At 35.0% G+C, this 144,179-nt stretch overlaps 2 protein-coding genes across 11 annotated transcripts; one reads left to right on the forward strand and one right to left on the reverse strand.

Moving 5' to 3' along the window:
• Nucleotides 1-791: 791 nt before the first annotated feature.
• On the reverse strand, nucleotides 792-18,078 carry ari-1 (E3 ubiquitin-protein ligase ariadne-1). Of its 2 annotated transcripts, none has more exons than XM_069839702.1 (10): nucleotides 17,659-18,078; nucleotides 17,336-17,497; nucleotides 17,163-17,231; nucleotides 16,605-16,820; nucleotides 14,605-14,826; nucleotides 12,648-12,778; nucleotides 9,691-9,895; nucleotides 9,481-9,594; nucleotides 5,640-5,752; nucleotides 792-2,837 (listed from the first exon to the last, which is right to left on the reverse strand). In XM_069839702.1, exons 1-10 carry the CDS (start codon nucleotides 17,866-17,868, stop codon nucleotides 2,756-2,758), a joined length of 1,524 nt encoding a protein of 507 aa, XP_069695803.1. In that variant the 5' UTR covers nucleotides 17,869-18,078; the 3' UTR covers nucleotides 792-2,755. The 2 variants fall into 2 exon arrangements, with proteins under 2 accessions (XP_069695803.1, XP_069695804.1); XM_069839703.1 differs by having other exon boundaries at nucleotides 17,342-17,497; nucleotides 17,659-18,016.
• A 26-nt stretch (nucleotides 18,079-18,104) lies between these two features.
• On the forward strand, nucleotides 18,105-94,553 carry Aduk (Another Drosophila Unc-51-like kinase). 9 transcript variants are annotated; one of them, XM_069839707.1, is made up of 10 exons: nucleotides 18,105-18,523; nucleotides 18,784-18,935; nucleotides 33,702-33,916; nucleotides 45,785-46,011; nucleotides 53,098-53,359; nucleotides 60,164-60,325; nucleotides 62,474-62,746; nucleotides 67,343-67,484; nucleotides 69,206-77,638; nucleotides 93,323-94,553. In XM_069839707.1, the coding sequence occupies exons 1-8, from the start codon at nucleotides 18,437-18,439 to the stop codon at nucleotides 67,360-67,362; spliced, it is 1,398 nt and encodes a 465-aa protein (XP_069695808.1). In that variant the 5' UTR covers nucleotides 18,105-18,436; the 3' UTR covers nucleotides 67,363-67,484; nucleotides 69,206-77,638; nucleotides 93,323-94,553. The 9 variants fall into 9 exon arrangements, with proteins under 9 accessions (XP_069695808.1, XP_069695811.1, XP_069695805.1 ...); XM_069839710.1 differs by lacking the exon at nucleotides 69,206-77,638 and having other exon boundaries at nucleotides 93,323-94,542; XM_069839704.1 differs by lacking the exon at nucleotides 93,323-94,553 and having other exon boundaries at nucleotides 69,206-83,142.
• The last annotated feature ends 49,626 nt before the right edge of the window (nucleotides 94,554-144,179 follow it).

Consider the following 144,179-nt stretch of genomic DNA (forward strand, 5'->3'; position numbering starts at 1 on the left):
TTTTTTTTTTTTTCTTTTTAGATTAGTTACTGTAATTGCTATATTTCAGACAGATCAAAGGCAATGCTTTACTACGTTTTCCGATTAATTTAGCTACTAATTAAACCTTTTAACATTGTTAATATAGAAGTTTAGCTATATTCAAAATTATGGTAGCTACTTTTTCTTTATTAAGAGTGTTGGCAACATTGACAACTGTTTGAAATACATGTTCTCGGTTCCCATGTTTGTATTCGTAGCAGCAATAATAAAATTCTGAGTGTTGCTAATAATTGTCTTTCTTCTTATTTTAAGTGTGAAGTTAGTTACATTAGTCTCCCTTGTGTACTTGTTCATTTCAATATGAATAAAGTTAGTGAACTAATTGGAAGGTAATTAGATTTCCACAGCAGAGTTCGTGCCAAGAAAGTCTTACAGCATTAGCAATGCTTTCAATTGAGAGTAAACTGGTGCGTTTGATTCCCAACTTCAACCAGCGAGTTATCGAAGTATTTGTTCGAGCCAAGGATCGAAGAATGACTTCATCTATAAATAAATGAAATTTTCAGGAATTCAGTATGACAAGCTTTTGATCATGTACTGAGGAACCTATGGATTCAATTAATCCAATATTAGTGTTTTAAGTTGTGCCCCGCCAAATAATTTGGTCACGAACTGCCACTGAATATGCACTATTTTTCCAAATTTTTTGACATTCTTTGTTTTTTCAATGGGCAAAAATATAGTCCGTTAATATCTGGTTTTCACAGGTTGTAATTGTATGGTAGGGTACATATGAATCAAACTACACATCAATTGAATGACAATTTATAATTAATAATTAATTTTACAAATTTACAGTATCACTTCTTTACCTTTTCATACTTGCTCAAGGCTCTAACATAAGACTGCCATGAAATAGGACTCTGTACTTAAGGATTACTATACAGCATTTGCTGGAGAAAATGAAAACTGGTACTGGGTATCTTTGGAACGTTTTCAATCCTCTCATTTCATGAGTACGGGATGAATTCGTGATGGGTATTTGATCTTCTTCAGAACACAGTACATAATGACAAAATATATGATTTAAAAGCACGGTGACATTTAAGGAAAATACTTTCAAACAGAAATAATGCACCAGATATAACTTACAAAGAATCTTTACACAATCCCTGTAATTGAATTCCATTAAGTTGCACGAAACTTAATGATCTATATATTTTAGGCATTTGTAGGCATCCATTAATGTTTCAAAGTAAGATTACAATTAAATGACTTCGAACAATGTGCAAGTACTTTGGTACATCACTAGAACAGTCAAATTCTGTTGAATGTATTATGTATGTGTTGTTAATATTACATGCAACAGGAAATTTCTGCTTATTTTGGATGCACTGTATTAGCATAGAATTTTAGAAACAGCATTAAGAGTAGTAATGTGGAAATTATGCAATCAAATTAAATGGTGCACAATTAAAATTAGTGTCCATTTCAGCACAATAATTGGCTTCTTTTTTTTTTTTTTTTTTTTTTTCAGAGTGCCATATGAATTCAGCATTCCGCATAAAATTAGGATATAATCAGAGTTAAAATTGTGTTCCTCGTTTAAAAAGAAAGAGGCTATGTACATTACTCACGAGTAAAAAGCATCTTCACTATATTATGATCAGGAACTTTGCACCTGATCCACCTTTGAACTCGTTTAATCTGCTTACTTCTTTAGGAAAGTCAGACAGTATTTGAAGTAATAACTATAAACTGTTAAAAATTTACTGAACAAATTTATTGGTATGTCAACAGTGATTTATTTCTCAAAGTAACTATTACTTCAAATTATATCAAAAACTTCCAAGAAAAGTGTGCAGATGTACGTTTATGACTTTCTTGGACAGTCAGAAAACATACCGTACCTGCAAAATTAAATAAATAGTTTGGAACAAACATTTGGAATCACTGCAATATCACATTCTAAGTTGGGTTATATAGCAGATATCTCTCAACAGACTACAACTCCGTTGAAGAGTACATCTGAGTCTTGATCCACTCGCATCTGCACACAACAACCTCCACTAACTGTAGCGGCCATATTTGCGTCTGCACTTAAGGCGCAGACTAGAAGCTCTGAACACCTTACTAGTAGTATGTGTTCTTATTTCGGTCTACAACCTAACGGTTGTAAAATCACGTAACACTTATCAAGGCAAGGCCTGTTAAGATGCTGTTTGACCACACGAAAAAAAATACAACAAACCTTTGAAGAAAAATATTAGTGGTGCCAATTAAGCAAAACTCATTAATTGATTGTAAACATAGGATTTATGTACATTTTAATATCGTCTAAGAAAAAAGTATATGGTATGTTTGGATGAATAAAGAATGTCCATGATGAATACTGACATCCAATGAGAATGTGTCACTTCATCACATTAACAAGTCTCTGTGAGCTAAACCTGTATTTGTTACATGCCAGTTCTCTTCACTTTACAATTTTCATGTGGAATTTTAACTTGTAAGATTCCCACTTCACGTGTGTGGTGAAGCTCACTGCTTCCATGAGGGCTTTCTTGTCGAGGTCGGATGCTGCTGCCTGGACCCACTAAAGGATTCTTTTTGTCAAGTAAATGGAAAGAGACCTAAAACCCAGCAACTTACATCACCAACCCTTTTAACCTGAGAACTCTACAAATCTGCTCACTGCTGTTCGGACGCACGCTCGCAAGCAAGCTAATAAAAAATGTCAACTGTTCCACATACGCATTCAATCACTATTTATTTATTCCGTGTACTCCCACCAATCCTTCTCATAGCCTTCATGGACATGTTCAAGCAAAACTTTCCTCCTACTGTCGCAGTATCTGAAATGAAAACAAAATTATTTTGTGAACACATATACTCAAAATTACGAAACATTTCATTTTCCTCATAGGAAAATGTAGTATTTGATATTACAGAAATTTGAGTAGCTATCTAGTTAGTCATTTCTTCTGACACACACTTCTTCTTTTATACAAAGTACAGCAAAATCCCTCGTAACCGGCAATACCAAAACAACAGCACTTTTAGCTAGGCCAAAAAAAAATGTTTAAATCTGCCACACTGCCACAGTCTGGGCCATCAGTTTTGCCACATTGGGAAGTTTGCACGAAACGAACTTTCGAACATTCGAACCTAAAATTAGAGTATTATTTATGTTGTGTGATGTGTTTTAATAAGAAAATCCACACAGCTTTTTATTATGTTCAGGCCGTCAATGTTGCCACATTAGAAAGTTGCACAACTTTCATTTTCAGTGAATATTCGAACCTAAAGTTAGTGTATTGTGTTGTGTAATGTGTTTTAATAAAGAAAATCCACACAGTTTTTATGTTTACTTAATTTATGTTTGAGCCATCAGTATTGCCACATCAGGAAGTTTGCATGAACTTTAATTTTCAGTGAATATTCGAACCTAAAATTAGTGTAACTTACTATTTGTGTTGTGTGATGTATTTTAATAAGGAAAATACATACAGTTTTTATGTTTATTCAGTTATGAGGAAGTGATTGAAAAATAAGCTTCCCATGGCTGCAGTTTCAATATTTGACACCATGAAATACAAACTATTCTTTGTATATACCGGTATTTATTCAGTTATCTGGCAAAATCTCGTATCCGGAACTAGTCTGGTCCCTTTGGTGCCAGATAAGAGGGATTCCACTGTAATTCTCTAGAGGCTAAGTTCCCATTTTAATATTTCATTGTGCTTGGCAAACTGTATTTGCATACAGCATTTGTAAAACAAATACCATATATTTATTGCTGTAGTAATCATGGTTTCATCATACCCAACCGGCATTGCTTTGATATGGAGCGTGTTTATATACAACACAATAGCTGCCAGCTATGTGTCAAGTATCACTATACTGTTTCACAAAACTGCACCCTTTCCCTTGCCTCACATCAAAGGTTCATGCTTCTCCCCTCCCTCTCTCTGTAATAAAGTAGAACGCACAAATGTTAATGTGTTTAACTTAATAGCCTGATAATGAAAGAAATTTTATCTTACATTTGTCTTTTTTTTAGACATGTTGGAAAAATTAAAAACTTGCCTGGAATGATGAATGGTCTGCCTTATTTAGAACTATTACAAACATTTAATTTTCTACAATAAAATATAAATTAACTTTAAAAACACAACATTCATATTGTCATGGCCAGCAATGTCAAAGCACCCGCAATGTGTGCTCTTAACAACTCACACAACATTTCCTTAAGAGCGATGATTATACTTTACTTTGCTAAAAAGTGAACCTTGTTGAATTTGTATTGCTTGTAATATGAGCAAGCACGCAGTGATCATGACAATCAGGCTTTGCATAACCAATGTTTTTTGTAGAGAGATACAAACAATTAGGCAATCAATCTTTTTGACCAACATTATGTAAAATTACGATCCTTTTCTCTCTCTAAAAAATTGAACTTTCAATGCCATTCACATGTACCATCATATCAGCATGGGTAGTGTGGTCGGTATACCACTGGCCTTCTGTGCTCGAGGTTGCGGGTTCGATCCCGGCCCAGGTCGATGGCATTTAAGTGTGCTTAAATGCGACATGCTCATATCAGTAGATTTACTCGGATGTAAAAACTTCTCTGGGACAAAATTCCAGCACACCCGTGACACTGATATAACCTCAGCAGTTGTGAGCATCGTTAAACAAACCATATTTTTTTTTGTATCATCTCACCCTCTTTTACTACATCGGACTATTTTTCATCGAAGTAAATTACTTGGTATGTTTTCGAAAGCAACTTTATAATTTTATAAAGATATTCATTTCACCAATCGGTAATTCTCGCACTTTGCATCATATCCTAATGAAGTCACTAACCAACATAGTGTTTTTTTACATGAGAATTTATTGATTTCCAAGCAGCATCCTTGTAGCTCTGTAATTGTTGGTTAAATCCTCTTGCATAAAACTTGTAGTTCCTGGCAAACTAAATCAGATGAAAAATTGGCAGTTTTTTGTAAAATTTCTTTTGCTGGTTTCTTTTTCTTTTAGGTGTTAGTTACTCCCTTCTTTACGATCTTGTTCACTGATTTCATGTTCAGTTTTACAATGTCTGCTGCTTCACTGATGGACACTTTCTCCCCATTCTTTCTAGCTACATAAGTCAATAACATTCAGCACTAGAGTTTGAGACTATTTAGGTAAATTAATTTCTTACACACGTTTCTTGATGTAATAGGTTCATTAATCATAATCGACGTAATTATCTAGAATTCATTAGTTTTAATTTTCGTTTACCCATGGTATCCAATGATTAGAACCATAATCTTTAAGCATGAAGTATAAGTAAGAACTGGTAACATTACAAAGTCATGTGGACTTAATGAATTGCTGTCATCTTCTGTAGTTATCTCTGATTGGCTGGCAAGAATTTGTCATTGGTTGAATTGTGGTATGTTATCAATGTCAAACAAATCCCACTTTAACATGTACAGTATGTTTATAGAAGAAAACTTTGTAGAGCCGAAGGGTACAATGAAATCATGGCTACTATACATCTAAATTACTAAGTTGATCACGAAAGAAGCACAATGCTTTTCCTTTCTAATGATAACCATATCTCTGCATCCAGAATGACTCAGAAGTAGTTCAATATAACTCACCTATATTTATCCTGCACTTTTTGTTTTATGTCAGCCAGGTTTTCTGAGGTAATGTCTCTTTCTAAATATTCGGATAAAGTTTCTGTAGCACTCTCCAGATCTTTTTGGTTCTCCTAAAACGACATCAACAATAATATTAATAATAATCGTATGAAATATTGAGAACATCTCACAAAATTAACCGAGATATTTTCATAGTTTTAAAGCTCAAAGTGTGGCTTTAGAGCAAGTGAACTTTATTTTCCTTTATAATTATCTAAAACTAAAATTTAATACCAGATTTGTGTTTGTTGACAAAAAAAAAAAAAAAAAAAAAAAAGTATTCAAAACAGCATTTAAAGCATTTAAAAAACAATGATCAGACAAATTTACTCCGTGAGTCCAGATCAAGCTGGTGAGGCTTGATCTTTGTAGATGATATTTTATTTGTATATAGTAATGTCAAAATATTATAGAATTTATAGGTTTTACCAGTATATGCTGCATTTGTACCCATTGTCCAGAGACTTGTTCCCTTTCAGCCCTGGGGTCTACTCAGTCTCTAACAGAAATGAGTACCAAGGGCATTTCTTTGGATGGCAGGCATGTGGTATCCCTATTGTGATTAAATTCCGACGATTGTCTGTAAAGGCAGAAGCCTTAACCTCTCGCCTTTGGGCTGTCACGGGGTTGACTTTACTTTGATTTGTTCAAATTTAAAACAGATGAAATATGATCTATCAAAGTCCCTTACCCTGCCTGTCATTTTTGTAACACATACGGGTAGTTAATAGGTATACTGTAAATTTTACATAATTATTAAATTTAGTATAATTTAAATTATATAACCCTTTAATTAATTTCCACTGATCTTCGTGTGTGTGCGTGTGTGTGTGTATATATATGTTGTTGTTGTTTTCTAATGCCAGGCATTTGACAATGAAGTCATTTGACCTCTTGCACTCCAATATTTTTCAAAGATATTATCATGACCAGCCACTGAAGCACAGATTTTGAGATGTTCTGAATCCATTTCTTGGTTTGAGTTGCACAATGGACAGTTAGGGGACTGATATATTCCAATTCTATGCAGGTGTTTGGTCAAACAATCATGGCCTGTTGCCAATCTAAATGCAGCTACAGACGATTTTCGTGGTAAATCGGGAATTAACTGTGGATTTTGATGCAGAGAGTTCCATTTTTTTCCCTTGGGATTGTGTTATTAAATTTTGTTTGTTGAAGTCTAAGTATGTAGATTTAATAAATCTTTTCACAGAGTCATACGTAGATTTAGTAACAGGTCTGTAAGTAGCAGTGCTGCCCTTCTTTGCTAAAGCATCCGCATTCTCGTTTCCCAGGATTCCACAATGGGATGGTATCCATTGGGATACAATTCTTTTATTGAGTGATATTAATTGAGAGAGCATTTTATTTATTTCTGCTGTTTGAGATGAAGGTGTGTGTTTAGAGACTATTGATAGAATAGCTGCTTTGGAGTCTGACAATATAACTGCATTCCTAAATTTATTGATGTGGCATAGAAGATTCCTGAGACTTTCACTTATTGCAATGATTTGACCATCAAAACTTGTTGTTCTATATCCAAGAGATCTATAAAGTGAGAAGAGACAGCACGTAACACCTGCACTGGCACCTTGTTCTCTGGAGATCAAGGATCCATCGGTGTATAAATGAAGCCAGTTTTGTGGAGGGTACCTAATATTAATTGTCTCTAAAGACAATTGTTTCAGTGTTTACTTCTGATTTCAGTATTTCTTCTGTTAAATTTAGATTATATTCTATATTTAATAGAGTTAAAGGGTTTGGTTTAATTTGTAAGTTTTCTTTTAAATTCGGGATATTGATTTTCTGTTTTAATTCTTGAACAATGGATATGAAACTTTTTTGAGTTTTCAACCTACAAAGAGGACTGTATGAATGCCAATTGTTTCCTGGTAATCTGATAAGTTTTTCATATTGAATCAGTGCTTTTTCTTCTATTGTCATTTTGATGCTGTTAATGTTAGTGAGGAATCTCATAGAATCTATTGGAGTTGTTTTGATTCCACCAGTAATGAGTCTGAGAGCTTGGGTTTGAACATATTCTATGTCGTTTATGAAAGGTGAAGTAATCAAAATTTCTCCACAGTATGTCAGCACTGGCTGTATAAACATTTTGTATGTAGTGTTCAAAGTATTCCTAGAGCATCCCCATTTCTTTCCTGCTAGTCTTTTTAGAAGGGAGAATCTTTTACGAGCTTTTTCAGAAATGTATTTCAAATGGTTGCTCCATGTTAACTTACTATCGAAAATAACTCCAAGATATTTGGATTCATAAGTCCTAGGAAGGTGTTGGCCATTGTATTGGATATTGAATTCTCTTTCTTTTTTACCGAGTGAAAATATTTGGTAGTTCTTTTGCTTAAATATATATAAGTAATTCACAATTCCAAATCTGTACAAGTCGAAGCAATCCATTTATTCACGGGTAGAAAATTATTCTTAGACCTCAAAAGGTTTCCGGATTACACAATCTGTTTAATTTTTTAATTCTTTATTATAATCCTAGAAAATCATGATCAGTGGAATGTAGGTACATACATTCTTTAGGTAAACACTGAAATACTAAAACAATTGTCTTTAGAGACAATTAATATTAGATACCCTCCACAAAACTGGCTTCATTTATACACTGACGGATCCTTGGATCTCCAGAGAACAAGGTGCCGGTGCAGGTGTTACGTGCTGTCTCTTCTCACTTTATAGATCTCTTGGGTATGGAACAACAAGTTTTGATGGAGAAATCATTGCAATAAGTGAAAGTCTCAGGAATCTTCTATGCCACATCAGTAAATTTAAAAATGCAGTTATAGTGTCAGACTCCAAAGCAGCTATTCTATCAATAGTCTCTAAACACACACCTTCATCTCAAACAGCAGAAATAACTAAAATGCTCTCTCAATTAATATCACTCAATAAAAGAATTGTATTCCAATGGATACCATCCCATTGTGGAATCCTGGGAAACGAGAATGCAGATGCTTTAGCAAAGAAGGGCAGCACTGCTACTTACAGACCTGTTACTAAATCTACGTATTACTCTGTGAAAAGATTTATTAAATCTACATACTTAGACTTCAACAAACAAAATTTGACAACACAATCCCAAGGGAAAAAATGGAACTCTCTGCATCAAAATCCACAGTTAATTCCCGATTTACCACGAAAATCGTCTGTAGCTGCATTTAGATTGGCAACAGGCCATGATTGTTTGACCAAACACCTGCATAGAATTGGAATATATCAGTCCCCTAACTGTCCATTGTGCAACTCAAACCAAGAAATGGATTCGGAACACCTCAAAATCTGTGCTTCAGTGGCTGGTCATGATAATATCTTTGAAAAATATTGGAGTGCAAGAGGTCAAATGACTTCATTGTCAAACACCTGGCATTAGAAAACAACATTCTTTAGGTAATAAAGGAGTACATATATTAATGATGAATGCAGTTACTTGATTTGTTTTTTTTAAAGTAGGTTATTTACGGTTCTTTATCAACATTTTAGGTTATTTAGCATCTGAATGAGATGAAGGTGATAATGCTGGTGATATGGGTCCGGAGTCTAGCACCGAAAGTTACCCAGTATTTGCTCATATTGGGTTGAGGGAAAACTCCGGAAAAAACCTCAACCAGGTGACTTGCCCTGACCGGGAATCGAACCCAGACCACCTGGTTTCACGGCCAGATGCGCTGTTACACCACAGGTGTGGACACTTGATTTGTTATTATATAAAGTTCTTCAATAAAGAATCTTACAACCAGAAATAGTAATCTGAAATAAAGTGAAACAATGAACTTACTTCAAATATAACAGACTGGTTGTTCTTCCGTAAGTAGTATGCGAAGACATAGGTGTACATTAATGTCTGCCGACATTGGCACAGGATATCAACAGCTTTCTTCAGAAACTGAACCTGATACATAAATATAAAGAGTATATATATCATTTTTCTCTTTTAATTTTCATTAACTCCTATGTAAAGTAAAATGTAGTTATGATCAAAAGTTACCTCAATCCATGACATGTTATGTTGCTGCATTTCTTCCATCTTTTCCTTAACTGAAGCATACAATTTATGTTCGAACTTGAGTGACTGCATGTGATTCATATACCTATTACAATAAAACAAATATCGCTGAAGTGCAGCTCGTGATCTTTCTTGTGCATCTCTGGCTGCCTTTGCTTCTTCTTCATCATATCGATTACAATTGTACCTGTTAACAAAAGGTAATAATGTTAAATGAATCTGCTGTGAGGTTATATCTGAAAATTATTTTCAGACAACTGAGATTGACATTTATGTATCACAGTTACACTCGAGAATTCAATATCACCTTCTTCTTGTACACTTAATCGAGAAACAACTGAATGCTGTGAATGTTGTAAGTACTGTTCAGCTCTCATGGAAATACATGAAGCATCAATACATATATGGACACAGTTTCAACATTGGGGCTCAAAATTTGATTTCCAGCATCTGACATCCCACAAGGCACATTGATCGAAAGAGTTCAACTTTAATCACTTTCTTCTGCAAGATAGCATTACCAAAAAATGGAATAATTTTGAATTCATTAGCTTGTTAAGTCAACTATTAACTTAATATTTTGCACCTCAAGGAGGCACTCAACTATTCTTTGATAAACTGTGCACTAACACCACTGCCATCTCCTTTTTCTTGCCCTCGTCCATCATTTCAGGGATTTAGATGATCACCTCTTGTGACTTCTATTTTCCATTCCAGTACAGCTAACAAGTGTCTTTTGAAATTTTTTTTTTCTTTTTCAATAAATTTTTTAAAATTTTCACAACTCTCATCCTTGCTGATTCTTTCATAAACGTTTAAGTAATTTAATCTGTACATTACCAATAATGTAACAATAAATAAACCTAAGAAATTAAATGTATTTTAATAAAAAAGAAGATAAACTTCACTTTTTCACTAATTATGTTTGTATTCTGATCAGTTTAAAACTACATAATTATAATTTTGATATAATTTTCGAGGTAAATATTAGAGATAAAAAAACACCTACACAAACATACGAAATTTAAATGACCCTATGAATGTGATGAAATGTAATGTAATGCATTCAAGTTTATAAATATAAAAAAAGAGAGATGAGAGAATGGATGCTGAGAAATCACGATGAATCATCTCTTCTCAGAAATGCAACTGGTAATAACTCAACACAAAAAGTAACAGATGAGTTGTTAATGTAATTTCACGACATTGTGCAATGTCAAAAAAGTCACTACAATGCAATGGGGAAATACCTATTACCAGATATTGCGCAATATCACAACACAAAGGAAGGAAAAACTAATTTTGTCGATTTTCGAAAAGGGAATTAATTCTTTAACATGATATAAGATTGGTGATCTTTTAATGCTTTTCAGTGAATAAATATACAAGTGAAATAAAACTATTCATAAAAGGGTAAAAATATTCTTGTTTGAGAACTAAATTATTTTTACCCTTCTGCATTTATTATACAATACAGCAATATTTTGCAAAATGTTACTATTGGATTAAGAAGGATGGCTCACAATACTCTTATTCAACAGTATCTATTTTGTATCATGGTTTACTGCAACTGAAAACTGATAACTATTAAGAGCATGTATGTATAAATACCATATGTTTTTAGAATACAGCGCTGCAAAATATTATCTTTTCTCGTATTTCTACTACAAACGATTAATGAAATATTTAGAAAATCTAAAAAATAAAATTTGATGTTTGTGCTTAAAAATGTTGTTGTTGTTATTTTCTAATGCCAGGTGTTTGACAATTAAGTCATTTGACCTCTCGCACTCCAATATTTTTCAAAGATATTATCATGGTCAGCCACTGAAGCACAGATTTTGAGGTGTTCCGAATCCATTTCTTGGTTTGAGTTGCACAATGGGCAGTTAGGGGACTGATATATTCCAATTCTATGCAGGCATTTGGCCAAACAATCATGGCCTGTTGCCAATCTAAATGCAGCTACAGACGATTTTCTTGGTAAATCGGGAATTAACTGTGGATTATGGATGCAGAGAGTTCCATTTTTTCCCTTGAGATTGTGTTATCAAATTTTGTTTGTTGAAGTCTAAGTATGTAGATTTAATAAATCTTTTCACACAGTAATACATAGATTTAGTAACAGGTCTGTAAGTAGCAGTGCTGCCCTTCTTTGCTAAAGCATCTGCATTCTCGTTTCCCAGGATTCCACAATGGATGGTATCCATTGGAATACAATTCTTTTAAATTATTAAAATTAAAAATGTAGTTTTCTGACAGCACCTCATTGCCATTAGAACTGGACATAATTGTTCATACAGCTGATATAAGCTAGCTTCGTGACAAAAGCTGTAGCCAGTCAAAAAGTAGCCACACTGAGAAAATTACTCTGTATCACCACTATGCCCAAAACTTCATTTTTCATTTCTATGATCAACGAAATCTAAGTTACATTATTCGTGTTCATGCTTATAAAAACTAACTTTTGGTCAGAACAGTTCAGCCAAGTTAAAATAATGCATTTATCTATCCTGACAATGAGGATGAATCTCTTGTATTATTTATGTAACTGCCACACTGCAGATAATCCTAACCCTGAAGTTATTAATCAATGGTTAGATGAAGTCTCAAATTAATCTCCTATTTACATGTAGTCGAAGATTGTATTGTATTTCCTATGTATTGATAACTTGAAAAGTCCATACATTCCTTCTCAGAAATTTAAATAGTTCAACATGTATATTTTCTTCAGGGTGTAAAACACTATCTAGATTTATTCCAATTTGACAAAGAAAGTGTTCTGCATATGATGTGTTCTATTTACGTTAATTTCAGTTCTCTTTGGAATATCCTCTATAAATATTATATACAGAAGTATAACTAAACATAGACGTATGTACTTACTATAGACCTATGTAGCTTGTGTTTATAGATAATTTTTAAAACTAATTACTCACCATGATGAACCATGTGGTTCCCATGGACCAAGACAAACCCAACAAAAATCAGCCTTACAATTTTGATTCTTGCACACCATATGGTTGCAACCACCATCTTTCTCAATGGTCACATTACATTTGGGGCATTCCTGAAAATAAAGTAATGCACATTTATTTATATTATTGATATTTCTACTTTCTAATAAGTAGGCTACTAAATTATCTAAAATAATTTATGTACTTACTGTATATATTTACATCTGACTTTAAAATCTATTTTTCCCAAGACTGTTACAATTAAATCAATAGAAAATGAAACAATGTGTATTAAGGTGTGTTTACACCTGTGAATGAAGCCAAATATTTCAACAACATTTCGGTTGAGTTTCTCATAGGAATTAAATCAAATCTTTTATATTAAATTAAAATACAATAAGCTCGGAAATATGTATCTTTTACAGGCTATTGCAGCGCAAGGCAAAGATGAGGCTTTCCCATTTATTCAGACTGCTGCACCCATTCAACATCGAATAGGGAGCAACCTTTCTCAGTTCTTTCTTACAGCTTAATCTCTGTCATAGACCTTTTCTTTGAAGCTAGTGAGGTGAAAAAATCCGCACTTTCACTTCTGATAGGAACAGGCTAGTTTATACGGAGTTTTACGCTTGTCAAACAGTTCTCATTTTTCCCTTTGAAACCTGTCTTTTGAAGAAGAAATCAAATGAGAAATGCATTCGCAATTTAAGAGGTGATATCTGAAGAACAGTGTGCTGTCAATATCGTGTGTTGTAAGATTGTTAAAAAAATGGAGAAAACTGATTCATTGTTAAACAGAAAGAGCCGTGACTCAAGAAAAACTTAGAAGATATGCGTGTAACATTAGAACTAAGCCATAAAATGTCAAGCCACTGTCTAGCTCAGGAAATCAAAATATCATAAAGATCAGTTTTAAGGAGACTGTCATTCACAGCTTGCAGTCTACCGATTTTCATGCGAGTTAATTTTTGTAAATGAATGCTCATGATGGAATTGGATTCATCGTGATTTCTCAGCATCCATTCTCTCATCTCTCATTTAAAGTAGTGGTGTACATTCTCAAAATTCAAGATTTTGGGCGACCAAAAACAACCATAGTGCACACAATCAAAAAGTAGAAATTTGGTCAATGATTATGGCAATCTCGTTCTGATCCAAGTGTGTGTGATTTTTATCTATGAGGAAACTTAAACAATATAACGTAATAAATCATCACATTTTACAGAAGTTAAAAACTGAAATAAGAAGAGTAGTACAAGAAATATTGCAGAATTTCCAACAAATACCTTAACATGATGGCAAGTGAAATATTTTATTTTTATTTTGCTATTATTTCCCCTGTATGCCAAAAACGATTTCACCCAATGGTTGCTGTTTGGCTGCAAATTAAATATATATATATATATATATATATATATATATATATATATATATATATATATTACGTAAAATGTGAACAATATTTCATTACATCTATAGCAATAATTTTTAAAGGAATTCCAAAAGACTTAAAACATTCAACTGAGAATTTTGGAATTGTTCCCCTTGCTCCGAACAATAATCCAAATACTTCAATCTGTTCTTGTATATGATAATAATCCCTAAAGTACATTGCAGCCAGAAAAACGAGAAAGCATTACCTCTGCTTTGCACTGTGTATATTGAACACAACAGAAATTGCAGACTTTAAATCCAAAAACATTTCTATCATTTTGTTCCACTAAAATACCAATAATGATAAACGGCATAACAAATTCTTAAATATTATATAGTCAATTTATCCTTTTCCTTTGTTTCACATAGACCTACTGCCAATTAAAGGTTTACTTGCAACAACAGACTGACACAGAATACAAATAATGGAAAAAGCTTTTATTTTAAGGCCTGATTGAAATATAGCAATAAAGAATAATTCTTAAAAATACAGATTATTACATACCTTTGTATTGGCTGCTATCCAATTGGAAGTCTCGGAGTCATCATCACATTTCTTGATCCACTTTCTGAGCAAATGGCATTTAACTGGATCATGCCAATTCTCGCCACAGGCAAAGCAGAAGGTATGAGTACACTTACAAGTTACAGGTCGAGCTTCTACATACTGGACTTTAATTGCATTATTGCAGTCTGGAGATGGGCACCACCTTAACAATCTATTACACTAAAATTAAAAAAGAAAATAATAATAATAAACAAAATTGTTACAAACAATGAGGTACTGGTTATTATATCAGTCCATAAAAACTTAATCATAATCAAACATTCACACACTATTACATTATACACACAAGAGGCTATTGAAAATGCAATGACCTCTACATACCATCTCAGACCACAGTAAGATTTAATACTTGAAGGATTGATAAAAAGTCAAGTCACAGACTGTAAGACAGAGAATGCTTACGAAGAATGGCTAAAACAAAAATCAATTAGCTTACAGTTTTAACAGACTGAACATATATTTATTGCACAAGTGATGTCTTCTATTTTCATTATCAATACTTAGGTCCTACCTATTCCAATTAAAAATGAGTACCAAATAAATCGAAGTCAAGTTGAGAAGAATCAATGACTTCATTGTCAAGAAGTGCTAGGTAATGGGAATCAGCCAAGCGACCAATATATTTAAAGTTCTGAAAATATTTATCTTTCAAGCACAGAATTAACAAGATTAAAAAATTCCTAAAATTGCTATGCAGTATTCCAAAATACCCCAACTCCTGAAACAAATATAAGCTGTTTACTGATGTCATACTTGCATAGGCCTATTCATAAAATATTATTTCTTCTTCATTATACTACAAAACCAGAACTATTCTTGTTGTAGGTCTAGTGACAGTTAGTTGTTTGGACTGATGAAGTAATGGATGTAGTCAAAGTAATTTCCTTCTGTAATGTCATGTTGTGTATGAGATTCGGTCGGCTATTCAATATAATAGATGTAAGATGGGGGAGAACTGAATAATTTGTCTTATTTATATCTGTCGTGTGAGAAGAAGAAGAGATAGCGAGAATGCATGTGAATATGTTTTCATTAAATGTATTTTTCAAATCAAAAAGTTGTAATACTTACTCTCCTCCAATTCAAGAGAGTTAATTTATTTTATTTATTTATATTTTTTTACTTACTGCGCCTTTATTTTGTGTTTCTGGGAAATATGTATTTTATTCTTTTGTCCATTAAATTAGGATTAGTTTGGTTTGCTGCTCTTTATATGATCACTTAATGAACAGAATACATTTTTTGAAAAGTAGTTATCTTTTATTTTGAATGTTTAGATGTCATTATGTTTGTTTTGTTAGGTATTATGATTTATTTTTAAATTTAGTATCTTGTCTATGGATTTAGTATTTTACGGTATATTTAAAGGTGTCCTGTTGGTGTCATTTGTGAGGTTCAGACCTGTCTTTGGACAGTTGACTAAATAACAATGTGTATTACTGTTATATACAAAAAATTATATTACCAGCATAATATATAAAATAATAATTACTCTGTAAAAGAAACTTTTTCTTCCCTTATCAATTTATTTGAACATATCACTGTTCTGGAGGAACAATGACATAAGTGCAACATGGAAAGTTTTTCAGAAACAAAAAACAGAATCTTATTTACATATAAATACATATGTAAATAAATAATAAATATTTGAAAAAAAAATTATTATGACAATCGAAATAAAGCAAAATATAATTTTGGGTTACTTTTAAATAGTAGGGATGTTTTTAATGTTCACCTCAATTTTAAAATTGCGTCATTGTTCTTCCGGAACAGCAATATATACATATCGTAAGAGTTCGACCTACTGTAACGATATGATTTTATCTGCACAATTTCCGAACTTCGGAATCACGTTGACATGTACATGACAGTAAAAATGACATCTGTCAGAAAGCGTAAGACCTATCTTTTTCTTACTAGTTAAATCTAAGTCTTACCTCAACAAAGCTGTTAGTTATAAGATGCTGGTACTTGAGCTTCACTTTGGAATCTCTGACAAGACGCATGACAGTGGCATCATCAACCAAGATGTCACAGCCATGAGCAGCACATGCAATAGTTTGTCCGACACCTTCCTCCATGATCTTTGTAGTGAGATATTCACCCCAACACTGTGTGCAGAATCTATGTCCGCACTCCAGCCCTGTCATCATCTTCAAACAAAACCAAAGTACCGGTAACTGATAATGCTAACGTAACATTTCGAAAAACATAACCTTTATTGTTTCTGACCCTTATAATCTCTATATATATTAGTGACAGAATTAAGATAATAAACATAAAATAGGCATAGTAATTCTAAAACAAAGTTTTGAACAGACTAAAAGCCTAAGAAGCCCTTTTCTTCTATGGCAGGATTACACAATATTACGTTTCATTACTGATTTTGCTATTTCTGAGTTACACCGTACATAAATTTATGACACCTTATCAATATGCCTTATTTTTATTCAGTGTTATTAATTACAGTATACGCATAAGCCTATACTACTTACTGAAGATGGAAGGACCATGAAACATATTTCACATTCTTCAGTACCAGTAGTTGATGTTCTTCTAGGTGGCTGTAATAAAAGATGCTACTTAATTATGATGCTAATATATACACATATATTTTATCACTGCTAACGCACAAAGCCCTTAATGCGAGTAGTAAGATATTACGTACCTTTACCTTAGGTCTATTAATTACAGTTGGCTTCCTGAAGGGGTTTATAACGCGTGCTTCTGAAAACAGCTGATCCTGATCTCCATCATAAAATCTTTCCATCAACTTTTCTTTGTCCCATTTAAAGTGGTTTAATAAAATGCGTGTTGTAGTCGCTGGAATCTGTATAAGTATATTACAAAATGATTACCAACCATTTACAATTAAAGGCGTCATATCTATTTCAGAACTTCACTGTCCTTGACAAATTACCTATTTCTAACCCCTTTTAATGCTATACAAGACCTATTTCTAGATTTATCGAATATTTAAGTTTATCTTACCTCTACTACAGTATTTACTTCTTTGATGGAATCAACCATATGTTGTACTATTTCCTCCGTTGATAGAACTTCAAATGGATATTCGTCAACTTCAGTTTGTCTTTCTCTTGGGTTATTGGTCTCAACTTCCATTGCAAAGTCAACATCATCCCCGCTTGATTCGTTCCCAGAGTCAACATCGTCGTAAAGTGTCTCCTCTTCTGAATCCATAATTTGGAAACAATTGAATGAAACCTCCCTCCGGAAGCACCGGGAGAACGCTTAAATTTTAATACGTAAATATATTACTCCACTGATTTGGATAAGGTCAGCAATCTAATAACTGGTGCACCTGTGCCCTGTGCCTCTGACGATGTTTAGCACATGACGTCAGCTCCTGTCTGGCGCAAAGGCTCATGGGTATAATATTGACAGTCAATGACAACATTTTTCATTTGAAAAGTCTGCGATGTTTACATGATATATAACAAATTCTGCTCAAAGTACAAGATTGATAACCCGCTATTCGTTTATAAGGAGAGAGTAAGCTGTTTCTGCTACATTGGGCCCCCAAACCATATATAGTTTCTAATTTGTAGGTGCTTCTGCCCTTCAGTTGTTTTTAACAGTTGAGTGCGGGTACTCCGAAAAAAAGTTTACGAAAATATACATCAGTGTAATCATTGTGATAAACGAGTCTTATGTATTCATTAAAGTATTATAAACTACAGCTACAACTATATACATATTCATTGTAAAATGTGTGAAGTTGCTCGACTTCATTAATGCTGAAATAGCGATGTCAGTGCCACAAATTAGAGATTATACGCTTGTGGAGAGGTTAGGTGCAGGTAGTTATGCTACTGTTTATAAAGCTTTTAAGAAGGTATGCCCATAATTTTATCTTATAACTGTATTGTAACTAAATTTATGTAGTTTTAAGTTATACTCCAGTATTCTTAAAACGTGGATATCGATTATAGGCAACTCTAATTTAAATGTTCATTATATTACAATCTAAATATTATGTTCAGAAATAATATTATATTAAAGAACGATAGTTATCTTTTTCATGACAGATTTGCACTTAACTATATGTTAATGTATTTCACATTTCCTTGAGCTTACTTCATATGTTTGTAACAGAATGGTCCAAGAGAAGTGGTTGCTGTTAAGTGTGTGGAGAAGAAACAGCTGTCAGGATCAGCAGTAGATAACATTATTACAGAAATAACGTTACTGAAACTGTTAAAACATGAGTACATTGTGGAAATGAAAGATTTTCAGTGGGATGAAAGGTTTGTGATACCTAGGTATTTATGTGGTAAATTGAAATAAGGTTAAAAATAGTATTATACTGTAAGCAGTACCTTATTACTATTAAAAATGCGTTAAGAGAAACAGTATTGAAATGACGTAAGAAACTATACCTATAATGAAGCTTTTTTTTAGTGTTACCAGCGTGTAGACCCTAACTTTTTTTTTTTTTTTTTTTTTTTTTACAGAATTGTGTCTAGGTTTCTAAAGCAAACTAGACTCAAGTCCCTTGTTGTAATCTGCATAGCAGTAAAATTTATATTATTATACAATCTTTTAACGTTAGTCTGTAAGCATTATCGTAATATTACGAATATTACCTTCAATACACAATATATGAAGATTCTAAGTATATTGGATAATACTTGCGATATTTGCATTGCTTGGTAACAACTTCCTGTAACAAGATAATTTGTAGGAAACAAAAGCCGCCCTAAATAAGGATTCGATAGATCGGCCTACTAAAGAATAATAAGTAAACAAAACAATTTCTGTTTTCTCGTTTAATGAAATCGAAAATGAGAAGGTAACAGTATTGTTACATGGTGCTTTATTTGTAAAATTGTAACTACCGGTTTAATTTTTTCTTTTGTGTGAGTAAGTGTTCTTTACTTATCATCTACCAGACTGATAATAAAAAAATTCCATATAGTATGTAGTGGACCAAACAGGGAAACATCAAGTTCCCGTCATGTTCCATTAAAAGAGTACTTCATATTAGCATTGTAACGATTTCATTCTTGAACTAAATGACCCAGTTGTGTACTTGATATTGTAGTAGTGTCCACAGCTGATAAAATTGGTGGTTGTAGATCTGGTTTAAGTTCAATTTCTGTCTCCCCTATATTCTACAGAAATCTTTTATCTTGAGTGTTAAATTTGTTATTCAGAAATCTACGAGTAATACTTCTCCATATGACTCATATATCTTACAGTGACATGATTAATAAACATTTTACAAATGGTTATCATTATGCAAAGATGTGTAAGATGATCGACTAGTCAGTAATCTCAGTTGATTCTGACAGCAAGATTTCCTTAGAAGTATTTATCATTAATGCTTTTTATTTTGTAATTGTTTGGTAGAAGCATCCATTCAAATTCACTGGATATTTACTACTATTTCTAGCTATTAGTAAGTAACAATTGCCTTGATTTCGTTGTATTGCTCAAATACTCGCTGTTCTTTTAATGAGTTCATCTGTCAATAGTACTATCACCTTTTTCTCTTGAATATTTCGCATGCGATGTCATTAGGTTATGTTAAAGCATCATATACTATTTATATAGTTTCCAAAACTGTAGGCCTAGGGATTTTAAAACAATTAGGCCTAAACCATAACATTCTTCGGAAATATGAGTTCTTGGAGTTTCATTGAAAATAATACTTGCTTGTTATTTAGACATTTAGTCAACTGTCCGAAGAAGGTTTGAGCCTCATAAGTGACAACCAATAAGGCATCACTCATGACATAACTAAGCCAGGAGGTAATGAGTAGAGTGGCGAGTTCTTCCCATCTCCATTGAATACATCGCTGGCTAGTAACATATTACACTAATCAGACTTCAGATGTATACAAACAATTGTTCTTCTTTTGACACACAGTCAAGTGAGATATACTGCCTGATAATAGATGTACATATTAGCCTGAACCTCAATCAGAGGTAAATACTTGCTTATGAACAAATATTAGATCCTAATAAAATTCAAGAATTCTCAGTAGGCCTACTGAAATATTTCAACTCTCCTGTTGACGGAAGTATCTAAAAGGCCCCATACATGCAAAGACTTATTGGAGACTTATCTCTACAGACTTACCTCAGGGATTTGGATTGGATAATTGTCCGTACACGCACAAACTTACCCCTTATAATTAGTTTGCAAAAAAGTCGTTAGAGGTCATTGAAATCAATAATTCCCCTTGGAGGAATGAGATCACTCGAGAAATACTATTACTTCACAGCTCTACGTTCGTAGAAATACGTGTGAATAGTTTCTTGTATCTATACTTTTATAGCTTGCTGCTATTTCGTTACAGAGAACTACTGCTTAAAATGTATCAATGACGAAATAACGACCACATGTTCGCAGTATCATTTGTTTCTATGTTTGCTTTTTCTCCCACTTAATTTGGAGAGTGCTACAGTTGGAAAAATTCAAGCAGCCGCGGAACTCTGAAGACTTAAAGACCGAAAGTTTCAATACTTTTCGTTCATACACCTGGGGTTTTGCCTGTGGATTTAGGTTTGTATTGATCCCCTGTGGTGGCTGTGTGGTCAGACCTCTGGCCTGTCACGCAGTTGACCCAGGTTCGAGTCCTGATCAGATTGGGATTTTTCATTCAAAATCCATGGTGACACTTGTGGCGGACAAGGTCGCAGTTAGGGTTTTTCTCGGGGTTCCCCCATTTCCCCATATTAGGTTTCTAGCCTTACCTCCAGGTAAGTTTCAGTAAGTCTCTGCATGTATGGGGCACTAAGTTGATGTCATTAGATGGCATATTGTTATATGTTCAGTTGTATCCACTTCACTTTTATCACTTCCTACATTATTGCCACTACTCCTCTTGAGCCTGAACCATTTAATAAAGACTGATTCCACGAAGTTATCATGCTGAATGATAAAATTTGAAATTAACGTTGGAAATCTTTATTGACAAAATATGTTTTCATAAGAAACTAGCCAAACTCTCCCATTATCTCCTGGCTTAGTTGCCTCATGAGTGATGCCTTATTGGTGTCACTTGTGAGGTTCCAACCAGTCTTTGGATCGTTGACTAAACATACATGCAGTCAGCCTTATTCAATAAGAAACTGTTTTAAAAACCCTATGGGTAACAGCATAAGTAGCCCTACTTGCTTCAGGTCTTGTGATATTCGAAGCACTGCGAAAAAGAATAAAAATATATATTTCTCGTATCAAACTTTTACTAGGTAAACATTTCATTTTAAATCACATTGGTTCTTCCTCGAAACAAAATGTAAAATAATATAGTCTAGGCCTAATTTTTTACGTTTCTAAATGTACACTTCAATTTATTTACTGCATATTATGGTGAATCACGTTAAATGCGGAAAAACAGTTCTACACAGTACAATAAATGGATGAATAAAATTTCCTCCTAGATTCAAATTAAGCTTACCTATCAAAAGTATTAAACCATTTTGTTCTGAAGTCAACTAATTTTTCACAGTAGCAGTGTGACTGACTGACATATTGCGCTCTTGGTAATGTTTCTCATAGTCTGAATATTTGCTTGGGAGATCTTGGTGTAGGTAGAAGTGTCTTGTGTTAATGTGTTCTTGTTAAATGGCAATTAAAAGTTGATTTGCATCATTCTTTCTCTAGCTTCCCAATAGAGTGCTTCAATATTGTTGTTCTTCCTATTATCGCAGTTCAGTTTGTTACAAATAAAAAGGTCTTGAAGGGAAGCTTGCCATACTGTAATTCTCTTAGCATTAACCAGGTGCACCACAAGGAGTATGCTGCACCCCTCTTGTGTTAGTGTAGCAAACAGTGTATGTGATCACCCCTCTTGTGTTAGTGTAGCGAACAATGTATGTGATAAGGTGGACTAATGACCAGCACAAAGACAATGTAGTAATTTATGAGAAGCTGCCACCCTCCTCTGTGTTGTTTTTGCTAACAGGATAAGTGTGGAAGTAGGGTTTTGGGTGGGGAGAAATTGTATTAACATAACGCAACATGAAATTTACGAAAAGAAATTTTTAGACCTACGAGCATATTTCTCTCGCTTCTCTTTTCTCTCTCTCTGGGGTGCAAAACAACTGAAGAAACCAGAAGAAGCAAGGACTTTACTATTTTTGAAGATGATTAACAATGCAGTCAAAACTAGTCAGCTACGGTAATTTACCACTTAGTTTTAAATTTAACATTAGAAAGTGTGCGGTATTATAATTTAATTCTTATGTGATAAATTTCAATTTTTTTTTAATGCAGAGACCTTTTCATTTTTAGTGTGAGTTTGAATTTCGAAGTCCCGCGCCGTGGCGTCGCGGTCTAAGGCATCCTGCCTAGGATTCGCGTGAAAGAATGCGCACTGGTTCGAGTCCACATGGGGGAAGAAATTTTCTCATGAAATTTCGGTCAGTGTATGGGACCGGTGCCCACCCAGCATCATGATACACTTGGGAAGCTACGATAGGTAGCGAAATCCAGTTGTGAATGCCAGCTATAACGGCTGGGGAGATCATCGTGCTAACCACACTATACCTCCATTCTGGTTGGATGATCGTCCACCTCTGCTTCGGCATGTGGGCGTGAGACCAGCAGCTGGCTGGTCGGTCTGGTCGGTCTAGGCCCTTCACGGGCTGTAGCGCCACGGATTATTATTATTGAATTTCGAAAATGCTCATCATGTCATCAATTATATCTATACTCTCAAACTTTTTACTTTTAAGCATTTGCAGAGCAAAGTTAAAAGACGTAAGTCAAAAGATAAAGCAATAGCATTTGTGGAGGTGTATCAAATTCTACAATTTGGATTCCTCGTTAGAGGTCTTTCCTTCTCCACTCTGTCCTACTGTCGATCACTATTCTAGGACAGAGTGGAGAAGGAAAGACCTCTAACGAGGAATCCAAATTGTATAATTTATTACTTCTGTTATTTCCTTTTTCCCCCCACAGTATTTAGTCTGTAAAATGATTTTGTGTTTTCATAATTCTTGTAAGTTCTTTAATTTGTTAGCATAAATTGTATCATTTTGATTGTAGGACACTATGTGGTATTTTGCAATTATAAATTACGCGCTCTTTTGCAATTATAAATTACTGAAATTATGGTTTTCCAAAACTTTATGTTGCGTAGACTACAATGACGTCACATAATGTTGCAATCCTGCTTCATGTTATGCATAAACCAAGGTTGTATTATGGGGAGAAATAACAAACAGCCAAAGATTCAGTCAGCATTATAACTCCCTCATATTTTTGGTTCAAATTTGACTGCATATGTTGGAAAATAAAATAAAAACACGATAATATAGGGTTTCCAATCTCGAGCACCCCTACTCTCCTGGAAACTCCAAATGGGGAAGTTTATTCAAGATTACTAGTACTTAGGCAATTGGATTGACACTGCGTCAGTGAGATTGAAACTCTTGGCCACGTTTTGGGTGCCTGTCCTTTCAGCGAGACACTGCGGAACTCTAGACATCACAGAATCAGGTCCATGATTGCCGAAGCCTTGAGGAAGAAAGGTCTCACTGTGCACGAAGAAGTCCATGGCATCTCTCAAGAGGGATCCTGTCAGTGAATTGACATGCTTGCCATTCCACCAGGCTCTATATCCGCCTACATTATCGACCCGACAGTCAGGTTCGAGGCACAGGAACAACAGCCCGCTGACATCCACGCAGAAAAATGCAGAATTTATGAGCCCACAATTCCATTCTATTTGGAGAAATATCACCTCACCTCCATTGAAGTAGTTGGGCTAATGATTGGCGCTAGGGGCACAATACCTCGCCTCTTTGCCAGTTTCTGCAAGAAGTTCCAGCTGAACAACGACTTCATTCGTGATGTTTCCCTTGCCGCTATCAGAGGATCACTTGCCATTTTAAAATACCATCTGTACTTTGTTTCCTAAACAGGGATACTTTTCCTCGAATGTCTAATCTGTTTGTTTACTATGTTTTAGGCCTGTTATATGCATGCTATTATCTTTCCTGTACTTAATTTTGCCTTTTGTTCGTTCCCCTCATTTCTCTTTTGTGGTCTGTTTTTGTTTTCACTCAATATGTTCATTATGCTTTGTCCAATGAGGCAGTCCCGTCATTGGGAAAGCTGAAAGAGTGTCTTTCAATGTGTAACACATGATTCTCGTCTCTCGAGTAATTAGCAGTGTTATTACATTCGAGTTAGGCTTTGAAACAAGTATGGTGTAGAATAGCACATATTATCGGTACTTTAATATAGTGAATACTTTTGCTAAGTACAGGTTGAATTGACAGTGTCGATTTTAAAGTTGTGAGATAATTGTTTGATGTGAACATTCCAAGTAAGTTAATTATAAATTGATTTTGTTTTAAGTTCGCTATTGGATCATTTAGCAGCATAGAGTGCAGTTCCACGTGAATCCACACAAACAGCAACAAAATTACTGAAATTGTGAATGTGTAATATTTCAATGGCCCAAACTCTGAGTAATCCCAACTCGGTTTTGTATTTAGTTTCTGTAGTTTGTAACGATATAGAGTATTAATTGGAAGACCTGAGGGGAAAAGATCTTTGGAGATGCGAAGGTGTAGATGGGAGGATAATATTAAAATAGATTTGAGGGAAGTAGAATATGATGGTAGGGACCAATAGCGGGCTTATATGAGGGCAGCAACGAACCTTTGGGTTCCTTAAAGGCCGTTTGTAAGTATGTAAGTTTGTATGTAACAGGATTGTAAATTCAGAACTATTTTTTTTTCTGACGAAACCTACCTACATTTATCAGCCAAAACAATCATTATTGGAGTTTGGAAGCACTTCATCAGATACATGAGCGTCAGTTACAGGATATATTTTGTACCTGTTTTTCTTAACATCACGTAAGATGAAAAGGTACAAGAGATGCAATTGAACTATTACGAACAATCGACGAAAGATACCTAGAGAAGAATAAACAAGTGTATATAGTATTTGTGAACCTAAAAAAGGCGTTTGTTAGAGTGGATTGGAACAAACTGATGGGCATCCTGAAGGAAATAAGTGTGGATTGGAAAGACAGGAGGCTGTTCAGCAACCTATAACAAGTCAAAGTCAGGATAGGAGAAGAAATGTCTGAAGGAAGTGAAATAGGGAGAGGAGTACGACAAGGATGCTCTTTACCATCTACCCTGTTCAACATCTACTTGAATGATTTGGTCAAGAACTGTTTTCAGAACATGGGAGGGTTAAAAATAGGAGGAAGAAGAATAAAGTGCATAAGATTTGTTGATGATATGGCGTTGTTAGCAGAAGAAGAGATGATACTAAGGGATATGTTGCTGGATCTAAATGACAGCTGTGAGCAGTATGGGACGGAGATAAGTGCAAACAAGACGAAGACCATGGTTGTCACAAGAAAAATAAAGAAGGTAAAATTGCGAATTCTAAATGAGACAGTAGAGCAAGTGAACAGCTTCAAATACTTGTGATGTACTATTAGCAGTAACATGAGCTTCAGCTAGGAAGTCAAAAGAAGGATAGCAATGACAAAGGAATCTTTTAATAGAAAAAGGAGCATCTTCTGTGACCTCTGGAAAAAGAACTAAGAGACTAGTGAAGTGCTTTGTGTAGAGTGTGGCATTGTATGGTGTAGAAACGTAGACATTACGACGAAATAAAGAGCAATGAATAGAAGCATTTGAAATATGGATATGGAGAAGAATGGAGTGTGTGAAGTGGACAAACAGAATAAGAAATGAAGCTGTGTTGGAAAGAGCGGGTGAAGAAAGAATGATGCTGAAACTGATCAGAAAGAGAAAAAGGAATTGGTTGGGTCACTGGCTGAGAAGAAACTGCCTACTGAAGGATGCACTGGAAGGAATGGTGAACAGGAGAAGAGTTTGGGGCAGAAGAAGATATCAGATGATAGACAACATTAAGATATGTGGATCATATGCGGAGCCTAAGAGGAAAGCAGAAAATAGAAAAGATTGGAGAATGCTGGGTTGCAGTGAAAGACCTGCCCATGTATGTATGTGTAAGATGAACTGTGGTTCGTGTTCAACAGTTTATTGAAGCTTGTTTACGAGCAGAGGGACATCATTTTGATCATTTGTTGTAATTTAAAGTAAGCTTAAACACTGTGATAGCATTTAATTACATTTTCAGTTTTGTAGTTTAATCATAGTGATTAGCCTGCCTGACTGCGAAACTAGCTGACCCAGGATCGAATCCTGGTCAGAACATGTTGCTTGATTGAGGTTTTATCTGGAGTTTTCCCTCAACCCATTAAACGCAAATGCTAAGTAACTTTCGGTGCTGGACCCGGCTCATTTCACCATCATTATCACTTTCATCTTTATCCATCATGCCTGCTTCCATACTCATGTCATCCTAGCATATGGGGCCAACAGAATCCGATCTAATGGGTACCCCATTCTCAGAACAGGATTCATTGCAATCACCAAAAAGTAGGCAGAGACGCAAATGGCTAAACACAGCGTTAAAAAAAAGTTTAATTAGAAGATTGAAGAGCAATCTCTGTATGTGTATTTCACAGTGGAAGCAAGTCTTTTTATGGCAGGTAAATAACTGGCAAAAGGTATGGCAAGTACGTGTTAGGGGCACTCGAGATTGGAAAACCTGTATCTACTCATGGTTGTATTTGTGCTTATTACCCCTTGTTACAATAATTCAAAGTTTTCACTACTTTCTTAGAATTCTTTTCGAAATCCTATATTATGTACTAGTGAGTACTGTTCCAGCTAAACTTATTTGTGCTCATACACATAAGACCAGTTGAGGAGTTCTATGTAAAAGGGGCCTATCCTCGGACAGGTCCTTTTTAGGGGGATAGCATTTTCTTATCTGCCACACATTTGTTGGTAAATCTGTAAATTTTGGTTTCGATAACTTTAATGTAGACAAATATACTACTAGGTTCAAAAAGTTCCCGGAATTTGCTAATATCATAGAAACAACGTACCTTAAACACTATTCTACAGCATTCCCTTCAAAATAGTTGCCTTCCGCAACAACACACTTTTGCCAACGCGTGTAGAGTTCCTGGAAGCAGGCCTGGAAGCCATTTTGTGAAACCCGTCTTAGTGCTCTCGTCGCGTTTGCGATAACCTCTTCAGCATTGAATCTCCGTCCTTTCAGATCACTTTTCAGACGGGGAAACAGAAAGTAATCAGGTGGTGAGAGATCAGGAGAGTATGGCGGGTGATCCAAAGCAGTTATGTTGTGCATGGCAAGAAAATTCTTTACAATAATTGCGCGATGAGCAGGTGCATTGTCATGCATAAGGAACCAGTTGTTTTCTACCCACTTTTCTGGACGTTTCCTTCTCACTGCGTCCCGAAGGCGACGGAGGATTTCTACGTACAATTCTTTCGTTACAGTACGACCTTCTGGAATGAACTCATGGTGGATGAGACCCTGAGAGTCGAAGAAAACTTCCAACATAACTTTGCCTTTGGAAGTGTCCCTAGGAAATTTTTGCTTCCGAGGAGATGTTTTCGATTTCCACTCAGATGACTGTCGTTTAGGGACTGGGTCGTACAAGTAGCACCAAGTTTCATCACCAGCAATAATTTTGTTTAAGAAATCACCATCTTCATCAGCCATACTGATCATGTTCCCAGCAAGAGTCATTCTTGTTTCTTTCTGTTCTGCCGACAACATTTTCGGAACTAACTTCTGAGACACGTAATGCATGTTGAGATGCTTGTGAAGAACATTGTGTACACTTCCGACTGATATTCCGACCTCTGCTGCTATCTCTTTTATGGTTTTACGTCGATCGTCCCTCACAACATTACGCACACGCTGAGCGATTGCTTCATTTGTTGCAGTTGTTGGTCGGCCGCTGCGTACATCATCTTTGATGCTATCACGGCCACCAGAAAAGCGTTTATGCCAGGCATACACTTGAGTTTTTTTCATTGCTGCTTCGCCATATGCTTCTTCCAACAATCTTAATGTCTCTGCAGGAGTTTTGTGTAACAAAACACAGAACTTGATGTTTGTACGTTGCTCTGTGGACATAATTACAAAAAGCGACGAACAAACAAAACACTATGATAAACAATTGCCTACAACTCAAAACCAACAATCGCCATTATCAACAAACTTTAAGGAAATGACATCATGAATGTTACCAACAAAACAAATGTATAATATCCCTTGTTATATATTAATACGAAAAATGGTAGTAAAATTCCGGGAACTTTTTGAACCTAGTAGTATTATCAACTGTTGTGTGTGTTGAACCTAGATCAGACGTCAAGATTGTTTCTGTGTGAGCTATAAGCTATACATGTTTATGTCGAGTTAAAAACAATAACAAATGTCTTTTGAGTTTGAAACAAGCAGTGATGATGCAGTTGCTACCTCAGTTCTTGATAGTAAAAGAAGAAAGCACCAGTCATTGAAAGACAGAGATAAAATGAAATTTAGGCTTCACTCAGGACAGAGTTAGTGAACAGCTTATTCTGAAAAGGACATACCAGGTAAATCTTTCACTTATGTAGGAACATGCAGTAGAAAAGAATGTTCTAAATGCAAGTTTCCAAAGAATGGGAACAAGACATATTTTCTCTTTTATGCAAGTGGTTCAAAACAAATGCAAGATGCTTATTTGGGTGGTGTGATGGTTGCCTGTAAGACTGTCACTCAAAAAAGTTGCATGTTGGTGAAAAAAGAGAAAATGAATGGTCATATTCTGTAAACCATAAAGGAATAGGCGTACCTGTATGAAGGGATAAGCGTACCTGTAATTTTTCTAATATCTCTCTACCAAGTATCAGTAAAACGAATTGGTGCCATACAGGACAAAATACAAAATGGAGGATCATTAACAAAGCTTCGTGATCATCGTAATAATCCACCTCATAGTATCAGCGAGAACATTTTGAAATTGGTTACAAAGCATTTGCAAGAAATACCCCATCGAGATTCTCATTACAGCAGTAAGTTAGTAAATTGAAGAAATTATATTTTGAAAATCCTAATCTGAACACTGTTACTTTATTTAAATTATTCAGAAAGTATTTTCAGGAAAGGTTTGAAACCACTGGAAGTGAGACTTTTAATAAGTTCTTCCACAAACATACTAATTTTGCTTTCAAAATGCCGCTCATAGATGTCTATGATTTTTATACTGAATCAGTAGTTAAACTTAAGATCAATCCAAGTGATCCTTGTAAGGAAATATATGATGTCCACCAAAGAAGCATTGCAGCACATTATTCACTGAAGAATAAAATTATACAGAATAGCAAGAATAGGCCTAAAGGTAGCCAAACATTAGTCTTAGAATTCGACTATGCCCAAATCATGACACTGCCAAAAATAAATGATATCAATATGTGATACAAATCAAAATGAGCAGGTTGATCTTTGGACTAGTTGATATTCTGTTAATGTGAAGAAAAAATATAATATATACAGTATGTTTGTGTTACTGTTCGACATCATGCTCATAAAAAGTCTGAGGTTTAGTTGTTATATTGGATATTTGTAACACTTGAACTTTTTATAATTCAGTATGTATTTAGTTAAATCTTATATTAAAATGTTCCCAAAACAAAGACAAAAATGTAAATCATTATTGTGACTCTACGCATACTGCCCGTGTCTCACTTCCTGAGCCGAGAACTCCCCAGAGAACGTGTGGCATGGTAGCATATTACTTATTCTGAAAAACATTATCCTATGCCATTCCAGGGGTCTTTACTGTTTATAATACTGGAGACTCTAATCGTGATTACCACTATCGTTATTATCTCTGATGGCGATTTCCGAAAATGTAATGTTCACACTAGACTAGATGGCAGTTCGGAAGGCGGTCGGCTGCTATATGCACCATAGCCTTTCTGGCATGTGACATCACAAGCTTGTAGAGTAGAACCAATCGAAATCAGTCTGTAACAAGTACTTTCCAAGTTCGTTTGTTCACGTGTGAGTGTTTCAATACACTGTATGTGTGTGTGTGTGCGTGTGCGTGTGCGCGCGTGCGTGTGAGATAAATAAATCGAAGAAGAGACTGTAAAAAGACAAGTATTGCACAGGCAGGTGCAGAATATATTGTTTAAGGTGTATAATTATTTTAAAAACGGTGACGAGCAGAACGCTGACGGCCATCTTGATGCTGGCTGCAACATTGCCAACGTGCAAGAAATGACTGCAGAAGCATGTGGTGTAGGATTGAGAACCGTGCAAAGAATATTGTTAGTGAAGGAAACAGGGTTTGTTTGGTGTCACGCTTACAGTAATCAACGGCTAAGTTCATTATTGTCTTTTGATAATTTAAATTCTCTCCTGCTCTATTTGTATCGCACATGCGCGTGAAGTACGATGTGGCAATGTTGTACACTGCCCTGGCCCCTCTATCTGTCTCTCTCGACGCAAATGCTAGCAGACTACCGCCTTCCGAATTGCCGTCGACTCTAGGCCACTCTTCGTTCAGTTTGGACAACTGCTGTATTACTATAGAGTAGCGTTTTTCAGAGTATGTTGCTGGGTTCCATGAACCCTATAAGATTTTAAATTTTATTGTATACTGTTTTTTTACTTGGTTATTTAACGACACTATATCAACACTAGGTTATTTAGCATGGGATGGGATTGGTGATAGCGAAATTGTATTTGGTGAGATGAAGCCGGTAATTCGCCATAGATTACCTGACATTCGCCTTATGGTTGGGAAAAACCTCGGAAAAACCCAACCAGGTAATCACCCCAAGCGGGAGCGCAACTCTGGATCAGTAGGCAAGCGCCTTAGCCAACTGAGCTGCGCCAGTGGCTATTTTATACTCAGAGGATACTATAAAAATATATAAATGTTATGAAAATATAAATCAGTAATAACATGAAACCACCGATGATAATAATAATAATAATAATAATAATAATAATAATAATAATAATAATACTTACTTACTTACTTACTTCTAAGGAACCCGGAGGTTCGTTGCCGCTCTCACATAAGCCCGCCATTGGTCCCTATCCTGAGCAAGATTAATCCAGTCTCTACCATCATATCCTACCTCCCTCAAATCCATTTTAATATTAACTTCCCATCTACGTCCCGGCCTCCTCAAAGGTCTTTTTACCTCCGGCCTCCCAACTAATGCTCTATATGCATTTCTGGATTCGCCCATACGTGCTACATGTCCTGCCCATCTCAAACGTCTGGATTTTATGTTCCTAATTATGTCAGGTGAAGAATACAATGCGAGCAGCTCTCCGTTGTGTAACTTTCTCCATTCTCCTCTAACTTCATCCCTCTTAGCCCCAAATATTTTCCTAAGAACTTTATTCTCAAACACCCTTAATCTCTGTTCCTCTCTCAAAGTGAGAGTCCAAGTTTCACAACCATACAGAACAACTGGTAATATAACTGTTTTATAAATTCTAACTTTCAGATTTTTTGACAGAAGACTAGAAGACAAAGCTTCTCAACCGAATAATAACAGGCATTTCACATATTTATTCTGCATTTAATTTCCTCCCGAGTGTCATTTATATTTGTTACTGTTGCTCCAAGATATTTGAATTTTTCCACCTCTTCGAAAGATAATAATAATAATATTAATAATAATAATAGTATATTTTAATATTATTATTTTTTAACATCTAAAACGGAAAATAATATTTATCGCTTTCATCACTGGATTCTCTACATATGTGTCCACTAAAACAAAATACCGAAACAGACAAAATGCAGAAGTAGAAATGAGAGTACAACTTTTCGCCATAAAACCAGATTGCAGGCTTAAAAAGCAAACACACTCGTCCCACTGGACAGAATTATTGAGATACTAGCTTTCATTTGTCTGTTAATTATTAAATACTAATGAAATATTACAAGAGTTTCGCAGTTACATTTTAGGTTAAAAGGGGTTTCATGGTGAAAAAAGTTGAGAAACACTGCCATAGGGGAAAGAGTTTATGGATATGTACACACGACAATCGTGATCGCGATTAGGTCGATAATCTCGAATAGACTGTAGTCTACCACTGGCATTAGTATTTAGATACAGGAATTGATGAGAAGGACATAATTTGTTTTGTGAGGGACAGCCTATAAATTCACTTTTTGATGGCTGATCTTGCTTCATAGCTGACGAAAGCAAACCTGAAAAGGCCAATGTGTTGAATGTAGAGTAGTAGACTACTAACTGCACAGGACCTCCCACTCTCCGTCTCTGCATCTTGCCCCACAAAGAAACAGCTCAGGAAGTGAGACATGGGCAGTACTTATGCACTGCTGAATGTGTTAATGCATCAAATCAGAAGTACACTAATATTGTCAATAATTTTAAGCCTCATAGTGACAAAATGTGAAGCAGAATCCCAAACTAAATTTTTCAACAATTTTTTCAAAGTAGCATATTCTGAGACAGGCCCCACTTACATAGAACTCAGGAATTGCTGCAAAACCTTCAATTATTAAATTTTGATGGTAATAAGTATCTGTAACATTCCCAATGCCTGATTCCAAAAAAGATGTTTTATAGCACCCACTTTGTGTACAACCTTTTGTCATAAACTCTCGGATTTATTTCTTTCATTTTCAATTTTTTTTAGAAGTGTATATCCCAGAAGTAAAAATTATTATACAAGTAAAAACCTTGAAGTAAATACGTAGTTTAGGGCATAAATATATGATAATAAATTAATTGGCATCAATGAATATTAGTCATCTAAGAGTTGGATCAAGAACAGCTTAAAGGCTGCCACTTATAACAGATAATCTTCACCTATCCACATAGGAAGAATATTTTGCATTGGCAGTAGTTCATTGGGCATCCTGTTTCACACAATTCATTTGTCGCAAATTTCTGTAAAATAGCACCTTGCAATGATATTGTGTATATCGTAACTACTAAGCATTTGCTATATTCCTTGCTGTAGGCCCTAATTATTTGTTTGTATCTTTTAAGAGACATTTTATGCCATGACATAATGATTTGTACCGTCAAATTTTTAGTTACAGTTCAGACTAAGTATATTGAGATCTTCATCACAATCTAGTATGATAAGATTAGTGTAATTCCTAATAATTCCTTTGCAATTTTTCCAGGTATATTTTCATCATAATGGAATATTGTGAGCATGGAGATTTGTCATGTTTCATACGTAAAAGACGGAAGTTACCTGAATCAATATGTAAGAAGTTTCTGCAACAGCTCGCCTTAGCCTTGAAGTTTCTTAGATCACATAATGTATGCCATATGGATCTTAAACCTCAGAATTTACTTCTTACCTCCAAACCAAATTTGACTCTGAAATTGGCTGGTAAATATCTCTTTATTAAGATGTTTTCTCTTTTATACAGTTTGCCCAAAGCAAGCATAATGCTATTTTGATACGATTTTTGTTTTTGTATGTCATTGTAAATATGAAATGATTAATCTAAAAAGTTATTTCTATTTAATTATATAATTATCTTAACCTTTCAAACATGATCAAGGTCCGATATATTTAATAATATAGTAGGAATAAATAGAAACGAATATAAGAGTCAATGATATAAAATTGTGTGTGTGTGCATGTGTGTTCTTTTTATGACAGAGTTATAAGGATAATATTCTTAAGGTTTAGGGTAAATAAAAATCGTGATAGTTAAGGAAACTGTAGTGCTGCTTCTTCTTCTTCTTCTTCTTCTTCTTCTTCTTCTTCTTCTTCTTCAATACGTGTTTCCAGTCTCATGAAGTACTAACTATACGATGTTTTGCATATATATATTTCTTCTGCCAATGACCAACGTTTAATGTTCTTTAATATTGAAATATTGGGGATTATTCCTGTGTTCGTCCATGGTCTGGAATTTAGGTTAAGTTTAGATTTAAGACCTCTCCTGGAACCACATTATCATAATCATCCTATCACACCATCGGGGTAATGTAACTCCGCCTTCCAGGCGCCCCAACCTCAGAAGTGAGTTACAACTAAGCCACAGCCAGGAGAGAAGACCAGAAATGTCGAAAAGACAACCTGGTGGCATTGGATTTAAAAAATATATATATATATATATTGAAATATTAGGTCCTAACTTTATTGTAAGATTTCGTTCCAGCCATAGTTCAGTCAGTTATATGACAGTTTATCACCTAAACAATTTGAACTTTCAACATCTAAATTAAATCTTAATCCAACAACATCGAGGTCGCAAACACAAACTTTTTTTATGTTTATTCAGTTTCAGACTGACTGAAAAGTCTAACAATTGCAATTCCACCAAATAATAACTGGATATGATCAGGGTTAAGAACAAAATTAACACACCACGCCGCTTCAGATCATACCTGTATAAATGAACAAATGCCCTTCACTACTCTGCAACTGTCCCAAAAAACCTCTGCAAACAGCCCTTCACCTGATAATGGAATGCTCACAATTCACAAGATTTCGACCTAAAGCACTACGGACTACTCCTCTGCATACGGTACTCAAACTCCACTTCAACACCATTGAGATCACTGTCTTCCTCAAGCACATCTTCCACACTCTGCAAGAATAATCTTATTATTACTGTATACTAAACTATAAATTTCCCCCTATGTTATGTCTCAGGTGAAACACGGGTTGTAACCAATTTCTTGAAAAAAAAAAAAACATGCCACAAACAGTACCTATTATACACAATACATTCTTGGGTGCCTAGTGGGCATTGTCAAGAGAAGTCCAACACGAAGCAGAATAAAATACTGGTCTCAATAGGGGAACGTGTGGGAATAGAGATAAAAGGTTTAATGAAGTTTTATAATGGTCATATTGATATTTCACATAGTGTTACTTATTTTGAGCTGGTCAGTTTAGTCTATTATGGTGGCCCAGTCATAAGGTTGACTTTTTGCTAAACAGATCAGAATCCTTAATAGGTCTTGTAAATTTTGGGATAGTAAGGAAGATTTACTCCGAATATTTAGATTTATTCATTCATACAAAAATCAGAATAAAAAAATGTTCTCATCATAGCTCAGAATGTATTAAAGGTGAATTCAAACTAATTAGATACTGCTTTCAAAGAAGTAAATGGGAATGAAAATGGAAACGAGATTTAAATCTTAACATATGAGTCATATAGATGCAAATCCTGACATTTCCATCTTTGTTAATTTTTCAGGAAATGATTTACTAACAAACTATTGTTAATTTTTCAGGAAATGATTTACTAACAAACTATGCTACATAAAGTGTCTAAACTGTACTAACCGTTTAAAGACAGAACTAACACCATAATTATTCCTTTAAATGGCAAGAAATGCTAGTTGTTGTCTATAAATATGACAAGATAATATGGAAATATCTGAGTTTACTTTTTAATGATTATCTTAATTTTTTATAATGTCCATTATAGCATTATTTTACAGCTGCTAATAACAAAACTGCATGAATCTGGCACTAAATTTATTTATAATATACTATATATTTCATACAGTATTATTGAAAAACCAAAGTAAAAAATTAATTCAGTGGCAGATCTAGTACTAAGACGACTTCAGAATTGCCACTACTTTTTATAGTTTTTTCTTTCTAAAAAAAATGTTTTAAACTTATTTGAAAGTATCCACAGTTAGTTTATATTTTATATAAAGTATTATAAACATTTTTATTTATAAAAAAGATACTTAGAACTACCACTGCACACAGTTCAAATCCTCAATAACACCCCTTCATTTTGTGCTTCACAGAGGCATTCTTCTTCCACTAGTAATGAATGACTTACTGTGTGCTGCATTATCAACCACTCGCCTGTAGAACTCAAGGTCACTTTGTTCCCTCCATTCATCTCTGAAATGACACTTTAGTAATGAATCAATATCAGAACACTTTTCCTTTTTAACTGGCACACCTAAGGACAAAATTTCAAGTTTGACCTTGTCAATGTTATTTTTTTTTTTTTAACAGTTTTCAAATCATTGACCAGATCTGTATGATTCAACTCCGATTTTCAGAATTCTATTTTCACGAGTCAGGATTATCCTCTTATCCTCGTTGAATTTGAAATGCCACTGTCCAGGAATTTTCATAAATTTAGCATATTTTTTTCAGTCATACTGCTGCGTCTCTACCACGTTATGTTATACCAAATTGCTGGAATATATCTTTATACTTGGGCACTATTAATAATCGTTTATCTTTTCCTTACATCTTTTTTGATTTGCCCGAAAATCCTATTGGAGGGAAGATAGTTATGGCCTGCTACAGGAAATACACTTTATTACTCTATAACATTTTAAGTAACACAGTCACATTATCCTATTCGTCAGCAACAAAGTACAGCTGATAAGTGACTTAATTCGCATCACGTATTGGCTAACAGAAATGTCGGGGATTGTATCTCACTGCTCCGAGGAAATGTCGGCATTTGAATCTAAACCCTGCATTCACAGTGTTCAAATGAATAGAAGTTGTCGCTATTTGCTTATAAATGATTAGTGAACATTTATATTTCAAAGTGGAGAAATTTTTTGTGTGAAATCTCATTTTCATTGAAAAGTTGAAATGTCAGGGTTTGCATCTATACAACTCATATGTCAAAGAATTCAATGTAACATCTAATTAAATACAGCAAGTGAACTTAACAGATAATCTCTCAAGAAAATTATAACAAAATTCAAGAGAATTAGCATTTTCAGAAACTTATTCAGTGTAGTAAAACCTACTCTTTCAATAAAAGAAAAGTCACACTCAAACATAGTTAATACAAGATCCAATAGAAATGAACAAAAAACAATTCTAGAATCATAATAGGGTATGAACATTCATACTTCTGAGAAGTGCAACTTGGAAGCAGTAACTCCTAAGTATAGCCTCAAGTGCCCAAATTTGAACTATATGAAACTGTAAAAAGATACTTTCTTGAAACATAACTTCATGGAACTGTTCTGAGGATTATTGGATTAAGCAAACTGCTGCTGCTGTTATGGTTTGCATCTAGAGTAAAATCCCTGCTTAGCCGAACTTCACTTAACCAGAACCCAGCTGAACCGAAATGGTTGAGTAAAAATATATATATCATATTTTTTGGACCATCACACGCACTTTTTTTTTTCCTTAAAAAATATTGTCCAAAATATAAATGTGTCTTATGTTCCGAAGGTCTGTCAATGCATGCTGCCAATGAGACAATTACATTCTTGTTCTCTCCCCAAAACAAGGTCACAAATGAGTGAATACCCTTTAAGGAACACAGTAAATAGTAGATAAATCTGTTTTCCATACCCTCAACTCACAAGTATCCATCAAGTGAAAGTTATTACATACCTTCTGTTCCACCTATCCCCTACTCCAAAAATTGTGGAACTAGTTAGGCTGAATGAGAGGTAACAATTGGCGCAGAAAGTCAGATCTTCAAGCTCATAGCAAGTATCCTCCGTGAAAACAAAATCAGAATCCACGATGGACTAATGCAATCCAAAGGAATCCTGCAAATGGAGTACTGCAGGGAGATTCTATAAGCCCCATTATGTTCAACGTACTTACTCACAACGTGATACACAGGATACAAACAGAAGATGTGAGGATGTGGCTACATGTCAATGACATGATTCTGATATCGGAAAGAAGAGAACCCCTGCAAGAAGCCATTAACAAACTGGAAGAGTGGTCCCAGGAAAATGACTTAGTCATAAACACGGCCAAGACGAAAGTAATGAAATTCAGAAAAGGAGGACCTATGGCAAACAGCAATAGATTCACTTGCAGAGAACAAGAACTGGAAATAGTTAAAAGCTACAAATACTTAGGACTTACACTACAAGTGACAGGCCACACCTTTTCCAAGCACATCGAAGACAGAGCAGTAAGAGCAATGAAAGCGACCTTCGAGATGAAGAAACTGAGCCTACTATCTGTCACGACAGCCTTGAGGCTTTTCAACATAAAGATTGTGCCCATTGCCACATATAGAATACAACTTATATGGAACCCCTTCACGTACTCAAATCTCAAATGGCTAGAGAGAGTCAAAGCAACCTACCTGAAAAGAATGTTCTGCATCTCAAAATACACGCAAAGCAGAATAGGATATATTTTAGCAGATACAACCTAATTCATAGAGGACCTGATGGCAACTCACAGCCTGGTACCAACACCACAGGTGAGAGAAAGCAAAAGACATTAACCACGGACTCTTCAGCACCCCAGCGATGACAAACAGTGAATGGAAGGAAGCCAACTACAACTTGCACCATCTATGCACAAGAGTAGCAGCCCATGGACTACATCACCAAATATGCCTAACCAAGGGATACCACAGCCCTACCGACAGATGTCAGTGCACCATATGTGAAGGACCCTGCGATACATATCACATCATCGAATGCAAAGAAAGAGACACTTTCCCACTATGCCAGTGATGTCAAAGCAAACGCATTTTTCTGACCTTGACGTCGTGTGCGGGCATCAAGCGCTAAGTATGGAAAGAGGAAGGGTTGTGTGTATGAATAAGCAGCCTGTTGGATTAAGAAAACAGTGGTGCACAAACTTCAAACGGAATGTGAAATTTTATGTCGTTATTTTTATTTGGCTTCTTTCTGTTTGATATTATCTATATTGTCTGTAAAACAGTAGTACTAATACCAATTTCTTAATATTGCAGTTGTGTTTTAAATGTTAATAACATAATAAAGAGTTAAGAAGGAATATTCAGTTAAATTCCATAGTAATACAACTATACTGTACTAAATGGATGAAACACATCATTCATAAAGAAAGTGATATCCCAAAAAAAGAGATAGAGTATGACATGATAAGTTGGAATTGATATTGATAGTACCTTTAGCCTTATAAAAGTAATCAATAAACTAATCAAAACAATATTACCACAAAGTTACCTAGGTGCTGTATATGTTTTAAGTGTAACTAATATTCCATATCAAAACTCTTTATCGCATTATGTTTTAAGGTGATATTTGTGAGCAACTTCCTATCATCAGAATATTAAATTATTTCTCGAAATGTGCTGAAGCTATAGAGCTGACATTTTTACAACACATGGGCACGTTCTTTTACTTATGATATAACAGCAGTTGCTTTGTTAATTCATTTCCTTACAAACAATTTCCATACGAATATTTTCAAAATTTTCAATACACTGTCTTCTGTAATACGTATTTACGGTATTTTAGATTTACGAAGACATTCTGTAAGGCTACTAAATAAATAGTCCTATATCTGAAAATTTCACTTTTCTATAAAAAAAGTTGAGAAAATATTTCTTTTGAATAAAAAAATCAAATTTGTGAAAAATGAGCATTAAAATTAAAACTTACATTCTTATAATACACTTATACTTCTCAGACAAATCTAAAAATTAACATGGATATAGTTTTAATAAGTTTTCTATCCTTTATCTATTGAATCAGTGCTGACCATCCCTGAATATAGCTCGACCAAGCGGTATATAATCTCTTTCGTCTGTCTCTTTCCTTTCCGCTGTAAAGTGCTCAGGCTCTCCTGAGCTCTAAAGCGCGCGCTTGCTTCTATGGGCATCAATTGACATGACTGCACTATGCAAAGGATGCTAACTTTACTTAATTATACTTATGTACACAGTGTGTTTAATAAATATATTATTATTATTAATGAGAGGTAACAAGTGATTCCTTGTGTATTCACTTCTATAATACTGTAGGTGTTAAGCTGTTGTTAGTGCATATTGTGTTAAATTGTTATAAGTGCATGCTTTATGATATCACTAAAATGTAAACATGTGATTATAACCGTAAAAAAAATTGAAGGTGTGAGATGAGTGAAAAATACCGCAATATTATGAAACGTGGCAGCAGATTATGGAGTTGGTATCACGACTGTCTCAGATTGGGTAAGATCAAAATCAAAACTTCTAGAGCAGTTGTTCTCAAACTTTTTAAGTCCGTGACCCACCTTGAAGGATATTAAACTTCACGCAATCCATTAGTTAAATTAGTAGGCTTACACTCTAATCACTGATGAAAAAGTAAATACTGTATGATTGTATGTTAATAAAAACATACTATATTACTCTAATTGAGCACATGTTGAAATTTTGTTAAAATATTCTCTACTGACCGAAGTAATGTGATGGATGGGCCTGTCATGTCTGCATAAGCTGGTCTATGTTGGGTTCAAGTGTAGTTAACTTGAGTCGTAAATCAGAGCATGCATCAAGTCTATTTCTGTATACATGCTTTTCACTTGAACTAAAGAGGAAAATCCCTTTTCACAAAGATATGATATTGTGAACAGCATGAGCAACTTTAATGTCCCATTTGAAAGTTCACGCCTTGGGGAAAGGAACTGGCCACCCTACCCCATTATCTCCTGGCCTAGTTGCTTATGAGTGATGCCTGATTGGTGTTACTTATGAGGTTCAAACTTGTCTTCGGACAATTGACTAAACAACAACAACAATGATATCCAAAAAGTTGTTATATCTGAGTGTAAAAATGTAGTCTTAATGTCAGAATCACAGCTAATATCACACAACTGTTCTCTTCATTTCACTGACAAGTTTGAACTTTCGAAATATAGGAATGGGTTTCGAATCCAATTGAATTCACTGTAATCTTCTGGAAAATAACTTTCAATCTCATTATTGAGAGCAGTGAGATGGAATACTACAGAATCACAAAAATAAGAAACTAAGGAAAAATCATTCTCACTTAGAAAATAATCTAAAGTTGGAAAGGCAGAAAAATGATTACTTTTGACGTATTCTAACCACAGATTGATCTTTTTCTGGAATGACTTGACTTTATCATAAGTAGGGGGTGGATGTTGATGATCTAAAAATCTACTTAAAATGATCATTAAATGCCCTTAGACTAATGGAAAAATTACATAAAATTAAAAGAAAATGACATTTAAATATTATTCAAAGTACTCGCACCACAACTTCTTAAAAATTAGTCACCTTGTTTCAATGACTGCCCTGCGAACCTCGGAGAGAGAAGGCAACTTCCTGGAATTTCGCTAAGATAAAGGAAAAGAGCATGCAACAAAATGAAGCTTTTAAGAGAAAACTATAGATTTTAATGAGGGTTTGCAGTGCGTTTCAATCAGAGGTAGTCCATGTCGGTGCCTTCATTCTCGGTCTCCTCCTCCTTCCGTTCTTCACTTTTGTTACAGATCTTACAGATGAGGGAGTGAGAATGACAAAACAAATTGTGGGCGCAATGTGCATTCTTGCAGTCTTTCTGTTAAAAATACTGTCTGCTACAGTACATCCCCTCCAAACCATGTTGGGGACACAACTTGCTGTCCAGGACACAGTGAAAGTTTCTCCCCTTCCAAACATAAATTCTAAAGAAATCCTCGTACCAGCAAAAGAACAGTAGTGGTCCAAGCCCTCACTTAAACTAAGGACTAAGCTGCTGTCAAACATTTTATATTACTTCCGTTGTGTGAAGTGAAGCTTTCAGTGGAATGAGGGATAAACTTTAGAGTTTGTTCCAAACTATAAAACTCAAACTTCTCTGTTATTCATTTATTCAGTAGATAATTACTACTGACCTATTTACTTAGAAAAAGATTTAACAGACCTATCATTAAAGAAGAAAGTAAAATGCATCCCAAATGATCTAAAAGTTCTTCAAAGTATTAAAAATGACCAAAAAAGCCGAAAAAATATAAAAATGACATATTAATTGAAAAAAGTTAAAAATGCAACACAAGAAATAATTTTTATGTTGATATTAACATAGAAAGAATTTCTATATTAATAGGCATTGTTCTGATGTGAAAAATAAGAAGATGACTTTTCATCAACATCCGCCCCCTAATCATAAGCTTTGAACACAGTGATAGTCGGGCCCTGAAGGGCCAAATTGAGTTCATTTAATTTAGAAAATATGTCTGCCATATAAGCCAATGTTGTCAGCCAATTGTTATCTAAAAACAAAGCCACGTACTCATTCTTACAATCATTAAAAAATAGTAAAACTTTTTGCCTAAGCTCGAAATGTCTTACAAGGATTTTACTCCTTGAAAGCCTGTGGACTTCTGTGTGAAGCAGTAGGTACTTACGTATGTTCACTATCAATTTCATCACAAAGCACAGAAAAAAGTCTCGCATTTAATGGGCGAGCTTTTACCACTTTAACTGCAGTGTTCGAAAGCTGTTTTCATATCACTCGGCATGGTCTTACCACAGTCTAGTATATACAGTTACGAAGCTTTAGTTGTTGAGGGTACTAGGAATAATAGACTATGCCAGTACTATTTCGCATTGTCTGTGATGAGGTGATAGTAGCGATCCTAGTGGTTAGCAACTGTCTGTGGATGCATATTCCCTACGTATTGAGCTTCGTGACTGTATATACTAGACTGTAGTCTTACTAGTCAATGCTTCCCCATGAATAAAGCAATGTACCCAAATAATATCTTATACTACTTTACGAATACGCACAAAAACACCATTGTGCTGTCTAAACGTCACTCGACACCCATTGGAAGTTACCCCAACACATTTTTTTTTCCAATCAATGCTGTGCTTAATCACATATGAATTAATAACTCCGAAAATACATTCTGCTGTTGTATGCGTGGATGAGTTTTTACGGAAAAGAAAATCTTCATTGACGATACCCTGATATTCATACCTAATAAAACAAATGAGATGAGATCAAATTTCAAATTTATTTATTTAATACATTACACTAGAGCTACATTAGGCATTGCAGCCCGAAAGAGCAGAAGCTCGTGCTCGGGTGCAGTTCAGATCAGTTATACAAAATAATAGATGAATTAACAATCTCTTTTGATTCATCAATTTGTAATGCTAAACATCTACTCTCTTTTATTTTCATGATCAATTGAGGGGCTTAAAACAAAAAGCAGGTAAGTGACGGAAACCTAGTTTTGAGGAAATTACAGTTAAAGTTCTACATGCAATGGAATATTATACACTAGTTTGGTGAAATGATGCCCATATAGCAGCACTGCACAGTGTGATCACTTACCTGATTTTATCCCAAAGAAACATCCTTTTGGGCTATCACAACATGCACTTACCTCATTTTTTTTAATAATGTCACTTACCTGCTTTTTGTTGTAAGCCCCTCAATTGATTGTCTATGTCACTAGCCATTTCATTGATACTGCGATGCACTGTATTGTAGACATGGGAATTAAATTTGCTTTGCTTCTTTTTCACCGAACATAACTTTAACAATATCCTTAACCACAGGAAGGATCAATTCCCCATCTATAGAATGAGGTTTTCCAGCGTTAGCAATACGTAAACTATCCAAATATGATTCCAAAGCCTTTGAATTCAGTGACCTACTTTAGATACAACAGATTTTTCCCATTTAAATCGCATTAATGCGCTAGCGAAATATTCTTCACTTTTATTTTTAACATCTGAATGTTTTGTTTCTAATGCCTTCGTAATTTATTCGGTTTCATGGAAGTATTTGAGAGAACTTACTAACATAATACACACTGTGGTTTGGGTTCGTCTTTATCACCACACCACGTAAATCCCAACCCAAATTGTTGGCATCATATTTACGTTGATATTGCTCCTTTCTTTTCGCGTCAATCGCCAAACTAATCGCACTTATGTCAGGGCTCGAAGCAGGGACACATGAGTCACTATCACTCCCAGGATTGTTAGTTTTACTCAAGTGTAGGCTACTTTTCTTTTTAATGTTCCCGATTTAAGCCACACATCCAAAGTGAAGTATTAAGACGGAAACACACTCACTAAATCTTGAACGAAGGCTAACTGAAGACTGAGTGTGAATAATAGAAAAATTATTATTATTGATGGTCGGAAACAAAAGAGACTTACCCGAAGAAATTATTTTGATATCTGTCCTGGCAGCAATCACAGTTATCACAAATCTGATTATCGGCAGAACATAATGACCCTATCACCGCATGTCAACTTCTTTGCGGTAGCTTTAAAGGCTGCCGCCTGTCAGTCATCATAGCGGTTTTGTTTTGTTGCGAAAACTTAACTAATTCTATGTACAATTACAAGCATAAGAAAAAAGACAGAACAGGAGACTACTGCGGAAAAAATTTAATCTTACTAGCAGTAACATTTTATTAGATTTAAATTTCAGGCTGATTAAAACTCATTGTTGACTTTTATCAGTTAGAATTACATAATACCAATACACCGCTACCCGCAATTGAATTAAAAAGAGCGAATGCACTCATATCTCCCATTGTTGCAGGTGTGCTGTATTAGTTTTGTTTTCAGTCTCATGTTCACTGAAAGTAGACAGGTTTACTACTCCCACGTTCACTGCAAGTTGAGAAGTTAATTGAATGTTGATAATGATAACTTAAAAAAAAAATGTTTTATAAACCTGACGGGTCATTCTGCAACCCACCAAACCTATGAAAAAGCTCAGTTGGAAAAAGTTAACAGATCCATATTGCTTTGGTTTACCCAACAATGTGCAAAAGGGATTACATTATCCGGACCTGTAATTCAAGAAAAAGCAAAATTTTTAGTAGAGATAATAGAGGAAGATGAAAAAGATTTCATTGCTAATTCTAGCTAGTGGGACAGACACTGCAGATATGTCATTTCTTCTAAGTGGAGACAGTAGGCCTATTATTATTATTATTATTATTATTATTATTATTATTATTATTATTATTATTATTATTATAAAGTGCATACTTTTGCTTTATACTGTTATTTGTATTCACTACCGAAAACAATACCCATGGACTGTAAAAAAATTGCTATCTGAAACAGCGTTCCTCTTTAGTTCGTATAGACAGGATTCGTCAATATTTGAATCATTTTGGCAATATAATGCTTGAGATGGAAGAGTAGTGTGTCTCCATGTTATGAAAATATCTTTTAGATATAGGGAAGGGGAATTATAAACATATAAAAAGTAATTATTTCTTAATCTTTAAATTGTAACAGACATTACTTATGGAAGTTTATTAACAGACATAATATCAATTTCAATAATTGTATTAATTTGTATTAGAATGTAACTCAACCATTCTGTGTTATGAAAGCTATTATTTTATCAATATATCATTGCAAATGAGTTTACAGTAGTAAATTGTAAAATTGTGCACTCGTGCAATAAAGCATATGCAATTAAGAGTGCAAGTCTTAATAAAAATATATGTAAGCATAAAGATTTATTGATATGCTGATTTTAAGATGAAGATTATATTTCATGAATATTATAGATTTTGGCTTTGCCCAGTACTTGTCTGCAGACGATCAGAACAGCTCTTTGAGAGGATCCCCTCTTTATATGGCACCTGAAATCTTGCTGAAGCATAAATACGATGCCAGAGTTGATCTTTGGTCTGTTGGAGTCATCATGTATGAATGCCTGTTTGGAAGAGCACCATATTCGTCAAATAACTTCAAAGAACTGGCAGAGAAAATCAAATCTCAAATGCCTATTCAGGTATGTATTGTTCTGGTAGATACTAAGCCAAAGACAAACAAAATTATATACCAAGAATTGGTTTTAGTTACTATATTCCTCAGTGATTTAGTTGGAGGAAAAAAAGTTTACAGGAACTCACCTAATCAATTTAACAGTCACCAAATGTACTCATACTCAGTGTCAAATTTGCCATCCTCATGTTTCCGACATGCATATATTCCAGTTTAACTAAACCACTGATGGTGAAAGAGTAGTGAAACAGAGAAAAATTCTCTCCGGCAACGGGATTTGAATCCAGGTTTTCAGCTCTACGTGCTGATGCTTTATCCACTAAGCCACACCGGATTCCCATTCCGCTGCCGGATTGAATCGTCTCATTTCAAGTTCCACCTCTTGGGTTCCCTCTAGTGGCCTGCCCTCTGCACTATGTCATAGATGTCTATGAACGTAGGACAATGTCCACATATGTGTGGAAGTGCACTCATTAAGAGTGACTGACAATTCGATCCGGCACCGGGATGAAATCCGGTGTGGCTTAGTGGATAAAGCATCAGCACGTAGAGCTGAAAACCCGGGTTCAAATCCTGGTGCCGGAGAGAATTTTTCTCCGTTCCACTGCTCTTTCATCGTACGATGATGCAGAATATCTAAGAAGGACATTGTCCTACATTCATAGACATCTATGACGTAGTGCAGAGGGCATGCCACTAGAGGGAACCCAAGAGGTGGAACTTAAACTGAGACGATTCGATCGGGATGGAAATCTGGTGTGGCTTAGTGGATAAAGCATCAGCACGTAGAGCTGAAAACCCAGGTTCAAGTCCTGGTGTCGGAGAAAATTTCTCTGTTCCACTACTTTTTCATCGTATGATGACGCAGAATATCTTCATGGAAACATCATATGTACTTCGGTACATTAAATAATAATATAAACCACTGATGTTCCTGTAATTTCAGTTACATTTTCGGTCACGTGGTTTGTGCATTTACTTTCCATGTTGGAGAGTTAAGTTCTTTCCTTGTGAATTGAAGGATGAGTTTGAATGGTGGGGGGGAGTGGATAGTGATTTCTTACTGTTATTATACCATTTCTGTATAATTCATAATTTTCCTGATAATTAATGCAAAAATCAATGTAAATTATTGGCTTATTAAAATTACATTATGGTTTATGTATCATGGCATGAGTGGTCGAAAATGTCTGGAAAATACCTCGTTAAAGTGATGGACTAGCTTGTGATGACCCTTGAGGTTGTTTGTCACAAGTTAAATTGGCAATGAGAGATTCTATTACCTGACAGAGAACACGAATGGAAATATTCTTGTTGGACCAGAATCTTTTTATGAGATCTCAGACAAGTCTGTATTCTTCACAGTGAAGATGTGGAAGGAGGCGAATCATGCTATGTCTTGACATTCTATGTGATTTCAAAATATAAAAAGTGGATTATTGGGAGACCTCTCAAAACATTACTTTCTAAGGTTTGAGCCTGAAAAGAACTGCTTCTGAAGAGTATTGTAGGCTACTACAGTGCCTTTCGCTGTCAAGTCACCCGTTGAACGGCAACCAGCGATAGCAACCGTTGATAACCAAGCTTTTGGCACTGTGGCCGATTTGAATCCCCTCTCCTTTGTAGGAGTGCGGGAGTCATTCAGTCAGTCTCACAGCAGTTTTGTTTCAGCGTGGTCGTGCTTTGAAGTGCTTCATATGAAATGTTATTTCTGTATTAGTGCTACGAGTGTTATTGTGCATGGTATTAAATGTGATTTATGTATTAGTGCCGTGCTATAGTTTACATAATGCCTCGACATACTTACATATTACAACAAAGAATTTTTATGTATGATTCGTATGGGTTAACAAATACTTGCAGGGAAGTTGTAAGGCAATTTTTAACTGAATATCCAGGTGTGCCTGCCCCACATAGAGATACTGTGCGAAAACTTGTCATTAAGCAGTTCTACGAGCACAACAGTTTTCAGCTTCATAAATAAATATGATTTCTGTTCTCTCTTGAAGGGAATACACCATTTTACAATAATTTAATACACGAACATAACTATTACAAGAAATGTTCAATGATATTTGTAGCTTCAGCTCTTAATACTTTCTTGGATTACGTTCTGACAGCTGTATCTCTGTATACCCAATAAAAATTGGACACATGTTATATGGCATTTTTTAACAGCTGTATCTCTGTACCCAATAAAAATTGGACACATTTTATATGTAATTTTTTATTCGAATTCCTCTATACTACCACCTCCTAAAACAGTGATCGTCAACTCGACTGCTTCCGTGCAGGGCAAGCGTGCATTACCTCGTGCTCGGCATTATACAACCTTATCTCCCGTTCAGTAGCGGCTCTTGATAGAAGCTAGTTGCAATATTGAATAGAAGTAGTAAGTTATGTCTCAACAGTCGTCAGGAATTTCATTCACAGTTTCAAGAGTTGAACGTATGATGTCAGATTTCAAGATTTTCATAGCCTAGTGTAGGGAAAAATCGTTCTTTTTCTGGAACTTTTCCAAGAGTTTCGTTTCCAAGAAAGTATTGTTTCAAAGAACAATTCACAAATAACAGCAAGCATCTGACATAACGTAATAATCACCAAAATGTTATATTGTTTCGGAACTATTTCAGTTTTCAAAAATTTTAGACTATAATGTAATTTGAACCACGACAGCTGTTACAGTCAGGTGTAACAGTAATTTATACAAACCATAAAACATCGCAATAATTTGATCATTCCTCCTGTTAAATAAGGGATATTACTACTACTTGATATTAGTCTCTATTAAAGCATCTCAATTTATTTGTAATAAACAATGAGATTAGTTGGGCTACATTTGCACTGTTGTTACTGTAGTCATTCATTCATAGTGTTCTGCCCAAGGGCAGGTAGTTCACTGCAAATCCAGCATTCTCCATTCTTTTTATTTTCTGCCTTCCTCTTAGTCTCCGCATATGATCCATATAATATCTTAATGTCGTCTATCATCTGATATCTTCTTCTGCCCCAAACTCTTCTCCCATTCATCATTCCTTCCATTGTATCCTTCAGAAGGCAGATATGTTACAATATACAAATTTTATAACAATACAGTGCGGTATATAAATTTGTGTAATTTTTTTCATTTTATATAGTAAAACAGTGACTTTGAAATAGTCATAATAATAATAATAATAATAATAATAATAATAATAATAATAATAATAGGCACAATCTCACAATTTGATTTTCTTTTCATTCTTATTGCTATATTAATAGCAAACAGTGTAACTGAAGCTGATTCGCCAATCAGATTGATTATTTAATATTGAAACGCACCCTGCAAATTCATTGTAGTAAAAAATTTCGCTCTTCTACCAACATGCTCAATTCTGAAGGAACTACTGTACACCCAAGGAGAACATTTAGGCTGGAATTGTTATGGTCTCTGAGAGAGTATCTGGAGTGTTCCAGACAAGATAATTGGACGGTACGTTACACAGTACTCCAGTTCCTATGAGAAAGATTCTGTCAGAAACTCTTACTGTTATTTTGGAACAGTGTGTTCCGACCTATAGTTCTTTTTTTGGAACTGTTATTTTCTCGGTATTGTTACGTTATTTTTCCCTATCTCTATCATAGACCTATCTACTGTGAATGTAGATTGTGCTCCTGCTTAGCTTCAGCTAGAAATGACAGACTAATAGTGTGATAATGAACTGAAGATGATATATGTACTATATAAAAGCAGGAAAAAGTCTGTGTGATTTTTATTCACATTTTCCATTAGTCAGATTTCTCAGGCTTCATCAGCAGCTTTCGACAGACTGTACATGTTCGGATCCACATACATATACGAACATTGTTTTCTTTCATGAAAATAAGTAAATCCCACCACAGAACTAGCTAATTCATCTGACTACAATCTACAAAATTTTCTCAGTTCATGCACTGCCCAGATCATAGTGCATAATATTGAGCAAACAGTACGCAATAAAGAGGCTAAAAAATCTCGTAAAATTAGCATTACATAAGATCAGGAAATATTTTTACTAATGATCATGCATTAACAAAATGAAAAGAAAAAGTAGAAATTAAAATGCAGTATAGTATTTAGTTTTATTCAGCTTTCATTTCATCCCTAACTTGTCAACCAATTGCTTTCATAAATGTAAATACCAGTATTAGGCATTCATATTACTTTAAGTTTAATTTGATCAGTATGAGAAACATTTACTATCACGAAAAAGAAGCCACCATTGCAAGCCTCCGCTGTGCCTGCGGCAGCGAAACACAAGTGCAGCGGGCTTCAGAGCTGCCTGAGAAGACGTTACAGAGCATCGAGTTGACGACCACTGTCCTAAAATATTTACCATTTCTCCTGAAACACTCTGTATATTACTGCGTCCTTGTGTATTTCTCCTCTAATAATTCGCATTGCTAAGATACTCACCAATGGTGTAGCTCAGGCAGTAGCGCATTTGCCTGCTGATCTGGTGTTGTGCTCTCATGTAGGTTCGATTCCTGCTTGGGTTGATTACCTGGGTGAGTTTTTTCCGCGGTTTTCTCCAACCATAAGGCGAATGTCAGGTAATCTATGGTGAATCCTGGGCCCCATCTTGCTATCACAACGCCATCAATGCCAAATAACCCAGTAGTTGATATAGTGTCATTAAATAACAAAGTAAAAAAAATACTTCTATTGTTGGTAACACACATATTTGCACAAATGTAATTAAAAATGTTTTATGTATTAGCAATGTTTTAAGCTCATATTTAGTATGCAGTCGGTAAAATTTGGCTCTCCCATGTAAATTACCATGGCCTGGATTTTTGTTATTTAAAAATACACATTTTAACTTACCTCTTTATTTCATCTATACTGAATGCAGGATCGTTATTTATCCACTTCTTATATAGAGAAATATGAGAAGATTGGCTCTTCAGCATGACTGCTTGATACCACTTACATACACAGAAGGAAAGTGGACCAACGAAAGTAAAATAAAACAGCTGTATTTGTAGTACATTTTCGACATTGCATAGTCAGTAATGGAATTAAAGTTATCGCCAAACTTATAATTATGGAACCTAATATGTAAGCAATAGCTTACAAGTTTACAGCATCTCAATTTGAAAATAGTTTCTGTCTGAGATTATCTGAGGTTAACAAATTTGTCATGTAATTTTATTTTATTTTCACTAAAGAATGGGCGAAGGAAAGAAATAAGCAAACAAAGTGTGAATAGGCACATACATTGATAATCTACTTAAGGAAAGGCACTAACCAGGCAAATAGGCAGTTAAAGGCATTATAAAATCCACTCATTTAGTTCCAATGATTATGAAACATATTAAACTATTCAGAACCTATGATATTGGATTCGAGAACAAAATAGGCAAATTCCGATTTCTAATTTATGACAGTCGTATGATTGTGAATAGAAGACTTCTCTAATGTTAACCTTGTCAACGAAATTACACCTTTTACTGCGATTTAGTTACTGAAGATGTTAGTCAAACAGTAGGTGTACTGTAACATACATATCTTACATTGGGATGAAAACCTCCGCCCTCAGTGTAGAGTGTTGATGCTGTATGTGTTAGCTATTAATGTACAGTAGTGGCAAAAAAACCGGACCGACCCTTGTAGCTGATTTCAGAGCCTTGTTAACTCCAGAGCACGATAGACTGGTAACTAAGACTTTAGTGGTTCGAATTCTGCCTGGGAAGGAAACTTTTTTTTTATTCCATATTCAAATTTAATCCCAATACTTTTCGATTGCTGGTAAAATTCATATTCTGGGAATAATAAGTTAATTAAGTAGTAAAATATCACTGCAATCGAAAAGTATTGGGAATAAATTTGAATAAGGAACAAAAAAAAGTTTCCTTCCCAGGCATGATTCAAACCACGAAAGTCTTAGTTACAAGTCTATCGTGCTCTGGAGTGAACAAGGCTCTGAAATCAGCTGCAAGGGTCAGTCTGGTTTTTTTGCCACTACTGTACTTCATAGTTGATACAAAATTCTATATTACGTCAGCAAACAAATATTAATTTCAAGTGATAGAAAGTTAAAAAAGAAAAAGGTTGTGCATTCTAAAGTACTAAAAATAAATCCTATTAATAATACAAAAAATTGCAAAAATTTGATGTTCTTATTAACTTTCGACATTAACATATTGAAAATGACTTTTACGTTAAATGTCTTCAGGAGGCAAAAGGCACTAACCCTTTTTGCTGGCAGTCTAATCTTGCAGGCTTTTAAATGTTGTATTTGTTTGAAAATTATGCTTGATATACTATTAATTAATCAACAAACCATCAGAGTAAGGAAAAATTTGTAAAAGAATTTTTCAATCTGTATTTGTTTATTTATCACCTATAAAATCATTTGTTTTCCTAACATGTTGTATATCAATAATATGTCTTTTTACAATTAAAAATACTCACTGGCTGCGTGTATTAACAGACTTTCATTCTTGAATTCTCTTTTTAAATACTATTTTCAATTTAAGAACCTCTCATTGCAACAGGCTGTCTTCCCATACGTATAGGATCTGAGAGACTATTATTTATGTTTATGTTGAAAGTGAGATCACAAGTTTAAAACTGCTGACGTTCTGAATATATTTAAGAATCAAATTTAATTGAAGGTTTATTTCCTGTGTTGGGTAATTTCATTGTAATGGCTAATATAAATTCCGAAAATATATTTTTAGTGATTTTCTATTGTATTATACATACATACATAAGTGTTCTGCCCAAGGACAGGTCTTTCACTACAAACCCAGCATCCTCCAATTTTTCCTATTTTCTGCCTTCCTCTTAGTCTCCGCATAATATGATCCGTATATGTCGTCTATCATCTGATATCTTCTTCTGCCCTGAACTCTTCTCCTGTTCACCATTCCTTCCAGTGCATCATTCAGTAGGCAGTTTCTTCTCAGCCAGTGACCCAACCAATTCCTTTTTCTTTTTCTGATCAGTTTCAGTATCATTCTTATGTGTATATATAAAATATAAGTTTCAGTATTATATAACTCATAGGTCATTGTCATACCATACCTAAAACATTTAATTGTATTATCTTTTTGTATATTTTAACAGGTTCCACCTGGATCCTGTATCTCTCCTGACTGCAGAGACCTGCTAATGTCTCTTTTACAACATGATCCAGATAAAAGAATAGATTATGAATCGTTTTTTGAGCATAGTTTTCTGGATTTGGAACATTTTCCATCACCTGAATCATATCAGAAAGCTATTGACTTAGTATGCAGTGCTGTTAAATATGATTCAGAAAAGAATTTTACGGAAGCTTTTAACCTCTACTGTGATTCGTTGCGATATTTCGTTCCATTAATTAACGGTATGTATAGTTTTTTCTGTAATAAACTATAATGAGAATGCCAGTCTTATTTTTTAATATAAATATATAAATTAGGTATTGTCATCTAGCTCATTTTGTTGCCCTCTTGGTAGACCATTGAGAATGAAGAACATACCTCCACTCTGTCACCTTGCTTATTACTCTGTTGTTCACACTGTCTTTCTGCTTCCCTTTCAATTGGATATTGACCTAAAGCAGTGGTGATCAAGTCTACTTTTCGCTGCACACATGCAATATGCAAGAGCAGATAATCCCACTCAAGTAGTTAACTACAGCAAACCAGATGTCTTGCTTGCAATGCCAATGTTGCTCTTCTTTACTTGTGAATGCACACTGCTTCTAAGAGCAGCTGAATTGGTCACCACTGGCCTAAAGCATTAATCTTCTTCTTCTGTTCTATTATTGGCTTATTATCTTTTCTTTCCTGGTTCAAGTATTGAAGGAAGTGATATCTGTTCATTGCTGCATTATTATTAAAGAAGGTGCATATTTTTTAGTTTCTGTTATTCACATTCTGTCGAGGCCTTGTTGGCGCAGTCATGGCCATCTTAAGTGTGTTGATTTTTTTGTTTGTTTTGTTTTTGTATAACTTAAATAACTGAATAATTTCGAGGGAAAAAATTGTTCTGGGGCTGGGCATCGAACCCGGGACCTTTGGTTTAACGTACCAATGCTCTACCAACTGAGCTACCTGGGAACTCTACCAGACACGATCCAATTTTTCCCTCTATATCCACAGACCTCAAAGTGGGCTGACAACCATCAAGCAACCAACTTCGAGTGCACACTAACTCTATGCGACTTAAATTGTGGTTTTCTGTTAACGAACAGTGACGTGTATTATGCGAATCAAGATTTCAGGTATAACTCCCTGTAAAGTTGACTTAAATAATTTCGAGGGGCCCGGCCCCGGAACAATTTTTCCCTCGAAATTATTCAAATCAACTTTACAGGGAGTTATACCTGAAATCTTGATTTGCATAATACACGTCATTGTTCATTAACAGAAAACCACAATTTAAGTCACACGGAGTTGGTGTGCACTCGAAGTTGGTTGCTTGATGGTTATCAGCCCACTTTGAGGTCTGTGTATATAGAGGGAAAAATTGGATCGGTGTCAGGTAGAGTGTTGGTACGTTAAACCAAAGGTCCCGGGTTCGATGCCCGGCCCTGGAACAATTTTTCCCTCGAAATTATTCAAATCAATTTTACAAGGAGTTATACCTGAAATCTTGATTTACATAATACACATCACTGTTTGTTAACAGAAAACCACAATTTAAGTCACACGGAGTTAGTGTGCACTCGAAGTTGGTTACTTGACGGTTGTCAGCCCACTTTGAGGTCTGTGGATATAGAGGGAAAAATTGGATCGTGTTGGGTAGAGTTCCCGGGTAGCTCAGTTGGTAGAGCGTTGGTACGTTAAACCAAAGGTCCCGGGTTCGATGCCCGGCCCCAGAACAATTTTTCCCTCGAAATTATTCAAATCAACTTTACAGGGAGTTATACCTGAAATCTTGATTTGCATAATACACGTCACTGTTCGTTAACAGAAAATCACAATTTAAGTCACACGGAGTTAGTGTGCACTCGAAGTTGGTTGCTTGACGGTTGTCAGCCCACTTTGAGGTCTGTAGATATAGAGGGAAAAATTGGATCGGTGTCGGGTAGAGTTACCGGGTAGCTCAGTTGGTAGAGCATTGGTACGTTAAACCAAAGGTCCCGGGTTCGATGCCCGGCCCCGGAACAATTTTTCCCTCGAAATTATTCAAGTCAACTTTACAGGGAGTTATACCTGAAATCTTGATTTGCTTACTTAAATATCTGTTTTTAATAAGAGCCTCTTGACTTTATTGTGTGTTTATTTTGTCTTGAGATCCCTTAATCTTCTGTCTGTTATAATGTTAATTGTTTTGGGTCTGTATAATAAAATTTTAGTTCCTTTATTGGCTGATAGATCAGCTTATTCATATTCAAATGGAATATTGAAATGTTATGTATCATTCTCGTTTAGGGATAACTAAATGTATCATATATCTGTTCTTGGTGGTGTGGTAAGTTTCAAACTTGCCTGTGGGCCTCTCAGGTTTTAACCTGGCCGATGGTGGATATTTCGAACGGAAAAATCTAATGTAATGATGCTCCAGGAGGAAAGTAAAGCTGGGAGTCGTGTATCACACTGAGTTTGTGGCATATAAAATAATCTTCCAATAGTCAACAAATTAATGCATAGGAAAAATTCTCAAAACTAGGCCTTTTATCACCTTCCTGCAGTTCCCAAATCAGTTGCAGATGGCACTGCTGACTAATTCTGGAGAGTGTCTTCTGATATCGAAAAGAACAACAAAACTGTTTGTAGCCCAGTAATAATATTGAAGATGCTCTGAGATTTACTATACCACAATACCACATACATCTCTGTGGATACTATCTAATCAGTTGTAACTAATATTTAAAGTCAACTAATGATACTGTTTTCTTTTGTTTTGTATAATAATTATGTAATATAGTCTTTACTACTGTTTCTGTGACTCGTAATTTTGCATCAGTTATAGGAACATGAAGTGCTAAATAACATGAAGAGTGTCACAGCTATATACTTGTTCCTGCACCTTCTGGATTTATTAAAGAACCGTGATTGTGTATTCTACAGAGTGATTAACGAGGATTTACCGTCACTTACGGAGTTTATTTCCAAAGACATTCTGCGCAAAAAATGTCTTTGTCCTAATCGCAATATTTTCAAAGTTACATAAATTTGAAGTTGTTAGTAAAATACCGTTTTTCTTTAGTTTTATGGATAAGAAAATATTGCAAATAGAGAATGAACTATTCAGAAGTGTCATTTCTTTAATTGGCTAGTATTCTGAAGCCAAAAATGTGTCGTTAATTGCTTTGTACAAATTTTATTTTTCAATTTTTAACAAAAAATGACACCATTCTTACGCACTTATCACAAAAATTTTTACAAATCATACGACTTTAGGAACTTGATTCTTTACAATTTAATTATGCATCCTAATGTACAGTCTTAAAGAATTTACAAGACTGGTGTGATTTGTAACAATTGTTGCGATAAATGCGTAAGAAAATGTAATTTTCTAGTTAAAAATCGAAAAAAAAAATTCTGTACGAAGCAACTATGGAATTCACAACACAATTTTAGCTTTAGAATACCAGCTAATTAAAGAAATGATACTCCTGAATAATTCATTCTTTATCTGTATTATTCTTTTACCCTTAAAACTCAAGAATAATGATATTTTACAAACAACTTCAAATTAATGTAAATTCTGAAAATATTGAGATTAGGACAAATGTTTATATGACATTTTTTGCTCAGAATGTCTTCGAAAATAAGCTCCGTAAGGAACGGTAAATCCTCGTGAATCACCCTGTATATTATAGCTATTAGCATATCGTAATGAGTCGGCCTGGTTGGCAGAGTTGGTATAGCGGTGGTTTCTATGCCCAAGGTTGCAGGTTCGATCCCAGGCCAGGTCGATGGCATTTAAGTGTGCATGTTAAAGAACTCCTGCAGGACAAAAATTCCGGCACACAGGCGACGCTGATATAACCTTGGCAGTTGCGAGCGTCGTTAAATAAAACATAACATTTTCAACATATCGTAATGATTTAAAAATATTATTGAATATACGAAAATTTGTGTTAAAATATTAGCGATTTATAATGAAGATTTAACTTAAGCATTTTTCTTAAAATTTCTTTCACAGATATGAAGCTAAAAGTTCATATTAAATTTACTGTAAGAAAAATGAAAAATATTTTTTTACCCTCGCAGGTGTATGTTTGACAAAATGAGCAGTACAGATTATTATTCATAGTTGGTATTGTGTTTGAATGGAAGGACATTTTAATGCATAATATGTCAATTTTATAACTCTCTTAAAATTTCTTTTCAGATATAAAGCTTAGAGTTCATATTAAATTAATACAAGAAAAATTATTTTTTTCATCCTCGAAGGTGTATGTACCCCCATAAATAATTTCTAACAGTCTGAATGTGGCCAGCTGCAATTTGAAAAGGATTCATTTTAACTTTCTATTTCTGTAACATTGAAATACCACTACCAGGTTTGCTCTGGATAGTACCAGGTGCCAGATAATTTTGAACCCATCTCCGAGCAGTTTGATCAGGGATATTAAGTTGCTGTCCAGCTTGAACAGCTAACAATCCACACCCACTAACAAGGTGGACTAATTTTTTTTTCTCTTTTTTTTTTTGCTACGGTGATTTCAATTCAAATAACAAATGAAATATGGCAGAGCTACAGTAGAGTCTCGTTTCTCGTTAATCCGAACTAATTTGGACCAAGACCTATTCGGATTACAAGATTTTCGGATTAACCGAAATATTTCCTATAATGCAATGCATGCTATTCACAAGCGCTGAGAGACGGTGGTGGGAGTACCCTGTTGCTATTTTTAGAACCACAACCAATAGGTTCACTTCATTACAACAGAAAATTACTGATTTTATGAACATGACAAATGTGTAAATTATGTACAGAAAACACTAATTGTTGTACAGTAAGTACCCTTGAATGTCCTGTTTTCATAATTTTTTAAAGTAAAAGAAATTGAGTGAATTTATACATTTTTTCTTTTCACTACTTTGTACTATTACAATAAATTTGGTTTTTTCTTAAAATAATTTTGTTTGGATTAATCAGATTTTCGGATTAGCGTAGTTTGGATTAACGAGACCCTACTGTATATTCATTCCACTGGTAGGAGGCGATTTTATAGCCTGTCATACTGATAGATGGCAAATGTGCATATGATTTTTTGGAAGATGGCGACTTATTCAGATTAGAAAGGTGATGAATTCATACTCATACTACCCGATAAATAAACAAGTAATTTTATAATGTCAAATGTTCATCATGGCTACTTGTAATCATATGTAAATGTAAATATAAAATCAACTAATTTTAGCAAATGTAACTGAAAATATTATATTAAAAATCATTTGGATATAAATAGTAATATATATATATATATATATATATATATATATATATATATATATATATATATATACACATACCAACAGTAACAAATACCAACTATTTGGCATGGAAGCCCAGTAGCCTAACCACTACTCTATTACAAGGATGCTATGCTATGCCTCCAAGAGTGTCTTGTATTATTGTGCAGAGAAGTTTCCTCTTGTGAATCATGCACTCATGGGAATAGGATGTTGACAGAATTCATTGCTTGAGAGGACAGCCAGTTTCATTTTGACTAATGTATATAAGATCATGGCAACATCTATTGTCATACGCAATTTGTTACTTGCAAATTGTATTAAGTGTGAAAGAATCATTATTTCTCATGTAAGTTAAATATCTACAAAATTACTGAATTGAATAGTAATATTCATGCTTCTGTCACAGTGGTTCCCAACCAGTGTGTCGTGCAGCCCCTGGAGTGTGTCACGAAATTTTGGAATAAATGTTATGCCATCCAGAAAGTTTCTTTACAACGCATTTTTTTTTATTTACAACGAAGTCTTTGATATGGTACATTTTATTTTGAGACAGACTTTACTAATGAAACGTGAACACATGCAACAATGCTTAGTAATTCGTTTATTCTTCACACATAGTAATAAACAGAGATTATAATCATCATAATATATTCGTCAGTTTCAGTATATACAGTATGTATGCGTGAGGGAGTGATAGTGCGACTATTTTATCACAAGTGCTTTATTTAGATTTTGTCATGGACAAATTTTTAATTCGAAAAAGACAATCTGAATCAAGTTCTGGGTTAGATGACAGTAGTGCTAATTCAAATAATGTGAGCGAAAACTCTCTTCTGGGCTCACAAAAATCCACCGTGTTTCGTAAATATAGTGATGAATACTTACTATGTGTTTTACATGGCGTGAAAATGAATATAAACAAAATTCTGAGTGTCTTATGGCCTATGCGGAAATATTTTGTCAATTCAGTCGATGGAGCTGAATAAACTAAAAATACATTTAGAACTGCTGTTTTCAACGTCATACTTATGTGAATCAGCATGTTCTACCATAAAATAGTGAAATCTAAACAAAGGAACAGACTGCTGCATCTTGAAGATGATTTACTTATTGGCCTGTCAACCATAAGGTCACATATAGACAAACTCTGTGCAATCTACAAAGCACAGACTTCACATTAATTCAAATACGTGAGTTTTCAAAAATGATAATAAAAATCTTTCATCGGACATCCAGCATACATAAGTTGGGATTTTTGACACAGACCTTTGATTTTTTCTAATGCCACTCAAGTTGCTGCTTGCTTTTTTAGAATTGTCGATTGCGTATTAACATCGACATATCTACAACACTGGATGTCCGACACTACAGAAGTTACTTGTTATTACTATATTATTAACAATAAAAACAAACAAGTGTGTTGCGATATCGTGGACGTTCAGTATAGTGTTCATCAGTCAAAAAAGGTTGGGAACCACTGTTCTATCATATCCCAGTAGCTATCTCATATGCAATGGGAGTTTTCTTCTTCGCTGTCTTTCTTGTAACAATAATAATATACTTAATAATATACCTTTTGATTATGTTAAGAACATTATCTGTTGGAATAAAGACTAGATTTTGTGTGTGCTTTAAGTGCATATAATTCTAATTGTGCAGTATCGTGGTTTGTTGAATTTGTGTCTTTAGTAAAGAGGGAATTTTAAATCTTGTGTTATTTTTCTGGCTGTTCTAAGAATTAGTGATTAATACAAAATCTTTTTTCATAGCTGAAGTAGATGCTAACAAAAGGGCAGCATTGCGAACTCGGGTCAATGATTATATTAAACGTGCAGAAGATCTCAAGAAGATAGTGTATGCAAAAAAAGGTTCTGGAACAGAACAACAACTGCACAATCAACAGAAGACCGTATCAGATTTCATCGAACTATGTATGTATATTTTAAATTAGGTATAAAATTGCTTAAACACTATTGTATTGATGTTACGCAAGAAAATGAACGACAGCTGGCACTACAGTTTAGTAAGATTATGGCAATTCCAGGATCTCAAAAGCTCCATGCCTTCATTCCCTCAAGGTGTAGAACAAAAGTTTATGCTAAGTAGTTTTCCTATGCTCCATTATCCACTACCTACCCAGACATCTCTCTTGGAGAGATGTTACACTTTTTAGTGAACTGAATGGTTATCTAATTTCTACTTGTATATACAATGGCAGATGGTGATTGAGTTATGGTTTAGGGAAAAATAGAAAATGTTACATTTCTTTACCCATCAGGACGTTCTCATATTTCAATTATCCCTCAACACCCAATGTGCTCTGGATACCTTATACAGATGTAATTAGTAAAGTGAATCCTTACAAGTTAACTTGTCTGGCTTATGTTCTACCTAAGATCATGAAGCATTTCCTGCACTAAACAGAAGACTGATAGACTTGAATTATTAGCAGTCACCACCTGCAGCATATCAAACAAATCGTTGGTTTACGAGCAAAACACACAAAGTAAGAAAAATATTACTTCTGAGAAAAAGGTGTTTTTCTTCTGACAAAACTAAGTCTTCAAAATATTATTATTTCTTGTAAGTTGTTTCTCTTCAAGTATATTTCCCTTTCCAGTTCTAAGTTTATACACATAATCATGTTCATTATATACGCCTTTTTCTCAGAAGTACTATTTTTTACTTAATGTGTTTTGCATGTAAACCTACGAAATACTGAGTTAATGTTTTGAAATAAGCTGATGAAAGAAATGTTTTCTTCTTGTAAATTGAATTATTATTATTATTATTATTATTATTATTATTATTATTATTATTATTTTATTTTTTTTTTATTTTAGTTGTCATATACCGTATTTAAAACAGAATTTATATTAACCAATATCATATTGCTTGAAACTGCTAGTAATAAGTCGGTTAGTCCACCACTATGGAGTAACAGCCTGCCTGACCATGAAATGAGTGGGCCTGGGTTCAAATCCTGATTGGGACAAGTTACCTGGTTGAGGTTTCTTTTCCGGAGTTTTCCCTCAACCCATTAAGAGCAAATGTTGGGTAACTTTCGGTGCTGAACCCTGGACTCATTTCACCAGCATTATCACCTTCATATCATTCAGATGCTAGATAACCACAACAGTTGATAAAGCGTCGTAAAATAACGCACAAAAAAAGTCAGCTAGATTTGTCTAAAGCTAGACTTTTGTCAAAAGCTAGAATAGATATGTTGGCTATTTCTCCTTACATATAAAACGTATACTCTATATCATATGATTCCGTTATGATCCCAAAATGAAACTTTCCGATGTGTAAGATGGTAGTATGAAGTAATTTTGTGATTTTTTTTTAATTTAAAAAATATTTTCTGAGAAAATTGAATTTTAAAATTTTATCTAATTTTTTTAGAAAAAAAATTATATTGCAACCCCTGCCATGCTACAAATCAAATTAAAGCCCTCGAAGGAACTCTAAAATGAGACATTGCCCAAGTCTTTCTTTTATCTGATACTGGAGAAAATGGTAGTTAAATATTTCAGGATTTAACAATTTTTGACAGAAAAAAAAAAACTTGACAACTATTGAACAGAAAACAAAAAAATTTCTTCTTGTGATTTCCATTCATAACTATGTAAAATCACTAGATATAGCAAGTTTCATCAAAATGCCACAACAACATTCAGAATCAGTATGTTGATTTGACATGAAATTACTAATCATTGATTACTTCCATTAAGTGAAGTGGAGTGCAATAATTTTCCATAGCAGTTACCTTCATGAAACACTTTAATCTAATCAACAAAATATTTAATTAATAAATAAATAGGATAAGTCTAATATTGTTCTTGTAGAAATTGGTTAGATGTTACTTCTGATAATGTGGTTAAGTAATGCTAAATTTAGAGATTCTTGGATAGCAAAGTGTTTGTGGTAGCTAAACATAGTAAACTTAGCAGAATAGATGAATCTTCCATATTTCAAGCGATGTTACGCTGAGAATGAAATCATGAAGTTGGAGGTTTAAATTATTACACATGGTTGCAAAATCCTAAAATGTGATCACAGTATTTATTTTTGTTTAGACAATTTGTGCAGCACAACTCCTGCCTTGGCAACAGCGCTTGAGATTGGTTCTGCTGCTGAACAATATGTCTCGGAAGGCCATTATCGGGCTGCTTTGGACAAATTTCAGTCATGTCTTGGAAGTTTGATTCCTTCACTAAGTAATGAACCTAGAGGTCATAGACGTGATCTTCTTCATAATCAGATTCAAGTTTGGATGAAAGAAGCTGAAAGTATAAAAGCATTGCTGTATGCAGTAAATTTAAAAGAAGCAGACATTGCAGAAACCAAAGGTAAATAGATCTTGAATACTATAATAAAATGAAATTATCCAAATATAGACTATGTTCCAAAAGTCATTGCGGGTGGAGTTTCGTATGATTACATCTATTAATCATAACCTGATACATTGAACATGAATTCAATTAAAAAGCAACTCGCATAGTTTTTTCCACATGTGTATTGAAGTTCTATGTGGGCTTCATTGGTGACGTTGCAAATGTTTAAACACTGCTACACCAGTGAACATTAATAATAATAATAATAATAATAATAATAATAATAATAATAATAATAAAATCCAAAGTTGTTATTACAGAGAGAGTGGAGGTCATTACTTCAATTCTGCGCCATTGTAATTCCTTTTTAAGAAATTACTTAACAATGCTGGCATAGTGTGGAGGAATGACTTCTTTCTGAAAAATCAATATGGAGATGGTAAATGACTGTTTCATATATTTGCCATCAGTTACTGCATTTATTCTTCTTCATTTCCCTTCTCTCTCTCACAAATTCCCCATCAATTGGAATATTACTGGCGCAAGGATTTGGGAACCATTCCATCAGTTCATTCACTGTTTCAAGTGTTGAGTGTTGTTAATATGAACACTAGACTGTTTGCTTCACATATCTCCAAAAATAAAAATCCATGCATTTCTTGCTCTACCCACTTCTCTACCTCCTCTTTCTCTTGCTCTACATAAATTTCTACGTGCACTTCTATCTCCTGGCCTTCTCATTTCTCTTCCTCCTCCGTTAAGTGTGTTTAAATGCGACAGGCTCATGTCAGTAGATTTAATTTAATCTTCCTCCTCCATCTCCTGCTCTATCCACTTCTCTACTTTTTCCTCCAATTGTTCTTTTCACTTCTCTACCTCATTCTCCTCCTGTTCTACCTACTCCTTTACCTCCTTCTTTTCATGCTTATTTTTACTGTGTCTTATTGTTTATCTCACTTCTCTTTCACCTCATGCTCACCAATTTCTGTGCCTGCTCATTGTACATCTCTTTCCATTTCTCTACCTCCTCTTCCTCCTGTCCCACAATTCCATCTCCTCCTATTCTTCCTATTCTACCCACTACTCTACCTTCTTTTCCCACTCTTCCCATTTCTGTACCTTCTTGTGGTGTAGATAAAAGTAGCCCATTTCTGTACCTTCTTGTGGTGTAGATAAAAGTAGCCCATGTAAAGACAGAGTAAATACAGAAGCGAAGTGCTGAAAAGGATTCACCTTTTATAGAAAATGTTGAAAGTTGCTCTCTGCAGCATCAATACACAGCTGTGCACGTCTAATCAGGTTCAAAGACACCCAGCCTCAATAATTTCTGGTGTGCGAACTGAAGGAACTCTTTCTCTTTTCGCATTTTGCACAGATCCAGTAGTGCGACACGTTTTAATCAAACCCTGTATTGCTCTCTTTGCTGGTTGTCCTCTGTCCGGAAACTTGTCCCTGAAAATTTCGTGGGTTTCCTTAATCGAACCTGTTCTCACATACACTTTCACAATTTCCACTCTTGTATCGAATAAGTCATTTTGCAGAATGCGAACAGACACGTGTAATTCGACTGATGACTGATGAAATACTGACAGAAAGAATGCCAACAATCGATTATTGCATAAAATTGTCCATTGTTGTAGCTGTTTATTTCGTTATGATATGACGCAAAAGAATGCAATAATGGAATTTCAAGCAGTCAAATATCGCATTTGCCTTCTAACTGGAAGTGGGTTACTTTTATTCTGCGCCACCCAGTAGTAGTCAACCCACTTCTCTACTTCTTTCTTTTGCTCTACCCGCTTCTCTGTCTCATTATTCTGCTGCACCCACTACTCTACTTCTGCCTTCACCTATTTTATCCACATCTCTTCCTCCTCCTCCTGCTATTCTAACTATAGCCCGGCAACATACAGTACATTTCAAAATGCACAGAAACCAAATGCTCTTCTGGTCAGACTGGAGTAGAGATTAAGTCATGTAAAAAGATGACGTCATGCTCGAGTTGAGAATGAAAGCGCTACCTATGTTTTGATTGTTTCTTGACTATAACTTTCATGCCTGCTCCTTCTCCAGGTCTTCCCATTTCTCTTCTTCCTATTTCTCCTGCTCATCCCACTTCTCTTCTTCTTCTTCTTCGTCTGCTGCTGCTCTATCCACTTCTGTGCCTTCTCTTCCTGCTCTCCACTTCTTTGCCGCCTCTTCCTTCCCCTCCTCCTGCTCTTTCGATTTTTCTATCTCCTCTTCCTTCTCATATTTCCACTTCCCTACCCCCTCCTGCTTCCTCTACCCTCTACTTCTTATCCCTTCTCCAACAACTTCTGTACCTTCTTTTACTGCTCTTCCTACTATTCTACCTCCTCATCATGCTCTACCTACTCTCTACCTCCTCTTCCTGTCCTACCCACTTCTCTACCTCCTCTTTTTTCTGTTCTACCCATGCAATCCTCTTCTACCTCCTGTTCTTTCAATTTTTCTACCTGTTGTTCCTCCTCCTCTACACGCTTCTGTACTTCCTCTCCTTCCCGTTCTAGCTTCTTCTCTACCTCTTCCTCCTCCTCCTGCTTTACCTATTTCTATACTTCCTTCTCTTCAAGTTCTACGCATTTCTTTACTTCCTCTTCTTCCTGTTCTACCCACTTAATTAACTCCCGTTCATGTTGTACGCATTTCTTTACCTCCTCCTCCTTTTCTAACTATTTCTCTACCTTCTTTTACTGCTTTTCCAAATTTTCTACCTCCTCCTTGTACCCACTTCTCTGCCTCCTCCTTCTCTATTCACTTCACTAACTCCTTCATCTCATGTTCTACCCACTTCTGTACCTCCTCTTCCTGCCTCACCCAGTTCCCTACCTTCTTTTTCTACTGCTCTTCCCACTTCTCTACTGCACCTTACGGTGCTCCTCCCACTTCTCTATATCCTCCTTCTACTGTTCTTTCCACTTCTCTACCTCTTTCTTCTTTGTCTTTACATACTTCTCTACCTCCTTCCATCTTACCAAATTCTTTACTTCCTCCTTCTACTGCTCATTCCACTTCTCTACATCCACCTCTTCCTGCTCTCCCACTTCTCTACCTCCTTCTCTTGTCCGACCCAGTCCTCTACCTCCTCTTTCTACTGCTTCTCCCACTCTTCTACCTCCTAATCCTGCTCTGTCCACTTCTTTACTCCTCCTCCACTACTCACTTTTATAACTTCTGCTCCATTCACATCTTTACTTCTTCCTTCTACTTTTCCCACTTTTTTATCGCAGCTTTGTCTAGTCTTCTCACTTTTCTACTTCCTCCTCCTGCTCTTTGTACTTCTCTACCTAGTCTTCCTCCTCCTGGTGTTCTCACTTCTCTACCTCTTCCTCCTGCTGTATCCACTTCTTTGTCTTCTCCTCCTGTTGCTATTCCCACTCCTCCTCCTCGTCTTTCTGCTCTTCCCAATTCTTTCTCCTGCTCTGGTCACTTCTCTATCTTTTCCTCCTGCTCTTGCCACTTCTCTATCTCCTCTTCTTCTACTGCTCTACTGACTTCTCTACATTCTCCTCCTACTGCTATTCCCACTTCTCTACCTCGTCCTACAACTTATCTTATTTGTAATCTTCATTATCTTCACTCCCCTTAGTGAATACGAAGCAATCAGTATCAATTTACTGTATTTCGAAGAATTTGCTCTGAAAGATTGTTGTATTATATTTGTATCACTCGCCACTGCCATTGCCATTTTTAATCCACACTTTCATCAATCCCACCCCAATATCTTTTGGCTTAGTTGCCAAATGATGTCTTATTGGTGTTACTTATGGGGTTCCATCCAGTCTTCGGACTGTTGACTGGACATTGAAACTTTCATCAGTTCATCTCTCCTTTTCAAAATACCCGCAGCCTAAGTTTTTTCTATTTCAAAATGTGCAACTGTCTTCCGAACACCACGTTTCTTCTTTTTCACGGACTCTAACAGTACAGTTTTTTCCTTTAAAGTCAAAAATTTTCATGCTATACTGAAACAAAGATGAAATAAACATTTATAGCGAACACACACAACTGCTGCTTAATGTTTCACACCGAAGCATTGACTGGACTAGAAGGCTTTGATCTATGTGGAAACAGTACAGGAGCTTGACCATGCCTTCTTCTCCTGCAATACTTTGTATGCTGTTGAAATTCTTTCTTTTGTATTTGCATCATGTACCAGCACATGGAGCAGGTAAGATTAATACTTTTCTCCTTACACATTATCTATATTACTTAAAGTTGAATTGACATAAATCGACGTGAGACTACTCAACGACATGAATGTGTTTGTTATTGAGAGCTAATAAATTTTACACAAGAGAGGAGAAGAGGCAAAATATCGTACATGTCAGTGTAGAATATCTGCTTTAAAGAGAAGATCGTGTTTGATATTTTCTATGTCTTGGGTTAGAAAATTCGTACTATGTGCATTGATGGAGGTGTTTATGAAGAGGTTTCACTGTACTGCCACCACCACTTCTTCGTCGTTCTACTCTTTGTGTTTATTCTCCTATTCTTGGGAATACGACTCAATAAATTGTCAAGTTATTTCGAATATTTGCAATAAATTTCATATTGTATTTGTACTACTCAATATTTCTTTCTTTTCAGAACCTTGTCGTATTCAGTGATTTTATGACAGCAAAGAAATGCAGTCTAGTCACCTTTTTGAGCACAACGCCACCTTGATAATTACACTAAAAGTTGAGGAAGTAATTGCCTAGAAAGGCTGTTTCACCCACTGAAGTGTATTGTAAGTTCACAGTCTATGATTAATTGATTGAAAACTGGTAAATAAGTTCTGTGATACATTTCTGTTACGATATTAAGATACAATGCATTGTTTTCTTATGTTTATTGTATCTCTTTTTCTTTATTTTGATTTGTATCTCTGTTTTATAGTTGTAACATAAATCTCATTAAGGTATATGTATGTAATACTAATGAGTGGCAGAAGTTTGAGATATATCAGTTCCTTATGTTTGTAAAGATTGTTTTATCTGTCTACCCCAAATAAGGCCTATAAGTTGAATAATTATTCAATTGTCTCAGAATCAGTAGATGAACTTGTGACTATATATAATGAATCCAATAATTAGGGGCTATTCCGGTATATAACATGTTTCAGTTAACTTCATTACCCTGAAGGTGAAAATAGTATGGAAACTACATCACAAGTAACAATATTAGAGGAGAAAAATTCGCTCCAGTGCCTGGGATCGAACCCGGATCCTTGGTTCTACTTACCAAGCACTCTCACCATTGAACTATGCCGAAGTCCAATCCACAGCACTGGATCGAACCCCTCACCTTCAGTGTTTTTCCTTTTGTGGCCTGACTCCAAGTTGGGTATGTATGTTGACATTTTTATATTAAGTCAACTGCCATTATACAAGGAGTGCACTCTGTTGAGTGACTTGGTGGCCGGGATTCCACAGTAATATGCACTGTTGCTAGAAGAATCTACGTAAAGATTATTATTTTTTGGTCCTACATAATATATCTGTTATGGTAACAATTAATATTAGAAGAAGAAAAAAAACAATCTTTACATAGATTCTTCTAGCAACAGTGCATATTTCTGTACAGATTACTGTGCATATTACTGTGGAATCCCGGCCACCAAGTCACTTAACTGAGTGCACTCCTTGTATAATGGCAGTTGATTTAATATAAAAATGTCAACATACATACCCAACTTGGAGTCAGGCCACAAAAGGAAAAACACTGGAGGAGAGGGGTTCGATCCGGTGCTGGGATTGGACTTCAGCGTAGCTCAATGGTGAGAGAGCTTGGTACATAGAACCAAGGACTTGGGTTCGATCCCCGGCACCGGAGCAAATTTTTCCCCTCTAATATTAATTGTTACCATAACAGATTATATTCTGTAAGACCAAAAAATAATAATCTTTACGTAAATACATCACAAGTGGATTTGGACTGTCTGCATCTGATTCTTTCTCTAGCAGCACACAGCATTAGACATATTTTGTGATAAGCTTATGGCAAGCCTAAAAACTGGTTTAATTTTTCACAGGAAAGACATGAACAATCCCACTGATAACCTTACGGCAATTCTAAAAATTTATTGCAGTTTTCACAGCTAAGAATTACACAGGCCTGCAATGAAAAAAATTTTTTTTTAAAATTTAGTTTCCTTTATATATTCTTGTGTGGTGAAGACAAAAATGGCACATCATGAACCATTTTTACACAAAACTATAATATTAATATACTGGTGATTTTGCTGCTCCCATAACCCAGTGCTGTAATGTAAAATTTTGTACTAACCTGTTGATGAACATCAGAAACATAATCTAGAAGGCTGTGTGATGTAGAGAGTGAAAGTCCTGAAGAGTTTACTCAATGATTTAGCAAGAGATGTAGGATTACCCATGGAAGAAGCTGAGTTCTTTGCTCCAGATTAAAAGAAATGAATTTGTTGACACCAGAAATATTTCTTCATTGGTACAGGTGTAGAGAAGAGAAATTTACTTCATACTTTTCACAAGAGGGTGCCTTAATATACTGCATTGATATTCCTGGTTTGATACAAAAGTTTAATGCTCAGTACGAAGTAGATGAACGGAGACTTTTATCGATTCCTCCAAAAGAAGTATGAAGGCAGTGATCAGTGATTTTGCACAATTGCAACAAGTATGCTTCGTTACCTGTTTGTCATTCAGTACACCTCAAAGAAACTTAAGAGAATCTTGAACTGATTCTTACAAAGACAACATATAAAGATCATAACTGAATGATCTGTGGACATCTGAGAGAGTTGTGCATGCTTCTTGGTCAGCAGGCTGAGTATTAAGTTTCCATATTGCCTCTGTGAATGAGACGGCAGAGCAAGAAGCAGTCATTGGGAACAAAAACACTGGCCATAAAGAACATAGCTTGAATCTCATACAAGAAGAAAAGCAACAAATGAACTTCACCATGAAGAGAAAAAGACAGTATAACGCATTTGACTAAATGTGAATTTATATATAATAAAGAATTGTTTTATAATTTCAGTTAATACAGGAAACAATTTTCTGTTTTTAAGTTTCACATCACAAGTTTATATATCCACAAATATTTTCGATTTTTTAAAAATCTGCATCTTCCTCTTAACATCGTAAGTATTAATAAAAAAAAAAAGCATAACTCTTGCTTTTTCTAATTATTGTTTCGTAAAATCACATTTCGGTTAATTTCAAATGTTACAATCACCTCATCAATTCGAGTGGCTGATAAACTTGTAGAACACCAATAATTGAAGAGTCCACTGCAAGAATGATGGATGTCATTTGGAATACATTTTGCAGGAGAAGCAATTGAAAGTTTGAAATGCTTAGCGCTCAAAGCTTAACTGTGATTTTCCGATCATTACTGGACAATAACTATCAGTGTTAATGCCATATAACTCTGTATGTACATTCTATATGTCTTAAGCTATGCATTGACACTCTGGGTTCATTTTCGACAAGAAAGTGACATCCATCATTCTTGCAGTGGACTCTTCAATTGTAACCATCGTCTGAAGACGGCATCACTATTGGCTTTGAAATTTCAAAATTTTAATTATCAACACACACATACAATTTTATATTTGAAACTTATTTTATAATATCAAGAGATTCAAATAGTGTGTTTATCACTTTGAATGACTGTTAACTTGAAATTTTATAAAATGTTTCATTATATAGAAATGACTTGGAAACAAATTTATGTCATGTTGGTTTTAAACAGTTTTATTAATAATGTGTGTGTCTGTATATATTTCTTGCATTTCACCTATGTTCAATTGGTCTATTTTGTATCTCCGCCTGAAGGTGATGTTTAAAAATTCGAAAATGTTTGTGGATATATAACCTTGTGATGTGAAACTTAAAAACACAAAATTGTTTTCTGTATTAATTGATAAGTTGTTGACTGAAATTATAAAACAATTCTTTATTATAATATATACTTTCAACTTATCTGAAATATTAACCTCAATAGACGTTTAAATTTAAATGTGAATTGTTAATTATGACAATCTAATATTTTTGTAAAATATACCTTTAATATTTGCCACAGGACAGGTTTCACTTCATCACTTTTTCACATTAAATTCAATAACTCTACATTCACATTACTAAAAGTGCCAATGCATGTTGCGGAAAAATAGTATGTGATAGAGAAAATCTGATTTAGATTTGGATTCAGCACCCCAAGAAACCATAAATGTAGCATACATTTTTAGAAAAGTTTTTGTGACCCTTAATTTTGTAGGCATATGTTATGTGACATAAAATGATTTTGTATTTACGTATTTTCAGATTATATTCTAAAGCTAAAATTAAAATTTAACATCACTGTCAATTTATTGAAAATGTTTAAGTTAATTCATCACATTTTGCAAGTGTTTAATGAGTAGAACATGATTACCAATATACATTACACAAAACATTTTGGGGATCCGTCAAAATGAACTATGACCTTCAAGGGGCCCATTACACTCAAAAGATTGGGAACCTATGCAGTACCTAGATCAACATGATTTTAATTTTGGGCAAACACACATTCCTGCAATATATTATAAAATATAATACATTTAAGAAGCTCATAAAACACTCGCCTCTTTAATTACACTGACTGACAAAAAAAATTACGCACCAAGAAAGAGTTGTCATTTTGCTGTAAACCTCGGCATACAGTTACATCTCAGGGAGATAGTCAAATGATTAGCATAGTAATGTAATTAGTTGAATGGTCTTCCTTCCAGAGGCCGTGAATCTGCTGTCATCCGTGGCCTATAAAAGGGCTCACATAGGCTACTCGAACGTAGTTGACTGTTGTTTCTGGTTGTGTAAAAGTCGTCGATCATTCGACATGTCTCTACGACGCAATCGAAAAGACTTTACCCAGTTAACAGAGTTTGAAAGGGGGCGCATTATTGGAAGTGCAAGGCTGGATGATCATATCGGCAAATCACCAGATACCTACGCCATTCTGACCAGACTGTCTGGTCGTGTTGGGATCAGTGGATGTGTGAGGGCATGCACACACAGCGATTGGGCTCAGAATGCCCTTGACTGACCACCGGGAGAAAAGATAATCGGATCCTGCGACAAGCCCGAACAGATCCAACTGTTTCGTCGCCCACCATCCTGAGACAGGTAGGACCATCATTACAGGCCCCTATGTCTGCCTGAACCATTTCCAAACACTTGGCTGAAGGAAATTTGGTCTCACAGTGCCCATTACATATTGTCCTGTCATTGACACCCGCGCACCGTCACCTCCATTTGCAGTGTTGTCGTGAGCGAGAAAACTGGACTGCTGAAGATTGTAACCGGGTTGTCTTCAGTGACGAATCCAGGTTCTCTTTGAGCTCTGACATGGTCGTGTTCATGTCTGAAGACCTTGTAGTGCATGTTTCAATCCTACATTTGCTGTGCATATGACACCGCTCCCACTGCTGGCGTGCTGGTCTGGGGAGCCATCACGTACGACAGTCATCACCCCTAGGGTCAATAACAGTGCAGCGATATGTGCAAGACATCCTTCGGCCACATGTATTGCTACTCATGGCAGGATTTCCAAGAGGTCTTTTCTAGCAGGATAATGCTCAGCTGCACACAGCAAGGGTGTCACAGGAATGCCTCCGCAACGTTGTCACACTTCCATAGCCTGCACGATAGCCAGATTTGTCACCAATCGAACATGTCTGGGATCATCTGGGACGCCAACTTCAGCTGCCTAGGAGTTAACAAGATATAGAGAACCTGTTGCAGCAAATATGGACAGATATGCTGCAGGATACCGTACGAAATGTTTATGCCTGCATGCCTGCCCGTATTACAGCTTGTATCCAAAGTAGAGATGGACAAATAGGGTACTAGAGTCTCAATTCAGAGGATCAGTTTTCAGCAATACAATTATTACTTTGATCTAATATTGTAATCATTTACATACATCAATGTTACGATCACCCATATCAGGTTTCATGCAATTCCCAGAACTCCTCTTGGTGCGTGATTTTTTTTGTCAGTCAGTGTATATTCACAACAAAATAGTATAGTTTCACTACTCCCTAATATGCTTGAACTTTTAAATGTTAGTTATTCCATTGTTATTGGGTGTATTAAAATTAATCAGTGTGACATAAAGGGATTGTGTCTGGCATAATCATTGACATCACAAACATTATACATTAATGTTTAACTGCAAATTGTCAACTACTTGTACAGTTACATTATTTACTGTTCCACTTTCTGATATTTCTTCAGACCTGTCACTTTGCCATTAGATTTCTTGCCACCATATTCAGTTTTAATGCTGTTCTCATGTATTGTTATGCTATGTAAGATGACAATCTCTACACTATACTGTGATCATTTGCGTACAGAAATGAAATGCAATTCATATCTGAAACCATTTTATTCTTATTCTTAGTTTTCCAAAGCGCTTTGTATGTATGTATATTACAGTACCTATGTATTTTAAGCAATATTTGAAATAACACGCATTCTTTTAAATTTGTTGTGTTATTGCATAAATCTCTTACATCTTTTTTTTCTGTACATTTTCTCAAGATATCACATAATTGATAATTAAAAAAATCATGTGCCTTTTCCAAGTTCGTAAATAATAAGTGTACTTATTGCATTCATTTTTGTTTCTTTCTGAATATGTGATTGAGACATAACTTCTGTGCCATAAAACAGGCTTGGTTTTCTGTTACCGTTCCCGTTCTGTAATTTTCAGTCATGTTATTACCTCTCCAAATAGTCCACTCATTGCTAATCACTGCAGTTTTGTAGTATATTGTTTAAGACAACATAAAACATGTCATTAGGCCTATCGAGCGCAAATGATATTATTCAATTATTCAGATTCAAAATATTGTTAAAATAAGAATACATAGTCCAGTATAAATTTCTTTACAAAATTGGTGCTTTAGGTAATGTGACCAGATGTCCTATTTTCCCAGGTGTCTCGTTTTCAACAGGATAGTCCCATTTTTTGACTTTGGAGGCATTGTTGTTGTTGTTTAGTCAACTGTCCGAAGACAGGTCTGAACCTCACAAGTGATACCAAGAAGGCATCACTTATGAGACAACTAGATCAGGAGATAATGGGTAGTTTCTTTTCCCCTTCACTGCATACATCACCGATTAGCTACATGTTACACTAATCAGACTTCAGGTGTACACATACAATTGAAGACATTATTACAAAAACAGCCCTAGTTATTTTTAATGAAATTGAGTTAAGGACACATTTGCTACTATTTTAAATGTTTATAGACTCCGAAACGGCCCAGGTCAAGTGCAATAGACACAAGGATAAAATACCAGCTGAACGGAAATAGCTGACATGTGTTATTCTTTTATTTTTTATTGTTCTGAAAAATAGCAATTTGACAAGGGTTGTTTTTGTAACAATGTCTTCAATTGTTTTTCCTCTAATACATTTCGTCAAGTGAGATGTACTGACTGATAATAGATGTACATATCAGCCAGAACTTCAATCAGAGGTGGGCATTGTTAGTAACAAAGTTAATTTTAAATCCAGTTCCCAATACTTCAGTTTCTTGAATGAGAATAAGAATTGTTTTATGTAAATTCAGTCATAAAAAATTGTTGCCCAATAGGAGTGTTATTAGTATACTAATGTAATTTTGTATTTTATGTTATGAGGAATATAATAATTTTTCACTTTTTTCCGATTTTGTAATTTTGTTATATATAGGCTTGTGATAAATTTCTAACAGTTATTGCCTACATTGCATTTATATTATTTTAAGATAAAATACTTTATTAAATTTCTATTTCCAGTATTGAATTTTGTAATATTAGGAGAGAGAATTTTTCGCGAAGCTGTAGTATGTATTAGTAAGTGTCCTGTTTTGAACTGCAGAAATTCTGGTCACATTACTTTAGATGCATATATCTTAATAAAATAAAACATACTTTTAAAATATTTCAGTAGGAATTATAATATTTACATCTTTTTCCTAGATAGTATTGTCAACTAAGTGAAAATGGTGGTATAATCTAAATTTCCCTAGTCCTGATACATCTTTTGAGAACTTGTGTGGATGCCACAAACTTACATGACATCATAGATAAATATTGTATTTCATCAGTAAATTGTAATGTATATATAATTTTTATGGTTGTGATTAAGTTTTGAAGGTAATTTTGAAAATTCTAACAATGTAACAAAAAAAACTAGCATAATATGAGCTGTTCAGAGCAGAAGTGGTGTAAGTCAAAAATGGGTAATGAAGGTTAAAGTAAACATTTTGTAAAATACAACGCAAAGTAGGAATTAATATTCAATTTATTTAAACAATTAGTAGTCAGTGGATAGCAAAAAGGGCATAATAATTGCTACTTTTGCGCTGTATTTTACAGAATTTTTACTTTAAACCTCATTACCCAATTTTGACTTACACCACTTTTGTTCTGCACAACTCATATGTTGATTAAACAGACAAAATATGAAATTTCATATTCTAAACCATTCCTGCTAATGAAATGGAAAGAAGAATTTTTCACAATTCATGATTTTTAGAACACGATTAAAGCCAAAAAAAAAAAAAAAAAAAAAAATCATATTTCATATTATTTTGGTAAAATTTTCATATTTCATAAAAATTTCTTTTTATTATTTTGTTTTACACGATTTAACTACCGCTGGATCGTCCTTTTGAGGTGTTATGAGGAAACAATAGAGAAGTTTTCCAGGAAGGACTTGGAAAAATTCAAACCATCCATTCTACCAATATTCCAGAATTCCCAAGGCCAAGTGAAATCTTCAAATTTCCCTTTAGAGTCATTGAACTCGTAGCTTTAATGGATTCGAGAGTCCAAAAAAAAATAAGTGGTTCCTATTTTTTTTTAATTTGCTCATTCTTTCAAATCTAGTGAAAGTATTTCCATTGTTTCTTTGTCTACTTACATATGTGTAAATGAATGCTTTAAATGGGTAAACCCAATTTTGCTGTCTACTTAATTTCTCATTTTGCAACTTTATGCATACAAAACTGTATTTAGTGACAGAAAGTGTAATATTTTGCTAGAAAATATAAAAAAGCTACTTGTATTATATCCTGACCAGTGTTGAGGCCAGCCAATGTAAGAAGTGTTTTATACACTATTGTCTGTAAAAAGTGCACCATGAAGGGACATAGATAGGCATGTGAGAATTATACTAAATATAATGCAGGGTATGACAAGCAAGTGATTAGTACTTCAAAATGATTTTGCATCTCTGAACTGTCGTGGTAGGTGCATAAATAGAGGGCAGTTGTGGAGCCAGACGAGCAGTGTATTAGAATCAACAGGCAGTAAACCTTTCTGTAAGAGTCACTATACCTAGTCGTGCTAAAAGGCCGCAGTATAAACAAACAACAGAGTTTGAATGGGGATGAATGATTGGCCTGCATGAAGATGAATTTTCGTATTGTGATATTATTGCTCGTGTGGAACATCATGCCACTACAGTGATGCAAGTGTGGAAGCAGTTGACTGGAGAGAATCGGACATATCGAAAATCTGGCAGTGGATCATGATCTGTGACGACACCATGGGATGACAGACATCTCGTCTGCATGGTAGTGATGGATTGTTCAGCTTCAGCGCAAGTGTTAGCGCAGTGGTGGAGCACTGTAACAGGTGTAACATTGTCTGCTTCCACTGTTCGAACATGTATGGGATATGGTTGGTCGACAAGTTGTCCATCAACAACCTCCAGCAGCCAGCTGCAATGAACTGTGGGCACACATACAAGGAGCCTGGCAGGCCATTCCCCAGGAAGAGATCCAAAGCCTCTTTGATTTAGTGCCACGGCATATAGCAGCTCTGATTGCAGCTCTTGGAGGTTTCACAAAATAATAATGATGTACTCATGTGTATTGGTCTGAAACATTAATGTTTTGTGTACATCAATATTAGTAATATGTAAAATAAATTTGATTCAGTTTTCATGATTCCTTCATGGTATTGTAATTTTCACAGACAATAGTGTATATTGATTTGTATCTTAAGGGTGCTTGTGAAATACAGGGCTATTCATAAGTCCGTGAAACATTTCAAAGGTTAATAATAAATAAAGTGTGCAACAGATCATGGTAATTGATATGCCATTAGAGAGAGAAACTCTCCAAGTTTTTTTTTAATAAGAAAAGCCCGTGCTTAGTTGCAGTGATTTATCGCTAGATGGCAGTAGTTATCAATAGTGGCAAAATGGCGTTTACTAAATATAAGCAATCATTTTGTGTGTTGAAATATGCCAGGACCTCATCAAAGATTTGACGGTTTCGCTGACTTTCTCATCTTTAATGACGAAGCAACTTTTCATCTCTCCGGAAAAGTTAATCGGCACAATGTGCGCATATGAGGGACTGAAAATCCCTGCACAGTTTTAGAGCATTTGCGAAACTCACCTTAAGTGAATGTCTTCTGTGAGATTTCGAAAGAGAAGATGTATGGACCATTTTTCTTTGTAGAGTCCACCGTCACTGGGATGATTTACTTGGACATGTTACAAAATTGGCTGATCCCTCAGCTTAATGAAGACAGCAATGATTGCATCTTTGAGCAAGATGGTTGTCCATATCACTATCACAGCAACATCCGAGAGTATCTCAATCAAAATTTTCAACAGAGATAGATTGGACGCACAGGACGAGAAGATGACACGTTAATGAAGTGGCCATCACGATCACCGGATTTAACTCCTTGTGACTTTTTCTTGTGGGGATTTGGGAAGGATATTGTCTATGTGCCTCCGCTGATCTCCAGGAACTTCGCCACCAGATTACAGCTGCCATGGTTCTGATTCACCGTGACATGCTGGAGCTTGTATGGGATGAGATGGATGTATGCTGTATTAGCAAATGTGGATACATTGAGCATCTGTGAGGTATGTAACAAAACTTGGAGAGTTTCTCTTTATTTTAGTGTTATCCATTGTGTAGTTTAGCAGTTACGAATTTTTTTTAATGTTTCACAGACTTATGAATAGCTCTGTATAGTGGCAGACGTAAGTATTTGGACAAAACTGTTACATCATTAAATGTCGTTTCACTTACATAATAAATTAAGAGAATTCAAATTCGAAAATTGTGATTAAGGCTAAAATCCTTCTGAGCTTTGATGTGCCACAGTGATTGATTGATTGATTGATTGATTGATTGATTGATTGATTGAAGTTGGAACTTTACTCTATTTCATATTAAAAAGTAACTTCTCTGCTCAGAAAATAAACCTACTACCGTCAAATGGGGTAACTTTGGACTTGCAGGGTAACTTTGGACAGATTACAGCTATTATCTTAATTCTCTCTGAAAGGTAAAATTCATCATTGGAAGAGGTACTTTTGTTTTTATTGTGTTACTGAACATGTAACTCTATGTTCTCTGCCACAGCCATCTTAATCTGTTGCATATCAGCGTATTCCGAATCTCAGCGCTGAGCAATCTGATGGCATCACGGTGTTCCAAATTTCAACGATGACGTCACTGATGCTCCACTGGTGTCGCACCGGTTCCATCAGCTTGTGGTGGCAGTCTCCATCAGCAGCCATCAGTGAATCTGATTGGTTCTTGTATAGGGCGGGAATTAGCAGGCGAATGACATCATGCACTGTTGTGTCATGGCGATGTGTTCTGCTGTATTGTTTGTAATGAGCATAACATAAAAACAATATGTTAATGGTTTCTGAACGAACATGTCAACGGACCAGTTATTATTAGCCTACTGGTTCAAGAAATAAATTTTTTATGCTTTCTTTTCTTTGAAAGAGATGACGGTATGGAAATTTCGCAAAATCTTGCTAGCGTAGCACAGACAACAACTTGTACAGCTGCCATGATAGCCATCGAACCTTCTAGCAGTTTTGTTCCTATTTCGCTGCAGTGACGTCATTGTTGTCCACTGGTCCGGTGAGATTCGGAAAACGCTGAATAGTCACTGTTTTGGAGGGGATTTCGAAGGTGTTTAATTTTGATAATTTCGAAGGTATGTCTAACTTTTCATATTATTTATATTATATTATGGTGTATAGCAATTAAAAAACAAGTAATAGCATTATTTAAATAGTGTACATGTATATTATAAAAAAATTTTTGTTGAGTATGGTACAGTTAGCTACAACGAGGTTAACAAATTTTGGGGGTAACTTTGGACACTTCGAATTCACACACACATAGGAAAATAATACAGAAAACTTAACCATAATTAATTTATCATTATGTTTATAGACAAACATTTTTGTGTAAGAGTCTTTAGCTCCTTCTAAGTTAATATACTATTAAACTTACGTTTTGTAAAAAGTTCTAGCAAATTGATGTGCCTAACATTCTTTTGCTAGGATATTAACATTTTTTTATAGTAATAAACTTATTAGCTCCTACTAAATTAATATAAGTCCATTACTAAATTAATTTTTAATTTTCTGAAACATTGCAGTAAATTAACATAATTCACTTTTTTGCTAGGATTTGTATGCTACAGTTGGGCCTATATCAATGCCACGCAATCCTAATTCTGGTCAACCAGGTACTAGAGCCTACAAAAACTTCACTGAAGATTCTATGAATGCAGCGATAAGTGCGGTAAAGAAGAAAAAGATGTCATTGTGGGAAGCTGCAAAACATTTTAAAGTTTCAAAATCAACCCTTTCATACAGAATTAATTCGAAAGATGTTCAGTCCAATGCTCCTGTTGTTGGGAGACCGTGTATCTTCACTCCTGAGGAAGAGAAGATGTTTGCTGAAAATTTAATCTTGGTGTCAAGTTGGGGCTTTCCATTTAGTAAAATGGACCTACGATATTTAGTGAAAGCATCTCTTGACAGTTGTGGCAAGACAGAAAGTCGCTTCAGAAATAACTTATCAGGAGAAGATTGGGTACAAAGTTTTCTGCTGCGTAACGCTGATATGTTATCATCCAGATTATACCAGAATATCTCCGCAAAGTGTGCAAAGATCACATCTGAAGAAATCCAAGTTTTCTTTCAAACTTCAAAGAAACATCAGACGGAATTCCAGGAAGTCATATCCTAAATTATGATGAAACAAATTTGAATGACGATCCCAGCAGACAGAAGCTGATTTTCAAGAGGGGCATAAAATATCCAGATAGAATCTTAAACAGCTCAAAAACAGCAATCTCGATCATGTTTGCAGGCACAGTTAGTGGCAATTTACTGCCACCATATGTTGTCTACAAGGCACAGAACATGTGGGAGGAGTACAGCATATAATCACTAATTAGGATGGTTCGATGAGATATGTTTCAGTGGCTGTTTTCGATCAATTGTAGTCCCCCTAGGCTAAAAACCTTGAAGGACAAAAAATTTTAATCGGTGACAACCTGTCCTCCCATTTTTCTAAACAAGTCTTGGCAGATTGTTGTGCTCTAAATATATCATTTGTGCCTCCCTGCAAATGCAACACATATCCTTCAGCCTCTTGATGTGGCCTTTTATGGGCCACTTAAAAGGTATTGGCGTGATATTCTTTTGCAATGGAAGAAATCATCTGGGAGAAGGTTAACTTTTGTCTACCAAAAGATCAGTTTCCAATGCTCTTAAACCAACTGATGTGTAAGTTGCATGAAAATGGTCAAGCCAGCAAAAACCTGAAATCGGGTTTCAGAACATGTGGACTCCATCTAATTGATGTAAACATTGTCCTGAAAAAGATACCAGATGCGTGACCCATTGTTAATTCTTCTGTAGTATACAATGCTGTTGAAGACATTCAGAAGAATATGAGAAATGAGACACCAAAAAGAGTAGTCCAGAGAAATAAAGTCAGTGTTCCACCAGGGAAAAGTATCACTAGCAATGACTTGCTGACAGGATCTTCTACAAATAGTACTAGTGCCTCAAATAACACACAGAAAAGAGTATCTATCTAACACAAATGCAGCAACCTTGACATCATGGGAAAGTAAACGTCCTTGTCGAGAAAAGCATCATGAACCAGTTTCTGCACCAGAACCAGAATATTCATCAGATGTACCAGTATACGAAGCAGGCAACTGGATAGTTGTCCAATATGAAACACCAAAAGAGAAGAAGAGTTATGCAGGCCAAATTATAAAGAAGTATGAGATGGTTCTTGCAGTTATCTTCCTTCGACATACTGCTGAAAATAGATTCAGATGGGCTGATCCCGAAGATGTAGATAATGTTGATATTAGCTCAGTTTACTGTCAACTTGATGCTTCTCTTACTCACTTGAAAAATAGCAGAATTATTTGTATTATTTTCAATGGTGAACCAATGAAAAATTTGAAAATATATTAAACCTTAGACTGTATATGTCAGAAAATAATTGTAATTTTGGTATTTGATGATATACCTCAGTTCTAACTTTCTCTGAATTCAATTTTTATGCATTCTGTTAATAAGGACAAAAAACATTTTACGCATTCATTTGTATTTTAACTCATAACTTTGTTTCTAGTGATCTGATCTATGTGAAAAAAATTGCATTGTTTACAGTAAAGAAGAAATAATTTTTCTGCATAGCTAATATTTGTTAATAGTTGCTTAAGTCTATTTTAAAGTATTGCCAATTTTATAATCTACTATTTGTGTTTCAAGTTTATTATCAGTAAGTATTACATTATTTTTTATTATTTGAAAATTAGTGTTTTGATTATTACTTTTACCTCAGAGCTAACTTCTGGTATGTCTAATGTTTCCCCAGCATCTAAAGTGCTACAGCCAGTGTGGATTTCTTACCAGTGTTCAAAGTTGCCCCATTCCTAGGGGAAACATTGGACACATTTAAATAATTTATATTTCAAATTGGGTTACTAATATAAAACAATTAGTGGCTTATGTGTTATGCTAAAATAATGATTAATTTCGTATAATAATTTGATACCTGTACCTGCAGTACTTCAACTTTTTCACAGAAAAATAAGTAAAATATGTCTAAAGTTACCCTGTTTGATGGTACTATAATGTCTAAAGATATACAAATGAAAATAATCTTTTATAAGATGATATAAGTGTCCAGACACGAACAATATAATTAATTCAGTGCCTTTATCAGTTCTTTTCTTCAGATAACTGATGTAAACATGTTTGGTATTGAATGAACATATTTCTTTGTCACTTCTGAGCTCATATTTTCCCATTCCTTCAGTAATGTTCTTCAGGTGTGTTTTAGTTCTTATATGTTTTCTCACCCTGTTTTTGAGCACATTCCAGAACTTTACCTTTGGGTTTAAATCTGGTGACTGAGCTGGGGTTCTTAAAGTGTGAGGTGTGCGTAGGTTTGCTATATCTAAGAAATATAAGTTATTTCCTAAGCCCAACCTTCAGCACTTATTTTCAGATGTTCCTTCAAAATGCTCAAATAACCAAAATTGTCTATTTATCTTCTGTAAATGCAAGATGTCCTATACAGCTTCAGGTCGCACAACTCCACATCATTACACTCCTCAAACCCATATTTGACTGGCTGTCAAGTTCTATAGTTCCAACTCATTGTTGAGCCTTCTCCACACTAATATTCTGCCATGATTATAGTAGATGTTGGATTTATTTTCATATGTCCACAGAACTTTGCCCTAGTGTCTGTACCCACAAATATTTTTGCAAATTCAAAATTTTTTTTTCTGGTTTATCTTGCTTACATAATTATGGTTTCTTTCTTAGTCTCTAGCATTATACCCAGCCTTATTAAGAACCCTCCAAACAGTCCTAAAATGAACGTCATTACAAAGCATCCTCCTCATAACTATACTGTTACCTATACTATAGACATAGTTATCGTGGGATTTTTCTTCACCAGCTTCACTACTTTGCTCTTTTCTTTGATGCTAAACTTCAATGAAAATAGTTGATCTACTTGGATATACTGTAACCATATTTTCATTATAGGTCTCCTCAAATAATTACATAAATTTCAAACAGTCTTTCTAATATTTGTGTAGTTTCTGTAGTTTGTACCCCATGTTGACTGTGGTCGCCAGTAATGCAGGGGGTAAGCATGTTTGTGTGTTAATGAAAAACACACCCTCACACTATTTGCTTTACACAAGGAATGTGTCCGAATATATCTGTCGTAGCAAAGGCAATTTTAAGAAAAATAATCAGCTGTATTGTCAGTAAAATAAGTAGGTTTGACAATATCCCTCTAGACATATGTAAGATGAGTAAAGTTTAACATCGTTTAACCTGGCACTTGTCACTGTACAAGCATTTTGTTAAGTATCAAATTCATATGTCAATCACATCACATCAAAATGGAACGGGTTGCAAGTTTGTCCCTCTTTGTAGCTTACATTATAAGTGTTGGTATTTGCTAGAAGAATTTTCTTCGATCAATATATGGTACTCTGTACATAAATTTTTGTTTGACCAGTAGCTCAGTTATGATGGAATAAATACTGTCAAGTCTTTGTAAAGTCAATGGATTTCTAATCCCCTCGGGTTTATTATTTCCTTTTAAAAGTTCCTAAACCTTTCCTTGAATGCAGATATTTCGCCAGACAACCTATCTCTTTCTCAAATAAAATAAAAACATGTACTTTGCAGTATAAAAGATAGTTGAACATAATAGGGCCGAGAAATATTAAAGCAGGTATGGACATTCTTTTCAAGGAAACTATATGTTGTGATAAATCAAAAGAAAGCCCCAAGTCTTAAGAAAACATGTGTTCTTACTTTAGCTCAATGTTTCAGCTCTCTCAAAAGTTATAAGGATATGCGCTAGTCTCAGCAAAATGCTGGGTATGCGACCACCCGAACAATACTGTATATTATAACTTCTTTCAGGTTAAATATGTTGTTGTTGTTTTCTAATGCCAGGCGTTTGACAATAAAGTCATTTGACCTCTTGCACTCCAATATTTTTCAAAGATATTATCATGGCCAGCCACTGAAGCACAGATTTTGAGGTGTTCCGAATCCATTTCTTGGTTTGAGTTGCACAATGGACAGTTAGGGGACTGATATATTCCAATTCTATGCAGGTGTTTGGCCAAACAATCATGGTCTGTTGCCAATCTAAATGCAGCTACAGACGATTTTCGTGGTAAATCGGGAATTAACTGTGGATTTTGATGCAGAGAGTTCCATTTTTTCCCTTGAGATTGTGTTATCAAATTTTGTTTGTTGAAATCTAAGTATGTAGATTTAATAAATCTTTTAAATCAGGTTAAATATAAAACAACTAATATCCCTTATTGTTAGTGTTTGTTAAATACACTGCTACACTGAAGGTCACATAATTCTGTCCAAAAGCTCAAGTTCGTCATTGTGTATATTAATAGAGTGTTTTTCTTATGAACTATTTTTGCAATTAAACTACATGTATGCCTTATGCTTGCTTTCTTTTGAAGGATTAATGCGCTTTAAATAAAACAATATACAGTATCTTTACCATAAAAACATATTTATTGATATGTATATCAATTATCCACTTCAACACTATTCTGTAGTTTCTCTAAATGATTTATTTCTTCATATTGAGGATAAGTTTTATTACGCAGCAGTAATTCAAAATATTCATTTTAGTGTAGCCATATTCTTTTGTTGTATGTATGTATATATGTATGTATGTAATTGCTTAATGTCACAGCTACAGGTATTCTTTCCAAGAAGAAACTGCGACCAATGTTTTGGGCTATATTTTAAAAATATGTTCTCAACTTGCATTATACGTTTTCTCTTTAATATTGTATATAATATAGTAACGTAGGTACAGTAATATAACTTAATTTATATCGATTTAATGTAAGAAATGTAAGATGCTGTACTGTATAATATTTAATTCTGAGATTAATTTTATAGAACATTCCCTACTTCTGTTACAAATTCTTATTCTCTCTTAATTTAAATGTGTAGATTTCACCATCTGCTTCATCCTCACTCTTGTGGAATATTGAACCAACACTAGATATTAGATGCATATTTTATTTCGAGAAATATATGAACATTCAAAGATATTCTAATTTTATTTAAAAAAATGAATTTAATTAATTTTATGTCATGTATAATATGCAGTGTTACTTTCTTATTGTGTGTATAATGCGAAATTGTTTTGGTACTGGTATTGTAAGAAATATATATCAAATTGATAGTATTAACTCTATTAAATATAGAATATAATCTAAATTTAACAGAAGAAATACTGAAATCAGAAGTAAACACTGAAATGCTGAAACAATTGTCTTTAGAGACAATTAATATTAGGTACCCTCCACAAAACTGGCTTCATTTATACACTGACGGATCCTTGATCTCCAGAGAACAAGGTGCCGGTGCAGGTGTTATGTGCTGTCTCTTCTCACTTTATAGATCTCTTGGATATGGAACAACAAGTTTTGATGGTGAAATCATTGCAATAAGTGAATGTCTCAGGAATCTTCTATGCCACATCAATAAATTTAGGAATGCAGTTGTATTGTCAGACTCCAAAGCAGCTATTCTATCAATCGTCTCTAAACACACACCTTCATCTCAAACAGCAGAAATAACTAAAATGCTCTCTCAATTATTATCACTCAATAAAAGAATTGTATTCCAATGGATACCATCCCATTGTGGAATCCTGGGAAACGAGAATGCGGATGCTTTAGCAAAGAAGGGCAGCACTGCTACTTACAGACCTGTTACTAAATCTACATATTACTCTGTGAAGAGATTTATTAAATCTACATACTTAGACTTCAACAAACAAAATTTGATAACTCAATCCCAAGGGAAAAAATGGAACTCTCTGCATCAAAATCCACAGTTAATTCCCGATTTACCACGAAAATCGTCTGTAGCTGCATTTAGATTGGCAACAGGCCATGATTGTTTGGCCAAACACCTGCATAGAATTGGAATATATCAGTCCCCTAACTGCCCATTGTGCAACTCAAACCAAGAAATGGATTCGGAACACCTCAAAATCTGTGCTTCAGTGGCTAGTCATGATAATATCTTTGAAAAATATTGGAGTGCAAGAGGTCAAATGACTTTATTGTCAAACGCCTGTCATTAGAAAACAACAACATTTTCTTGTTACTTTGTCCATGTATGCACCTCTTGTGGTAAACTATTATTACAATTTTTTTATTATTATTATTATTATTACTACTACTACTGCTACAATTTTTGCAATAAAAAAAACCTCAATAATAATATGCATTACAAGAGTGGTATGTTGATGTTTTCATGTTCGAGGAAAAGATTGAAAAAGCGAAACGTAGTTGAGCTTTTTTAATTTCTGAGAACATGAAAACAAACATACCGCTCGTGTATCGTACATTATTTTGTGCGAAGATCGTTTATACATACCTGAAAGAGGAATTTCTAATTAGTTGCAATGAAATCTCCATCTTGGTTTCTGTTCAATGACGGCAACTTTTAAAAACTAAAATATCTATCTTCAACATTGTTGCTATAAAATGTTTTCTGTGTTTACTATATTCCAGCAGGCCGTGATATACGTCTGTCTTTTTTTTCCCCCAATCTATAAATGCGAACTTAAAACAAACGGTAAGGTTATGTAATGATTTATTTTTCATTTTAATATTTTAACAATATTATTTATATAACATATTGCAGTAATAATATCGGCATCTGGAATCTTGTTGATTTTCTCACGGCTTCCTTAATGTTACTTGCATTACAAATGCAGTAACTTTTGTGGTGTTGTAGAGTTTACTTAATTTTTGCAAATATTTAAAAACAATAATTAACAGTGCAATTTAGGTGAAATTGCAGTGGTAAGTTTCCAATTTATAAGTATTACTATGTTAAACGTCTCTAAAAGTAATATGTTAAAAGCCTAAAGCAGTAAAATGAATATGGCGCTTAAGCGGTAAGAAGAGGGAAATTGTTATGTGTGTTAGGTTGGGAATACTGAATGTGGTATTTCACACTTACCTCGTATTGGTTTTGTGCAGATAGCAAGCAGATACGCACGATCTCGCACAAAAATACTTATTACATATAATAGAAACAAAGATACATAAAAAAATAAATAAAACAAGAATGAACATGTCAAATATTTAAATAAAACAGAAATATAAATTAAAGAGTTTACCACCGTATGAGCAAACACTCGTGATCGGAAGTGATTGGAGTGATATTTTTCATTTCCAGTAGCACAGAGAATCCCAGTCAGCTATTGGCCAGCCCTAAGCACTGAAGCAGTTACAGCTGCTGACCGACGAACTCCTAGCATTTTTGGTCCATTATCTACCATTTGCTCAAGGCCATAGTACGTGCAGTGTCAGCTTTGTCAATCAGCTTGTGTTTAAGTTACAGTACGTTAACGACAGCTCTTAATGTGCAAATATCTGTAACATTATTGTTGTGCAGATGTCTTTAATATTATTATGTGTGAATTGTAACAGTTCTTAATGTGCACGTGTCTTCAATATTATTGTGTGTGAATGAAATTTAGTTCATTGAAATGCTACCCCACAAGTTAACACTTATTATTAACTTTTTGAAAAAATACTACATTGCAAAAGTTTCTTAAAAAAATGTTTCCGACAAGTTTTATTCTATGCACAATTTTGATTATACTGATATTTAAAGAGGTATATGAGTTTTAAAATAACAATGCTTTTTATATCAGTGCCGTCTCAGACTAACACAATAAAGTGAAAACAAATGTGTTTGTGCCATTTCTAAAAGAGAAAAACAACCAAACACCTGTAATTTTATTTGTAGATGGGCATAAAAGCCACATGTCATGCCAAATTAGTCAACTCTGCACAGAACTTGGTGTTGTATTAATCCTGTTGTATTCCAACGCAACGCGAATTCTTCAACCAGCCTATGTAGCAGCATTTAGACCCATAAAAGAAGGCTGGAGGAAAGGAGTACTTAATTGGCGCAAAGATCATCCTCATGAAGACCTGAAAAAGGAACATTTCTATCCCATCTTAGAAGCAGTCCTAGAGAAGTACGTTAAAGGTAAAACACTCAGAAATGGTTTCAGAGCATGTGGGATATTTCATTGGTATCATGATTCCATTGGTTACTCAAAGTATTTTGGCAGCAAAGAAATAAATGAGACATCAGCTCAACCATGCAGTGAATTATATTAGATTATGAACATTTAAAATTACTGGTGGATGAAGAATTAATAGAAAAATTCAGACATTAAGAGTGAGACTGAAGTAGATCACAGTAATGAATTTTATATTCTCTTCAGGATGTGGAACGAAATGTTTCATAAAGGTGTGCAGCACAAAGATAATGAAAAGACAAAGCACTGTGTTAATTCTGTAATTGAGCTAATTAATTCAGACTGTGAAACTATAGATAGACCTCCATTTGATAATGAACAAACAGCTGATACCGTACTCTACCCCAGGAAGAAGACGAGACGACTAGTGAAGAACAAGGAAAACAAATGTCTTTTAAAAAATTGAATTGTCTCCAGAAAAATCGTGTTATCCAGAATTCTCAGGGGCAGCTAAGATCATCACAATATACAATCACACCAATTTTAGGAACTGAAGAGAGAATCAACTCTAACTTATCAGCAAAAAGGGTGATAATTCCAGAATCTATGAGTACCGAAACACTAAAATAAAACGGTGAAGGAACAAGAAATATGGAACTGAGTGATATTTTGTACTGGCCAGAATCCCCGAAAAGAAAGGGAAAACACCAGTCATTTGTTTTAACAAGCAAAATTTGGAAAAATATTCAGGCAGATAAAGAGCACAAAAACAGGTAGAACAAGAGAATCAATCAATCTTCTTAATGTATCCAGCTGTTTGCTGACAACGTAAAAGTCCATTATAGTCCACTGTAGTCTATTCAGTTGTTTTTCACGAGAAAAGAGGGATATTTTGATCGGGTTCATTATAGATGCCTGTTGCTAGTAGCCAGAAGTGAGGTGTAGTCAATATACACTGCAGGGCTTCTGCAACTGGTACTGATGATTTTAATTTACTTCTTTTGTTGTTTATGAATGGACAATATAGAAAAATGTGTTCCAGATCTTCATCATGACCATCATCATCTTCATCATCACCACAGACAAATAGGATTATCAGAAATGTGAAATCGGTGTAGGTACAATTGTGTGACAATGTGACCTGTTCTGGCTCTTGTTAAAATTGTTTGAACATGTCTGGGCAAGTTTTTGTACATTTCCAGGTCATTTGGTTTCTTTTATACAGATGTAAAATTTTTCCTTTGTTAGAAGAGAACCAATTGTTGATCCATAAGCAAAAGCACTGGATAGAGATATCACTTGAAGAGGTCTTGGTTGCAAATATGTTGTCTGTTTTGCAATATTATCGACTTTCTCGTTTCCAGGTATACCACAATGACTAGGTATTCATTGAAATGTTATTTCCTTTTGGAGTTTTTTTAGTTTGCTTAGTTGTTTCTGAATTGGAATAATTCTATGTGCGTATAGGTTTGGTACATATTTAATTATATTAAATATAGGCCCCTTGGAGTTGGTAAGTATGCAGATAGATTTTTCAGAAATTTGAGTAACTCACAAAAGAGCAGCATCAATAGCTAGCAATTCAGTATCAAGACTGGAGGAGGATGAACATGGTATGAAATAACTTTCTTGATATTTTGGAATATAATACCCTGCTCCTGATCTCTCATCATCAGGGTTTAGAGATACATCTGTATAAATTTGAAGATGATCCTTATATGTGCTGCAGAGTAGTTCCATGGCATCTAACTTAAGAATGTATGGAGGTTCATTTTTGGAATGATTTCCTGGAATTTGTATGCTATGTTCTGGAATCACCCACTTCCATGGAGGAATTTCGTTCACAACTGGAGTTTTAGCAATGAGTGTGTCGGTGATATAGACTGGTATTTCTTCTTTATTTTATAGAAATTACACAGGATATTATCTGACAGTTTGAAGAACATCTGAGATCTGGACGAGGCTTGCAATTTTAAATGTACTTTTAGATCCTTTTGTAATACATAGTGTCTGATTGGTTGAATACTACATTCAATTTCTAGGGCAACAGTTGATGTGGTTTTTGGTACTCCTAGGCATAATCTTCAGGCTGAGTTTTGAAGAACAGATTTTTTTGTAGATGAGTTGCTGATGCTCCTCCCCATATTTCACATCCATAGGTCAATTTTGTTGAATATAAGTGTTATAAAACAGACGCATTGTCGTGATATCTGATCTCCATTCCTTGGTTAAATGTTTTTTCCATAAAAGTTTTTCATCAGAAATGAATCCTAGGATCTTAGGAGTTGGATTGTACTGAATTTCTTGATTATTCAAATAAATGTGAGGTTTATAGTTTTTTAAGCTATATCTTCTTGTGAAGACAATATATTCAGTTTTTGATTGTGAGATAGATAGATTCCACTTGGATGCCCAATTACTGATATTATTTACAGCTGTTTGTATAACTCTTAATGATTCATTTGGATCATTGTTCGTAGCCCATTTTGTAACATCATCTGCATAGATACTTATTTTTACCTCATGTAACATTATATTAAATAAATTTGGGCTTAAAACAGAATCTTGAGGTATACCACTTGTAATTTTTTTGGATAAAGATAAATGATTATTTACTGAGGTTTGAATTGTTCTTTCATTAAGAAAATAATGTAGAAATCTTAGCATTCTGCCTTTGATACCAAGTTTCATAGATTGTAATAAAATGGATCTGTGTGGAGTATTATCAAAAGCGGCTTCAAAGTCATTACAGCTAATGTGATCTTCTTATCCTGTGAAACCTTTATAAATTTCTTGAGCAAAATATAATAGAGCTTCAGTTGTGCCACATGATGGTCTAAAGCCAAACTGATATGGGCTTAAAAGATTGAAAGTTGCAATTCTCCAGATTAATCTTCTGTGAACAATGCGTTCCAGTAATTTAGAAATGCAGGATGTTAAAGATATTGGTCTATCTATATGATTTAGGGCAGTGATCATCAACTCACGTATGAACGGGCGAGGGCAGTGCTTGGCTGATGCGTGCTTACTGTAATGGGCAGAGGACCGGTTTGTGCCGTTGCGTTGTAGTGAACAGAGGCAGTTCTTGCCATCCATTCAAACAAGAGATGTGAGGAGGAGAAAACACTTCAAAACGTAGACCAAACTGAAGAAATACAACTTACAGATACATTATACAACTCACAATAACGAATATGGCAGATATGAAAGTGAAGAGCGTGCAGCATTAATTCAACAATTGAAGGAAAATGAGCTAGAAGTTGTTTAAGATAACAATACTAGTGAATCAGCTATGCAACTCAGTTATAAAATTTCACTTTTAATAGTAAGATAATATTGGTAGAAACCTTTTAAAGATTGAAAATTTGAAGAATGTTTAATTACAACTGAAGGACTTTTCTCACAACAAGTGTAGGAGTTTGAATCTATCAGCTTGTTTCCTTCCACCATGATGTGTCGCATCCAAGGTATAGCCGAGGACGTTCAGGTGCAACTAGTAATTATTTGTCAGTTTTTCATTTGCTATTCTTTAGCAGTAGATGAAAATACTTATGTAAGCGATAATCCCCAACTGGTGATTCTTGTAAGAGGCGTTATTGAAAACCTTCAGATTAAGGAGAGCTTTTATATATTGTTCTCATAAAGGATACTACTGCTGGTTCCGATATTTTCATGTAGAGGCTGTAGAAATTATTTTGGACTTCCTTGGAATAAACTTGTATCCTTGGCAACCAATGGTGCTCCTTCCATGGTTGGAAGTAAAACAGGTGTAATAAGGAGTCTAAGGGACGAAGTGAAAAGTGTTAATTTATTCCATGAAGTTATTTCTGTTCACTGTATTATACACCAACAGAATTCATGTGCAAAACAAATAAAAAATGGTGTTATGAAAGTAGCCCAGTTGGAAAAACCACAAACACAATTAGATTGAAAGGTCTCACTCATCGTCAATTTAAGTCTTTCTTGACGAATACAATAGTGAATATGGCGATCTGTCATATTATAGTAAAGTGTGGTGACTAAGTCGTGCCAAATTATTGGATAGGTTCTTTGAACTGAGGGAGGAAACATCATCGTTCACGGAGAAAGAAGAAAAGCCTGTATCATTCATAAGTGAAAAATGAAAAAATTGATTTGTGAATTTGCCTTCTTAATGGAATTATCTGAATGCTTTAAATTGTTTTCTACAAGGTAACAACAAGATTATTACACAGTTATATGACAGAGTGAAGGTGTTTAATATGAAACCACCTCTAAATGTGGAACGTTAGCTTAACTAGAAGGATAAGTTACAGCACATTTTTTTAATTAACAACGATGTAGGCATACTAGTTTATTAAGACTTTGGACTTCGAAGAATATATTCACACATCATGCGATCTGCGCCAGGAATTTGATTCGAGATTTAAAGACTAGGAAAATTTTCAATTTGATTATCGATTATTATTTGTAATTGGAACTTATTGATTTACTTTACGATAGTGAATTGAAGGACAAATATCAAAACAAAAGAAGTTATCTGAATTTTATATGAACTTTCTATGTGTTAGATTTACATGATTGTACAAACATGCATTTTCAGATTCACATAAGTTATCTGTGCAAACAGTAATTTTTTCCTATGATGAAGATAAACAAGCCATATCATGGAAACCAAGTATCGGATCACAACTTAAAATGTGCTGTAACATTATGCACTATACAAACAATAGTTCCAAACGTTGAGAAATTGCTGAGGGAAAAGAGAATTAAACAAATCCCGAAAAATCAGTGCTAATGCCAGTGTTGAGTGAATTGAATGGAGTTAATTTCTGCATTACTATTCCTAGGGTTTTTATATGTTTTGTTCAACATTTCCCCTAACAGAAGCAGTTTACACATTTACAGTAATTGTCATGCATTACCTGAATAATTAACATGAAATGTGTATTACATTTCTGAAAGTAATTATAAATTTATTAACTTCTAGCTTTGTTGAAAATAGGGTACAATGTTTTTCAAATTGCTTAATATAGTTTATTTAGTTATTTCTATTTAGCCCGTATCTTTTATCATCAGAAAACAATCATAAACCTATGCAGTAAATTCAAATTGTGGTCCCGCCGCTGAACGTCTCTATCTGCCCTGTTACGACTTTCCCTTGCCGAAAGGGCGAGTGGGCAAGGCTTGATTACGACAGAGTGCTCTGAGTTGGGGACCACTGATTTAGGGTCCAATTTGTCTTTACCTGTTTTGAGAATAGGAATTACAATTGCATTTTTCTAAGTTTTAGGATAAAAGCCTGTTTTCCAAATATTATTGAAGAGATGGAGAATTTCTTGCCTAATTTTATCAGAGGAATTTAATAACATGCTGTTATGGATTTCATCCTCTCTATAGCAGAATTGTTTAGCTCTGATATTACCAAGTTTATTTCTTCAGTGGTAAAAGCATTGTCTGTTACATCATTATGATGAAAAATGAGTTGAAAATTACTTGTAAGATATTGTTCTTCTTTGTTCATATATTTAGACCATGGTGAATTATTACTTAGCCTTTGGGTATATTGTGAATTAAGAGTTCTGCCTTTTTAGCATTTTCTGTTGTTATTGTTTGATTACTATCTTTAAGGTGAGTGATGTGTTCATAACTCTTGCCTTCTATGGCTCTAAATCTTTTCCATATAGTTGTAGATGGAGTATTTGGATTTAAGGACCCAAAAAATTGCTGCCAGCTTGTTCTTTTGGCTGCAAGAATACTTCTTCTGAGATTTGCCCCTGCTTTATTATATTTTATTTTGTCATCAAGAACAAGAGAAGAAAGAACTCGAAATACAAACGAGATGCCTAAGAAGAAAAAAAAAGAGCGAATTACTAAAGTGGGTAAGGGTACTGATGTAGGCCTAACTGAAATGTCGTCTTTCAAACAAGGCATGTGTTATGTGTTATGTTTGTAATATTAAAACTGAAAATGGAAGCCTACAATGTTCACTGTGCAATAAGTTATTTGACGAGAAATGTGTACCTAAAAATCATCAACAACATATTCCTGATAATACAGACTGCGATGATTTCCTTTGTCATCTGTGTTACAGTGTTGATGAAAGTGATACTGAAGACTTGTTTTTAAATATTGAAAATGACGGTGAATAATTGGAACCTTTGTTGACTTCAATTTTGATATAAACTGTTGATAAAACGAGTATGCCAAGAACTTTATCAATAACTACCAAATATTGTAACAAATCTACCAAGAATTGTATTTTTCAGAACTTATTTTTTTCACATGCAAAAATATTATTTCATTTTAAAATGTAACTGGATATATGTGAATATATGTAAAAATATTCCTTTGTCCAATAGAAATTTCATTTTTACGATTAAACCTAAAATATCTACTCAATTTTTAATTGACTAAAATATCATCCTTAACCCTGCCAATATTGTACCTTTCCCCCCTATTAATTTATTTTTGTCCACAGAACATGAACGATTCATCCTTTCACTAATAATAAAACTCTACCCTGAATATTTCTGGTAACAAGTGCAGCGCAGCACATCGGTATGGCTAGTAAATAAATAAATATTGTATAATTTGGTTTTAAGTAATTTACATTTGAATAGAGTTTCCTGATTATTTTACATTTAATTTTAAGCTTTGGATTTGTTATGTAATTTTCTTCGAGCTTTTTATTTGTTGTAATAATTGTATAAACTTGTAATAATATACCGACTGAAATTATTGTTTATAATTGTATACAAGTTATTGTGCAAACAGACTGTACCCCCATGGTACATGATACAGAAGAGACACGAAAATATGTAAATGCACCAGTCTTGTTCACAGGCTTAAACACATAGTCACTGCTTATCTAACTTGTGTGAAATGTGACCAAACAATGGACTTGAATTATAATCAAGTGAAATGATGGCACGAAATAAGACTCCTTTACCGCTAAAAAGACTAAATAAACCCCAAAAGGTGATTCAGTTCGGTTTTAATCTTCATTTCTCTTTTTGCCCCCTTTCCAGATGCTTTGTTTTAAACTTCCATTCAGAAATGCTTGCCTGTCACGGGCTGCTATGATAGTTAATTTTCTGCTACTTGGTAGTGTTCATATCTTCTGCCTTTCTCTGTGTTTGAATTCTCATTTTACAAGCTGCATACATCAGATATGTACAGTACTTATTGACTGTCGCACAACCTTTCGTGCAGTGATGTTGAAACTATGCTAGGTATGTGTTTTGTATTTGAATGTTGGGAATGTTGTATGTGCGTAAAATTTTAAGCAAAGAGGCATCTTAAATAAAATTTGATAATGAGAAATATACATTAAAATGGGTATTTCTTTAATGAAATATCCACCAAAATAAAAACATGTATAGCATCGAAATTAAAAATTTTATTTCGCCAAAAATCGCCTTATCAATGAGTCAATCAAAATCATACTCAATAGTTTATTGGACAAGATTCAACAATACAATTCCCACTGATAAAGAAATCCATCCATTGGCACCAACTGTTTTGAAATATTGGTGAGGGGAGGGGGCAGGACTAGTAAACTGGCATTATCAAACCTCATAAACCACTTCAGAATGAATTTTCGCTGCTCGTCAAGCGTGCTCCAGTCAACATCTCATGGGCTTTGCATACAGGCAATATTTTGATCTATTGGCCGTGATGATAGCTAGGCGCGCAACATGGAATCATATGACGAAAAGTTGATTATTTTACATCTCTGTTTCTTTGATTTCAAGTACTGAAAGCCATATACTGATGCCATTGTAGTTATTAGAAACATAAATTGAATAGCTACATCGTCAGTCATTGTGCAATTCTCCATTTTTATGTAATAGATTCTGTAGTTTTGTTGATTCGGTATGTTTGTTTCCACACACGTGTTATGTTTACGTTAAGTTTAATTTTCATTGTGAATGGGCCTTGGCTACTTAAGTTTGTGGCATATGTTTATGTGCTTATGTTAATGTTTACGTTATGTTTAATTTTCATTGTGAATGAGCCTTAACTTTGGCAACTAAACCGTTGTTACCATAGCAACAGGCCTACCACGCTATGTGACATTCAGGTGTTTTTCCGATCACAACGCTACTGCCATGTCCCATTTTTTTTTAAAAAAAGAACAGGTTTTTTTTTATAGTAACACATTACAGAATGAGAAATGGAATCAAGTAGTAGGTAGTGACTTCTGTCACAGTCTAGTATATACAGTCACGAAGCTTGAGTTGTGAGGGTAGTAGGAACAATAAACTGTGCATGTACTATTTCGCATTGTCTGTGATGAGGCGATAGTCGCGATCCTAGTGGTTAGCAACTATCTATAGATGCATATTTACTACGTATTGAGCTTCGTGACTGTATATACTAGACTGTGCTTCTGTGGTGCGTGTCGGAATAAATTTTGTCAGTGCTTTATGGGTTCGGGAAATAGTAATGATTATTTTATTAGTAATGGAATTATTAAACAGAACATGAACACTAGCATACGGTTGCCTGCAGGAGGAAGGATATGTGCATTTGACGGTAAATCATTCCTAGAACTTTCTTGACCCTGTAACAGATACAAATACAAACAAAATTAAATGTGTGTGAAGGGAGGTGAGGGCCAACATTCCCCGTTAACGGAAAAAGAGGAGCCCATTTCTCTGGTTATCTCGCAGATAAAAAAGAAGAAATATCCCAGGACAGAGCATCTTCACTAATGTTTCAAAGCCGCTGCCGACTGTATTCTCCACAATATTGAGGTTAGTAACACATTTCATTATAACTTTCTTCCGTGCTAATAGTGTTTTAGTGCAAGGAAATGGCTAGTGTTAATTACTTGTTCCGCAATCCGTGGCGGTATAGTGTCCAGAATATCATAGAAGATAAACGTTTGTGGCCACGATATATTTATTATTATTATTATTATTATTATTATTATTATTATTATCATCATCATCATCATCATTATTTGGTTATTTAACGACGCTATATCAACTACTAGGTTATTTAGCGTCGATGGGATTGATGATAGCGAAATGATATTTGGCAAGATGAGGGCGAGGATTCGCCATAGATTACTGACATTCGCCTTAAGGTGCGTACACACTTAGCGAACGAACAACGAACGAATGATGAAGCAAAACTTCGTTGTTCGTTCGCTGTTTGAAGCGACGTACAAATCATCAGCAAATTGTCAGAAAACATTCACATTCGCTGATTATCCGCTATAAAGGCAGACGAAAATATAATTATAGCAAGTGCAGGCCTGTTTCATAAACACAGTAATAATATTAATTAATAGTATTGCAGTCATGAAAACAATTTTATTAACCGACTAAATTCTGTTTCATAAACGTTTTGCACGAGTCATAAAATACGTACAGTAGCCAGATGATTTGAGGTTAAGGCTGACAAACATAACCAAGTTGGTCTGCACTCTACAGCTATTTATATTATTCTCTCTGTTAACAGTTGTTGAATGAAATAAGTTTTGAAGTACTATCTTTAATAGCAACAACGGAGTAAATCGTAATATGTGTGAAGGTTTGGGAGACAATTCATTTCAGATAAGATTGTAAATCACTGCAACTCGAAGTTATTGTTTCTGTTATTTGATTCAGTTGATTTACGAGTAAAAGAAACAATATGATAAATCTAAAATATTGTGAACAGATATTTATCATTCCTAATTGTTCACGTCTCTGCTGTTGTAAAGTTTGCAATTCCAAAAACAGTGTATCAGTGACAGAAGCGTGTGTGTGCGCGCGCGTGTGTAAAACTTGGACCTCGTTATCTAAAGAAGTACCATATGAAAATGTTAAGCAGTAGAGATGGCCGATATTTCACAAACCGATATTTTGTCACAGGTATTTTTTTGTCATAGATAAACCTGTGACTGATGACAAGAAATATCTGTGACAAAATATCGCTATCGAAATCATCTCCGTATTCAGTACTCTGTCACCGTAGCAACGTCTGTGACTGATATTTTCTCCTCTACGTCGTGGGTTTGCGCATGCGTATGATACAATAACAGCAATCGGGCGGTGGTATTTGATTATTTTTTCGTGATATTTTGTTCAATATTATTTTTTTCAAAGTGATGATGTGTTGCAAAGTTATTAGCGGCATTATAATAATATAATCATGAATCTGACATTTTGTTTTCATATTTTAGTCTGTATATATGTTTTATAAATATTTTATGTATTCCCCCGAGATCTTCACATTTTCATATTAAGCTTACTGTCAATTTATATTAATGTGTAAGTACTTTCCACTCAATTAAAACCGAACGATACAAAACTGGCTAATATGACGGGCAACTTATTTCGCTAAACTAACCTTGAGGTAGTTTCCTTCGTATTCCCCTTATACACCTTGCATATATGAATCTGTGACAGGTCAGGTTTGGTTGGTTTAGGCTTTGTTATGCCTTGGATATACGACCAACTGCATCTCCACAAAAAATCAAATTCCGAAATCACCTAAACTACCTCACCGCTAGTTTAACCCGAGGAACTGTCTCTCCACAAAAAAGAAATCCTTATAAATGCAACGATTTTCACATCCGAATTCGTCGAAACAACTTCAGCGCTAGTTTCACCATCTTATTATAAATTATATAATGATTACACGATTTAAATAATAATAATAATAATACCACATTGGTTACCAATACTTTATCTTGTCTAAATTCTGTCTGAACAACAGTTTTGTTTTGTAATTATTTTCCATTGTTTTTCCGAATACTGACGTTTCGTTAATTTTTATTCTGACTCAATATTATAATGTTAATGCACGACTTAAAATAATTATTTATCCATTATACTATATACAATAAAAAGGATCAATTTTTAAAACGATTAGGATAACCACATAACCTCAATTTCTCCATACCCAACTACATTAAAAATTATCAACTGATTCCATATCTAAAATCAACTACGATATAACCTCTTGGTATATGAGGTTAACTTTTTACATGTTTCTGTTGAGTTAGCTTAGTATTTATTTGTTAATGGTACATGTACATAACTTATTTGTTGCATTTTCCCATATACACCACTGATGTGTGGCGTGTATAGAGAATTCGTATTCACATTGCACTGCTCTTCAATATTTCCTGTTAATTTTTATCGGTGTGACAAAATATCGGTGTAATTCTTGCATATCGTGCTTACTTACCGATATAAAATATCGGTGTGACAAAATCACAGATAAAAGTCACTGATATTTAATTGTCACAGTCACAGTTGTCACAGATATTTGGAAATATCGTTTAAGCTCAACTCTATTAAGCAGTGAAAACTTTTGATGACAATATTGTACCAGCCTTAAGGACAGTGTTAACGACAGGGTTAGTGGACCCTGCAAAGCGTCTTATGTAAGATATTTCAAGTTCCGTTATAATTCGGAATACTGCGCAAGTACTTATATAAAAAGACTTAAAAATTATTGGTGCAAGCGTAAATAAATACACATAAAAATTACTCTTTTACCAAAAATAAATAAGTAATGCAATAACGACATAAGTACTTACGCGGTGAAGTCGTTCCTAGAAAATATAGTGTTTGAGTTTGAAGGTGTGGATGTTGTAGAAGATTAATGTTATGACGAAATTAATAAAAATACTGAAATTGTCTTAATGGGTTTTTATTGCTGATTATGTTGTAAGTAGTATTTTCAAGAAGTTACCTGACTATACAAAGTGCAAATACATATGTTCTAATTAGAGATTGTGATGTGGAATTGTGGATACGGTACCTATAAATCTCGTAAGTTAATTTTAGTTTATGCCCTCAATAGGGGTGGTTTAAAGTAGTCCACATATTTTGTAATAGATCTACTTGTTGATATATGTCTGCAAACGATTTTGGCTCACCAAGATCTTCACAATGTTAATTAGTGAAGAGTATATAGATTCAGGTTGTCACAAGTATACACTGAAAAAACATTTCAATAGGTACAGAAAATATTAATATTACTGTATTTTGTGATGTAGATGTCCCATAGGCATATATTTCTGAACAATTATTATAATTTAAAAAATGACGAGAAAGGAGGGAAAAACGTTAAGTTCAATCATTCAAATAACATAAAATAATGTAAAATATACAGTAATTACTTTCTAACAGTTCTATACTGTAATTGAATTTAATTTAGGTTTCATCCTTTCCAATTGTTCCTCTTTTACAATTAGATAAGATAGTTTTCAATTTCAGCCTGGTCCACCTACATTGGCGCCTATGACAGTTTGTAAGTATGGAGAGGGACTTTGTTAGTCATTCATTTTGTCTCTTATGCTTTTTAAAATGGGGAAAAGACGTGAAAATAACTTGAAGGAACAGAGTTTTTTGCGAAAAGTTCTCGAATTGAAAGGTCAACTATTTCATTATATTCGTAACTTTCTTGCATATGGTTGTAGGATATTCGTTGTCTAAAATTTCTTGGACGTCGGACAAACACTCCCTCTTCATCACTATTTGAGTCAGAATTATCCATTTCAAATGGTTTCATGGTTTTATCTTCAAAATCTAACCCTACATTGGCATTTACTTTTTACAAATTATTAAACTATTACTTAAAATACAGTCATGGAACTAACGTTAATATTATTAATAAATTTAATTATCTTTGCTGCTTTATGAAACACTTTAGTAATATTATTATTTATTTTAGTAATAATATGAGCGTTTACAGTAGTAAATAATATTATTAAATATTACTTTTATGAAACAGAACAGTAATAATATTACTTAATGTTATTACTAGACATCGGATTTTTAGGCACTAAAAATTGCAGTTTTAGGCGCCTAAAATAAGCACAAAATTTGTAAAATTAGGCTCTATTTTAATGAAAATAGGCATTTTAGGCACATCAAGGTATCATACTTATTTCTTTCGCTGAAATTTTTAGTTATACACTAAAATACGCACAAAAAAGTATGTTTAAACATTAAAAAAGAATACTATATTATATTTATAAACAGAGCTGCACAAATTTAATATATTGAAACTAATGAAATAATGATTATTGATATCAAGATTACTCATGTTAAGTTATTGAAATTCAGTTCCATGCTCAGACTTTATTATAACTATCTGCACAGTACACCACCAGAATTTTTTCTAAATTCTCCACAGTTAACCTTTGCCTTTTGTCACTGAGAATCATTTTGAAAGCAGAAAAACTTCTTTCAACCGAAACTGATGTGAGAGGCGCAAATTTTAAATTAGGTACAATAGAAACATCAATAGGCCTACTTACTGGAACATTTATGGCCGTGTGCACCATTCTCGATCATCTAGCCCGTTGATCAGCAATCACGGAAACATGGTTAATTCTTGACAATGATCAAGTTACAGATGCGGTGCACCGACATTTTCCCTCGATCAACTCAGTACCGTCAGCTGACGGTACGCTCGCTTGAGAAGAATCATCTGAGCGATAGGTTACCGCGTATAAAACTGCGAACGAACGCACTCTGTCAATTATCGCTTCGTTTTTGTTTGTCGGACTGCTTTCACACATCCTCGCAGTTTCAAATAACAAGTTTCAATAATCATGGAAGAAAAAAAGAAAAGAGCACCGAACTTCTCACAGTTCGAAGTGGGAATTCCTTTAGAACTCGTCAGCAATTATGCATCCATATTACAGAATAAAAGTACTGACGGAAGTTCTCTAAGAGAAAAGCAGGCTACCAGGTTGGATTTAACCTCACAATTCACACGAGTTATACGTGTTTACATAATTCCACATAATTTGTAACGTAATTTACACAGTGGTTATTTCATATTATTGATAATAATTGGGAAAATTTCAGTATACGGATACCTCACTGACAATTATCTTGAAATAGGCTACTAAAAAGAGCAGATTTGTGTTTGTTGAATTCTCATCATCTTGCTTACGAAAAGACTAATTTCAGTGCCAATAATTTATTTGGGAAAATTTCAGTATACGGATACCTCACTGACAATTATTTTGAAATAGGCTACTAAAAAGAGCAGATTTGTATGTGTTTGTCAAATGCTCATCATCTTGCTTACGAAAAGACACATTTCGGTGCCAATAATTTATTTGGGAAAATTTCAGTATACGGATACCTCACTGACAATTATTAAAAAAAAAAAAAAAAAAAAAAACAATTCGTCTGTGTATGTCGAATACGCATCATCATGCATACGAAAAGGAAGTTTTTAGTGCTAATTTATTTTGTGTGCACAAGGTTGGAATTTTGGAGTAAGAGGAAAAGGAATGTATCTGATATTTATCCATTTATTTTGTGTTCACAAGGTTGGAATTTTGGAGTAAGAGGGAAAGGAAGGTATCCGTATAATTTCTCTTAATTCAAGCGTAAATAGCCTAATTGTCCAAAACGTCATGTAGGTCCTAACAGTTTCAAACGGCAAATCTATAGCTAATAAGTGATAATCTCGCATTCTACAAAATGATCATTTAGTTTTGCTATATTATTACCGGCATAGAATAACTACTTTATTATTATGTTAACAATATTGGACAATTAGGCCTAAATAATATTTTGTCCTCAAGTAAAGTCCCGATCTTCCAAACCAGAAACATATATAAAACATTAGTCTATTTTGAGAAAAAAAAAACATTTTTATTATTAACGTAAAATTTATACTGTCACACGTTAAAAGTGTTAAAATTGTTTAAAAAGGTATTTACCTTCGACAGACGGCCCGTTTCGACGCTATTTGTCGTCGTCTTCAGTGTCTCTTGAACCACTCATTTTTTATTCATCTACAAACTTACTCTTTCTACAATAACACCAATTCTATTATTTCCGCAGTGCTTTGCGTTTTCAAGATACATTATTTCATCTTCAATTCCATGAAGCACGTCAAATCGTGCCGCCATTTTGGTTTTCTCGACTTGACCATGTTCAATTCAAGATAATCGGTCCCACACCCGTGATCAAATTTGATCATCATCAACTAGCTTGTTTAACTTTGATCGAGATTGATACTCCGCAAATTGGCTTTGAAGATGGTCAAGTGCCGACTTAACCATGGTCAAATTTTAATCGAGAATGGTGCACACGGGCATTACACTTTCCCCTGATATCACTCTTGATACTTTTTCCAACAATGAAAATCCTACATTCTTATTTAATACGTTGTCCCACTTATTTTTAACTTTTTTCCCAGTTTCGCCCAAAGCAGAATGTATGTTCACTTGAGCTTCCTTTACTATTGCTATTTGGCTACAAAGAGATTGTTTTTCACGTTCTAATTGTTCAATGCTTGCAGGTATGAAAGAAAAGTTTGATGTTATGTAGGCAATATCGTTTTTCACTCGTGAGTCATTCAGACAATCTTTCACTGCTTTCACACATGCTGCACTATCAGTTTCAGGTAATTTATCAATAACTGTGACCACTTCTTTAAAATACTTAGAATAATACACCACTGACTGAATCCAGGTTCCCCATCGTGTAACAACCGGCTGAGGTGGGAGTGGGATATCTGGAAAGTTCTCTCTGAATATTGAAATCCTGGATGGGGCTTTACAAAAACATTTTTTTGTATTAGAAATAAACGAATTGACAAGAGGAAATTCATTCCGGATTGTTTCAGAAACCCTGTGAAGGCCATGTGCTAGACAGGTTACATGCGTGAGGTTAGGATAAAATGTTTTAAGAAGTGGAGCTGCAGCAACCATGTATGAGGCAGCATCAGTACAAAACAACAGAACTTTAGAATCGTCTATATTACCTGAGTATAAATACTGTAGGCCTTTATTTACAAAATAAGCAATGGCTTGGCTATTCACTTTCGAAAGTTCCTTAACACATACGAGGTGTGGAATCGAAGGTCCATCAGGACTAAGTTTTCCTACTACCATATTTGCTATATACCTATTCATAGGATCTGACGTTTCATCCACAGAGACCCATATGTAAGAATCCTCCCGAATGGAAGCTACAGTTTCATTGCATATTCTAAGTAATTTTTTCTTAGGGTCGACTCAGATGGGATATTTTGTTTGCAGTATTTTTGTAAAAACTGTCTTAAAACCGGATTTTCAATTGCATTCCAGGGAATGTTAGCAGCAACAAACGCTCTGGTTAAATCAGCATAGAAATTGCTGCTGAGATTGGATGAAGTAGGCTGTGTTAGTAAAGTTTGTTGCAGTTGATTTTTCTGCTGAGCTTTAGCCTTATGAGCCGCTCCTTGCACATGCTGCTTTAGGTGGCACTTCTTTTCTTGCGAAATCTAAAAATGTAAAGTAAACTGAATTAAAATAAAATCCTAATTGTTGTATTGCCGTATTTCTATCACAAAGTTAGTGGGTTCGAACAATCAAAATTTTAATGACCTGCAAATACTTTAACTATCGGAATTTAAAAGGTTAAAGTGTAGTGGTCTTAAAAAGAATTATACCTCTGGATAGCTCAGTCAATGTATAAATATTATAGGCCTACTCATTAAAATTAATAGAATTTATATATTTCAACTATTGTTACATACCTGTTTGCTACAAATCTTGCAGAATATTATTTTTCCATCATAAGTGAATTCTGAATATTCTGTTAGCCATTGCCGGATCAATGTAGATTTTGCACTTATATTTTTCGGCATTATCGCGTTAAACTTCACAGGAAAACGTCCAACCGCTCAAAACTTCTCAACACAAATAAGGTGAGGGAAAGAGCAACTGTTAACGAGCATTCAAATGAACCGTTGTTATTGAGATTCAATTGGACAAAAATACAAAGTTCCACTTATTGTTGCATTTCCTGGTAGTGTTAACACTAGGAGGGCCATTCTTTTAAATATTTTGTAACGGTTTACCCTACTAATTCGCAGTTTTACGACTTTTCATAAATATTTCAAAAACACTCTTTATCCAAAAATTGTGATTTTATGACACTCTGAAGGGCAGTACAGCTAATCGGTTTCAGACCGAAAACAGTCATTTTTATAGTATAGTATATCTCTGAATCGGTAGCAGCACATGTTGTGATTGTTGCCTGCTTCAAAACTAAGATTGGTTCTTTGTCGGCATTTATGCCTCCAAACATGTTAAATTCGGTGAAATCTATTGCGAGTGTCGTGAGATTCAAAACATTTTGTTTCCTTTATCAATGGTTTCATGGCCGGTGTTAAACAAACTTTCCACTTTTTAAATGCCTTAAATTTCGCAGTGAATGCATGTATAAATTATAAAAAGTAAGAGTAAAATGCGAAACTTTACAGTGAGTTAGGCATTTTTAGGCGAATATTAACAAATTAGGCTCTAATAACCGTTTTAGGGAATTTTAGGGCACTATAAAACTCTTTGAATACCTTTCAATTTCCATGAAACACAAATATTAATAATTATTTTTACTTTTCTCCTAAAGAAACAAAATAGGCATTTGCCCTAGAATCCGATGTCTGGTTATTACCTTTTTAGTAATGGTATTAAATTATTACTTTTATGAAATAGGCCCCAGGGGAAAGTTTCAGTACACGGATACCTCACTGACAATAATTATCTTAAAATATTAAAAAGAGAGATTTGTCTGTGTTTGTCGTATGCGCATCATGCTTACGAAAAGACACTTTTCAATGCCAATAATTTATTTTGTGTGCACAAGGTTGGAACTTTGTTTTTCCTGGGCGTGAATTTGTCCAAAAGGAACGACATATGTTTATACGCGAACCAAGGTGACTCGTACACTTCATCACTCCCCATTCCAGAACTTTTTATGGAATTCTGTCTTTCACTCCAGAATGATGTCAGTAGGGATTCAATTTTCAATTTTCTTTTTGACTTCTGCTCCCTACAATAAACAAAAAACATATATCCACTGAAAATAAATAAACAAAAATAATTTTCAAATTTTGCACGTGTTTGACTCGCCTATCTTGCAGCTAAACATCTTTCCAATAGGTTCCCAAACATCATGTTTTCTTATTTTATTGTGGTAAGTAGGATACTTGGGATTCCATGAAGTTTCCTGCTCCCTATATGCATTAATAAGATTTATAACAGCGTCTTCCGTCCACTCCAGTTTCGACATCCTGTTAGTGAAATTGAACTAAGCGCTGCGTTCTGCTACGAACTACAAGCTAGTGGCAAATCCCGTCCACAACGAATACCAACTTCCTTTGATGTACCGACAAGCGACGGATCACTTCCGAAGGCAAACCAAACGATCGGTTTGCCTTTGCTGCGACGTACACACGTACCGATTTCAATCAACGAATGCAATCGTTTGTCGTTCGTTCGTTGTTCGTTCGCTAAGTGTGTACGCACCTTTACGGTTGAGGAAAACCTTAGAAAAAAACAATTCAGGTAATCACCCCAAACGGGAATCGAACTCAAGCTCGAGCGCCACTCCGGATCGCTTAATTATTTGTTTGGTAATTTCGCTACCAAAGAAAGGCAGCCATCTATCCATTACTCACCTACTGATTAAAATGCGTATATGCAAGTCATACCAAAAGCCTGAACTAACCTTACCAAACATGTCTGTGATATTCGATCTTATGAAAACTCGCTGGGTCATTCCATATAGAATTTTAAATTTTGTAACGTCAAGTTCTGGATTTTTTTTGTTCAATATTCTAGTAAATGAATGTCATTATAATAAATAGTTAAATGGCCTAATATGAACTTCATATCACCAATGATTGAAAAGTAATGAAGGGTGAAATATTCGGAGAGATGATATGTAGACTATTATTAAAAATATTATTAAAATGACATGCTTCATTGTATCAACGTAAAAATTGTGCCAATACAATGCTGACTCTATAATATATTTAAACTTACTTTTTAGTTATTATGGATTTTTACTTCGAGTTATGTATTAAAACTTACAGTAAAATAAAGAAATGTAAATATGTTGAAATCGAATATTTTTTGTATTATCTTCTATTCTTTACGGTGAGATAAACAATTTCTTAATCGATTACAAAAAAATTTATGATGGCATCTCTAATACTTCGGGAAATATTAAATAAACCAGAATTGAAAATGTTGCCATTAAGGTTCAAAGAAGCCACCGACGTGGCTCAGTCGGTTAAGGCGCTTGCCTGCCGGTCTGCAGTTGCGCTTGGGCGCGGGTTCGATCCCCGCTTGGGCTAAGTACCTGGTTGGATTTTTTTCCGAGGTTTTCCCCAACCGTAAGATGAATGCCAGGTAATCTATGGCGAAACCTCGGCATCATCTCGCTAAATAACCTAGTAGTTGATATAGCGTCGTTAAATAACCAACTAAAAAAAATCAAAGTTGCATGCAGTGTATTACGTCACTTGCTCATACCAGACACCCATACGCGTGCTTAGCGATCGATATGACAAATGCTAGATGTTACGACATCCGCTCAACAATCAAGCGACTCGCTGCAAAAGCCAGCCAGCAAGGAACTCTTAATTTCAACTTCTAAAGAACTGTATGATTGGTCAAAATCAGGGAATCATTGTGTCATTCACATCCATTGAAGAACATGAAGAAGTAGTGTTGTGCCCATTTCTGACACCAACTTTTTGTTATACTATAGTCTATTAATTCTGACGCCAATATTAATTATACCATTTCTGATACCATAATTTATTGTTAAGCTCTATGATATCTGACACCAGTAATTTGTCGTGGCGCTTGCCGCGACAAGGGCGGATGGCTTATCTTCGAGATAATCGCGAGTTATAATCTCTATCAAAATAACACAAACTAATCAAACACTGCGTTATACTTTATAAACTGTTCTTTCTTGTGGATAGGAGTCATTCCTACTTAGAATGTTATCTCAGGTTTTCGGAAAAATCATAAGTGTAGAAATTCACTAGTACTAAATTTATTAATAAAAATATCAATTTACTACAAATAAAATATTGAGTATTGAACGATTTGGAAAGTATGAAAATTTCTGTTAATTCTAAAGTACCAAGATAACTAGTTAAATGAAAAGTTTAAAGAATGATCTGATGATTTTACTTACAATAAATAGTAGGGCGAACCCTAATGCTGGTTCCAGTTGATCCCATTTTCGATGTCATTTTCAGAACTTCTTACTGGACGTAGGGAGCGCTACTCCATGACCGCTGTCTTGACCAATAACTAATGACCGTGTTTTTTTTTTAACCTTGGGGATTTAGTGAAGTGAATTTTAATGGCAGGCAGAGTAACTATCTCATGCCGCCATGTTTTAGATTGCTACCAGTGCACTTCATTAGAACAAGGTACCCAGCTTCGAAGCCGTTAGCCCTGTGAACTTACAATATATTTATTTTCCCCTATTATCATAATACAGGGTTGTTATCTAAGAAATTAGCAAGTTCTTTGTGATAGTAGAAGAGAAAGAGTGGGGGAAGGGAAGTGGTCCGTGGCCCATTTCTTTTAGGGCTCATGACCGTGTTTTCGACGTTTCATGTCCTTTTATAAACTCTCGAACCGCGTCCTTTGTGACGTAACAGAGTGACGCTATTTTACCCGCGAATCTTCTGAAAAAACGGTATTGCACTCACTAAACACCACGCTTCTGATTCTTAACCATTCTCTCAAATCGACGTTTCCGGTCATTACTTAAAACATTAAGGATTCAAGGAACTTTCACGACTAGATCTGTTTTTGACTTGACCAATGGAAATTCAGACTTTCGGAATCATCAACTGAATAGGAGTATAACAATAACCAGTATTCAGTCGCTTGTTCATAGAACTAAGAAAAATGTATATTTCATTTTGAAAGTTTCCGACGACAACAGTGGCGGCTCGTGGATATTGAATTAAGGGGGGCTGCATACAAAAATAAACCAAGCAACTTACTTTATTTAAAGATTAGTTCCATGCGCCTTATCTGGTAAGTTGTGTTTAAATGAGACAGGCTCATGTTAGTAGATTTACTGGCATTTAAAAGAATCCTGCGGAAAAATTCCGGCACACCGGCGACGCTGATATAACCCCTGCAGTTGCGAGTGTCGTTAAATAAACCATAATTTAATTTTTTATATGCAGATTTGAACCTTAGAAATATCTAACTGGCGATGTTGTAGTTGGTTGTATAATATATCTACATGATACACCAATAAATGAAAAAAATAACTGAGCCAGAAATTGAATTCAGGATATTCAAGCACCAGGGCGCTTGCCTCATTTATTGTGATGTTAGATGTTTCAGATTCCATTATGGTTTGAAAACATACTAGCAATGGCTCCTTCTCATGAACAACATTTACTGTTCTTATTTTAAATCCATCTTGTTGTCCCAGTTGATGGAGTTGTCTTTGAAACACATTAATCTAATGCAGACTGTGTGGAGATCGAGAGACGAAAGTAGGATTACTGTATAAATTATCAAAAAATATGCGAGCCTTTGTATTTTGTTTAGCAGCTCTTTCCATTAAGAGAGTCAACTGATGGGCACTTAATTTCACATTTCTCCTGAATTGATAAGGTACTGAACTGAATAGACTGTAAATATTGTACAGAATTAAACATTGTTGCACTTGTTATACTCACAACATTAAAGAAAATGTATTTAAAACTGCGCGCTACTGACAAACTGCTGCAAATTTTGCAGCGCCTGGAAACTCTGGATTCAATGGCAAGGGGCAGCAGGGGGAGGGGTAAAACTAACGCGCAAAGCATCCGAGACGAGACTGGCAGCTCCAGGGGAGGAAGTGGCTTCACCCTATAGTCCTTGTCTCTGCTTTCGCTCTAGCAGCACCAGGGGAGGAAGTGACTTCACTAACGATTGCGTGCATGTCATTGAGAGCGAAATTTAAGAAAAAAATTCGAGCCGCTAAATAGAGACTGTATAATAAATGTATTTCACAACATAAAACGAGACAAGAGCCACAAATGTCTGGGGGTGCTGCAGCTCCGCCCCTGGACGACAATGAAGAAATTCAACCGGTCTGCCAAACAAACGTACACCACATCAAAACCAATAAGGCTGAACATAGAAATTGAATACACTGCATTTGTTGAACACATGCGCTACTGCACTGCACTGCTAGGAATGATGCAGGGTTATCGAAAGCTTTGTAGAATTTCATTAAATATATATTATGTTATACTTAGAATTTAGATATAAATGTAATGAAAGTAAAATTATTCCAAGAGCCACAATACATGTCCTCGAGAGCCGCATGCGGCCCGCGGGCTGCGTAATGAGTACCGCTAGTTTAGACATTCTTTCATATTGTTCGCTCCAATACGAATAGATGCAAATCTGTATCATGAGGCAGGCTGGCTGAAAGTCATCGCTCCACTCACTGCGAAATACAAATCAAATTACATTTTTATTTTATTTTCTATATTCCTCTTATATTAATAAGGTATCTGAACTGCGACCGAACACGAACGCTGCTCATTCGGTCTTCAAATTTTGTTAATATTATTGTATCCTCTTTTTTATATTGATTGTACTATTTTATTTCTATTTCAATTGTAATTATATTCTGTATTCTGTATATTTAAATAATAAATAATAAATTTAGGGCCTACTTCTATATTAATTTTTCTGATAATTTTCGATTTTCCAAAAATAATTGGTCCTAACATATATAATTAACCACCCTGAAACCGAATCGCTTTTTTGAAATTTTTGTTTGTATGTCTGTCTGTCTGTATGTTTGTTACCTTTTCACGCGATAATGGCTGAACCGATTTCGATGAAAATTGGAATATAAATTAAGTTCGTTGTAACTTAGATTATAGGCTATATGGCATTCAAAATACGTTATTTAAAAGGGGGGTTATAAGGGGGCCTGAATTAAATAAGTGGAAATATCTCGCTTATTATTGATTTTTGTGAAATATGTTACATAATAAAAGTTTCTTTAAACATGATTTCTGATAAGTTTCATTCCTTCAAAAAGTTTGATAGGACTGATATTTAATGAGATAAATGAGTTTTAAAATTAAAATAACTGCCATCTAAGGCCGTGTAATGAATTAAAAAACAAATGTCTTCGTCTATAAGGGGCCTTGAACAGCAACAATCGAAAGCAATGAAAGATAGCCTACAGATAATGTTTCTGTGTTTGTATGAAGTAATATCTTAAGCTAAATTAACCGATTTGTATAATTAATTATTAATTCACCATTGGAAAGTGTAGTTTCTCTAGATGGACATATGCTATAATGTTATTACAGTAACTTCTGAGTGAATTGAGGACAGGTAAGATTAAAATAGCTTCTTATGCACAGAAAAGTTGATAGGCTATTCTGTACATTCGTTTTCTGTATTTCCTAAAATAATTTTTATGACCAAATGAGTGGTCTCTGGATCAAAATGATCGCATTTTAATTATGCAAATACAATTTAAATTAAGTAACATAATAAACGATTTATCCTTATATCAAACACTAATGTTCCCTGGATCAAATGTCCTATTTTAATTATGTAATTACTTTATATTTATTTCTAACGGGTGCAGCGGAGCGCACTGGTACGGCTAGTCTTAAATAAATTTCGACTAGAAACAGCATCTATTCATACACAACGCTAACCGCTTGCACTCGGGCTATGTAGGCATAATTATACAGTAGGTCTACTGATATCAAATGACTGGACAATATTATTGAAGTACCGTGTTGTACCACGCAAATCTAAATCGCAGAACAATTATTATTGGTTGGGTTCGAGCGCCACAAGCCCATGCAAGTTGTCGGCATCGATCGGTAACATGGCCATTTTACTGCAATGTGCCGATACGAAAGTAGTTACGCTTTCACAACCGTAAATCACGTTTGGAGACTGGCAGTTAAAAAATTTAAACTCTCTCTTAACAGCTGTGTATGTAGATCTACTACTGTAGTCCAGTGATGCATATTCAAGCCCGTATGGGCTGAAGCACGCTCCGGACAAATTGCTCTGCGCGCGTGTTAACGTTCTTCTCCTACTAGAACGCACTGAAAGAGGAATAGCGGTGTGAAGGTTGTCCATCCATACGTTAAGTAGAGCAGAAATGTATAGAAGAAGGAGATATATTGTCAATTTGTGGAAAACATTACATTATTAAGAAATTAATTATTTAAAGACGCTAAATGAAAATGATTCAACACAAATTAGAGCTCTTCTGTCGCCTCATTCCACAAATCTAAGTCCAAGCTTTGTAGCGGCCCTTATCATGATCCATATTGTGGTCATTGTCATTGTCTTTGTAGCGACCCTTATCACGATCCTTATCGTGGCCATTCATTGTCTTTAAAGTGGACCTTATCGTGATATTTATCTTGGGAATTGTCCTTATAGTAGTCCTTATCGTAATCCTTATCGTGGTCTTCGATATTGTTCTTATAGTGGCTCTTATCGTAGTCAGTGTCATTGCTCTTGTAGTGGTCTCTATCGCGATCCTTATCATGGTCATTGTCATTGTTCTTATAATGGTCCTTATCGTGGTCATTGTCATTTCCCTTGTAGTGGTCCTTATCGTTATCCTTATCGTGGTCTTTGTCATTGCCTTTGTAATGGTTCTTATCGTGGTGCTTGTCGTGGCGAATAGGTGATTCTTACCGTGGTCCTTGTCGTTGTTCTTGTCTTTATTTCGTCCTTGTGATCCTTATCATGGTCCTTGTTGTCTCTACCATAGTCCTTATCATTGTGATTTCATGGTCCTTGTGACCCTCTTCGTAGTCCTCATCGTGATCCTTGTGTTGCTTATTGTCATTCTTAGTAATCATTGTTGTTCTTGTCAAGTTCCTTATCGTGTTGTCTTTGTCGTGATCCTAATCATGGTCCTTATCGTTATTCTTGTCTTTGTCATGGTTCTTATCGTGTCATTTGTTGCTTTTGGCATGTTCCTTATCGTGGTGTTGGACCTTACCGTGGTCCTTTTGTGGATCTTGTTGTGACCCATGTCGTGGTCCTTATCATGGTGCACGTTGCGGTCCTTATCATGATCTTTATTATGGCCCTTGTCCATATCGTGGTATCCTTATTGTGGTGTTTGCCGTAGTCCATGTCGTGATTCTTATCGTTGTCCTTTTCTTTGTCCTTGTCGTGGCCCTCATAATAGTCGCTGTTGTGTTTTTCGTGGTCCTTATATTTGTCATTGTTGTCTTTCTCATAGTCCATATCATGGCCCTGGGTTTTTGTCGTGGTACTGGTCTTTGTCCTTTTCATGGTCCATATTATCTTCCTCGTTGTCCTTATAGTGGTCCTTGTTGTCTTTGTCATGGCCCTACATTTGTCATTTCATAATAACATTGTTTTCTTTCTTTGGTGACATTTTGCTACACGGTTCATTTCATACTTCCACGAAAGATAACAGATCAGACTTATACCAGAAATGGACAGCTAATTGATGCTAAGGTTTTGACTGGTGTGTACTTTAGAATGGAGTGAAAATGCGCATGCACTGCCAGAGTCTTCTTGCATGGCTACGTCAATACCATGTGAACCGCGCTATAGAATTTTGACTTAAGCATCACTAAGAGTCGTCTCATTCTGTTTTTGGGGGCCTGTATTTACATATAAGCTACATATCAACTAGGACCTCAATCAGAGGTAGAAGTAGGGTGCGAATTAACGGGGGGATGGGGAAGATTTCCCCTCCCCCTTGGAAAGTTATCCCCCCTCCTAAATTCATATTAACATCCCTGCCAGGGATAACTTCTATCCCCCCTCACAAAATATAATTGTTTTAATTACGAGGTTACTTTATAAATTTATAAAGTGGTTACTTTATAAATTTATAAAGTAAGCAAAGAAAATAATGCATGTGTTATCATCATCGGCAAACTGACAACAATCAATAACTTAGGAATTACAAATCTTATCTCAAGCCTGCTCATGGATATAATTATTATTATGATCAAGATGTAAGACAAGCAACTCAGTGCGACCAAGCGTTGAGCCGTATCGAATGAGGATAATACCCATAATTTTATGTAGCCTATGGTATTCTCTATCTAGGATTCCATCCCCCCCTCATCAGAGACTGCGAGAATTAAGAAAATATACACGGGTATTGAAAACTCGTTTAATTGCGTCACACTATTCCACTCCGATGTCAGCCGGTGATTAGAACAAGAGGGCATAATAGCCTTCGTGGACTAGTAGGTTGTGGGGAGCCTTCAAGGGTATTCGTTGGGTGAATCATATGATTCTTGGAGGTATACACAGTAGGTAAAGCCTGGAACGGAGTGTTGCTTTCATCCCATCCCATGTTACATTTGTCCACGATCTCCCCTGCATAAAAAATTTTGCGGCTAAAGCTACAGAAGTGTATCCTGAGTTTCGAGTTTGTAAAAAGGTGTCATTCTGTCACTGGAGAATGATTCACCCGAAGAATTCTTAAAACTTATTCGAAATAAAGGACTTGTCGCTATTTCAATTCGAATACTTTTCGTACATTATTTTTGGGTATTTTACCAACAGACGGTGATGGAGAATATTCCTTTTTAATTTTAAAAAGAGTGAAAAAATACTAGAGAAACTCAGCTACCGAGGACAAACTTATGGCATTGATTTCTTTTGCTGCTAATGTAGAGACGCTTGACTATATTTATTTTTGTACAAGTTAAGACTTTCACTGCAGTGAATTGGCAAAAGTGAACTTGCAGCAAAACTTGTGCATTTGGTTTTATATCAAAACTGATGTTAATGCTTTACCTCCTACTGGATCATTGTTATTAGTGAGTAGCATTTTTTTTTCCTTCCTATAGACTCCAAAAAACATTTCAATAAATTATTGTAATCTTATACGGTTGACCGGCGACGCCTAGTCCATGAGCACTTTCAGGAGAAAGAAAATCATATGCATTAAGCAGGTAACGGAGCTGAATCAAGTTACCCAGTCCTCATAATCGAAAACGAGTAAGAATGTTGTGGGGAGTAGCTAAAACAGGAAAAGTTCAAGATTGAAACCAAATAAAAACGACAATGCTGTGTTTCTGTGTGGCGTATAACGATTATACTTATAAATATTAGTGTTGTGGGATTTAATCGATTAATCTAATCGATTAATCGATTAATTTCTGTTATAAGATTAATCGATCAAAAATATTTAATCGAATAATCGAGTCGATTGAAATTAATTGGTTGTAGTTGATATTAATTACTATTTTGTTAATACAAACTCATACTAAAAATTTCGACAATATTTCTCTCTAGGAAATTGCTTACTTAAAAGCACAATAGTACTGTTATTTTCTAACTGTAAACCAGGTAGCGTAGGGAAAATCTTTGCACAAACACTGCAGAAAGGGATGGAGATATGACCTAATCTACCTCTATTGAAAGTTGAAACAATGCGAAACCCTTATTAAGTTTTATGGTTTTCCCAGGAAACTTCCATCTTGTTGTCAGCTCATCTTCCTAGCATATGAAATACATACTTTTCTGGGATTCGTTCCCCCTCATCCCTTATAAAATAGCCATGTCTACATTGTGTGCAAGTGAGAGGGTAACTACGTTCTTCTCTTTCTAAAATCTGGTAATTCGATTACAATAGGGGCCAGTCTTCTGTTTCGACAGCTGTACTTTTGCAGTTGCAGTTTCTGTACTAAGTTTGTATATGAGGGTTGTGTGTTTAGTTTGATAAAGGAAAAAAAAAAACAGTTTTCTGTAGTTTGTGAAAAGTGTAAACTCCGTTATGTCATATGAGAATCTGAGAGGTAAACTCGGTGAAACGTTTGGATTTAAATTGAACGATCGTGGAGAAATGTTTGATAGAAAAAACGTTTTTTCGTGTTTAGTGATGCAGGAAACATTGTTACTAAACGTAGAATGGCACTTAATTCGGAGCATGTGAATGCATTCACATGTTTAAAATCATGTATGAAGCAGTATTAACTAGGTGAGTCTTCATAATTTTTGTTATTTATGTTTGTCTAAAAAATTCTCGGAGAAATTGACAATAAATTATAAGTCTCATTATGTTAGTAAGTAATTAAAATAGTTGTTTTGTAATATAACGATACAATGTATACAGTTATACAACATTTGATACTTATGCTTATCACTGAACACAAGTTAAATTTAATAATAATTTGTATTACAGTATATTAAACATTTTTCAAATCGATCAAAACTCGATTAATCTATCGATTAATCGATTAAATTCAAATAGTTAATCGATTAAATATTTTGATCGATCAACAGCACTAATAAATATATATTATGACAATTGTAGAATGCGAACTTCTTCCGATTTTTCATAGAACACATTGTACCTTTCTACTTCGTTGACTGTCTGAAAAAAAACTAGTTTTAGATTAAAAAGTGTTAAATGACACGAAAATTACATCCATAAAACCAGTTTCATTTTTGTGGAAGCAGTGTAAACCATCTTTCGTGCATTTTAGTTCGTTACTTTCATGACAGTGCCCATGGCAAATTAAATTTCAGAAGTTTTACCTTCAGGAGCGATATATATATATATATATATATATATATATATACACAGTGGCGGCTCGTGGGTATTGAATTAAGGGGGGCTGCATACAAAAATAAACCAAGCAACTTACTTTATTTAAAGATTAGTTCCAAGATTAGTTGTCTTGTAGGTTGCTAACTTTTGAATCATCATCTTATTAAAATCCGATATGTCGTTTAACATAATCTTTACAATGGAAAACATAGCTAATGCGGTCAGTCTCTTTTATCTCATCCTATTTCTAAGATAGGATTTTACTCTCTTCAGACACGAAGAGCAACGTTCTGGTTTGGAAGTTGTCATTGATATGGTCATAGCTATGCGTAGTAGTTTTACAACTTCTGAAAATGAGGCCTGCAAGTTCTCAGATAGAAGAAACTGCAAGAGCTTGACTGAGCCACTGATATTTCTGAATTCTTGTCTCTGATACAACACAGTGAGTTCCGTTTTTAGTTTTTCTTTATCGAGCATTGGGAAAAGCTTCACACATACATTTAGGTCATTTTCAGGAAATGAGTTTTTGTAGCATTCAAATTTTTCTTGACACAGAACAGAAGATAATATCAGATGATCTATGAACTGGAATCGGGTGTTAGCTTGTGTGATAATGAGGTCACACACTTCCTTGGCTGCCGCAACCCTTGTCTGAATCCCTTCGACCTTACGACACTTTTTAGGGTTTTCATTTTCACAGATCTCGCTGCTCAACTGTGCACTGTTCCGTATTGTCTGTATGCCATTAACAAAGCTTGGTATGTTGCGTCGACCTCGGTAGTATAGTCGGTTGGGGGTTCGATCCCGGCCCAGGTCGATGGCATTTAAGTGTGTTTAAATGAGACAGGCTCATATCAGTAGATTTACTGGCATTTAAAAGAATCCTGCGGGAAAAAAATTCCACCACACCGGCGACGCTGATATAACCTTTGCAGTTGCGAGTGTTGTTAAACCATAATTTAATTTTTTTATATGCAGATTTGAACCTTAGAAATATCTAACTGGCCATGTTGTAGTTGGTTGTATAATATATCTACATGATACATGAATAAATGGAAAAAAAAAAAAAAAAAAAAAATGAGCCAGAAATTGAATTCAGGATCTTCAAGAGTACGCACCAGGGCGCTTGCCTCATTTATTGTGATGTTGTTAGATGTTTCAGATTCCATTATGGTTTGAAAACATTCTAGCAATGGCTCCTTCTTCCCATGAACAACATTTACTGTTCTTAGTTAAAACTCCATCTTTTTGCCCCAGCTGATGGAATTGTCTTTCAAACACATTAATTTAATACAGACTATGTGGAGATCGAGAGAAGAAAGCAGGGATATTGGATACATTAGCAAAAAATATGCGAGCTTTGTAGGCTATTTTGTTTAGCGGCTCTTTCCATTATGAGATTCAACTAACTGATGGGCACTTAATTTCACACTTGTCTTGAATTGTTAAGGTACTGAACTGAATAGACTGTAAGTATTGTACAGAATTAAACATTGTCGCACTTGTTATACTCACAACGTTAAAGAAAATGTATTTAAAACTGCGCGCTACTGACAAACTGCTTCAAATTTTGCAGCGCCTGGAAACTCTGGATTCACGGCAAGGGGCTAGCAGGGGGAGGGGTAAAACTAACGCGCAAAGCTTCCGAGACGAGACTGGCAGCTCCAAGGGAGGAAGTGACTTCATCCTATAGTCCTTGTCTTTGATTTCGCTCTGGCAGCACCAGGGGAGGAAGTGACTTCACTAACGATTATGTGCATTCAATGAGAGCGAAATGTTTTAAAAAATTCGAGCCGCTAAATAGAGACTGTATAATAAATGTATTTCACAACATAAAACGAGACAAGAACCACAAATGTCTGGGGGTGCTGCAGCTCCGCAGCCCCCCTTCGGAAGCCACCCCTGTATATATATATATATATATATATATATATATATATATATATATATATATATATATATATATATATATGTTATGTAGGCATAAGCAGTGCTTACAAAATTTACAAACACAAACTTATAGTTTTAACATTAATAGGAAGTGCACACACATTTTCCACTTAAGCTGAAGTCTCCGTAACACCTACTTGTTACTACACCCTTCTGAAACGCTGCTTACGGCTACCCGCAGCGCCATTAAAAGGGCTGGCTATCTTGGGTCATTAGCCCTGCCTGGTCCTGTATAGTCTCGCTATTGTCAGTTTGGCTAGTCCAAGCCAACATAGAGTATGATTTATTATGTTATAGAATACGTGGTGGTCGTGTCTGTGGCTGAAGCGCTAGCATGCTGGTCTTTCATTCAAACGGCTCGAGTTTGGTTCTCGGCCAGGTCGTGATGGAATTTGTGGTGGACAAAGCAGACGTGCAGAGCGTTTTTCTTGGGGTACTCTCATTTGCATTTTATCATTCCACCAGCACTCTCCACCTTCCCCTCATTTCATCTATGATCTTCAATAATTAATAATAGGCTGGGATGAAGTCTTAAGGATAGTACGGGTTTCCGGAAGGGCTTGGGGCTTCGCACTCTGGGGCTTACTACGACAAAAACTATGGAGCATCTTGGATGAATATAATTTACCCCCCAACTTGATAAATGCTATGATATCACTATATGATTCAACTAGTATTATGTTTAAAAAAATGGGAAGCCCCTCGTGGTAAATCAAGGCCTAAGACAGGGATATGGGTTATCACCCTTGCTGTTTGATTTATACATCAATAAAATACTACAAGACTGGCAAATGACGAGTCTGAATGGCATATATTTGGGCAATAATAATTACATAACTACAGTCTTGTTTGCAGATGACCAGGTCCTAATAGCAAACTCTGAAGACAACCTACAGACAAATGTTACTACTTTAAATAGAATATTAGAGATGTATAATATGAAAATGTCTACTAGAAAGACAAAATCAATGGCCATGCATGGAAAGAATCAACGAAGAGTTAAAATAATGATAGACTTAGAAATAATAGAACAGGTTCATGCATTTGAGTATCTTGGCTGTACTATTTCAGCATTTACATTGAATGCTGATCTAGAAGAAAATGTCCAGAAATACAATTAAATGGATGTATAAACAGGTATTTCGGAAAGAATATGAGACAAGATCTAAAAATCAGGATGCATAACATTATATCAAAACCGGCCCTTCGCTATGGAAGTGAAACATGGGTGCTAAGACAACAAGATCGAAAAAGAATAGAAGCATCAGAAATGAGGTTCCTAAGACACACCCTGGGAGTCACATTAAGGGATAGAATGAGAAGCGAAGACATACGGAAAGAACTTAAAACAACAAATATGGTCGAAGGAATTCATACCTATCAACAACAATGGTATATGCATGTACAACGGATGCCCCCTGATCGTTTCCCACGGCAAGCATGTTTTTATCAACCCCAAGGCAGACGAGATATTGGTCGGCCACAAACAAGATGGACTTCGCAATTCCGTTAGTCTCGGAACGGGATTTACCCATCCTTGATAGGAAGAAGAAGAAGAAGAAGAAGAAGAAGAAGAGTTAGTTGTTTAGTTATTTATGATATAAACAGTGGGCCAAAAAAAAAGGCACAAAATTTAAATGGTCATATTCCAGTAGCCAATGATTTCACTTGAAAGTATATTTCACAGTCCTTGTAGACCGGGAAAGTACTGTAATATTTAATTTTTTACCATTTATTAAACATTATTTTTTATTTTTTGTAAGGCAGTGCAAAATCGATCGTTTATGCCGAAGCAAGCATTATGGTCTTAAGAGTTAAGCAGGCCAAGCCGTTTGTTGTGCTATCATCGAATACCTTACTATAGTAAGGTATTTGCTATCATCATTAATTTGTTTTCTTCCATTTTGAGTTCTCATTTTGTGAATAATAGGTCGCTTAACGAACGAAGACAAGATTTTCATTAAACATTTGCACCAATATGATAATTTATCTGCCCGTCAAATTGTAAGAAACCATGCTCAGCGAGAATGGTCTGTTTCAAGTGTACAACGATTGATTAGCAAGATACGGACAACCGGCAGCATCGGCCGTAAAATTGGAATCCTCGCTCTATTCGTATTCCAGAAAGAATAGGCTACATGAAGTACACTATTTGCTGTGTACTGGAGAATTTGGTGGAGATGAAGAACCAAGTACAAGTTTAAGTATTCGAGACACGGCACAATAAACAGGTATAAGTTGCTCCTCAGTGAGGTGTTTTGGTAAATTGGATTTGGGGTTAAAATATTTCAATCGGAGTAATGTAACTCTCCTAAAGGAAGCCGCTAGACAAGCGCGACGAACTAGAGCCTTGAGACTCTTGAATAGATTCACGAGTAGAGTAGATATCCACAAAATATGGTTCACACATGAGAAAAATTTACCATTGAGACTCCTAGAAACACTCAGAATGCCAGAGTTTTTGCTAATGTGCCTAAAAAGAATGATATCCCTCCTGAGAGATTATTCGTGAAAGATCGCATTTCTCAGATACTCTGATGGTTTCCGCTGGTGTTTCAAACGAGGGTAAAACTAAATTAGTCTTCATTGAAAAAGGAATCAAACTCAATGCACAAACATACTGTGCAGATGTCTTATCTCAGATACTTCCAGAAATAGAAGATACTATGCCGAATTATTGTTTTATGCAAGATGGGGTGCCATTCATCTAGCAAAAGTCACCTTCAGATGAACTGTGCTAATTTCATAGAACCCAATTTATGGCCACCCTGTAGTTCAGATCTTAATCCTATGGATTATTTTGTATGGAGTCAACAACAAAAAGCAGTTTACTACAGTGGCGTATACTGGTTAAAGGGTTTGGGCTACCGCTGACCCTATTATTACACAAAATATATCTAACAATTACTTTAATTTTAATTACTATGGTAAAACTAATAATACAAAATTATTAAATTATGTTATATTATAAACTTTTTCTTTTGTAATTTCCTTGGCCGGTAGCCCGCAAAATACGCCCCTAGTTTACTATATAACAAGAATTCATAATATTGAACATTTAGGACAACGCCTTCTTCAATGTTGGGGCCGACTTGATCAAAGACAGATATCCATGTTATTGGACAATGGAGAAGACGCCTAGAAATAGTTGTGCGAGCAAATGGCGGTCACATAGAGCATCATTTTTAATTTTGATTATTTGAAAGATCATGCATTATTATTAATTTTACCAACACTGTCTTCAAAAACCACATTTTTCGCATCATTGTGTATTGACCTTCATAAGATTTTAATTGAGCCTCAAAAAACATAATAAAAAGTCCTGTTCATCTTTAAAGTCTACTCTTTCCAACAGTGTATGTATTATAATCCGGAAAGAGAGTATTTATAATTTTGTGCTTTTTTTGGCCCACTGTGTACATTTAGTATTTATTCGTATTTATTTAGGATTTACTTAGGCTAATTATTTACTTATTTATTTATTTATTTATTTATTTATTTATTTATTTTGTTTCATTGTTGGGTTGGGTTGGATTTGATTATTTATTTAGTTTATTTACTATTTGATTATTTATTTAGTTTATTTACTATTTGATTACGGTATTTATTTAGTTTGTTTGTTATTTTGGTATTTATTTAGTTGGTTATCAATGTTATCATTCATTCATTAAGAACTTGTCCAAACTCTTCACCAGTGTGGAGAATGGCATGCTGATTATAATACTTGAAGGAATGATATTGAATCATTGTGCATGTGTGTTTTAAGGAAGATCCAGAAGCAAATGATCTACGTGAAATCTTAGAGTTCAAGAATTTACCTCAATCACTGTGTGATATTATGTAATTAATGGTGACTGAATTGCTTGAATTCATTTAACTTAATTTTATGTTTCAATATTTAGCCTAATATGCTCAGTATTGTTTAATGTGTCATAGTTTTAAGTGTTTTATAGAGTTCGCATCCTATTCTTTTGTTTTAACATAATTTTAATATTGCATATAGCTTATAAACAAGTTATATTATTTTCAATATCCCTTGTCAAATACTGTACTTCAATATTATGTAGAGATCCTCGTGGAGTAATATGAAAACAAATGAAGTTTCAGTTGCTACCGCAAGATGGCAATGTAAGTTTCCTTATTTTATAATGCTCTCTGTCGATCAGTGCAACAACTAAACGAGTTCTGTGCGTGAGCTCCGCGTCCGCTTGCACAAAGCGGCACAAAGCTTACAAAGAAAAAAAAAAACCTCTTAACATCGTGTCCAATCTCGGCGTTTTTAGTCGGGTCTGTCTTAAAACTCATTTCTTTCGAAGTGAACTACGGTACCAATAATGATTTCATTATCCCGCATGCCAGTTTGTTAATATCTACTATCGATACTAGAAATATGAAACGTACCTCAGTAGGGTACACCTCATGTTTTTTTTTGTTTAACTTTCTCTTAATACGAATTATTACAATATGATCCTTTCTCAGCACAATCGCAATATTCTACTGAGAGACGATAGCATGCCTACCAAATCAGTGGTTGTTCATGCTATAATTAATTTATAGGTGAATAATTTCGAGGGAAAAATTGTTCCGCGGCGGGTATCGAACCCGGGACCTCTGATTAAACGTACCAACTCTCTCCCAACTGAGCTACCCGGGAACTCTACCCGACACCGATCCAATTTTTCCCTCTAGGCCTATATCCATAGACCTCAAAGTGGGCTGACAACCGTCAAGCAATCAACTTTACAGGGAGTTATTCCTGAAAGCTTGATTTGTAGTTTATAGATGGTTGCAGAACTTGTATCTATCTATACATTTTATATTCTGAAAACTGCCTTCAAACCAATTATAACAAAGATTTAACCTAGACAGAAGAAAAAAATAAGTAACGAAATATGAAGAAGAGAATTATTATTTATAACAAAATTACAAATAAAACATAACTATGTACAAAACCACCTGTTATTAAAGTCAATAGTCATATAAACAAAATACAAAATAATATTGGGTACACAATATATTAAATATCTTCCTTGGCAATCAATGCCGGGTTTAGTCCTAGGCAACCTACGCAGTTTCCTAAGGCTGCAGTTTCCTGGGGGTGGAGGGCGCCATATGTATGTATGTAAGCTTATGTATGTATGTATGTATGTATGTATGTATGTATGTATGTATGTATGTATGTATGTATGTATGTATGTACGTACGTATGTATTTTATTTCGTCCTAAGGATCGTACAGGATGGTGTTGGACAAGTCAAGGAAATTAAAACTAGAAATAGTTCTAAAGCTAATACACATTTACAAAATAAAAACATGGTGTATAATATTGACAAATGATTGAACACTACAACTAAAATTGCCACATCTTCACACAGTACACCTAAAACTAATAATTATCTACGAAACTTTTATTATCTACTATTAATAAATATATACGTACAACTTAACAACATTTAATAACTGTAAAAACTAACATTCAAGATATTCTTGTACTGAATAAAAACAACCATCCATAAGAAATTTCTTTAATTCTTTTTTGAATTTAACCTCAGCATTTAAGAGTTTAATAGACCCGGATAATTTATTAAATAGAAGTCTACAGTTGTAATAAAAACTTTTTTCAAAAAGAGAAATTTTTGCGTCCAAACAGGTGCAAATAATATATTATATATATATATATATATATATATATATATATATATATATATATATATATATATATCATGGGCAGAAATTTGTTCTTGAACACTTTGGAAACAGCAAATTGTTGTCTCATCGGAGCTGAGAGGGAGAGGGAGGAGAGAGAGAAGATATATGCAGCTATGTAATGTAGTATTTCGTTATTATAGTATGTAAATGCTTGGGTAAAACAAGAATGCATTGTTTCGAATTAAGTAGAATCTGTTTATTATTTATCGCTATGGCTAGTTAAATTTTGAAAATAGAACGTCGGCAATTTAATCATTTTCCAGCAGATGACAAGCGAGGTGCACTCTAGTTCAATATGAAAAGATTATTGCACAAAGATTTAGTGTTTATTTTTTATTTAATTCATAGTTCCTGTTGAAACAAGGAAGAATAATTATGGCAATAGCCAATAATATCAATATTATTGGGAATGGTTAACAATTATCCGTAGCCTTTCATAAAGCTATTTTGTTTCAGCCTGAATTTAAGTTTTTTTAGTAGGATATGAAAACTGTGAATTTACGATCCCACCGAATGGATAATAAAAATGAAACTCTAGACTACTCTAAGGTTGTGATTCCCATACTTTTTGAAAATGCGACCCACTTTTCAGCAAGACTTCTGATTGAGGACCCCCCCCCCCAATTACTACACCGGTACTCAGAGGCGGTTCTAGCCCGGGGTCGGGGGGGACCCGGGCCCCAAGTTTTAATGAAATAGTTATTTTAAAATTGCTGAATAAATTGTTCATTTACTTGATATAACGCCAACTAATGAATTTAATGAAATTAATTTCATATTAATTTTAAACATCCATGTATTGTGGGTCCCTATCACCACGGCATGGCGCGTCCTCAGATTGCGGATAGAGGAAACGGCCTCCAGATATGGAGGGTAGCTGCGAATATATTGAATAAGCTGTCGTGGACGGCCGATAGGGTGTGGTCCTCCAGCTTGGGGGTTGGGCGAAGGGCTAACAACCCATCACCGTAAAAAACAGCTTGTTACGAATCCATACAATAAGCCTCGGAATGGGACTGATTCTCTGGCACGACCACAGCAAAGGAATAAGGTTATGAGATTTGGTATGTGGAACGTAACTAGTCTTTATAGAACAGGAGGGGTAACATTAGTAGCAAAAGAACTAGCTAGATATAGAATAGACTTCGTGGGAGTAAAAGAGATTAGGTTAGATGAGAATGGCATATCACAAATAGGAGATTACTTGTTGTATTATGGAGAAGGAAACAATAATCACCAATTAGGAACAGGATTCTTTGTCCATAAAAGAATAAAATTAGCAGTAAAAAAGGTCGAATTTATCAGTGACAGGTTATCATAATTACTACTTAAGGGTAATTAGTGATTATAAATGCTCACGCCCCTAAAGAAGAGAAAGACGACCATATAAAGGATAGCTTCTATGAGAAATTGGAACATACTTTGGACTATTTATCTAGATATCACATCAAAATTTTATTGGAGGATTTCAACGCTGAAGTAGGACGCGAGGATATTTTTAAACCAACTGTTGGAAAAGAGAGCCTACACGTAACTAGTAATGACAATGGAGTTAGGATTCCATTCGTGATATAAGCCAATTAATAAAATTAATAGAAATATTGTTCTGTTGATTGTCCATATTATAATTCTTTATATATATATATATAAAGAATTATATATATATATGTATATATATATATATATATATATATATATATTAGTCAACTTTGCGACATCAAAAAATTTAATCGTCAAAAGTACATTCTCCCATAAGGATATACATAAATATACTTGGACTTCTCCAGATGGATTGACTCACAACCAAATAGATCACCTCTTGATAGATAAACGGAGACATACTAGTATAGTAGACATTCGAACTTTCAGGGGGGCAGACTGTAATTCTTATTTGGTAATTGGAGAATTAAGAGAAAGACTATCAGTAGCCAAGTGAGTAGAGCAACAAGTTAATATAAGTGAATTCAATATTATGAAATTAAAGGACGAGGAAACTAAGCAACATTATCAGGTCGAAATTTCGAATAGGTTTGCCACTTTAGGAAGTTCCGACGAAGTTGAGGAAGAGTTAGATGTTAATAGCGTGTGGGAAAATATCAGAGATAGTATAAAAATTGCAGCTGAGCAGAGCAGAGGTTATTATGAAACTAAGAAAAAGAAACCGTGGTTTGATGAAGATTGTTGCATGGTAGTAGAAAGAAGGAAACAGGCAAAATTGAAATTCTTACAGGATCCAGTTGAGGAGATTAGAGACAATTATTTCAATGAAAGACGAGAAGCAAGTCGTACACTTAGGAATAAAAAGAGAGGTTACTTGAAGGAAAAACTGATTGAGGTTGAAACAAATAGTAAGATTAAAAATATTCGAGATTTATATAAGGGTATAAAGGAATTTAAGAACGGATATCAGGCAAGTGTAAACGTGATCAAGGATGAGAATGGTGACTTGCTTGCAGACTCTCATTCAATCCTGAACAGATGGAAAAATTATTTTGGGGAGGTACTAAATGTACATAGGCCAAATACAAATGATCGGGACGAAATTCAAATACAAACTGCTGAGCCATTTATACCCGAACCCACACTTTCAGAAGTCGAAATTGCGATAGAAAATCTGAAAAAGTACAAGTCTCCAGGTATCGATCAAATTCCAGCAGAATTAATACAAGAGGGTGGAAGTGCATTATCTAGCGAAATTTATAAATTGTACTTGCTATTTGGGAAAAGAAATTTGAACCAGAACAAAGGAAGGAGTCCATAATTGTACCTATATTTAAGAAGGAGACAAGACTAACTGTAGTAACTTTCGAGAAATATCACTTTTGCTGACGTCGTACAAAATTTTGTCCAATATTCTTTTGTGAATATTAACTCTGTACGTAGATGAAATTATTGGTGATCATCAGTGCGGTTTTAGGCGTAATAGATCGTCTATTGATCAGATTTTTTTGTATTCGACAGATATTTGAGAAAAAAAACGGGAGTGTAAGGGATGAAGGGAGTATACCTCAGTTATTGATAGATTTCAAAAAGTCATATTAGTCGGTTAAGAGAGGAGTTTTATATAATATTCTTATTGAATTTGGTATTCCCAAGAAACTAGTTCGATTAATTAAAATGTGTCTCAGTTAAACTTATAGCAGAGTCTGTATAGGCCAATTTCTATCTAATGCTTTTCCAATTCACTGCGAACTAAAGCAAGGAGATGCACTATCACGTTTACATTTTAACTTCGCTCTAGAATATTCCATTAGAAAAGTTCAGGATAACAGACAAGGTTTGGAATTGAACGGGTTACATCAGCTTCTTATCTATGCGGATGACGTGAATATGTTAGGAGAAAATTCACAAACGATTAGGGAAAACACGGAAATTTTACTTGAAGAAAGTAAAGCGATCGGTTTGGAAGTAAATCCCAAAAGACAAAATATTTGATTATGTCTCGTGAACAGAATATTGTACGAAATGGAAACATAAAAATTGGAGATTTATCCTTCGAAGAGGTGGAAAAATTCAAATATCTTGGAGCAACAGTAACAAAATATAATTGACACTCGGGAGGAAATTAAATGCAGAATGAATATGGGAAATGCCTGTTATTATTCGGTTGAGAAGCTTTTGTCATCTAGTCTGTTGTCAAAAAATCTGAAAGTTATAATTTATAAAACAGTTATATTACCGGTTGCTCTGTATGGTTGTGAAACTTGGACTCTCGCTTTGAGAGAGGAACAGAGATTAAGGGTGTTTGAGAATAAGTCTCTTAGGAAAATATTTGGAGCTAAGAGGGATGAAGTTACAGGAGAATGGAGAAAGTTACATAATGCAGAACTGCACGCATTGTATTCTTCAGCTGACATAATTAGGAACATTAAATCCAGACGTTCGAGATGGGAAGGGCATGTAGCACATATGGGCGAATCCAGAAATGCATATAGAGTGTTAGTTAGGAGACCGGAGGGAAAAAGACCTTTGGGGAGGTCGAGACATAGATGGGAGGATAATATGAAAATAGACTTGAGGGAGGTGAGATATAATGATAGAGAGTGGATTAATTTTGCACAGGACAGGGACCGATGGCGGGCTTATGTGAGGGCGGCAATGAACCTGCGGGTTCCTTAAAGGCCATTTGTAAGTAAGTATAATTTTTAACATACAGTTTATTTATTCTGTTTAAAAATATAACAAATGAAATAAAGTTTAATCCTAATATTTTTAACATGCATAGTACATTCAGTACGTATACACCACAATCAACATTTATAGATAGTTCTATACAACCAACAATACTGTCTGCATTCAAACATGGGATATTATTATGGTATATTATTATATTATATATTATTATTATTATTATTAATATTATTATTATTATTATTATTAATAATATTATTATGGTATATTATGGTACTGTATGTAATATCTGACAGTGTCGACTATCGGTTACTCTAAAGATTCACAGAAAGAATTCATCGTTTCGCAACAGTTTTCACTTTTCAATAGCAAATGATTAATCGCTGATGCTAGTAGTGTTCTTATATTAGTTGCGTTTTGTCCAAACAATGTAATATTTTGAAGGTTTTTTTTCCTCCGTGATAAGCGCAAATGCGTTGAAAACGTTTGTGAACTCAGTGAACCGAATGTGTGTTAAACTCTCCTCCCAACTTTGTGACTTAAATGCAAGTTCAAAATTTTCTAATGTAGACAAACCTCCATGTGGTATAAATGCATCGATATCTCCCTAACTCCATGACGTAAAGGTGAGTTCAAATGTTTCTAATATAGACGATCATTTGATATCAGCGCATCGATCTACGGATGGTGCATGCAAACCACGTAAGTCAGTTTACAAACAAACGTTATTGTGTAATAAGAACAGAAGTTTTAAGAGTAAACGATTTGATAGGTAGGCCTATAAATTCATTGAATACTCTGAGCAGAAATATGCAGTTTTCTGTTTTCCTTGCTGCCATTTCGTTCAATCTGATTCAAGCAATGCTGAACATGTTTTCACTAAATCTGGATTTTGCAATTATTAAAAAATTAGGAGAAAAACTTGCAAAGCATGTTGATAGTGAATGTCTATAAACCTTCAATAGTAAAATGGAACAGTTTTCTGGAAAGTTAAAATAGCGGCACAGTGATTTCAAAGCTAAGCGAGAAACACAAAGATGACATAATTATTGCGTAACCCTTCAGCTGTGGCAACAATGGCCCGGGTCACGTTACTTTGTTTCGGATGACGATTTTGTTGAAATTGTATAACTTATTAACCTTCACAATTTAGCTGCTCTAGAATTTCATGTTACTTATCTGGGGTCTTTTTTACCCCAATAATATTTGTTGTTAATAATTGTGCAGTTTCGCAGTCGCGATAAACGCAAAAAGTTTCCAAATGCTACGTAATAACGTAGTTGTACCTTAGAGAAGAAATTTCATACCTTACGGTGGTTTTCTAATCCGCGATAAAATGCGAAATTGAGTACAATGCAAAATATAGGAGTTTCTGGAAATACGTGCGAAATTATAATTTCATGATTTTTTTTTGCATGCACTTTGGCCAGCCTTTAAATTTTTCTTGTACTTGGACATCCTTTGCTTTCTGTTCCAATCTGTCCCCCCTCCCCCCAGTTTTAAGCATCTAGAACCGCCACTGCCGGTACTTAATCCCATTCAAAAATTACAAATTCTTTTAAAATCGAAAACAATGATAATTTTACTCAAAAACAGTGAATACTACCCAAAGAATGACCAAAATAGAAGTATATGGTGAAACAATAACACGAAATATTACATAAACACCATTTCTTGTACTTAAAACAGCTATTACGGCTTGACACTGCGTAATAAGTTAAGTTTTTTGCACCGCACGGATATTTAGATATGTTGAAATTATAGGTTATGTTTACTGTATCAGTTGCCCCTTTCTGTGTAATTTTATTGGTCTCCAATGCCCTGCCATTACATATGTGTGTTATGTCATATGGAAATTATAGGTTATGTTTACTATATTTAACTTATATTTCTATATTCGCAATTATACATTATAATTAAACATAATGTAATGTATAATACCCCGCACAATCAATTTGTCTATATTTTAATACCACAATTGAGTACTGAATTATTGCATTTATATACTACCTAAGAGACGAAGTAACACAATCGTACATACACTAATTTCATAGGAGTGGTATGGTAAATTTTCTGTCTACAGTTAAGAAAGGTAGATGTGCTAAATTAAAATCACAATATAAATTCTTTTTCATTGAACCTCAAAATAGCTTCAGTTCTAAACTTGAAATGTTGATGCGAACAGATTATGTTAACATGTAAAATTCTCTTCACATTAAAATAACACAGTTTTGTAATTATTTCTGCAACATATTATGGAACAAGAAGTAAACGGAACTTATGGACACATTACAGTGAATAAAACTTAGCAATGATACGCAGTAAAGTTATAATATAATATTTCACTGAGCTCCATACACTGAAATAGAAAACCCGAACATACATTAGGCATACGGCCTGGTCTAGATCGAAAAGACATCTTCAGTTACAAGCCGGAGCCATATGTCGTCAACACTGTAATTAACTGTCAAACGGAGCCCTACTGTCCAGAACACGTGTCCGTGCTAATGCCGATTTTCAATGTAAATTAATGTTACAGTATAAGTGTGTGTCGATGGAATTATGTTCGCGGTCGTACCAAACGTTAATAATTTTTGATGTATTATACACAAAGTGCGTGTTGGTGATAAAAACAAGACAATAAATGAAAACATGGCTGCAGTCTTTGCCAATTTTTACGGTTATTATTAATGACAAAATGATTGAACAATTCTTCTAAATATTAAATAATATATTCTGTAAACTAAATTTTTATAGTCTTACTTGTGGTTTGTGGTGTATCAGAATTCTAGCCAAATTGTTGGATCTCGGCTGCTATATCAATAAAATTACGCCGTTGATTTTCAAGTTCATTGTAAACAGCTGTTTTGTGATCCCATAAATGTTGCAGTTTTGTTGAAGATTCGGAATGCCTGCTATACGTCAGAACTGTCTATATTTGTAGATGCATACACTCACTTTGTTGGTTTTCAAGGTATGTTTATTAATATTATTTCTTTTGTAATAAATTAGTTATAAACATATTTCTTTTCACTTCGTATTTACAGGATTTAAAGTTCACTGAGTTTACGCTAATTGGCACATACTTAATAGATAATGATGTATTTTGTTACGTATTATGTTGAAAGTATATTTCTTCATTTTTCATAGATCTTTATACTTGGCCTTGGCCTATTTAAAATTATATTTTAGAAAATTTGTAACAAATAATTTAGGATAACAGTATTGTTATGGTGATTGGCGAGATTCAAACTTAAACTGGCTTCCTGGGCATCTGAAATATTTATAGAAAAGCACGACAGATAATCACATAAAATTAAAATGTATATGATATTCTAGATCTTTCACGTCAGAGGTGAAACAACATATAGCGGCAAAACTTTGTCAATTTACTTCCCACATAATGGTTAATTGATTGGAATAGGGTACTGCGAAAGTACGTCGTTATTTTATTTATTTTTGGTACAAGTAACATTTCTTTATTTATTTATTTATTTTCCATTGTAGACTACCATCGATAAAAAAATACTTGTGCTTTTAATTTTTTTAAGTTATAAGTGGCTGTATGTAAGTACTTAGGCGGTATTCTGAAACTCAAAATACCATTTCGGATTCCGTAATAAATTAGACTGAATCTTGATCATATGCACTTAGTTTTGTATCAGTTAATGTTAAAAATGTACATGTGACAACGAAATCAAAGCACTAAAACGTCAAACGTCATGCCTTTATTTTGCCTCTGCCCACCTCCACTCAGCGTTGCCAAACCTACCCATGCTCCGGCTTGTAACTGAAGATGGCTCTGACTGTGCCGTATTTCGCATTGTTATGAAAAGTTGTGTAAATTGTGAAATGCTCGTTATCGGTTGTAATAACTGTAAATGGCTAAAATACAATAATTTGAATAATAATATGGGACAAGGAGACGTTTGTAGCACTATAAATTGTAAGAAAAAGAGGTCGGAGTTATCCTTCTTCCGAAAGCTCCAGGAAGGTGAGTTTATAAAATATAATATATACTTTATGAAAATAATATATAAATCTTATGTATTTCATATTTCAATAGTGGAAGGGAAGGTGTAAATTAAAAAAAACACGATATCGAAAGTACAATACATTTTATCGTCTGCTAGGGAAAGGGTCTGTGATGAGGCGATAGTAGCGATCCTGGTGGTTAACAACTATCTATGGAGGCATATAGTAAGTATTGAGCTTCGTGACTGTATATATTAGACTGTGATATTATTACGATACGTTAGGAAGGCAAATCTCGTTGCTCGCAATCATAAGCTTTATGATGAGAGACGGCACTAACTCTGTCATAAGAGTAGCCAGTATCAACACTCAATAATCCCCATTCAGACTTAAATTTAAAGAAAATACCGTCAGCCATTGTATCTGCCGGACGCTTGGCAGTTCAGTTTAATTTGAAACGATAAAGAGTGCAGTTGTTTTGTACCTAGGTGATTTATATTTTAATATTCATTTTAATGAGTGACAGTTGGAAAAAGCTAAGTGGTTCTCAATACCGGAAACACCTCTGATTGAGGTTCTGGCTGATTGTACATGTATTATCAGACAGTACATCTCACTTAACGATATGTGTCAGAGGAAGAACTGCATCTGAAATCTGATTGGTGCAATATGTAGCTAGTCAGCGATGTATACAATGGAGCGGGAAAGAAACTGGTCACCCTACCCAAGTGATCGTCAACTCGACCGAAAACGGGTATGGGCGCTCAGCACTGCTTCCGTGCGGGGCAAGCGTGCATTACCTCGTGCTCGGCTTTATACTGTCTTCGCGCTACGAGTTGGCGCGGAGAGTAGATAGGCGGGACCAAAGACGTTATATAGTATACTAGACTCACACGGAGCGCTGGTGTGCTGTCCAAAATTGAAACCAGTCTGCGCATGTTCACGCCGCCATGAAATAGGTAGAAACAGCATTGTCATCAATGTGAGGAATCACTGTATGGCAACAAATCCCTCAAACACATAGCGTTTTTATTGAGAAAAGACAATGGGGGTTTGGCATTTCCATCAGCAGACATTGTAAAGATTTGTAGGTTATGTGAATGTTGCATTAGACAGTTGTTAAAGGAAACAAACGGCACGCCACCTAAAGGTCCTGTAGGCCTAAAGATAAAGAGAACTATTCTAGAACAGATAAACATAGGCCTAAATGAAATATTCCCTGAACTGCAGTAACATGTATTAGAAAACGAGTTTCCTGACAATCACATCGTAAGAATTGTATCTTTAACAGTTGAAATGTACACTAAAATTAGATGCCTTCACACAGCAAGATCTTACAACGTTAATTTACATAGAACAATTGTCAGGCAGCATCTAACAAAATCCATCCTCTTCATGAATCGATAGGTATGTAACTATATTATCATGTGCATTTTTTGTGCTACTTATTAGTTACCGTTCTTTCTTTTTTCTATGTGGTTTTTATTTATTCCACTCTTTTCAGGGGTTCCCAGTTCTATTTTTCATTCGGATTGTAAATGTAAATAAAAACCTATGATTATAACATAAATTAAATTGTAATGTAATTGTTAATCTCTACGTCATCTGGCAGCATCTATCAGAAATTTAGAGGTAGCCCTATGTTGTTATATTTTCATTTAAAATGGTTTTTTTGGGGTATCTATATTGTCAATTGCACATGAATTTGTTTTGCAGGCATTCCCAATATTATCTTTCATTGTGGTTATAAATGTAAATAGTTACCTAACTTATATGAAGGCCTGTTATAATATCTTACATTTTAATGTGTCAATTTTTAAGTCACCATCAGGCAGAATTTACCTACCCCCCCCTTTCAAAAATCAAGAGGTATGTTGTCTTTTCAAATTGGGTTAAAGTGCTTATTTAAAATTACTTTATATTTGTGAGAGGTCTATGCTGTCATTTGCACAGCAATTTTTGTTGTTGTTTTGTTTTTGCAGATATTCCTAGTGCATTATTTTTCACTGGGGGGTTATAAATGCATATAGTTCACATACAAATAATCCGTTTATATTTTGCCGGATATATATTATTAAAAAAAGCAAGGAATATCATCTTATTGATATAACATATGTGCATAACGTTACGTACTATCACTCCGCAAGCAATTATATATATTTATTTAAAATAACAATATATCATATAAAGAAATCCACTCATAAAAAGTATGTATTTTTTTACATAATGTGATTATGTTTAGTTTTTAGGTCCTCATGTTACCTATTATTTGCAATGTATTAGATACAGGTAGGCTATTTCTTATAATTGATAGCATTCCCTTTATTAATTGAAGAATGACTTATAAATGCGATGTAATTTTACTACCTTTGCGCATTATATTTTGCGTGGTTACTTATGTCCTGTGGTCTAAAAGTACCGGTAATATAATTTTCGATTCTCTAAAAACTTAACAACATCACATACTTATTTCACTTAAGAATTTGATTATAATAAGAACTTGTGTAATCAAGGTGCATGTATTTACGTCTTGTGATCTAAGAGTAATGTATGTTAATATAATTTTCCATTCTCTGAAACCTAAGAATATGCTGATTAACGTAAAATTATACATTCTATAATGTGTATTGCGTAGGCCTATTTATGGATGTATGAGCATGTTTTCTATCAATTGCTGCGTACGTATTTTCTTTCCTTTAATGCTCTGACCCATATCAATGTAACTTTGAATATATTTATTTCGTCCTAATTTTAGGTTAAACGTCGAAAATGGACATAATCTGTCAATTTTAGATCATCACAGCGTTAAATTGCGTGATTTACGTACTGCTATCATGCATCTGCTCTCCAACATCATGGCGGCAAGCGCAGCGTTCAATTTGCCCCGGTTTCCTCGTTCCGCGCAGCCGAGACTGTAGGGGCTCGGGCGGGACGGGGGAACTTCACACTACGCTCTGACCTGAAAACTTCGGTCCACTTACTTGGCTATCAGGGAACGGAGTCAGACATAAAAGATTCCGTATCTTCGGTGTTGTCGCTATGACTATCATTATCACATTTTTCAAAATTGCTGGAGTATGATCTGTCCATGACAATCGTCTGTTTATGTTCCAGCCGTGTATATTAATTCGAATCTCTCAACAAAGCCATTAGCCCCACCTGATGGACAACAATGAGGGTTCTGGACACATTTATGGTAGTCAACATTTTTATCGTGCCAGCACTTGGGAAACGTTAAATTGGTAGGCCTATCTATCCGCATTTCGTCCAGATACAAAATCGGTTTTTCCACTTCCCTAAGCTTTCTTATTTGCTGTAGATATCTTCACGTATTCTAATTTACAGTGTTTTCCTCAATTTTTTTTCTGCACACTTATTCCACCTGAAATCCTTTTCTTCAATATTCGTCTTAATGTTGTCTTTAATTTCAAATCAATTTTCTCTTGTAAAAGGGTAGAAGCTTGTTGCAGCTTGGTACTATTTTTTTTTTACTTGTTATTTAACGACACTGTAATAACTACTAGCTTCTTCAGTGTCGATTGAATTGATGATGGCGAGATGGTATTTGGCGAAATGAAACCAAGGATTCGTCATAGATTACCTGACATTCGCTTGGGAAAACCTCGGAAAAACCCAACCAGGTAGTCAGCGCAAGCGGGAATCGAACTCACTCCCGAGCGCAACTGCAGATCAGCAGACATACGCGCTACCTCTTGAGCTACGCCGGTGGCCCTCTTTCTTTTCCAAATAAAAATTCTCAATTATATCTTTTTTGTCAATCTCCCGTCGAAGTCATCTCCATTTACGTTTCGCTAGTCTGAACGTTTCCGTTTTTTTCCTCCCTTAGGTGTCGACAACGCACTTTCTTCTGTGCAGTCTTTCATTTCATTCCTTATACGCTGTATTGTTCTTGTGGATAGATTAGAGTACTTTTCTACCTTTGCTGTAGGTTTCGTAAGAGGAATGCAAGGGCACTGTTGTTCTTTTTCTTCATCGCAGAATTATTTTGCACTTCTAATAATATTCCTTTCTTCGCTATAGATTGTCAATCCTTGTTTCCTCTTTGTCGACATATTTACAATAAACAAAAAACTGCTATAAACCTAAATAACAGTATACAATAACATAAATTCTATTAACTATATTATTATTAACACGAAAAGCAAAGGATAACTAAAGCAATACAAAGATTTGCGGTATACCGAAAACAGTTGTCTTGTTGAAACTGATAAAACACTACAGTAAAAACCCCACTATTATTTTCACAAAGTCGCAAAGACTCTTAGACACGTGCAGTAGATGTTTGTGAAACAGGAATATTGCAGTGAACAGCGCGGTGCGCATGCGCGACTGTTTCCCCTCCGCCCCGTCTAAGTACTGCAGCCGCCTTCTCCTGGCGTGACAACAGTACAAACCTATCTCCCGTTCAGTAGCGGCTCTTGACCGAAGCCAGCTGCATTGTTGAATAGAAGTAGTAGGCTATGTCTCAACAGTCGTCAGGAATTTCTTTCACAATTTCAAGACTTGAACGTATGATGTCAGATTTCAAGATTTTCATAGCCCAGCGTTGGAAAAAATCGTTCTTTTTCTGCAACTTTTCCAAGAGTTCCGTTTCCAAGAAAGTACTAGTTCCAAAGAACAGTTTCGAAATAACAGCAAGCGTCTGACATAACGTATTAATCACCAATATTTTATATTGTTTCGGAACTAGTTTCGTTTTCAAAAATCTTAGACCATGATGCAATTCGAACGACGACAGCTGTAACAGTCAGGTGTAACAGTAATTTATACAAACTATAAAACTTCGCAATGATTTGATCATTCCTTCTGTTAAATAAAGGATATTATTACTACGTGATATTAGTCTCTATTGAAGCTTCATAATTTATTTTTAATAAACATTGAGATTAGTTGGGGTACATTTGCACTGTTATGTTACCATTCATTCATTCACAGTGTTCTGCCCAAGGACAGGTATTTCACTGCAAATCCAGCATTCTCCAGTTTTCCCTATTTTCTGCCTTCCTCTTAGTCTCCGCATATGATCCATATAATATCTTAATGTCGTTTATCATCTCATATCTTCTTCCGTATCGAACTCTTCTCCCGTTCACCATTCCTTTCAATGCATCCTTCAGAAGGCAGATATGTTACAATATACACATTTTATAACAATACATTGCTGTATATTATATACATTTGTATAATTTTTTTCTTCATTTGATATAGTAAAACAGTGACTTTGAAATAATAATAATAATAATAATAATAATAATAATAATAATAATAATAATAATAATAATAATAATAATACTATAGGCACAATCTTACAATTTGATTTTTTTTTCAATATTATAGCTATATTAATAGCAAACAATGTAACTGAAGCTGATTGGCCAGTCAGATTGATTACGGTATTTAATACTGAAACGCGCCCTGCAATTTCAATGTAGTAAAAAATTTCGCTGTCCTTCCAACATACTCAACTCTGAAGTTACTACTGTACATCCAAGGAGAACATTTAGGCTGGAACTGTTACAGTATGGTCTCTGAGAGAGTACCGGTACCTGGAGTGTTCCAGACAAGATAGTTGGACGGTACGTTATACATAGTACTCCAGTTCCTATAAGGAACAGTCTGTCAAAAAATTCTACTGTTATTTTTTAACAGAGTGTTCCGACCTACAGTTCTTTTTTTGGAACTGTTATTTCTCGGAACTGTTCCAAAAGTACTGTTATGTTATTTTTCCCTATCTCTATCATAGACCCATCTACTGTGGATGTAGATGGCGCTCCTGCTTAGCTCCAGCTAGAAATGACAGACTGATAGTGTGATAATGAACTGAAGGTGATATACTGTATAGAAGCAGGAAAAAGTCTGTCTGATTTTTATTCACATTTTCCATTAGATTTCTCAGGCTTCATCAGCAGGTTTCGACAGACTGTGCATGTTCGGATCCACATACATATACGAACATTGTTTTCTTTAATGAAAATAAGTAAATTTCACCACAGAAGTAGCTAAGACTACAATCTGAAAAATTTCTTCAGTTCATGTACTGCCCAGATCATAGTGCATAATACTGAGCAATTAGTACGCAATAAAGAGGCTAAGAAACCCCGTAAAATTAGTGTTACAGAAGATCAGGAAATATTTTTACTAATGATCCATTAATGCTTTCACAAAATGAAAAGCTAAAGTAGTAATCCAAAATACAGTACAGTATTTAGTTTTATTCAGCTTTCATTTCATCCCTAACCTATCAACCAATTGCTTTCATAACTGTAAATACCAGTATTAGGCATTCACATTACTTTAAGTTTAATTTGATCAGTATGAGAAACATTTATTATCACGAAAAAGGAGTCTCCATCACAAGCCTCCGCTGTGCCCGCTGCAGCGAAACATAAGCCCAGCGGGCTTCAGAGCTGGCTGAGATGACGTCACAGGGCATCGAGTTGATGATCACTGCCCTACCCCATTATCTCCTGGCCTAGTTGCCTTATGAGTGATGTCTTGCTGATGTCACTTATGGGGTCCAGACCTGTCTTCGGACAGTTGACTAAACAACAATACCGGAAACTCGCGAAAGACAAGGCAATAAAAAAAAAGAGGAAATTGTGAGGAAACGTGCAAAAATAGATGTGCTATTTAAAAATAACAAACACAACTAGCTTGTTCCAGTTCGAGTCCAGATACATCAGAGTGTAATAATGTGGCGAATAGTACCGAAAATAGTGAAGCGTGTGGTTTATCTGAGTTAGGCGTCTCCGATATTAGAAACAGTAATAATGACGCGCAATCAATTATTTCAGTTGATCCATATGACGCATATAGGGCGAAATAAGGGGCGGAAATATTTTTCTCTGCTTACAGGCGCCAAGTAGCTAGATTCGCCCCTGTCCAGATGCATGAAGCTACTTTCTGAAAAAAAGCATATTCATCGCATTAATTACTTTTTACTTTATAAATACTGAAATATTTTTTAATATTCATTATCAACGTATTTGTGTTTCTAAATACAAAATAAATGTATGTCAATAAAGTGCTTTTTGTTTTATTTTGTAAATCATCTCGCGACCTCCCTCAGCTCTTTACGCGACCCCCACTTTGGGAACCACTGGTCTAAGGCATGGAGTAATGCAAAATATTAATGAAAATTTTGAATGCACAAGGCGGGAGTCGTGCTTACGTACTGCAGCTATCTTTCTCGATTACTATTCAGCAGAAGTCTATGGCGGACACGGGCATGGTTGCGTTAGCATGCACGATGGTGTTAAGCCAACTGACACCAACTCGTTGGTGATGGTAGTAATCAGCCGAAGAAAACTTCGCGAACGTTGCATCGATTATTATCTATTCTGGAAGCCAGAATCACCGCCAGGGACACTTCCCTTTTCTCCCTTCATAAGAATACCACACCTTTCCCCGCAATATACCCTAGGATCGATGGGGAAATAAATTAGGGGAGAGTCGGGTAGTATCGGACATCGGGTAGTATCGGACAGTACGTTTCTTTCATCTACCATCATATGGTAGTACCTGAATGACATGGTTACGTTTCTCTATGCGACGTCACAGAAACGTAACCATGTCAATCAGGTACTATCATCGTGTGGTAGATGAAAGAAACTCACTGTCCGATATTACCCGATGTCCGATACTACCCGACTCTCCCCTACTGAAATCATCTCACAGGCAGTTGGCTTACATACTTACTTACAAATGACCTTTAAGGAGCCGGAGGTCATTGCCGCCCTCACATAAGCTCGCCATCGGTCCCTATCCTCAACAAGATTAATCCCTACCATCATATCTCACATCCCTCAAATCCATTTTAATATTATCCTCCCATCTATGTCTCGGTCTCCCCAAAGGTATTTTTCCCTCAAGTTTTCCAACTAACACTTTACATGCATTTCTGGATTCACCCATACGTGCTACATCTCTGCCCATCTCAAACGTCTGGATTTAATGTTCCTAATTATGTTAGGTGAAGAATACAATGCGTGCAGGTTTGCGTTGTGTAACTTTCTCCATTTTCCTGTATAGGCCGCGCTACCGTTTTTGGCATGTGAAATAAGTAATGGGAACCTTAAGTGCGAGTGTCTTACATTTGTAGCTGAATATGGGAGATAAAGCTTGCAATTATGATTGGCAGATTGTTGATGTGACGTATATTTAGAAGCAGATACCGTTCTCAGCTGCAGTGACAACAGAAACTCACTGACTGGACACTGTACTCAAAGACACACCGCAGGAACGCTAGCATAGTGAAAGTTAAGTGCGAGTATCTTACTTTTGCCACAGTCTGGGCAGCAAGACTGGCAACTATGGTTGACGTGTATAGGAGGTAGTATCATTCTCAACTACACTATCAACAGATGCTCTCAGACTGTGCATTGTACTCAAGGACACGCGCCAGCAACGCTGGCGTCAGCAATAACTTCATCCCTCTTAACCCAAAATATTCTCCTAAGCACCTTATTCTCGAACATCCTTAGCCTATGTTAGTGAGAGTCCAAGTTTCACAACTATACAGAACAACCGGCAATGCAACTGTTTTAACGTAAAAAAAAGAGTTTGTTACAAAACCCCAACATAATCCAGTTGGCTAGTATCTTAAATTGAGACAACTCATCAGAAACTGTGTTTTCCATGGTTTTTCTAAGGCGCTAAGACAGGTATCGCTATGAGCCCTAAAATAAATTAGTCACGTACCTATATCTCCCGTCGACCTGGGTGGCGCAGTCTTTAGAGTGTTGGCCTTCTGTGCCCGAGGTTGCGGGTTCGATCTCGGCCAGGTCGATGGTATTTAAGTGTGCTTAAGTGCGACGGGCTCATGTCAGTAGATTTATTGGCATGTAAAAGACCTGCGGGACAAAATTCCGGCACACCGGCGACGCTGATACAACCTCGGCAGTTGCTAGCGTCGTTAAATAAACCATATTTTTTCCTACTTCTCCCACTCCTCCACATAAATTGTGGCATTTTCCAAAGTAAAGCCTCCTGAAAATCGGAGCTTTGGCTTTCGCGTGTCGTTTTCGGAACTTCAAGATGAGCTTACTCGGGTGTCACTCGCACAGCGCAAGAGCCTAGATCAGGCTTGCAGAACAGGGCGACAATTGTAGCGTTGCGTCACTAATCGAAAACGTCACGCATCCCTTCCTTCTACCCCAGATCACATATGTAACAGATTGCTCATCCCTATGTTAAAATCAGTAATAGTTTGAAGAGAACAACCGCCAGGATCGCCACCCATCCGCCGTAAACGAACACGAAATGGCAATACAGTCGCTAATGCAATTCAAATGGGAGTTATGACGTGACTCCTTATGTAACAACTACATGGCAGCATAGTAAACCTGACAAAAGTTATCGTCAAAGTCTATAAGGCCGAGCAATCTGGGTATATTTATGATCTAGGCTTCTACTCCCGCGTCATTGACTTGGTATGGGAGGGGATTTGTATTCAGTATCTGTGTTATGTGATTGCGTACGGGGCACAGTGACGTCATTCAACGCCAGTGGACTGTGGACGGGGAACCAACGCTTTCCCCATGCTTTCCACCCCTCTCCCGCTAGTTCTGTAAGCCTGGCCTAGATGTCTTCTCTTGAGAATTGCAGCCAGAGCACTGATTGCAGCGCTCTCTCTCCCCACACTCGCTGCCCAGCTTCGGCAATCCTACTCCGTTGTTGTTCTGTCGTGCTTTCGATATCTCCCCTCATGTGGTAACTATAGGGATATCCAACGAGTTAGATACTATAGAGAGGACAAAGACCTCAGAAAGTTGAAGACAATTGAACATTGGTCCGCCATGTTTCGGTTAGTCAAAACAAAGGGGCGTGGTTCGGATGTTGTAGGAAATGACTGTGATGAAGTTAGTATTATTGTGAATTGAGTTACATATTAAGACTATGTTAATAAGTAAAAAGTAAAATACACACAAAACTTTACGTTTTATAACAGCTGTAGGCCTATGTTTTATTAGTTTCACTAAATATAGCCCAGATATTAAATGATAAGCTATACTCGATGCAACCAAAGCAAAGCACCTAAAGACGGATGAATTTAATCGGCATAAGAAAAATAAATAATTTTTTGACTTCGTCACAAATTTAATTACCTTACAGCTACTCTAACCTAATATGAAATTATGTAATTCAGTGCTCACCAGGTGATTTCAAGAGAGACGACGTATGTAACTAATAGGAGTAAAATATAGGAAAGGTAGTGGCGAAAATTAAAAAAAAATATCCAGTAATTAAGTTATTGAAAAAAATTAATTTGAAATTGGAATTAACACAGAGAACTTTTGAAAACTGCAATTATTAAAACTACAAATAACCTCTTAGCATGCAACATAATAATTAAAGAATGACACTAATAGAAAGTTACTCATGATCATAACTCACCACATTTTATTGAAACGATAAGATACTTACGATTAACATTGTTATCAGAAACAACAGGAGCCACAGCTAGGTACACTTCTTTTCGCGTGATGGAGACATCATGTAGTCTAATATAATTTGAAACAAATATTGTCACGTGATGGAGACATCGTGTAGTCTAATATAATTTGAAACAAACATTGATCTCACACATGTCTCGCAACTAGGCAGAGGCTTTTGCAGAATAAAACTGTTCTTACATTATTTTGAACAATAATGACAAATTGTGTGTGATGCAAGTGCTAACTTTCCTCTTTGTTAACAAAAAGAGCCCAACGCATTAATAAAAAGAAAATTGGAGTAGGCCCTATAAACACAATAAATACTAAACTCTTGATGGTACAAACTTATTAATACAGATATTTCGCTTATGCTCAGTCCGTCTTCTCTTATAATTCTCTGCGGCAATGGTACCTGTATTGAAAGGATTTAATTATCCAGCATCGAATATTATGATTTACGGTAAATTTCATTTAAATCCGAGGGAATGAGACATTTTTGGAAATTTTAAAGTCTTAATTATTACTTTTTCATTTATAAATTAGCTTTTTACAAAACCTATAGCGAAATGTTTAAATTAAATATTGATGTATCTGAAAAATATAATACATGTACCAACTCGTTGCAGTGTACCTTTGATAAGCACTCCTTGCCGAGGCTGGCGGTACTATAGACTGCCATGTTTTTTAGGGAACGATCCATAGTACTGTTGGCCTCCGCAGGGAGCGCTTATCAGAGGTCTTCAGCCTCTCTATAGTATCTAACTCGTTGGGGATATCATATGCGAAGTTTTACCGTTAGATGGCAGGAGAGTTCCATGCGGCACAGGGCTATATTATGTCATATGCTACAGTTCATTGCGTTCTCCCGCTTCCTGGTTTCCTGTGCTTCTAAAAATTATATTTATAATTATTTTGTATAACCTAGTATAATTTAATATAATTCAGTATTTTCTTACCTCATAATCTAATTTAATTTACAATAAATAATAGCGCGTAAACTTGTATAATACTGATCTGTTCCCCTTAAGAGATGGATGGGGAAATCTGCAGTATGCAGAATATAGATAGGAGTAAATTGAATGCTCGTGAACTTAAACGAGAACTTTGAGAACGAGATGCACGAATAAAAAAAAGAAGGAGCTTTGTCGAAGGTGAATATTGCCTCTTTAACCATAAGTATTGTAAGTAGGAACCATACGTGATAAACAGGATATGCAGCCACCAATGTCGTTTTTATATAGGAAAGGGACTATGGGGCTTGAATTCCTCGTACTTTTTTCTCTAATTGTGGAAAGAACAAATTCAATTTTGAATAGGACGATATAATATGATCGCAGTAGTATCACGATTATTCGTGCGTTTTGTAGGTTAAGCCCATGCAACTTTAAATACTATGTATGATGATTTTGAAAATTTGAAGTTAGAACATGGTTTCAATAAGATAGTCTACATAGACTATATTATTTATGGGTCTATATATTTTTTTCACTGCGGATCGTCCTAGATAATAAACATCCCAGTTCATCGAGAGTTCACTATAGGCCAAGTATCATTCCATTGTAAAATGAAGTCGTTAACCTGTACTGCATACAGTCTAAGCTAACATAGCTTGCTGTCGAGGTTGCATATGTTTTTATTAATTTTTTTCTTTGGCCTCTTCCAAAATGAAACTGTAGCTATCAATTCCTTATTTGAAGTAGTTCTTTTCGTTTAATAGGCGCAATTTAATTAGTTGTATTTAACATACTAATACAATCCGTAAATCCTCAATGTTTATATATTGGAAAACAAATGCACACGCAAAGCGCATCCCTCAGAGTACACGTGCGCTATCTGTTGGTGCTAGTTCAGGATATCCCTATTAGGTTAGTCCATTTTCGACGTTCCTCCTTTCAAAATTCTTTAATATTTCTTCATACGAAAATCAAACTGAGACAAGTAGCCAACAGATTTGGAGCTCACATAAATTTTCTCAA

The sequence above is a fragment of the Periplaneta americana genome, chromosome 11 (genome assembly GCF_040183065.1).
Source record: "Periplaneta americana isolate PAMFEO1 chromosome 11, P.americana_PAMFEO1_priV1, whole genome shotgun sequence".
Lineage (NCBI taxonomy): Eukaryota > Metazoa > Arthropoda > Insecta > Blattodea > Blattidae > Periplaneta > Periplaneta americana.

What these genes read in the sequence shown, in the direction of transcription:
- ari-1 (XM_069839702.1), bottom strand. Translation starts at nt 17,868, where the DNA reads ATGGATTCAGAAGAGGAGACACTTTACGACGATGTTGACTCTGGGAAC. An exon ending in GGATAGCAGCCAATACAAAG is followed by an intron (nt 12,779 to 14,604) that starts GTATGTAATAAT and finishes CTTTATTTTCAG; the next exon opens with GAATGCCCCAAATGTAATGT. An exon ending in ACCAGTCTGTTATATTTGAA is followed by an intron (nt 5,753 to 9,480) that starts GTAAGTTCATTG and finishes ATGTCGTTTTAG; the next exon opens with GAGAACCAAAAAGATCTGGA.
- Aduk (XM_069839707.1), top strand. Translation starts at nt 18,437, where the DNA reads ATGTCAGTGCCACAAATTAGAGATTATACGCTTGTGGAGAGGTTAGGT. An exon ending in TTTCGTTCCATTAATTAACG is followed by an intron (nt 53,360 to 60,163) that starts GTATGTATAGTT and finishes CTTTTTTCATAG; the next exon opens with CTGAAGTAGATGCTAACAAA. An exon ending in ATCAGATTTCATCGAACTAT is followed by an intron (nt 60,326 to 62,473) that starts GTATGTATATTT and finishes ATTTTTGTTTAG; the next exon opens with ACAATTTGTGCAGCACAACT.